General features: G+C 52.2%; 2 protein-coding genes across 4 annotated transcripts; one reads left to right on the top strand and one right to left on the bottom strand.

The window, feature by feature from the left end:
* The first annotated feature begins 65058 nt into the window (after positions 1–65058).
* Unc5a (unc-5 netrin receptor A) lies at positions 65059–123906 on the top strand. Of its 2 annotated transcripts, XM_059262891.1 has the most exons (16): positions 65059–65281; positions 108485–108706; positions 113321–113464; positions 113705–113808; positions 113970–114150; positions 114751–114918; positions 115497–115661; positions 116923–117111; positions 117224–117526; positions 120272–120359; positions 120652–120820; positions 121000–121233; positions 121358–121507; positions 121587–121751; positions 122344–122522; positions 122720–123906. In XM_059262891.1, the coding sequence occupies exons 1-16, from the start codon at positions 65212–65214 to the stop codon at positions 122883–122885; spliced, it is 2697 nt and encodes an 898-aa protein (XP_059118874.1). In that variant the 5' UTR covers positions 65059–65211; the 3' UTR covers positions 122886–123906. The 2 variants fall into 2 exon arrangements, with proteins under 2 accessions (XP_059118874.1, XP_059118873.1); XM_059262890.1 differs by lacking the exon at positions 114751–114918 and having other exon boundaries at positions 65060–65281.
* On the bottom strand, positions 123885–137943 carry Hk3 (hexokinase 3). 2 transcript variants are annotated; one of them, XM_059262888.1, is made up of 18 exons: positions 137848–137943; positions 133070–133232; positions 132719–132873; positions 132507–132626; positions 132310–132405; positions 131461–131560; positions 131202–131385; positions 130599–130754; positions 130202–130435; positions 129558–129853; positions 129322–129461; positions 129125–129244; positions 127075–127170; positions 126797–126896; positions 124951–125134; positions 124693–124848; positions 124313–124546; positions 123885–124225 (listed from the first exon to the last, which is right to left on the bottom strand). In XM_059262888.1, the coding sequence occupies exons 1-18, from the start codon at positions 137941–137943 to the stop codon at positions 124081–124083; spliced, it is 2775 nt and encodes a 924-aa protein (XP_059118871.1). In that variant the 3' UTR covers positions 123885–124080. The 2 variants fall into 2 exon arrangements, with proteins under 2 accessions (XP_059118871.1, XP_059118872.1); XM_059262889.1 differs by having other exon boundaries at positions 133070–133226.
* Between the last annotated feature and the right edge of the window lie 3953 nt (positions 137944–141896).

Raw genomic sequence — 141896 nt, 5'->3', positions numbered from 1 at the left:
CAGAAGCCAGCCTGGGCCAGCAGGTGCCTCGATGATCCTCAGCACCACACCCGGCTGTGGCCCCCGGTCCACCTCGATGATCAGCACCACACCCGGCTGTGGCCCCCGGTCCACCTCCCATAGAGTTGAGTCAGGGGCTCAAGAAAATCAGCCACTGCACTTGGGAGTCTCCTGCTTGGCCAGCCTCCCTGGCCTCAGCTTCTTTATCTTGTGTTGGGGACAATCTTAGTTCCTGGAGCCTTGGAAGACAACCCTTGCTCTATGCTTGGCCCCCTAGCTGAGCATAAGGGGGATGTTCACTGTACTTCTGATTTCCAAAGCAGGTGGCCAGGTGCAGGGGTGGCAGGAAGGACATGGGCACCGTTCCCTCTCCTGTCCACCCAGAGGGCTTCACATGCCACTGGTAGATGACACTCAAGGTGGTCAAGCACCAGCCCTCACTTCAAAGTTGGGGGACAGGAAGGGAACTGGGGTGGCTGCTGGGTGGTGCGATGGTCTGAAGGGAACGTTGTTATGGAGCTCTCAGGCCCGGGCCAGGACAGCCTGCTGAATCCTCATCACACTGAACAGGCCTGAACCACATGGGTGCTTTTTAGACCTGCAGACTCTGGGCCTTACTCTCTTCCTGTCTAGTGAGAGTCACGAGAAGCTGAGCCTGGGAAAGAATGACTCTAGCAATTCTGTTGCTTTAGGACAGGACTGTCACCTTACGCTGACACCCCAAGCTTCTGAGGATAGGGCCTTCACCAAGCTCCTTCTCCATGTAGACCTCCCGGCTCCGAGGCTGGGGTCTCACATCCCCACCTCAGGGGCCTGGTCTGTGAAATGAGAGGGAAGCAGAGTGACTTCCCCATCAGTCCTCTCTGAACCTGTTTCTCAGGAAGTGGGAAGCATCTTGCCTCAGTCCCATCACAGAGCAGCTTGATGGGAACTACCACAGAGTGAAGCTTGCCCTGCCTCACCAGCTGCCACTACGGACTGGACAGTGGCATCTGCTGGGGTGGAAAGGCTCCACAGCCAGCACATAAAGGCTCCAAGCCGGGCTTGACCACTTCACACCGATGTGACCCTGGACACATCCATTCTCAGTACTGGGACAGTGCTCTCTTCCTGGTGGGATGATCCCTGCTCTCCAGCGGCCAGGACACAGACAGTGAAATCACAAATTAGTGAGACAAATAGCTGCTGTAAAGGCAGAAAACACCGTGGCCGTGGAAGTGAGGACGTGGAGGGGAGCAGCTGCCCCACTGCAAGCTGGCATCTGAGCTGGTACCTGAATGCCACGTTCCGATGTGGTGGGAACAGAGGCAGCACAACTTAGGAGAAGCTGTGCAAGGGCCCTGGGGTGGGTACAGGTGGATCGAGTAAGGAAATGGAGAGATGGCTGATGGGACAGGAGTCTAAAAGGACAGGTGAGAGAGGCTAGCAGCAGGCAGATGTTCAGAGCCTCTGGGGTTGGGAAATTCATCTTAGCTGGGAGAATTAAAGGGGGGTGAGTTAAGGTAATCACAGGGTCCAGATCACTGCCAGGTGAGTGCTCTCTTTGTCTTTACCCTGGGACAGCTCCACTGTGCTGAGTCACTTCAGTCACGTGGAGACTTGGGGCCCCAGATGTCAGGATGTGTGTGAGATCTCTAGTTCTCTGTGCACGGTACATGATGACCACAACATACTCTTCCTTGTTTCCTCAAACCTAAAATATGGGCTCAGCTTCTCAGGGCTTCCAGGTCCTTGAAGGAGGTATCCCGGAAGACAGAGCCTGCTGTTTGGGATCTGCTTCCTGTGGGAGGAAGGTTTGCTGTCCCTTTGGGGAATGCCTGTTCCCTGCCTCTAGGGATGGACTGATCGGCCACTTGCCTGAAGAGTCTGCAGGCCCTCTCTAGAGGCTTGGCTCTGGGTACAGGAGTGGGCTGCAGGGAGAAGGAGCAGAAAGAAAGGGTGCAGAGGCAGAGCGTGAGGGAAAGGCTTCTGTTGCCATGGAGGGAGCTGCAAGGTATTCTGGGATCAGCATTCGAATTTCAGAGGGGCAGGGGCAGGACAGGTGGCTGGTGATGGTGATGGGCCAGGGTCATTCTTCTGTCCTTAGTGATTTCCCTGTATCCCAGAAGACAGTGAGTTCCCACCCCCACGAGTGGGGACTGGAACCTCTGCAGTAGGCCTGGCCACCCCACCCCCATCTATCCCCCCCACCCTGCTATCCCTTTCCTGTCCCCTTGGTCTGCCTTTTGTACAGGAGGTGGAAGCAGCCCCTTTCCAGGAGGCCTGTTTGCCAGCATGACAGCAGCAAATTAGTGCTCTTAAAAGGCATTCAGCATTTATCCAGCAAACGCACTAGCTGCGAAGGGGGCCTGTTATGCCTTCTCCCCGAATCTGCTGAAAGGGGGTTTGTGGTGCATCTTAATCGACTTCCTTCCACCCACCACATTAAATGCATTTAATCTGCTCTTGCAAATGGCTAATTTTGAAAATCCGCTTATCAGAATTAGGTCCTCAGCATCCATATTTATTTACGTTTCATTTTCATAAATTTTTTGTCCCTGTGTGTGTGACTGAATTCTGTTTTCTATTGTCTGGCTGTATCTCATAAGTCCAGGGTGGACAAGGGCCAGGTAAGGAGCAGATTAGATGTGGGAATGAGGAAGGATGCCAGGGTGGGCTTAGGGGTGAGCTTGAGAAAAGAATGACTGCCTCAATGGATCCCAGGCTCTTGGGGCAGGCCTCCATTGGACCAGGGATCCCAGGCTCTTGGAGCAGGCCTCCATTAGATCAGGGATCCCAGGATCTTGGGGCAGGCCTCCATTGGATCAGGGATCCCAGGATCTTGGGGCAGGCCTCCATTGGATCAGGAATCCCAGGATCTTGGGGCAGGCCTCCATTGGACCAGGGGTCCCAGGCTCTTGGGGCAGGCCTCCATTGGACCAGGGGTCTCAGGCTCTTGGGGTAGGCCTCCATTGGATCAGGGTAATGAGCAACCACAGCAGAAGCATGCACAAGTAGTTGGAAACAACTGCTTTTCCTGGTGTCTTCTGGAGACCAAAAACAAGTTCAGTCCTGAGTGCTCAGTTGGCACCTCTTAGTGAGAGCTAGCTACATGGTGTAGATAGGAAAACTCAGTGTCCAAACCACACACCTTCCCCTTGGTGTCTTCCTGCCAACTGTTTAAGGGACAGCTTCTCCGTCTGAGAGCATGAATGTAGGGCATGGCTGTGAGAAGCAGATTCAAGGAAGAGAAAAAAAGAGGACTCACGAGCTTAGCCTGTAGATCCCACACTTGGCCTCCCTAACCACATCCAAGCTTTGAGGGATTGACAGGGGCAGCCACCGAGTTGTGAAGAGCAGCCAGGCCATCTGCCCTTTGGAACTCACTCCCCTGTACTCGCCTGTCCCTTTATATAAGCGTGTTTTCAGAACACGCTAGAGCCAAAAATAAATAAATAAATAAAATAAAAAGAAAAGCCAACCGGATTTCCTTTTGGCGTCTACCAGGCTCCTCCAATAGTCAGTGCAGTTCCTCAGAGTGTGGGGTGGAAGGGTAGAGATCTGCTTCTTGTTCACCATAGACTTGGGAAGAAAGTCTCAGAGAACCCAGCAGTAACACTTACCAAGCGGACAACCACGGTTGTCCAGGGCTGCTATGCTCTCAAAGGACAGCTGCGTTACTTCTGTGGCCACCTCATGAGACTCAGCAGGAGAAGTCAACTTTGTTTTTGGTTGGAAGAGGAATCCCTTAGTTACATTCAGTTGTTGAGTCCAGAGCTGGGTTGCTTACAAACCTGCATTCAAGGCTTCAGTTCTGGCATGTTAGACACGTGCTTGGGAGTCTGGAACCCTTGGATTCTCGTCTGTAGAATGGATGGGGCACCCATGACAAACACCTCCCACGGCAGTGTGAAGAACAAAGTTAAGGCTTCAGGGTGGCAGACTTGATGAGGACACACACCTAACAATTAAACAGTAATATGTGGGCTGGGGGTGTAGCTCAGTGACAGAGCACTTTTCTGGCATCTGTGGAGCTTTGGGTTGGAAGATCCAGTTAAACACACACACACACACACACACACACACACACACACACACACACACAGAGGCATTAATATATATAGATTTGCTCAGTCAAACTCAGGAAATACACTCAATGATCTGCTGTTTTCCAACATACAAAGCCCAGCCATGCGACACCTGAAAAGCTCACTGAACAGTGGGTTCCACCCTGGCTCCAGGAGCTGGGAGAATAGCCAGGCAGACAGTTGACTTTGCCAGGGTTAGGAACCCCGCTCCATTCCCTCTTCAACCTCCTGCTTTTCCCTGGAGTTGAATGATTTTCCCAAGCATATACCAGAGCAATCTCTTTAGTCTCATGTGTCTGATTCTTTCCACAACAGCTACCTGGGAAAACAACTCCTTGTTTTTTAATTTTTATTTTGTTTATTATTAATGCATGTATTTTGTGATTGATGGAGCAGCACACGCCATGACATGTGTGTGGAAGTCAGAGGACAATTTTATGTGGGTCCCAGGGATTGAACTCAGGTCTATAGCAAGCACCTTACCCACCGAGCCCACAGGCCCAATAACTTGTTCAGAGAAGATAAAATTTCATTCAGTCCCAGGTGAGAAGGGTGCGGTGGTGCTGTGAGAAGGCAGCTGTGGTGTAGGCTGAGGGTGTGTGCACATGCACACTGGAGGAAGTGGCTGCAGTGTCTGCTGGGAGATTTGTGAATGAATGAGCTGTGTGTGCACAAAAGCCATGCACCGAAAGGGCATGGTTCAAGGGAGTGATGGACTTGGTAGGAGCAGTTCCTCTAGTGTCCACATTGAGTCAGGACCTCCCTCCTGAGCATTCTGAGACTGAGGGAGGGGAGCTGGGAAATAAAATGGGCTGATGGAGGCTTTGTTGGCATATTCTCTACCATGAGTTCTCAGGGGAAAAGTTATAGGGTACCTAGAGAAATAAGTGGCTCATCGGTTATAAGCATTGGTTGCTCTTCTAGAGGACCTGGGTTCAAGTCCCAGCTCACAACCACCTATAACTCCAGTTCCAGGGGATCTGATGCTCTCTTCTGGCCTCCATGGGCACTATATTCATGTGGTACATAGACATACTTGCAGGCAAAACATTCAGGTATACATATATAAAATTTTATAGGGCTAGGTCTCCAGGAGATGAGATGTGGAAGGCCAGGCCAGCAGGACCAGCAAGGACAAAGCAACTCAGACCCAGAGAGAGGCTGATAGCTCAGCAAGACTGAGAAGGCTGGTGTCATCAGGAAGGGGACGGGAAGGCGGGCTTGTGCCATACCAGGTATTTATAGTGTTATCTGCTGGGGGCTGAAAGCTGAGGCAAGCTGCATTTAAAATACAGGATTACATTCTGGTGGAAAGAACCAGGTCCCTTATTAATAGAAAACAAATTCCCAAAGGGAGGCTTCCAAGGGAAGATGCAAGCTGGGACAGCCGACCCTGGCTTCACATCTGTGGGGTCTTCAGATCTCGTCTCTCTGTACACAAGGTTTTCCTGAGATGTAACCTTTTTTTTTAAAAAAAAAAAAAAACTCTGGTTCAAGCCGATTAAAAATCTCTTTCCCTGGGGGGAGGGGGCTGGAGAGATGGCTCGGCAGTTAAGAGTATCTGATGCTCTTGCTCTTGCAGAGGACCCAGGTTTGGTTCTCAGCACCCACATGGTGGCTCACAACCATCCGTAACCCAGTTGCAGGGGATTCAGCATCCTCTTCTGACCTCCATGAGCACCAGGCATGCTCATGATGCACAGACATAGACACGTACATCACATAAAATAAATAATTAAAAAAAACCTCCCTAGAATCCTTTAGCACAGCTGAGGAGGGCTGAGGTCAAAGACATATTTTTGCATGTGTGTGTACCCGTGTGTGAAGGTGTGCACACACAGCTGCTCCTGCTTATCATTTAAGCCTTTGGGAGAACTAACAACATCATTTTATGGTTTATTCTATCTCCTAGTATTTATTAGTCAGCCTAACATTTTTGATGTGAGTGAAAGAAAACCCAACACAAACCAGCTCATCTCAGAAAGGAAATACATGCGATATCCACGATGGAAAAACATCAAGGCGATCTTCAGAACAGCTGGATTCGGGACTCAAATGGGGTCTTTAGTACTGTCATAGTTAATTCATTGTCAAGCTGGATGGATTTGAAATCACCTAGGAGGCATATCTCCGGCATGTCTGTGATAGTCAAGCCTCAGGTAGACCTTCCAGAGAGGGTTACCTGAGGAAGGAACACTCGTCCTGAATGTGGGTGTCATCTCCCATGGACTGGAGTCCCTGGCAGAGTGAAAAGGGAGAAATCCAGTGCCAGCATCCTATCATCTTTGCTTTCTGGTCTTTCCAGATGTGAGAAGTGTTAACTGGATGCTTTTGCTGCCAGGGACTCGGCCATGCCTTTCTGGCCATAATGGACTCTATGCTCTTAAATCTTGAACCAAACTAAACCCTCTTCCCTTGGGCGGCTCTTTGTCAGGGATTTTGTTAGGGCAACAAGGGAAGTGGTGGACGTGAGGACTCAGCTCGTTGCCCTCTCTTTGAGGGTCTCCTTCTGCAGGGCTGGTTCAGTCTTAAACTGGGGGAGGGGATCTTTGAAGCTGTGGGTACCATCCTCTGAATCCCCGTCCACAATCCTGTCTTTTGGGGGTCATCTTCAGAAGGAAGAGTTGAAAGTGGATGGTGAACGTTGTGGCTAGGATTGGATGGCAGCCCTCTGCACACCAGTCACTGCCTGGGATGTGAAATGGAGTGATCAGTTGGGTCCCAGTCACTGGCCAGCCTGGGGGAGCCTGAGGGAGTGTGAGAAGGGTGACCAGCAGCTGGCAGCCAAGCCCCAGACATCAGCTCTAGCCACAGGAAGACTGTGGGACACACACAATGGGCCACCGTTCAGGGTGTGCATCCTCTTCTGTCACCTGCTCTTTCTTGTCTTCTCCAGTAAAGCTAAAACGGTAGATGGGGCCTCTTGCTAGGAACCAGGCTGGCTTGCTCCAACTTATGCGTGCCTGGGGTAGGGCACAACAGCTGGAGGAAAATGTGTGAGGCAGGAAGGCCATCCTTAGGACAGTAGTGGCTCTTTCTTTCTTCCTTCATTTCTTTCTTTCTTTCTTTCTTTCTTTCTTTCTTTCTTTCTTTCTTTCTTTCTTTCTTTCTTCCTTTCTTCCTTCCTTCCTTCTTTCCTTTCTTCCTTTCTTCCTTTCTCTCTTGATTTTTTGTTACTCTTTCCCCATCCTCTTCACAGTTGTCTTGAGACCAACTCTAACCCCCTGTGTATCTAGATCACTCAGGCTGCCAGGTCCCAGCAGAAGAGAAAGCTCCGGGTATCCTCACCCCCCAACACAAGCTGCCAGCAAGAGCCAGGCCTGAGACCCAGCTTCCCATGGATGGCCTTCACCACCCTAGCTCCTCACCAGGTGTCTCAGGGACCAAGGAGACAGCAGGAGCCCTGCTACCTTCCTCCAGCTCTGGCACTGTGTGTGTGGGTGTGTGTGGAGGGCACTCTGAAGAGACTGTGCTGGCTTCATCTGCTGCCCATTTGTTCCCTGGTCCCCTGGCCCATCCTGACTGTCAGATGTTCTGACAGCCACCCAGGAATTCCTTGAAGTGTCCTCCTGACCCACTCAGCTTCTCTCTAACCAGAACCAGCTCCTATACCATGCACCCCAGCGGGACCCCAGATGTACCCCAGCCCATGGGAAAGCACCATCCCCCGCCTTGTCTGTTCACTGGTAGGCCTCAGCCAGGTCCCCAAGGAAGGGACCCCTGTCAGACAATGTCACACTGGAGGGCAGAGGAGTGTCTTCCCTGGGGCTTCTCCTTCCTGGCCCAGGGGCTAGCGGTCCGGTCTAGGTTGAGCCCCTCCCTGACTTACTGTTCAGCAAAGGAGCTCACTCATTTTAATCAGCCTGTCTATGTGCTGCCTGCCCGCCCACCCCTTCGCTCCCCCGTGCACCCCTGCCTTGCTCCCCTTGCCCTGTGGGTGTCTTTCCTGTCCCAGCCTCCATAGTCAAACATGAGTCACTTGCTGACAATTCAGCAGCCAAGCTGCAGAGCCTGGTTCCAAAAGCCATTAGAAGAAGATGCTGGAGGACTTCTATGGGACTCTGTGTTCAGAGCTAAGCACCAGTCGAGGCTGGGGAAACAGAAGTGGAGTGGCGGGCGGGGACGCAGGGTGCCACGTGTCCTGACTCTGGCTCCCTCCTGTGTCTCTCCCCTTTTTCTCCAAGAGCAGAGCCTCCATGTGGAACTCAGTGGTCTCTCAAGTCTCTTGAGGTCACAGATTGCCACGATCAACTCCTTCACCAGTGCTCAGGACACTAGTGACCCTGTCTAAGCAGGAATCATAGTCCCATACAAATGGGGCCGCCCAGCAGGGCCTATAGGGACAGCAGCATGAAGGAAAGCCTTGTCCTATGCAGGAACCACAAGCTTGGACCAAATGACAACATTGGTCAACAGTGGTCCATAAGAGCATGATGGAGCTGAAAAATCCCTGTCCCCTAATGACATTGTAGCCATCACAGGCTGTGGCAAAATACATCTCCATGTGTCTGTGATGACTCTGGTCTCAAGGAACCTGCTACACATGGTGCTGGTTTGTGTCTGCAGTATGGTGCTTTTCTTTGTGATTTTAGGGTACACTATGTAGTAAAAGCTTCACTGTAAGGCATGTGCCGTAGGAAATGGCCAGGTCTGTCCAGGGTTTACAGTGTCTGTGATGGCATTGTCCCCTCTGTGTTCTGTCTAATCTGGTAGTGTCCTGCTCATCACGGGCCTCGGAGCAACAGGCTCTGCCACACGTATCTCACATAGCCAGATGTGTGGTAAGGTTATCAGCTTGGTGTGTCTAAGTGCACTGTGATCAGACAATGACAGAACCTTCCAACAGTCTCAGAATGTGCCCTCAGCGCTAAGTGACATGTGACTGCGCTGAGCACAAACTAAGAGGCAGCCACGTGTGTAAGGAAATAGGCAAGGCTCCTTTGGGGCCAACATTCCACTCCTGACTCTGGAATCCTCTATCTGGAAAGCAGGATGGAACAGGGCTTGGCACAGTGATACATCCGGCTCTGGGGAGATGGAGGCAGAAGGATCAGCCTGGGTTGCATAGAAAGACCTTATCTCAAAAGTAAAAATGGCCTGGAACAATGGCTAAGCAGTTAAGAGCACTGTGGCTCTCGAAGACGACCTAGGTTAGGTTCCCCCAGCTCCCATCTGGTGGTTCAAACCACTTCCAAGTTCAGTTCTAGGGAATCTGATGCCCTGTGGCCTCCTTGAACACCAGGCATGTACATAGTGCACATACATGCGTTTAAGCAAAACACTCATACACGTAACATTTTAAAAAAGTAAAATTACACACACACACACACACGTGCACAGAGTCCCACGTGGAGTTCACATTCATGTTCATGCTGTCATGGGCTCCCTGTGGGTGGACTGTGAGTAGTTCTCAGTGCTGGAGCAGGTCCCCTCGAGGACCTGCTCTGTAAATGTCAGGATGGAGCACGAGGTACAGCAAATGCCCTGGAAACCTTCAGACCAGGGTGTGTGTGTGCAGCCGCCTCAAAGTACCTTAAAGCCATGCCAGAGTTTCCCAAGATGAGTGCAGCTTGTGGGCCAGCCCATGCGTTCCCAGGGATGCTGGGCTCATCACTGACAACCCCACACCCCATGCTCTGTGTAGAGCTGATACTCTTTTTTGTGTTTGTTTGTTTGTTTTTGGACACAGGGTTTCTCTGTGTATCCCTGGCTGTCCTGAAACTTGCTCTGAGGACCAGGCTGGCCTCGAATTCAGAGATCCCCCTGCCTCTGCCTCCCTCGTGCAGGGATTAAACACGTGTGCCACCACTGCCCTGCTTAGAACTGGTATTCTTAAGGTAGTTGTTAATATTTGCTGAAGAGCTGAGCCTGGTCCCAGACAGGATGTTGGGCAAGTACGTGACTGTCCGGCTGCTTGCATATGTGAGTTGTGTTGACCCTGTAAGAAATCAAAATGAAATCTGTTCACCTGCCTCAGCTAGGATGCAGTGGTGTGCTGGCATGATGGCTTCCTTTATGAAAACCACTTTAAAGCATTCCTTTTACTTGGAGTCCCTTTTGAGTGTGTCCCATTTTGGACTGAGCCGATTACTTGAGGGCTCCCCTGCTCTCTGAGTCTGATGATGCTCTGGCCTAAAAGCAGTGACTAGCCTCAGAAGAAGAAAGGCTTCATGTCACAGAGCGCCCCTTCTGAAAGGGAAGCATTCCTGAGATTTCAGGTGGAAGCTGCAGCAAGTTGCCTTCTATCTGGGGACTGGCTCGGGCCACCTGCCATCAGAGCCTGCAAGCATCTCTACAACTACAAAGCAGAAGGACTCTGGGCCTGTGGATCTGTTGGCAACACCCCAATAATCACAGGTACCATGAGGATAGCACTGGAGCTGAGCTTCCCAGCTCACAGGCAGAGGCGCGCTCCTGCCACCTGGCAAGGGGTCCTTGCCGGAGGGCCACTCATGAAGGATGCAGAGCATGCAGGACCACTGCAAATTGTTGCAAGCGTTTGTGTTCATCTAGGTCAGAAATATATTCTAGTACAGGAGGCCCGTGATTTCACTCACGTTATTATCATTCAGGTTGTAGAAAAAGCACGTGTTTGAATTAGAACAAGTGGCTCCGTTTGCTAAAACATGCTACATGGCACAGACGACAGAAGCCGTGAGAGCGGCACACTGAGGTCTGGGGCTTCGGCTGTGCTGTGTTGCTGTGGCCATTGTTGTAAAAGAACACACTTGCTCTGAGCTCCCTGCTATGGCCTTCTGTCACAGTGATGGGAATTTCTGAAGTCCACGCAGTGTATGATAAATATTCAATATGGATGTAGGAAGTGGACCTGATTGAGGTTTGTGTTTTTGTTTTGCCTTCCTTCCTTTCTTCCATCCTTCCTTCCTTCCTTCCTTCTTTCCTCCCTCCCTCCCTCCCCCCTCTCCCTTCCTCTCTTCTCCTTCTCCTCCTCTTCTCCTCCTCCTCCTCCTCCTTGTCTCAGTAACAACGTTTTCAGGAGTCTCATCTACAGCAGACTAGGAAGCCAAGTGCTGGAGAGATGGCTCATACAGAGGACCCAGGTTCAGTACCCAACACCCAAATGATTGTTCAAAACCATCTGTAATTCCAGTTCCAGGGGATTCAACAACATCATCTGGCCTTATATCCCTTTAATGCCATCACTCACAGGCAGAGGCAGAAGGATCTCTCTGAGTTCAAGGCCAGCCAGATCAGCTAGGGCTACACAGTAGAATCCTGTCTTAAAAACAAACAAAAACTAAACTAAAAAGGAAAAAAGAAAGTCAGGAGTAAGGAGGCTGGACTGAGTGAGCCTTGCAAGGGCTACCACATCACTTCAGATCATCCTAACTTCTGATCAGACCTGAACTTGAGCTGGCTGGCATGCCTGGATGAGCAGAAGGAGGGCAGAGGAAATCATCCCTGGAGGAAGATAATATCCAGAGCTTTAATGATCTTTCACAGTCCTGTTTCATCTGACAGCCAGTGGAATGCAGGAATACAGGAAGACCAAAAATCAAGAGTAAAACAATGTACTAAAAGCATACCGCCAGTGTGCCCAGGTAGCTGGGAGATTGGGGTTGAACTTTCAGATCTATGCAATCAATATAGCCAAGAAGCCAGGAAACCAAAGTTTCAGCTGAGAACTGGAATTATAAGAAATGGAATCAAATGAAAATTCTGAAATAAACAACAAAGACCTGATAAATTTAATGGAAGATCTGTACATGTAAAATCCAACACGTTGTCGAGGGAAATTAAGGATTGTGAGTAAGTGGAGAGATACACTGAGTTCCTGAGCTGGGAGATGGGTGTGTTTTCATGGCCAACTCTTCACAACAGTTATCAATTGAAGTGCCAGATTTTAAGAGTAGAAACTGAACCTCATTCTAAAACATATGTGGTCATACAAAAGACCTAGAATAAACATTTTGTTTTGTTTAAATTTTTTCCTTTTAATAAAACTTTTATTAATTCCTTGAGAATTTCATGCAATGTATTTTGATTGTGTGCGCATACCCTAACTCCTCCCATATCCCCCTCACCCTCCCGCCCACCCAACTTTGAGTTTCCCACCTCCGTCAGGTCCAGTTTTTGTTACCCAACCACTCTGGGAAGCAGGGCTTGCCCTGGAGTATGGCTGACCTCCCAGGAGTCACATCACTAAGAAAGCAGACTCCCTCTCCCAGTGGGCCCTCAGCTACAAGCCAAACCTTCTGAAAAAGAGGATGGGGGGCAGGGGCACTGGTGCAAGCTGAGGAATGGGGGGGCACTGGTGCAAGCTGAGGAATGGGGGGGCACTGGTGCAAGCTGAGGAATGGGGGCACTGGTGCAAGCTGAGGAATGGGGGCACTGTGCAAGCTGAGGAACGGGGGGCACTGTGCAAGCTGAGGAATCGGGGGGCACTGGTGCAAGCTGAGGAACGGGGGCACTGTGCAAGCTGAGGAATCGGGGGGCACTGGTGCAATCTGAAGAATCGGGGGGCACTGGTGCAAGCTGAGGAACGGGGGCACTGTGCAAGCTGAGGAATCGGGGGGCACTGGTGCAATCTGAAGAATCGGGGGGCACTGGTGCAAGCTGAGGAACGGGGCGGGGCACTGGTGCAAGCTGACCTGCACCTAGAATACTTGAAAAACAACTACAGCCCACGAGAAGGCGAAGACCCCATTTCTGACACGGGGAAGATCTTTGTACTGACATCTCACCATGGAAGACACCTGACTGTCGAGAAAGCCTACGAGCGAATGTGTAACAACAGTCATCACTAGGGAAACACTGAAATCCTAACGAGATTCCACCCCACAGCATTCCAGTGGCTGGTATTAAGCATGCTGGCCATGCTGGAATGATTGAGGATGGTCCAGCGGGGACTGGATTCATTGCCAGTTCCAGCGGAACTCTCTGACAAAGCCTGAACAGGAACGCTCCTAATAACTCTATTGTAACATCAACAACAACTTAAGACCAATGTTCTGCAGTCCTGAGCAATGGATAAACAAGTTGCAGAGTGCCGATACAATAGAACTGTACCCAGTGATAGTACAAAAGCACACGCCTTGCACTAATGTTTAAAAAAAAAAAACAGACAAAAAAGAAAAAATGAGGAAAAAAACTCAGTGAAGATATAAGATATTTGATGCTATGATTGGATAATTTGATCTAAGTGACAGGGAGGGCACACTGCTCCCACAGTGTCAGAAACACATTCTTTTTATGTGCACAGGGAACATTTATCAAAATGAACTATAGCCCTTAAAGCAAGTCTCAATAAGTTTCATAATACTGAGTTTCCTGACTGTAGTCAGATTAGGTTAAAATAAAAATCAGTAGAGATGGGGTGACAGGATGGCTCAGAGGTAAAGGCACTTGCCACCGAAGCTGACCAACAGCTCGAGTTCAGTCCCTGGAACACAGGTTGTGGGGAGAACAGGCTCCGGCAAAGGTGTCCTCTGATCTCAGTAGGAGCATATAAAATAAACAAAGTATCTTTAAAAAAGATTTATTTATTTTACATGCATGAGTGTTGTGCTTGCATGTATGAATGTGCACTGCAGGTGTCCACAGAGTTCAGAAGAAGGCATCAGATCCCTTGGAACTGGAGTTACATGTAGCTTGAGTTTTCTCTGGTCCTGCCCAGCCCCACGGACCCCGCAGCTGCTCATAAAACAATCCCTCAGAGGCTTATATTAATTAAAACTGCTCTGCCATTAGCTCAGGCCTACCACTGACTAGCTCTTACATTTAAACTTAGCCCATTTCTGTTAATCTACATGTCGCCACATGTTCCGTGGCTTTACCTGTGTGCCGCCACATGCTGTTCCCTAGATGGCAGGCTGGCATCTACTTACTCATCTTTCCTCTACCCAGAATTCTCCTCTCTGCTTATCCCACCTATACTTCCTGCCTGGCTACTGGCCAATCAGCATTTTATTTATCAACTAACCAGAGCAACACATTCACAGCATACAGAACATCCCACAGCAGTTACAGACAATTGTGAGCCACCATGTGGGTGCTGGGAAATAAACCCTTGTCCTGTGCAAGAGCAACTAGTGCTCGTAACTTCTGAGCCATCTCCTAGTACCATAAATATACTTTTTGAAGTTAAAAAAAGAAAGAACTGAGACACCCCAAATATTTGGAAACTATAAAGCATTCTTCAACATTTCAGCTCAAAATTAAAAGTTGCAGAAAAGATAATGCATTTTAAAAACAGATGATCAAGAAAACACAAAATGTCACAACCTGGCTGGGAACAGCTGTAACATGCTTAGAGGAACATAGACTTTAAAACAAAGAAAGATTGGGAATAGTGTGTCAGGCAGTTCTCTATTTGTCTTAGTTACTCACTGTTCTATTGCTGTGAAGAGATATCAAGACCAAGGCAAAAAAAGGAAAGCATTTCACTGGGAGCTTGCTTACAGTTTCAGAGGGTGAGTCCATGGGCATCGTGGCAGGAAGCATGGCAGCAGGCAGGCGCTGGAGCAGTAGCTGAGATCTCATATCTGATTGACAGCAAGGCAGAGAGAATGAGCCTGGGTCTGGCATGGACTTTTGAAACCACAAAGTCCACCCCTAGTGACACCTCCCCCAGCAAGGCCACATACCCTAACCCTCCCTAAACAGCCTACCAACTGGGAACCAAAAGTTGAACTATCCGAGCCTATGGGATCCAGTCTCACTGTTACTGTGACAAGTATCAGCTTACGTCAGGAAAGGGTACATCAGCTCATGGGTTTGGAGGTTTTAGCCCACACTTGGCTCTGCCATATTCAGGCTGCAGCAAGGTGGTACATGATCGTGGCAGCACATGATGAAGCCATTCACTTTGTGGTTGGAATATGAAAATCAAAGATGAAGAAGTAGTTGGGTTCCCAATATCCCCTTCAAATCATGTCTCAAATGACCAGAAGATCCCCCAGGAGGGGAACCTCTTAAAGGTTCTCCCGGCTCCAAACAGAGCCAAGGTCGGGAAGCAAACCTGTAACACCCAGACCTCTGGGAGACATGCCTCCCAAAGGTCACAGTAAGATTGAAAAATGGGAGCTTATTCTTTAAAGAAATTTAGGACAAGACAAATAGTAGGTAATTTTTAATGAAATAGAAAACAAACACGCAATAGAAAGGACCAGGATCTTTTTACAAGGGCTAATAATGGCAATAATGCCTAGAAGCCCTTCAAAGGAGAGCGGGAGTGGGGGTGGGGGTGAGGAGGCAGCTATTGCTACAAACAAGGGCACCACCACAAACCCCAGTGACACCAGAGATGCTGAGGAATCATGACTGCAGACTAGTAAATTTATATTTGCAGCACGAGTGGAAGGATTGCTAGATAAGTAGGATTTACCAAGACCGACAGAAGAAATAGAAAATATGAAAATTTCTATGTCTATTAAATAAACTGTATTCATGACTAAAAGCTTTTCTACAAAGAAAACTGCTGGGCCATAGTCTTCACTGAACAATTCCCCAAATGTAAAGAAGAGATATCACCAGTCTTCCATGAGGTCCACCAGAGGATTAAATTATTTGCTAAAATATTTAAGAAGAAAAGAATACAATCCCAATTATTTTATACAAGGCAGTAAAACTTTGATACCCAAATCTGATTAGGAAAGTATAAGAAAATCTCCATAGTGAGTGCACCAATCTCTCTCATAGACATAGTTTCCTAGATAAAGTATTAGCGAACTGAATCCAGAAACAGAATAATATGTCATAACAAAATTGGATTTATTCAAGAAATGCAAAGCTAGCTTTTGATGTAATGGAATAGAAGGACAAAAATCATATAATTATCTCATAATAAAAGTCAACATCCACTTACAATTTAACAAAACTCTTGGCAAACCCAGGCATCAATGGGAAAAGAGACTGTGTCTGAGCAAAGTGCACCAACAGCACATTTGGTAACAAACATTAGCCTTCTGCCTAAGGACACAGATGAGGTAAGACCAACCACTCTTCCCGCTGCCATCTATCACTACTGGAGATTATAGCCAATGCAGTAAGGCCAGTAAATAAAATAGACAGTAAAAGGATCTCAAGGGAAGAAGTGACTATGTCATCATCCACAGATAACGTGATTGCTGGTGTGAAGTCCACAGAAAGGTATAGGAGCTCATAGCTAATTAGCAAGTACTAGTGAGAATTAAAAAACCAAAGTTTAAAAAGTGGTTGCCGTTCATAAGGGCGTTAAAAATTAAATGTCTAGAGATAAATTTAATAGAAGATAAATAAAACAGCTATATAGAATTCTACTAAACATTGTTGAGAGAAATTTGAAAGGAATTAGTATAAATGGAAAAACATGGTATCTGTAGGGTGAAAGAGTCAATATTTCAAATTCATCAGTTCTCCAGAGTTGACCTATGGAACAAAAAAAAATCTCAGGTTTTTGTTTTGTTTTATGGAAACTGACAGGCTAATTCCAACCTTGGTACAGAAATGAAAACATGGAAAATGGCCAAGGGAACTATGAAAAAAAAAAAAAAAACGAAGTGTTAGGACCCATGCTACCAGCCACCACAACTTACTGTAGAGGATGCTGGCATCAGCAGCAGTTAAGAGAACTGCTGCTCTTGCAGAGGACCTGAGTTAGGTTCCCAGCATCCACATCAAGCAGCTCCCAACCACCCTTAATTCCTGCTCCAAGGCATCTGATACCCTCTTCCGACTCCAAGGGCACCTGTACGCACAATGTGCACTGGCATTCACACAGCAAATACTCAGACACGTTAAATAAATAAATCTTAAGAAAGAGAAAGTATGCTATTCAAACTGAACACAGTACTATATTCCTGTAATTCCAGCACTTGGGAAGTGGAAGAATCAAGAGTTTAAGGTCATTCTCGATTACACTATGAGCTTGAAGCCAGCCTGGGATACATGGAAAAATAATTCAGACAAATGGACCTGTAGGAAAAAAGTCCAGAAACAGCTCCACATATTAGTATGAGAGTTTGAGTTTTACAAAGTTGTTCCCCAGAGTGGCTGGGGGAAGGTGGTCTTTTTGCTCAATGGTAGAGAATAAATTGGATGTGCATGAACAAGGATGGCCTCTTTAGGAGACTCCCACCTCAGGATTCTGCTCAGGCCTGGGTCAACCTGTTCCTCACCTTTCCGGACCCTGCAAGAGGGAGGCTTGTTCAGGCCCTTCCCAGCTAAGAGCCCAAGCTGCTCTCACTATGCCCAAACTGTGGGGGCAGCATGGGGGATGAAGGGGTGGGGTGAAGTCCTGCTGGGCCAAGTGAGCTACAGGCTCCTCCTGAGATGCTGTGAGTTGCCAGTCCTCAGCAGACTTGCTTTATTGTCAACTTGACTGGTATCATAGTTACTTTTCTGTTGCCATGAAAAAAAAAAACACCTTGAGCAAGGCAACCTAGAAAGAATTTAACTTGGAGCTCAAAGCTCCAGAGGATTAGAGTCCATGACCTTCAGCGCAGAGAGCATGGAAACAGGCAGGGATGGTGCTAGAGCAGTAGCTGAGAGCTTACATAAGATCCACAAGCATGCTGGGCAGCGATGGTGCACACTTTTAATCCCAGCACTTAGGAGGCAGAGCCAGGCAGATCTCTGTGAGTTCAAGGCCAGCCTGGTCTACAGGCACCAAAACTACACAGAGAAACTCTGTCTCAAAAAACCAAAAAAAAAACAACAAAAAAAAAAATCCACAAGCACGAGGCAGAGAGAACTGGGAATGGCGTGAGCTCTTGAAGCCTCAAAGCCCACCCTCAGTGACACACCTCCTCCAACAAAGCCACACCCACTAAAACAAGGCCACACCTCCTAATCCTTCCCAAGTAGTTCTACCAACTGAGGACCAAGTATTCAAACACATGAGCCTATGGGGGTCATTCTCATTCAAACCACCACAACTGGAATTTGAATCACTTAGGGGGTGGGAGGGGTGTGCCTATGTGGGCATTTCCAGAGAGAATTACTGAAAGGGAGAGACCTACCCTGAATGTGAGGGGTACCTGTCCCCCTTCAGTTGGCTTTCTGGGCCTCTGGGCTGTGTTGGCCATCATGTGCTCCTCCTGTGTTCTGCCTTTCCTACCATGGTAGACTAAAAACCTCTGAAACTGTGAGCCTAAATAAATCATTCCTCCTTTAAGACATTCTGCTAAGTATTTGTCATAGTGAGACAAAAGTGGCAATACACATGGACATTAATCTTGGCTCTTATCTGAGGTTATACAACATGAGAAAACATCATCCTGACAGGCAAAGGCTTATTAAACAGGATCCATGGCACTAACCCCAAGGAAAACATTAATAAGTCAGATTATATTAAAATGAAGTTCTTCAATTCATCAGCAGACAGCTTTGAGATTCCCCATCCACATTAACACGTCTGTGGGTGTACTTCTTCAGGCCTTGTTCAGGCAGCCATGTTGGACATATTGTTGAGCTATCATGGGAGTAGTTTCCTTGTACACTAAACAGACTGAGCAGGTTGTATCTATATATTTAGGTGAAAGAATATATATAACAACTAAATAAAAGGAGACCATGATTTGGGGGAGGAGCTAGGTGCAGGACATGAGAGGGTTTGAAGAGAGGAAAAGGAAGGGGGAAAATGATGTAATTATATTTTAATTTTTAAAAATCTTTTTTTAAATATTAAAAGAGTCACTATTGAGGAAGCAAAAATCATGCCTCAGGAAGGAAGAAGGTACTTTCTATACATAACAAAGAACTTCTACAATCACAAAGAGAGCCAATGAACCAGTAACAAAAAATAAAATGAAAAAATAGGCAAACATTTAAGCTGGCATTTCACACACATCAAAAAAAAAAGGCCTATAGTATGTAAAACTGCTTTTTCTTCTTATTTATTTATTTATTTTTGGATTTTTGAGACAGGGTTTCTCTGTGTAGCCCTAAATGTCCTGGAACTCACGCTGTAGACCAGGCTGGCCTCGAACTCAGAGATCCTCTGCATCCCAAGTGCTGGGATTGAAGGCGAGCACCACCGCTACCACCCTGCTAACCGTGTTTTTCCTTTAGTTATTGGGATATGCACATTTAAACCACACCGCGGTTTATGACAACTATAAACATTAAAAGGGGAAGTCTCCAAATTCCACAAAGCTGATTTGCTGGAATTCTGACAGCAGCCGTCACGAGGACACTATGTCAGATGACACGCACAAGCACGTTCGTGAGTCACTGTTTGTCATAGCTCAAAACAGGAAACAACCACATGGGCATCAGGAATAGAACGGGCGGACCGCAGTGGGGTCACTCAGCGTAAGACCGTACTCCGATGGAAGTGAATGAGCTCCAGCTCTACACAGGATCGCTGGAAGAAAGAAACCTGGTGCAGGGTCTGTGCTGTAAGACATTTACATAAAAGGCAAAAGCCAGCAAAACTAATCAATGGTAATGAAGTCAGGTTAAACATCACCCTGGGAATATCAGATGTTACCCTGGGGAGGAACAGGCTTCTGGGCTCACTGATAATATTCCATCTCTTGATCTTGGTGCTGTTAATGATGTGGGCTTATTTTGTGAAAATATATCAAACTGCATGTGTGTCAGATTTACACAAAAATCTTCATAAAGAGCTACACCTAGGGCTGGTGAGACGGCTCAGAGGGTAAAGGCACTTAGAGCCTGGTGATCTGGTGGTCAATTCTCAGAACCCACATTGTAGAGAGAGAAGTAAGTCCTATGAGTTGGCCTCTGACCTCCACATGCGCCTGCACACACACACACACACACACACACACACACACACACACGCAACACACACACACACACACATTCTCCTGCACATACACACACACACATGCACCACACACACATACACACACACACACACATGCTCCTGCACATACACACACACACATGCACCACACACACACACATGCACCACACACACACACACACACAAATCTGTCTGAGTTAGACAGCACTCTCTGTTTTGGTGAACAGGAATACTTACACATTATAGGTACGTACAGTCCCTAGGGAGATTTGACAGTATATCAAGTCATAAACATACATATATATTTGAGAACTTGATAGATTTTACTTCATTAGAGAAATTTTAGGTTCATAGAAAAATAGAGCAAAAAGCAGCAAGTCCCCACATGCTGCTTCTTCAGCCCCTCCTCCATTCCCCCTCCTCCATTCCCCCTCCTCCATTCCCCCTCCTCCAGCCCCTCCTCCATTCCCCCTCCTCCATTCCCCCTCCTCCATTCCCCCTCCTCCAGCCCCTCCTCCAGCCCCTCTCCTCCATTCCCCCTCCTCCAGCCCCTCCTCTATCTCCCCTCCTCCACTCCCCCTCCTCCATCCCCTCCTCCATTCCTCCTCTCCTCCAGCCCCTCCTCCATTCCCCCTCTTCCATTCCCTCCTCCACTCCCCCTCCTCCAGCCCCTCCTCCACTCCCCCTCCTCCAGCCCCTCCTCCAGCCCCTCCTCCAGCCCCTCCTCCAGCCCCTCCTCCAGCCCCCCACCCTTTGGCTCCATGAATCAGCCTGGACCACTGTCAGCCAGAGCCCACAGTTTAGCTTGTGCTTCTCTTCTGATTCTCTTTTCTTTTCTGGAAGATTTATTTATTTTTATTTTTTTGTGTGTTGTTATGCCTGCTCGTATGACTGTGAACAGTGTACTTGTAATGCCCTTGGAATCTGGAACTGCAGTTATTAACAGTTGTAAGCCATCATGTGGGTGCTGGGAACTGAACCTGGTCCTCTACAAGAGCAACAAGTGCTCTTAACCACTGAGCCATCTCTTCAACCCTTTGATTTTTTTCTTTTGTGCAGACTGTTTTTAAATCAATAAACCTCATTTTCTAGAAGTTTGATGCCCACAACAAAATCAAAAGTGAAGAGGGTTCCCACTCTTTTCCCTGCACACACAGCCTCCGCCTGTTGAACCCCTCAGAGTGATAACAGAGTTCAGAAGAGCTACAATTAGTCCGTACTTTGCTGAAACCAAATGTCCTAGAAGAGGCATTTAAGGGAGGAAGGGTTTATCTTGACTCCCTCACAGTTTTGGGGCAATAGAGTCTTGGGGCAGGGGAGGCATGGTTGTGGGCAGCTCACAGTCAACAGGGACCATGGCTGGCTCCTCACATCTTTGGATGGTAAAATCCTGACCAACATCTGCCTCTAAAACTCACTTCATCTTCCAAAACACTGAACAGTAATCCCATCCTCCTCCCAGCCTCAGCAGCCATGAGGCTATCTTCTATCCCTGTAAATTTGACCCTTCCTGGTAACTTATGTAAGTGGAATGCTACAGCACCTGTGTGTCTGTGTCACTTTAATAAAGGGCTATCTGGGCCGCAGCACATGTCAGCATTTCCTTCCTCTTCAAGATGAGTAATATTTTATGAATGTATCTAGCCCACTCTGCATCCGTCCATGGAAGCCTGGGTCCCTCCCACTCTTTGTGTTGCTAAAATTCCTTCCCAGGGGAGATGTGTACAATTTCTACCCCTTCTCCCAAGGTCTCAACACTAAACAGAGGGAGGATTCCTCCAAAGGTCACTCTGGGAAACCATGAGTTTATTGGGCTTCCTTGCAGGTGTGAGGGGTTACCTAGGGGGGTGTGGGTAGTCCTCCCTCCCAAGAGGCTGCAACTTGAAAAGTCTTCTACCCAACAGGGATGATGACTTTCCAATAGCCAACTAGATGGAACCTCTCCCACCTAGTGCTCCCTGATAGTCTTCAAACCGGGAAAAATGGCTAACACTCCCCATACTTTATATCATAGCCTCTCCCCAAGCCACATGCAGTTAAAACAGAGTTCCTACACCAGGCGGTCAGGAGCAGGCAGATACTCAGATGAGGGTCTCCTGACCCTTCCCACCTCTCTGGTCAACAAGCCAAGCTAGGATGATCCTTTTACAGCTTGTGGTGGGACTCAGCTGAACTCCCCAAGATGGTGGTTACTGGGCCAGGAGGACAGTCATGAATCTGTGTGTACAGATACTGTCTTGCTTTCAAACCTTTTAGGTAAATCCCCCACCGTGGAATTACAAGATGGTTCCATTTTTAGTCTTGTGGCTCTGCCACACTGTTCAGCAGCAGCTACATCTTCTTGAATCCCAACAGCCTAAGGGATCTTGTTCTCCACAGCTTTGCTAGCACGCTGCTCCCCACTGTAAGTTTATATTTCAGAAGTTTTAGGTTCACATCAAAACGGTACACCTTCGCCGGCACATGCATACCCTCCCCATCGTTAGCGTCTCCCACCAGGTCAGGAGATGTGTTACAAGGAACATCATTATTACCAAGCCTAGAGCTCACATCAGGAACCACGTCTGGTAGTGTGCGTTCTGTGAGTCTGGACAAACGTAAGATGACACCGTTCCACTACTGAGCTGTCAAACAGAATAGTCTCACTACCTAAAAAATCCTCTCTGCTCAGCCTGCTCACCCCCCGCCACCGCACCCCAATTCACAGAGACCATTATTCTCTTCACTGTCTCAAAGCTTTGATTTTTAGAGATAACCAGAGCGGGAATCATACAGTCTACGCCCTGAGACCGGCTTCTCTCACTTAGCACCACGCAGTTAAGCTTCCTTCTTGTCTTTTCATGGCCTGATAGCTCATTTCCTTTTAGTGCCAAATAATAGTCCATTGTTTGCAGGTACTACAGGCTGTTTGTCCATTCATCTATTGAAAGACAGTTATGGATAAAGCTGAGATACACTGGTGTTGCCATGGTTATTGATACAGCTGATGGCTGTCGGCCGTGCTTTTACTGTTTTCTGTTCATTGTCCGATTTTCCATGTTCTGATTTTTATATCTTTATGGTTTTAACTAAGCATTTTATCCTATTCTATCTCCTCTCTTTTTGTAGCATGTTGGCTATATGTTTTCATTATGCGCCACAACTAGACGCAGCCCACTGTTCTGATTTACGGGTATCGCAGGTGCCTCATGGTAAGAAAATGTATAGTCTCCCCCCCCATCTTTCTTTCGTTACTGTCTGTTACGACACACACGAGCTGTATTCATCCAATACACTATCTCTATTATTATTTTGAACAAACTCGTATCTGTAATATTAATTAATTAAAAAGATAAATGTTTTAACCTTCATTCATTCCTTTTCTGATATCTTTCCTGTCTTTACACTGATCTAAGCCCCAGACCAACATAATTTTTCTTCTCTCTGAAAAGCATCTTTCAACATTTCCTGCAAGGCAGTTTTCCTAATGACAAATTTCCCCAATTTTTGCTTGCCTGAGGAGCCTTTTATTTATTATTATTATTATTGTGTGTGTGTCTGTGTATGTATCTCTGCACGTGCATGTGTGTGTATGCACAAGAGCATGTGTACGTATGTTTAGGAGTCAGAGGACTCCTATCAGGAGTGCTTCTGTCCAGAGCATTTACCGACCGAGCCACCTCCTCAGCCCGTCTGAAAGTCTTATTTGCCCTCCACTTCTACCAGTCAACGTAGTTGAATACAGGACTTAGGGTTATTTTTTTCTTTCAACATTTTAAATATTTCGTTCCGTTCTCTTCCTGCTTGTGTAGTTTCTGAAGAGATGTTTGATGAGATTTTTGAATCTCAGTCTCTTGCTGTTGCTCAGGCTGGCTCCAAACTCCTGGGTTCAAATGATTCATCTCTACTTCCTAAGTAGCTGGAGCTATATGGGTATAACATGCCCAGCTTGAATGTGATTTGTAGCCCAGTGTTTTCAATGTCTAATGTTTCTTTTTGGCTCATGCTTAGACTCTCTTGGCTTAGGTAACCCATCCGTTTTTGTCTCCTTCCCCCCATTAGAGGCCTTAGCATATCAACCATAGTTATTTTAAATCCCGTTTGATCAGCCTAGTGTCCTTTCTGCCTTCAAGTCTGGTCTGATACTTCTTCTATTCCTTCACATTTTATTTTCTGGTCTTAGTGTGGCTTTATACTTTTTTTTTCCTTTAGAAATCTGAACCTGGAGGGTGGGAGGAGGGAGGACAGGGAAATCCGTGGTTGATATGTAAAACGAATAGAAAATCTCTTAATAAAAAAGAAAGAAAAAAAGAAAGAAAGAAAGAAAGAAAGAAAGAAAGAAAGAAAGAAAGAAAGAAAGAAAAACCTGAACCCATGGCACTAAATAAAAGGAACTACTGTGAATAGGCCTTCATTGGTGGTGGTGGTGGTGTGGTGGTGGTGGTGGTGGTGGTGGTGTGGTGGTGGTGGTGGTGGTGGTGGTGGTGGTGGTAAAGTTTGGGGTATGGGGTAGTGCACTGTGGTCCAGTCTTTCAGTAGATCAGGGATGTGATCTGTTGTGCCCAGATCGCGACCCCCAGAGAGACCACCGAAGACAAGCATGCTGAAATGCAAAAGCAAGGTTTAATTGGGGATATCCAAGAGCAATACAAGCCTAAGCAGGGACCCCGTCCAGCCATCCAACACAGTGGAGGCTGAAGGAGGTGCTCACTCTCTGCAAGCTCAGTGTTTTTTTTTTTTTGTTGTTGTTTGTTTGTTTGTTTTTTGGTTTTTCGAGACAGGGTTTCTCTGTAGCTTTACACCTTTCCTGGATCTCGCTCTGTAGACCAGGCTGGCCTTGAACTCACAAAGATCCACCTGCCTCTGCCTCCCGAGTGCTGGGATTAAAGGCGTGTGCCACCACTGCCCAGCCCTTGCAAGCTCAGTTTTTAAAGGCAAAAACCACAAGGTTACATCAGTTAGGGGTGCTAGTATGGGTACAATTCTGATTGGCTCGCTTCTGGGGACTTTCCAGAAACCTTATCTTTATTCTCATTGGCTACCCTCAGGTGGGGACATTCTGTGGTTAAACCAACACCATGGAGACTAGGATTGGGACATTCCATGGTCACACAGTCACCATCGCATGATTAACTTGTTATTCTGTAAAAATGGAGAAGCTTTGGTCTCACATGATCCTCACATTACTTCTGTTAAACTTAAATAAATTTGTTGTAAGCCAGCCTCAGTATTTGAGCCACAAAATTGGGCCCAAAGTGGCCTCCACATTGAGTCAACTGTAACCTAGCTTGATGGCCCACAAGGTGTAACCTAACCCTGGTAGCCAAGCAACTGAGCCTCAGCCAAGCAGAGCAGGGAGCCGGTGAGGCCCAGGCTGTGGAGTTCCACCCAGGAAAGCAAATGCGGAGCTGTAGGGAGCAGCGAAAATCTTCTGTCATTTCCTGTTTTGCTGGCTATAAATAGAGTTCAGGGCCTTGTAGTGGGTGGATAGGTACAGGGGTGAGAGCAGGCATTTAAACCAAATTCAGTCAGGAATGCTGCCCAGTTCAACCTGCTTCCTGCTTAAATAAAGTTTATTGTACTTATCTCAGTCTTTTCTTCCATAATTTCCCTCCCTCCCTCCCTCCCTCCCTCCCTCCCTCCCTCTTAGGTTGGTCTGAAAGGCTAGCATCTGGGAGCCCCCTTCCCTCACCTCAGGCTCTGGTAGAATTACTTCTCCTGTGGGCTGCTTCAGCTTACAGAGCTCTGCCGTGTTTGAAAATGGCTACTTCCTTCTTCCCCCTGCAAGAGCCATGGGATACTTTCTCTGCTCTTCACTTTAAGAAGCTAATAGAGTTGAAATCACAAACATCCTCTAAACTGGGCCTACAGAGCTTTTAACTCAGACTTAGACTTGTCCACGGTGAGCCTTGTTAGTGGATGGAGGGCTCTGCAGAACTGCCGACCATTGGCTGCTCTCTGGGGCTGTGGTGCCTGGTCCACCTCCAGTCTCCCCACTTCGGAGGCCACACTCCGCCCTTACTTCTCACAGATCACAGGCAAGTCGTTTGGCACTTTTCTTGTGTGGACCGAGAGACAAGTTCCAAAATCCTTACCAAAAGCTGTGGAAAGGGACATCCATCCCTTTACATTTTAAAAACCACGTCCATTTTAAACGTGCACGGGAGTAGAAAGAATCATATAGAGAATTCCCATGTGCAGTCAGCTTCAACTTTTACAAATGCTCCTCAGCTCTTGCTTCATGTAGTCCCTCCCCCGTGCACACTTTTTATGTTTAACAAATGTAGTTTATTCTCTGACCAACAATTTCACTTCTAGGAATTTACCTTAGAGATACAGACGTGTGAGAGCAAAATGACTTGTGTCTAAGGTTATTTATCGCAGAACTGTTTGCTTCCAGAAGATATTGGAAACAATATGAATATCCGCCAGCAGAGGCCTGGCTAAACACACCCAGGCAGTGGATAACTGTCCAGATGTGGGAACGGCTGGGGAGCCATGCTGCGCACAGAAATGTGTTATGAGGGAAACAAATAAAGCTAGAAGATGCACCTAGCATACTGCCTTCCCTGGAAACCAGGAGGACAGAGTGAAGGGAATGTGTTTTCTCATGGGCACATAAAATGCTTCTGGAAGGGTAAACAGGATACAGATGAGGCCACCCGCCTGTGCCGGTGCCAGGGGACTGTAGCCAGAGGTAGGCTTTTACTCCATGTCTTTCTTATTGGTGCTATTTTGTGAGCAAAGACCTCATTATGTAGCACACAGGCTGACTTCCAGCTTGCCATCCTCCTGCCTCAGCCTCCCAAGTGCTAATATTATAGATGTGAGCCATCATGTCTGACCACATGCTTTTTCATCTTTTGATTTTGAGTCATGGGACTAAACGACCTGGTGATGAGACAATTGAACACTCTCTCTCTCTCTCTCTCTCTCTCTCTCTCTCTCTCTCTCTCTCTCTCTTGGTTTTTTGAAACAGGGTTTCTCTGTGTAGCCTTGGCAGTCCTGAAACTCTCCCTGTAGACCAGGCTGGCCTCGAAATCATAGAGATCCACCTGCTTCTGCCTCCTGAGTGCTGGAATTAAAGGCGTGCGCCACCATGGTCAGGCAGGTGAACCTTTCTAAAAGAAAGGTAGCTGGCCTTGGGGGATCAGGAGATGTATACAGTGTCTGTGCTAACCTCCTTTTTATACACACAGCCTCCCATGAGGCAGGTGGTCCACCCTTTCACAGACAAAGACTCTGGGCTAGGTGAAAGAAGGGGGCAACCATGCAGAGCCTGTGGGAGCTGGTTTTCCCCGGCTGCTGCAGCCCTGGAGCACACAGGGTCTGAGTCCTTGTATTCCAGCATCGAGCAGACCAGAACCTCAGGGTCCTTAGCAAACACGCAAGTTTCCAAGTCCTCCGTGAGGGCCAGAGCAATGGTAGCTTCCAGTTCACCCTTTCCTGTGGCCAGCTCCCAGCTCCCTCTCCAGGGATGAACCCACCATCTCTCCGCCCTCACCTCACGTGAGAATCCAGTGGGGTTTAGGTACAAAAACTACAGCGAAGCCGTAACACCGGCTTATCCCTTGAAATGCAATCAAGCTGAAGGAAAGAATTAATTTTTAATTCCATCTTAATTACTCAGAGAAATAATCTATTGGCAGAACCTGGCCCGGGACGCCCGGCCTGATCCCCGCCCGCTGCCTCCAGCACCTGAGGCACACTCCCGGCGCTGCGAGCAGAGATGGGGTGGGCGGGGCTGGCCGCTGGCGCGCCCGCACAGGACTTGGTTGGGTTGCCCAGAAGAATCGGGAGCTGGAGAAATTAACGCACTATCTCACGTGGCCTTCCTCCAGCAATCTCGGGCTTTTTGAGAAAAGCCACGGGCAGTGTTACGTGGAGATTTACCGCGGGGGGAGATATACCAGGCCATTTGTCACCCTGGGCTGAGAGCATGGGGCTGATTCCTTACCACTTTGCATTAAGCAAACAGGCTTGTGCCTACTATGCGCCCCGGGACTCTTACTGGAGCCTGGGATCCGGGAACCCTATAGACCAGGCCTCTGCGCTCAGGAAGCTGACACTCTGGGTGGGGGAGAAACAGGAAAGCAACAAGCAAAGGTGGGCAAAGCCACTGCGGTGAGCGCCCAAAGACCACGCTCTGTGGATGGGCAAGGGCTTGTCAGTAGCAGACAGGGAGCCGGAGTGAGATGCCCAGGAAGAGTATATTTTAGGAGAGGAGCACTCGAACTCAGGGGCACAGCAAGTGCAAAGGTCCTGAGGCACAGCACAGATATCATTTCTGGGGCATAGGAAGAGCAGCTGTGGATATGCCTAGGAGAGACTTTATACTTCATCCTTGTACCAGAGGAAGACACTGAATGCCCATGTATACACACAGTAGGTGCTCAATAAGTGTAGGCTGAAGAAACAGTACCCCCTGAACTGATGGCATTTGAGAATCTGTTTCCTGTCACTCTGTCCCCTTCCCACTGCCAAGGAAATTCAGACACTTGCTAATGTCCAGGAAGCCGCCCTCTGCCAGCCCTCACCAACACTGTTTTGATGTGCTAACAACTCTTAATGAATATCCTAATGAGTCACTAAAAATGGCATCATTAGTTTGAGAACAGAACAGTCTGCAGACACGAGTGTCCAAAACAACCAGGCTCCTAGCCAGGAACCAGCCACTGCCCCTTCCAGCCCTGCTGGACAGGACCGCCCTCCCCTGCCAGCAAGAAGAGCCCAGTTTTAGCCTCTGTCTCCTGGGTTTCCTTTTTGGTTGCTTCTTTACTACTGTTACTACACCAGGAAGCTGGAGCTCAAGAATGGAGAAAAATGACAAACAGAATGGGAAGGTAGGAGGGGAGAGGAAGGGAGGGGAGGGGAGGGGAAGGGGGAGAGGAGGCAGTAGCTGGAGGCTGGCCAGGAACTTGAAATGCTAACACATTGGATGAAGGTTCTATAAAGAAGGCCTGAGGCTAAATCTGACTTGAGTATATTTTATTTGCCCTACACAGCAGTTAAAAATTTTTAATCAGCTTCCTACATTAAATTGTTCATGTAAAATTGTGCTTGATCAGCTTCTTAGAAGCCAGAAGCTCTGTCTTCCTGGGCCCACATTCCAAAGTGGCCAACTGGTCTGGGGGCTGGAAGACCCTTAGTCAGCCCCACCCCCGCCCCAAGTTCTCCAGAGCTGGAGGCCGAGAATTCACTGTTAATATCCATTGTCAATTTGATCAGTTTAGAATCACCATGGAAACACAGCTCTGGGTGTGTCTCTATGAGAGTATTTCCAGAAAAGCTTAACTTGGAGAGACGAATCCTGAAGTGGGGGGCACCATCGAGGGGCTTGGGTCCTGGGATGAATAAAAAGGAGGAGAGCTGAGAGTCAAGTCATCACTCTGCTTCCTGACTGTGGTGGGAATGTGGCCATCTGCTGCACACCCTTGTTGCCGTAACTTCTCTGCCATGATGAACTCAAACTGTGAGCCAAAATAAACCCTAGATCTCTTGAGTTACTTCTCATCACCTGTTTTGTTACAGCAAAGAGAAAATTAATTCGTACCCAGGTCTGGGGAGATGGCTCAGTGGGTAAAGGGCCCACCACACAGGCGCAGGGACCTGAGTTTAGATCCCCCAGCCCCCATGGAACAGCTGGGCACTCGTGTCTGCAATCTCAGAACTAGGGAGAAAGATGCGTCTGGGATGCTGGAACTCATCAGCCTGTCAGCTTAGCCAAACCCAAGAGCTCCGTGTTCACCTGCAGACCCGGTCCCTGTCTGAAAAAATAATGTGGAGAGCAATTGACAAAGACATCTATGCTGAACTCTGACCTCTACACATACACACCTGCATGCACATGTGTACACACCTATATGAACATGTATGTACACCACACACAGAGAGAAAGAAAAAGTAATGAATACAGTAGCCAGGATGACCTTGAACTTCTCAGTCTCCTGCTTCTCCCTTCCAAGGGCGGATATTACAAGTGTGTATCAGCATGCCTGGCTGGGCAGTTGGTATTTTTTATGGAGGCTCAAGAAACAATTAAGTTTCTCTAAGTCCTTCTTTCTCAAAAATAAACAAAATATCAAGAATGGAATAATGGGAGGGAGTTAATTAAGAAAGTAGAGACAACTCTGGAGTGTTTGATATGCAAGTGAGGCTGTCTGCCTTTGAAGACCCCAATCAGGGCTCTGTGTGTGTGTGTGTGTGTGTGTGTGTGTGTGTGTGTGTGTGTGTCTGTGTGTGTGTGAGTGTGTGTGTGTGTGAGTGTAGTGTCTGTAAGTGTGTGTGTCTGTGAGTGTGTGTGGTGTGTGTGTGTGAGTGTCTATGTGTGAGTGTCTGTGTGTGAGTGTGTGTGTGAGTATGTGTGTGTGTGTCTCTGTGTGTGTCTGTGTGTGTGAGTGTCTGTGTGTGTGAGTGTCTGTGAGTGTGTGTGTGTGAGAGAGTGTAGTGTCTGTGAGTGTGTGTGTATGTCTGTGTATGTGAGTGTCTGTGTGTGTGAGTGTCTGTGTGTGTGAGTGTCTGTGAGTGTGTGTGTGTGAGAGAGTGTAGTGTCTGTGAGTGTGTGTGTAGTGTCTGTGTGTGAGTGTAGTGTCTGTGAGTGTGTGTGTATGTGAGTGTGTGTGTATATGAGAGTGTAGTGTCTGTGAGTGTGTGTGTGTGAGAGAGTGTAGTGTCTGTGAGTGTGGGTGTGAGAGAGTGTAGTGTCTGTGAGTGTGTGTGTGAGAGTGTAGTGTCTGTGAGTGTGTGTGTGAGCATAGTGTGTGTGAGTGTAGTATGGTGATACTTTATTTGTATTAAAATGTTATTTGTATGTTAATAAATAAAGTTCCCCGGGGGTCAGAGCTATTAGCAAGCCATAGGAAAGCAGGGCGGTGGTGGCATATGCTTGTAATCCCAGCACTTGGTGGGCAGAGCTGGGTAAGTCTCTGTGTGTTCAGGGATACAGCCATTATTGGATACACATGCCTTTAATCTCAATACCAACCATAGAAGACCTAGAGGTCTATACAGACAGGCAGTGACGAGGTGGTCATGTGGTTGGGTTTACAACCAATGAGAAGGCAGAACAGGAACTCTATATAAAGACTTTAACACAGGAAGTAGCTCTGGTTCAGAGAGGTAGGACCACCGCAGGAGGAAGGGTAAGGTTTTAGCTCTTAGCTCTGACCTCTTGGCTTTCTTCTTTGCATTGGTTCTGTGTTTCTTATTTAATAAGACGGTTGGTTACATCTACAGTGTAGTGTGTGTGAGTGTAGTGTGTGTGTGTGTGTGTGTGTGTGTGTGTGTGTGTGTGTCCTTGCTGAAGGGCAGTAGGTAGGAAGGAGGGAGGTGATTGACATATGCAAAAGACATACTATTCAAGGTGTTCTTAAAAGTTGCACAGCTATTGTTTGAGGTTTGAGAAAACAGCCAACACACACTCAGGGGAGAGAAGCTAAACAGAAAGGGTTGCCACAGAAAAACAAGACCTCTGCTCATCTAGACCCCCTGAGCTCTTGACTTCTCTTCCCAGAAGCCTTCACTGTCTCATGAAGCTGGAATCTGAAGTGGTGGTGACCCCTAAATTGTACCACTTTAGCCTGAGAACTGTGAGTGTGACTTGATTAGGGAACCCTCAGGGGATGTGACTGAGGCTTGGAGATGAGGAAATCGTCATAGCTCCAGTTGTTAGGTCAGTTTGTGCTGTGGTGACAAAGTAACTGAAACCACAACAGAGGAAAGGCTTCCTCTGGCCCGAGGCTCTAGCGCTCACAGTACATGGCTGGACCATTGCCATCAAGGGTTGGGAGGCAAGACTGGAAGCTCACAATCGAAGCTGCTCACCTCTGGGCAGCCAGAAGCAGAGAGAAAGTGCAGATGGAAAGGGTCACATGCCAACAGATCAATAGTATTCCTGCTAAATCAGCTTCCCCTTCTAAGCCCTGATCCCTGAAGGTTGCTCTGCTCCCCAGTAACATTCCAAGCTACAGGCCAAGCCTTCAGCACATGGCCTTCCAGAACATTCCATTTCAAACCATGGCCACAGTTATAAAACAGCATGGAGAGCAGGGCAGTGCTCTGAAGTGGCCCATGTGGGCCACAGGGCAGCTCCATCTTGAAGGTGGTGGAACTTCTAAGAGGTGGATCACTGGGAGGTCTTTAGGTCACCCGGGATGTGTGTTTGGAGTAGGACTCTGTCCCTCTTCTGTTTCTATTTTCCTTCCTGGCCATGACCTTTTGCCACGGTGACCTCTTGCCACAGTGACACATCTTGTCACAAGCTCCCAAACAAGGTCAGTCAACCATGGACTGAAAACTCCTGAACTGTAAGGTGAAATAAACCTTCCTTCTTAGTAAGGTGATTGCCCCAGATATATGTTATAGTGAGGAATGCTGACTCACACAAGCAGAGATTGGAGTGGTGTGGCCTCAAGCCAAGGAATGCTGGCAGGCACCATAGGCTTGTAGGGAAATTTCCCGGTTTCCCACCTGGTCCCGCATCCACTAGGTCCCAATTAAACACACAGAAGATTGTATTAATTACAAACTGTATGGCCTATAGCTCAGGCTTCTTGCTAGCTAGCTCTTTCATCTTAAATTACCCCATTTCTATTAATCTATATGTTGCCATGAGGCCATGGCATTACCAATCTGCTGGCATCTTGTTGCTCCTTGGGTGGCAGGCTGGCATCTCTCCTAACCCCTTCTTTATCTCTGTCTTCAGTCTGAATGTACCACCTAACCTTATTCTGCCTTGCCATTGGCCAAACAGCTTTATTTATCAACCAATGAGAGTAACACATATTCACAGCATACAGAAAGACATCCCACAGCACTTCCCCTGTTCTGTCTAACCAAAAAGGAAGATTTTTAACTTTAACATAGTAAAATTATATATAACAAAGCAGTTATCAAGCAAGAATTATAGTTACAGTGTCTAATCTATTTGTATTTGGTAAAATTAAAGAAAATATTCTATCATCTATCCTATATTTGTGAATCTAAAGTTTTATATTTAATTTATCTTTTATTATAACTAAGGAAAACTATAATTACAACTATCTAGTCTTCAGCTCCATCAAAGACCCCAGAAGGATATAATATTACCTAAGTAAACAAGAAGTACATTGTAAGCAACTTCCAAAATTCTAGAGATGATGGAGACAGCTGGCTGCCCAGACAGCCACTCAAAGTTCCTCTGCAGCATTGGGGCATCCATCTTCAGCCTACAGGCCTAGATTCTCTGGCAGACTTTTTAGTGAAGCAGGAAATTTGAAGCATTGTCTCATCTATTGGCAAAGTTCATCAGTTGCTTTCCTTTGTGTCCTGTAGAATGTCTGGCAGTATCTTCTGTGAAGCAGAAACCTGAAGGACCATCTTGCCTTGTTTTGGCAAAGTTCAGTGGCCACTTTCCCATGGGTCCTGCATGTCCAGTCTATATAACATACTGTCAAGCAGTCCAGGCAAGAGCAGTTTCTTCACCAAATGGCCAGTTTTACCAAGAAGAAGATAAACTCCATATGGAGTGTCTTTGATGCCTGTCTTCCTCTTTGAAGTAAATTGGTGCTGCCAGGAGCAGACTTGTCTCACTGTCCAGAAAGTCTAAATTTTTAAAGCATTTTAAATGCCATATTCTATAGGTCTTTGAAGTGTTTGAAGATTACCTACCTAATTGAAATGTATCTATGTATACCTCAAAAATCTAACTAATGTGACTATAAGTTTGACTATCATAGAAGACTAATTATTAATCTGTATTTCTTAATTATACATTGCAATTTAAATGAGCTGCACAAACATAATACCTTAAACAAGAGTAGAAATATACATACAGTATAACAAAATTAACTTTAAATTTGTATCAATAAACCAAAATCCATAACAATGTAAAACATTTCAAACAAGTTTTTGCTCTTTAAAAGTAGATTTAATAATCTAGCCTTTCATCCTATCATATCTATATCATACATTTCTATATCATATCATCCTTTCTTCTTTTAGAAAGAGATTGGCTATGACCAATAACAACTTGTAACCAACCCCTAAACAAAGACAAACATCCATAATCCATTTTTTGGGGAATGTGAGTGTAGGCTACTTCCTGCTGATTGGGGCATTGGTAATCTTATGGGGACACAAAGAAAATTTAGGATTATGGTCAAGTCCTGACTGGAATAGTCTGTGAGGCTGGATCATCTCAGCCAGCACCTTGAAGCTGTTCTGGATGTTGGATCATCTGGGCCATCTGTTCCCATTGGAGATTTTTCAGGGGGTCTTGCTCTATCAAACCTGATCATCTTTAATTTTAAATGAATCCACAGTCTTTCATTTCCTACAGAAACAAAAACATAACCTCCCCCCCCCAAAAAAAATGGCATACTTTTGACTTAAATTTTGGAGTCAAGATATTTTTAAAATATGTAGATTGGTTTAATCCAGCAGCTCTTATAATCAAATGTCTCATAGCAGTCAAAAATGTTAAAGACAATCCAATAGTACACATAATCCAGACTTTCTGTGCATTTCCATCCTCATGTGGCTCATTTTCTTTATATTACTTTACTCCCCCTTCTAAGGACTTTATTTACTATTTTAAAACTATGTGTTTCTTTTTTAAATGACTGTCTATATCTTCTCTTTACTCTACCAAACCTACATACATTTTTACACACACTGTAAACTGTTTTAGAGATTTATTCCATCTGAATCTGTCTTATTGTATATCTGTAATCCTTTTCTGACCAGGTGAGATTTTAAACTGCTAAGCTATGCAGCAGCTTTGGCTGTTGACTCTGCCCCATTTGGTTTCCCAACATGGCGGAGGTACATTTACCACCAGCTCTGGGAGCCATGCTCACCGCCAACTCTGGGAAGCAGTGGGTCTATGTCTTCATCAAGCAGCATGTAGCCCAGAAACCTTTGTTTGTTTTTCTGTACTAGCAAAACCTAAATCCACTACACAGCACCCTGCGGGGCTTGGAGAAGCCTCTGTGTACAGTGGTGGGAATCCATCATGCTGTGCTCAAGCTTGAATGTTGCAGCATCTCTGTGCTGCAGCCTGCACGAGAGACACTTAGAAAGCTGCTCTTGGCTCTGTTTTAGAACCTTTTTAAAAGCTTTCTCAGGTTTTAGGTGGAAACTCTTGCCCCACATTGGAATGCCAGATGTAGACAAAAGTTTCTCTGTGTCCCACCCGATCCCACAGCTGCTTGGTCCCAAATAAACACACAGAGCCTTATATTAGTTACAAACTATATGGCCTATAGCTCAGGCTTCTTGCTAGCTAGCTCTTTCATCTTAAATTAAGCCATTTCTATTAATCTATATGTTGCCATGAGGCCGTGGCATTACCGGTCTGCTTTTTCTCCTTGGACGGCAGCTGGCATCTCTCCTAAGCCCTTCTTCATCTCCATCTCCTCCCCAGTTTGAATGTACCACCTAACCTTATTCTGCCTCACCAAACAGCTTTATTTATCAACCATTGAAAGCAACACACATTCACAATGTCCAAAAGACACTCCACAGCAGAAGCTGGCAGAGTCTGCTTCAACTGCGATCCCAGTGTGAAGGGTCAGGCAAGAGTAACCCTGCCTCTTAGTTGGAGAGATTCAGCATTCTCTGTTCTCTTCAGGCCTTCAAGCCCACCCACTTTAAGGAACACCCACTTTAAGGCCCACCACTTTTTAAGGAGCACCCACTTTAAGGAGCACCCACTTTAAAGAGCACCCACTTTAAGGAGCACCCACTTTAAAGAGCACCCACTTTAAGGAGCACCCACTTTTTAAAGAGTACCCACTTTAAGGAGCACTGGGTCCTTGACTCAACCACCAATTCAAATGCTGGCCTCATCTCCAAAATGTGCACATAGAAAAGCTCAAACAACTAGTGACCAAGTACCTGAGCACCCTGTGGCCCAGTCAAGTTGGCACACAAAATTAACCATCATCTTGCCCTTGAGGCTCAGGAGGGCATGCAGCCCCACTGATATCTTTTTGGGCAGGCTTCTGGCTCCCAGGACTGAGAAAGAATAAATATCTGCTATTCTCAGTGTGTGAGGTTTGCTGTGCCCGTGAGGGAAAAATCCCCTGTGTTCCTGCCTATCTGTTGCCGTCCTCCTGAGGTGTCTGTGTGCACGGTGCCTGCTGTGCCCTGTACCCTTCCTCTTGCCCTTTCCCACAGACATCTGCCCCCATGGTCTCCTTTATGCTTGCATTGTGTCCCATTTTGTGCGTGTCCCATTAATATGTATATTCCACCCAGGATTGATGATGCTGGGGTTGTTTCCAATACTTTACAGTCATAGGCAAGGCTTCAGAGGGCATCTTCTCCCACACACCTGTGGGGTGAATTCCCCCCAGTGAAAATGCTGCCTCAGAGAGCATGTGCCTATCACGTTGCTAAAGGCATTGCAAGTTGACCTCTGAGCTTATACTGCAGATTCCTTTTAGAAAGTACATTTTTTTTCTCATTATAAAAGTAATCTTTTAGTGGAATTCTTAAGTGTGATTTGATTACACCTTGTAACCAAAATCTTTTCTAGCAGAACATAGTCAATGGGAAAATAGCATCAATTACCTGAAATTTTCTTGCCAGCCTTGTCCTGATTGCCCTTCTCCCGCTGAATGGGGGGTTCTTGTACTCTGTCTGTTTCTGCTCCAGGTGGTCACTGTCGGGGACTCAGAGGCAGGGCTCAGGGACAGGGCTCTTTGAGCCAGGACAGCCCTGTGAAAAGAAGGGTCCCGCCTCTGCCCCGGGTCAGTGACTAATCCCTAACGCCCACCTCTCTCAGGCCCCTTCTCTCAGTGTGAAGAGGAAGGAGGTGGAAACATTCCCGCTCTGGACTGTGGGATAATTAATGTCAGGTGCTCGGTGTGTCCTTTGAATTCCTGTCTAAGGCAGGGCCCCTGGCTTTCTAGGGTGCCACCAACTCCTGTCCCATGGCTCAGGTCTCTGGTTTTCTCTTCCCTTAGTCTTGAACTGGCTGCCAGGCTGCCAGATCCATGGCTTCCTACTTGATGTCCCCACCTCTAATTGTGTTGTCCTTCCTCCCTGTGCAATAGTGGCTTGAGGCTAGAGGGGTCCCTACGGGTCAATTTGTCCAGATCCTTTAGAGATGGACAAATTAGGGACTGGATGCGGTGTAATGGTGCACAAGGCCGATTCATCCCTAGCACCACAAAATAATGAAAAGAGGAAACACACACACACATACACACACACACACACAGAGAGAGAGAGAGAGAGAGAGAGAGAGAGAGAGAGACAGAGAGAGAGAGAGAGACAGAGAGAGAGAGAGAGACAGAGACAGAGACAGAGAGACAGAGACAGAGACAGACAGAGACAGACAGACAGACAGACAGACTCCTGGAGAAGGTGTTGATTTGCCAAGGCTATCCCATAGCCTCCCCAGCCTGCTGCATGCTGGGATTGACCCAGATGTGGGCCTTCTTTCATCTCCAGCCCACATCTCACCCTAAGGACTTGAAAGGCTCACAGGAATGTGAGGCCCCGTGTGGCTGCTCACCGCTGCCTCAGCTGTACCTCACCTCCAACCCAACCCGTGCTCATACCAACCTCTTCCCTCTTCAGCTTTGCCTGGCTAACGTCTTCTCGTTTTTATGACTCAGCACAAACACCCTTCCACCAGGAAGCTGGCCTTAATTTCCCCAGCTGGGCTAGGTGGGTCTCGATACTAGAGTAGAACTCTTTTCGTTCATTCACCACATGTGCCACGGTTTATTCAAGGAGTCTCATCACCACCCCAGCGTGCTGTCTGATGACTGAAAAACAAACCAGAAGTGGGGTGGCAGTCACTGTCCTGAAGCAGAAAGGAGCCTTTGCATTTGTGTGTACATGCCGTGGCAAGTCTCTTACCTCCTGTGTGCAGGTGACCGCTGTCTGACTGGGTTCCAGTCAGCTGACTGGGCCATGTACAGTCAGTCAGCACTGGTTCCTGTGAGTGCTGTTTAGCCGTTGGATCAGCCAGCTCTTGGCTCTCCTCCACATGCGTCTTAGTTCCTCAGAGCAAGGGTCAGGTCTTGTAACTCAAAGTTAGAGCCAGGGGGACCCTTAGCTTCTGCAGGCAGAGGTGCAGAGGCTGTGGCTAAACCTACCCGGACCACAGGACTCTGAGGCCGTCAGCCATTCCCTCCCCTGGGCTATGGCTTCCCCAAGTCCCTCCCTCTTGAATGGCCTCCTTCCTCTTTCCTGCCAGCATGGACCTAAGTCTCTTTCTGTTTATACCAAGGTGCGTGGAGAGTTTCGTCTCTTTGCCCATCTTAGTGTGCGCTTTACCTCATACAAACTCTGCTCACAGTAATTTGCTGGCTCTCCCCCGCAGTGTTCACACCTGGGCACTCCTCCCTTCCGGATCTCAGTGAGTCCTGAGTCCTGCCCCACTCCTGCCTGAGTCCACAGCTCCTTTCCAGTCTCATGACCCCTGGCCAACACTTCCTCACCGCCTGGCCCCTTCCAGTGACGCCCCCTGCCACCCCAGCAAGGCACCATAACAGGCAGATCTAATTGTGCCAAGTACTCTGTGTAGTGCTCTCACAGTGAAGACATAGAAGGAAGGAACTAGAAGGCTGTGGAAGGCCTGGATGTTATGTGCTGACTCTCCCAAAAAAGACGGACTGGAGTGCTAACCCCCGGGACCTCAGAACATGACCCTATTTGGAGACAAGGTCTTTACAGAGGCAATCAAATTGAAATGAGGTCGTTAAATTGGGTTCTGATCTGCTGGGACTGATATCCACACACAAAGGGGAAGGTTGGACATGGGACACAGGTAAAGGGCAAGTAATGTAAAGACACCAGGCCAGGACCCTGTAAAGGCCTGGAACTCCTGCTCCCTCCCAGCGCTCAGAGGGAGCCAGCCCTGCTGACATTTAACCTTCACAACAGCCCAGTGCTGAATAAATCCAGCTTGTAGTACTGTGTTCCCAGGCAGCCCTGAGACAGTAATAAAACAAGGGAAGAAACCCCAAATAAATACCAGCACTCCAGGAAGAAATGAGAACTCAGAGGCAAGCAGAGAGCCCAGGACTGAGGCCAGGGATGAGCTGGCTGCCACTGTGAGGGTTACAAGCTTGGTACAACCAGGGCTTCTGGCCCTTTAAGGAACCTGGCCACCTAAATGCCCCATCTTTTAAACACAAACAAAACAAAAGTTGGAGGGACAGAATTAGCCTAAAAGCTGTTTCTTTGATCCCTTTGGGGCAGGGATTAGCAAAGCACAGATATCCCATGGCCCAAATTTGGCTGGGGGCCACAATTATAATAAAGTTTTATTGGGACACAGCCATGCTCACTACTGATGCACTGACTGGAGGGTTTTGCCTGGGAATTTCACTGCCTTGTCCTTTGTAGAAAAAAAAAAAATGCTAATCCTAGCTCACAGATAGATCTAATTCCTCTGTCAGCAGGAAGAGGCCTTAGTCACAAGGATCTTCCCCATCAACCATCTGTGCCCACCCCCATCCACCACCCCATCTTGTTACTTGCTGTATCCATTCCCAGTGCTCGCAAATGCTCTTCTCCAGAAGACTAAACCACTTCAGTTTCAGGATGGTCCATGCACACAGGGTCAAGAGTGTTCCACACCATCTGGGCTGACTCCTGGAGGCTATCTCCACCTGTTCGCCCAGGGAACTCCATCTTCCACGCTGTCTCCGCCTTGGTACAGCATCCACTGTAGGCCCACGAAGTCCCCATCCCACCCCTGCTGCTAGACTGCATCCCTGGGAGACTGTAAGCACCAAGACAGCAGGCAAGTCTCAACTCAGCCTGAGCCTTGCAAACAGCCACCCCACGGGCTGGGCCCAGACAGAAGAGTCCACTGAAAGAGGGAGTGGGTGGGAGAGGGTGAGGCAGGGTTGGCCTGGTGCCTGCATGGTACTGGGGCACCCCACAGCCTTCCATAGGCCTCCAGAAGGGAGTCAAGCCCCTTACACACTCTCCTGCTGGAGCTGAAAGCTGTTCACCTGTGAACTGTCCAGGTGGTCATGCCCTGATTGTTGCAATCCCTGGGGAAGGGCTGAGCATGGAGCTGTCCCTACTGCAGGAAAACACACTAGCCCATCCTTCCTACTGGAGCTCGTTCACTCGTTCACCCACCGCTAGAACTCAGGAAAGAACAATGTCTGGGACAGCAGGGAAAGTAGGTGTGATGAAGCTGTGGCCCCCTTGTCTCGCTCTGCCTGCCATCATCTTTGTGCTGGTCTGACGCACAGTGTGCTTCCTCAGCCCTTGGCTTTGGCCTGGCCCACAGGACCTGCTCTGGCCAACGGCAGATAGGTGGGAGTGATAACTCTGAAGCCAGCTGCATGAGGGACCATGTGTTTTCTTGCATGCTGACCTCTGGGATGGGTCCACCCTACTGTCCCAGTGTCTCAGAAAGATGAGGGACTAACGATGTCAAGCCACCCAGACAGTCCACAGTAAGATGAGGGATTGCAGCAGCCTAGCTGAGACCCAGAACATTCAACCGACACAGCCCTGCCTGTACCTTAACCTTAGTGGGGGGAGACTTGGTTTGTACCAATGGCTTCCAAACAGGTGGTACAGTGGTCCCTTCTTACCATCAGGAATTCGCTCCAAGACCCTCTGCCCCAGATGCCTGAAACTGCAGATAGTATGCCAAGCAAGCCCTGCATTAGATGCTTTCCTGCTTTCTGTGAAGCCTTACAGTGAGTGTAGTGCCCTGCTCATCCTGACCCTCCAGACTCCAGACTGCGTGCCCTGGTGGCATCACTCTTCTTGTATTTTGAATTATGTTATGACTGAAAATACAATTACTTGAACACAAGTACAGCGATTCTGTGACAGTGACAGGAAGAACCTAGATGGCTGCTGGGTGACCACCAGGCAGGTAGTGTACACACTGGTCAAGGTGGAAGAGAGAGTGCAGGATTTTATCATACTGCTCAGAACAGCACAGAATTTGAAGCTTGCAAACGCTTTGGGTCTGGAACTTCCCATTTAATGTGCTTGGCTCACAGCTCCTGTGAGTATCTGAAAGCACTGCTAACTATGGAGTACTACGTTAAGTGGGTGTTGTTGTAATCCTCAAGATACGGCAGCGACCAGCAGTGAAGCCAGAAGCCAGAATCATTGCTTGCTGCCCTGTTCCCTGGGTTCTTCTCTCCCTTGCTCTGAGTTCCAGGTGAGGAGCTCAACCTCTTTAAACACCCAGGCTCCTGGCCCTCTGGCTTACATTTAGAATGAGCCTGGGGCTGCCATCCTCAGGGGCACAGAGAGGGGCCAGGCATCTCCTCGCTGGTTCTCCTTGCCTGGGTGGTAGTTCTCACACGTGCACCTGCCAAGTGGCTGTCACTGCTCCATTTCTTCCAGCTCCGTCATGTTGCTCCTTCTTCCCTTCCCAAGCAGGATGGCAACGGCTTCCTGTGTGGCTTGTTCACAGTGTTTCCACATGCCTGTGGCTCCCTCCTGATCTAGCCTGCATCTCTGTGCAAGGGCCCTCCATTGGCCTCCCTCAGAAACTCAGCACAGTGGTTTCCTGTCTGTCTCAGGGTGTGGTCATTAAAAAAAGTTCCCAATAGTGCCATCTGAACTCTGTAGGATGCAGGGACATTTCCACTCAGTAATGGCCCTGAGTGAGCTTCCTGGTCCCCTTGACAACTTGTTTGCCCACCCCTAGAAGGGGTGACAATGAGAATAGCTCCCATGTAGACTTGGGGAGCGAGGGGGCTGCTACAGGTATGAACACGGTGACTTCCCCCACACTGCCCCAAGGTTTTCCATAGGACAGCACAGCGTGGGGACAGATGGGCTTCAGATGACCCCAGAGAGCATCAGACAGCAAGAGTGGCTGAAACTGGAGAAGGATGTAGGCAGCAGAGAGCCCCCAAGATATGGACTGTGGCTTCAGTGCTTTGGGAAGAGGTTTGCTGTCCTGGTTAATTTTCATTGCCAACTTGACACAGCCTGAAGTCACCTGGGGAGAGGAAATCTCAACTGAAGAACTGCTTCAACCAGATTGAGCTGCAGGGCATTTTCTTAATGCAGGAGGGCCCAGCCCACTGTGGGCAGCACCATCCCTAGACAGGTAAGAAAGATAGCTGAGTCTGAGCCAGTGAGAGAGTCAGCAAACAGCATCCCTCTGTGGATCCTACCTCCAGATTCCTCTCTTGAGTTCCTGCCCTGACTTCCCTCAGTGATGGACTGTGACCTGGAAGTATAAGCCAAATAAATCCTTTCCTCTCCAAGTTGCTTTTGGTCAGAGTACTTTATCACAGCAACAAGGATCAACCTAAAACAGTAGTGATTGAGGGTTTGTAAGCAGGGTAATGATAGCTGGCCTGAGAGACAGAGACAGACAGACAGACAGACGGAAAGCAACTTCAGCGACTTCCTTTGGAGGAATTTCAAAGCAATCTGCATCTTGTTTCCCTTCTACACAAATGGGAGATAGAGATAAACAGAGCTGTGCAGTCAGTGTGTTGTCTTTGGCCCTGATTCTTTCCCTGAGTGACGTACCTTCAACTGGATGCCCTGCCAGCCATGCTCAGGAGCTCAGAGCCAGCAGGGCCACCATGTTGGATGCGTGGGTAAGGGTGTGGGAAGTACCTGGAGCTGAGTGGACTCGGGGCAAGGCACTGGGGACAGAAAAGGTGGGTATGAGTTCCCTGATCTGCCCTAAATGCCCCATTTGCTGTGGCCCTCGGCATAGAGGTAGAATGGTCATCCATCCTCTTGGCTCTGGCAGCTGAAGGTGCCTTCTGTCCCCCCCCCCCCGCATGTGAGGAGAGAGAGCCTAATGTGGCAGCTTAGAGCTACAGAGTATACCAAAGGAGTAAAACTAAAGCTCCATTCTGTTTACCCCACATATATAGTCTGCTCATACAAGGAGGCCAGTCTCTCTTGGTTGTTTTTGTTATGTTGCTTACTGAAACATTCTTTATGATTTTGGCATCTTATTAAATATAATTAGTTTCTTTTTTGTTTTGTTTTGTTTATTTTTGAGACAAGGTCTTTCTGTGTAGCCCAGGCTGAATTCTTTTTTTTTTTTGGGGGGGGAGGGAAGAGGGGGTTTCGAGACAGGGTTTCTCCGTGTAGCTTTGGCGCCTTTCCTGGAACTCACTCTGTAGCCCAGGCTGGCCTCAAACTCACAGAGATCCGCCTGCCTCTGCCTCCCGAGTGCTGGGATTAAAGGCGTGCACCACCACCGCTCGGCCCAGGCTGAATTCTTTTTTTTTTTTTAAAGATTTATTTATTTATTATGTATACGGAAGAGGGCGCCAGATCTCATTACAGATGGTTGTGAGCCACCATGTGGTTGCTGGGAATTGAACTCAGGACCTCTGGAAGAGCAGTCGGTGCTCTTAACACCTGAGCCATCTCTCCAGCCCCAGGCTGAATTCTTGATCCTACTGTTTCTACCTCTTTCTGTCTCCAAGTGCTAGGCTTACAGGCATATGCCACACCTGTTATCATTCTCCCCTCCCTCCCTCTGTCTCTCCCTCCCTCCTTCCCTCCCTCCCTCTCTCCCTCCCTCCCTCCCTCCCTCCCTCCCTCCCTCCCTCTGTCTCTCCCTCCCTCCCTCCCTCTGTCTCTCCCTCCCTCCCTCCCTCTGTCTCTCCCTCCCTCCCTCCCTCTGTCTCTCCCTCCCTCCCTTCATCTCTCCCTCTGACTCTCTCTGTGTCTCTCCCTCCCTTCTTTAATCCCCCCTTTCTTATTAGAGGTCTTACTGCATAGACCTGGCTGTCCTGGAACGTGTTATGTAGACCAGGCTGGTCTTGAACTCACAGAGCTTTGCCTGCCTCTGCCTCCTGAGTGCTGAGATTAAAGGCATGTGACACATTACCAGTGTATCATCATTTTTTCCTAAAATAATTCCCGCGTTAGTCAGTACTTTCTGGCTTACAAGAATCAGAAAGCCAGTTTGCAGCTGGAGAGAGAGCACAGTTGGTAAAGAGTGCTCGCCATGCCAGAATCAGGCCCTGAGCTCGAGCCCCAGAACTCATGCGAGCAGCCAGGCACAGTGGCTCACAAGTACCAACCACTCCCAAGGGGGCAGAAATGGCGGAGCCCTGGTGCCCCCTGGCCAGTGAAAGCCTAGATGCTGAGCCCATGCCGGTGAGAGACCGTGTCTCATATGACAAGTGATGGCCCCTGTGATACCCAACTGTGCCTGGCCCCTTGACTGGATCTATTATCAACTGGAGCGCCAGCTGCCGGGCAATCCTGTGAGGGGTTTTCTTGATCAGATTCTCTGAAGCAGGGAGACCCATCTCCCTGTGATGGCACCTTCTGTGACAGCTGGTTAAAAGGACTCTGGAGAAGGAACTTGGTTTTGTCAGCTTGCCCCCGGTCTTGCTGGCAAGTGCTCCATTCTGCCGCGGCTTCATTCCTTTGCTGATGTTAGAACTGTTTCTTTTGTGATTCCAGAAGACTGAAAAGCCCACAGCTGCCCCAGGATCTCTCAGGCCTTCAGTGTAGTATTGGGACTGCTGAGACATCCTGTAGCTAGAGTTTTCCTGCCTGGCCTGCAGTCAGGACAAATCTCTCTCACCTTCCAGTCCCATAGCCGCTCAAACCCAACCAAGTAGACACAGAGACTTAAATTGCTTACAAACTGTATGGCCGTGGCAGGCTTCTTGCTAACTGTTCTTACAGCTTAAATTAATCCATTTCTATAAATCTATACCTTGCCACGTGGCTAGTGGCTTACCGGTATCTTCACATGCTGTTTGTCATCTTGGCGGCTGGCAGTGTCTCTCTGACTCAGCCTTCCACTTCCCAGCTTTATTCTCCTCCTTGTCCCGCCTACACTTCCTGCCTAGCCACTGGCCAATCAGTGTTTTATTTATTGACCAATCAGCAACACATTTGCCATACAGAACATCCCACAGCAACATCCTGCCTTGTGGGCTGAGAAACTACCAGATTCTGTCCGCTCCACTGTGAGATAGCCACTGTTGGATTACCTGGACCATGTCCTATATGTCAATCTAATAAATCCCCTTTTATTTTATATATTATGTATACATTTATATGTTATGCACACACATATATGTTTATGCATGTGTGTATATAGATGTATATGTGTACATATGTTTGTGCATATATGTATTTGCATATGCATATGTGTATGTATATATGTATACGCATATATGTGTATATTTGTATACATGTGTGTTCATATACATGTATGTCGTCTATCTGTTCTGTTCCTCTAGAGATCCCTGATTAATACAGCTCCTGAGGAATGACAGCCAAGATGGACCTCTGGCCTCCAGTTGCACACCTATCACCCTAACACACACACACACATATACATATACACACACACAAAAAAACAGAAATAGAAGAAAAAAGCTCAGCTTAGACTGACTCAAGAGAAACAAGGGAACTGGAGCTGGGGGCACCGGAGTTCAGTTCCCAGCATTCACACCTGGCAGCTCACAATCACCTGTGACTCCAGCTCCAGGGGATCTGATATCCCTTCTGGCCTCCTTGAACATCCTCACACATGCTGTGCATATACAGACAAGCAGGCACACATATACACATAAATAAAAATAATTTTTTAAGAGAGTAAGCAAGAAAACTTTGGCAGTAACTTTGACAGCCATCCCTCCACAGTGGTCCTTGGCAACTCCAGATTTACATTCCACGGCCTCAACAATCCCAGATGAAATGAGGGGCTTGGTCTTCAGGATCACATGCTCACCCTGTCACAGTGTCAGAGATGGCACACTGTGGGTGACCAGGCCTTAGCTAGGTGCCTATGTCCATACATCCCCAGGGAGATCTGGGGGGAGGTAGGCGTGTAAGCTGCAGCCAGCTGGGAGAGCAGAAAGCAATGTGTACACACGCCGCCGTTTTGTTAATTCCAGGGCCTGCTGGGGCCTTCCAATACAAGAAAATACGTGCAAATGGCAGTCAGCACTGTGCACGTAACCCCAGAGGCCTGGCTGAGTCGACTTCATTCTTGGGAGCCAGGGGTGCTGGGGAGGGAGTCATAATACAGACCTTCAGAGCTCACCAGGGCGACAGGCAACAGAGTCTTTAAACTCGGCAAAAAGACCTAGCTCTTTGCTTTGTAGAGGGACTAAAATATAGACTCCAGAGACCCAGGCAGGCTCTAGGGGTCCTCGTGAGGGAGACCTGGAGAGAGGCAGTGACTTCGGGGGAAGGTCCCCAACAGGATGCCACGTCAGTTCAAGTGACAGAATGTACAGCGTATCAGGTGGGGTGAAGCTGTGAATTATTTCATCATTATAAATAATGATCTTCATTTCCTGACTTCAGGTTTGGCTACATCCAGGTGCTCAGCGGTCATTAGGAAGCTATACATGCCCACCACAGGCCCGCGCTCCTCTGCCTTGCCATTCCCAGATGATGGGCACCACTGGCCTTGCATCTCCAGCCAGCAGTTCCAGTAAGAAGAGCAAGCCCTCTTCCTGTGACCCCAGCTCTCTCTTGGATTAGCCTTTTGCATTCTCCATACAATCTTGAACTGTCCTGGTAACCAGGGTGATGAGATCAACACTAGCCAAGCCGGAGGCGTCTTCTCTCCCTCCCACAGTGACCAGTGTCTTCAGAAGCTTAGGAACTAGCAAGGGGAAGGGGTGGTCCACAGAGAGGGACACGCTTGCAGGAAAAAACAACAGATGTCCCCACTTGGAGGGATATGTGAGGTGGGGGTGCAGTCCCAAGCTATGTGGAGACAAACGCTTGGTTGGGGGAGGAGAATGAAGGGCTGGCTTGTCTTGGGCCAGCTGGAAGTCTGAGGGCAGGGGTAGGATGGCAGATACCCTCCCCAGAAGGGGTGTCCATCCATGGCAGATGTGACAGATGTGAGGAGGTCATTCTCCTTCGGTAGGGGCTTCAGGTCAGATCCACAATCCCCCAAACTGGGTCCCTAAAAGTGGCTGTTGCTAGAGAGCGCACACTGAACTCAGCTTTGCTGTGGGGAGTGGTGCCCACAGCACACAGGGAACAGAGACAATGGTGGTACTGAGCACATGTTTTAATTGAGGCCAGCACTCTGCCTTTTGTGTTTTCACTGGGCCTAGCTTGGACCCAGTCTGCAAGAAATATGCATATTGGGGGCAGAACTTGACAGAAATGGCTCTGGCCCACAGCGGGTGGAGGGTACTTTTCATGTGATCTGGTCTTTAGCTGGGTGACCTTCACTTAGTCACTAACCCTCTCTGGGTCTCCAGGCTCCTCATCTGTCACGTGAGAAGGTTGGAGTAGCTGGTCCCCAAGTCCCCAATGGGCACTAGCCTCCATTGGATAGTCTTCTCTATGAAGGGGACCCTGGCTCTGACGTCAAACCCCCCTCCATCCCTTTTTTCCTGAAGACTCCAGCTGTAGGTTGTGGGTCTCTCTCTGTGCCCTGGGAGGGGTCATCCCAGTCTGGGCCGGCATGGTAATTACAGTAAGAGTGGAGTTTAAGCTTTTGGCTTTATAGGGTAGAGTCCTCTGTCAGCAGAAAGCCCAGATCTCCCCGGGTGCGAGCTAATTTCCTCCGTGGCTCGTCTCCCTTCCCTGCGGTCGTTTTTCTCAGCTGCTTTATGGCCGTGGAGCCATTTGGAGCAGTGGCAGAGGCAGCAGCTTCATGCACAGCAATAGGAAGCTCCTGTGTGACCCATGTTGAGACCCAAGGATGGCTGGGGCCTCCCAGGGGTAGTGACCCTGTGAACTCTGCTAGGGCCAGCCAAGCGGTTCCCTACCAGGCCCCTGGCACTTCCTGGACAGGCTTGCAAGGAAAGAATGTAATTAAATGATGGTCAGGCCAACCCGTGATGCCTTGAGTGCCCTGATGAGCAGCCATAGACTTTGCCTTTGGCTCAAGGTGTCAAGACAAGAGAGAGGGCAAGCTGAGTGCCTTCAGTCTTGAGGTGACACCCTCACAGGTACAGAAAAATGGAGTTCCCCTCAGAGGCCACAGTCTCCTGTGGAAGTGTCCGTTGGCAGATTTTGAGAAAGTGCTACCTGAGCTCAAGTTACCAGTGGAGAGCGGCAGAGTTATACAAGATCACTGGTGCGGCTGGGGGAGTTGGGTCTGGACGTAAGCTCACCGAGCCCCTGGTGAGCTGAGCCTCAGACCCTCGGCTCTTTCATCTGTGAAATGGTCATGAGGAAGACTGCCGTGCACAGGCTAAGCATCCCGCACAGGAGGAGGGTGTGGGGTGTGCCCTTCGATGCCTGCAGGAGAAGGTGGGGACCTGAGTTGTCCTCTGGATTCTGCCAGCAGCTCTCTGCTCAGCCTTGAGTGAGTGGTGGCTCCTCTTAGCAAACCCCCTTTCGGCCCTAGATCCCTTTGAGACTTCATTATGTTATTCTGTTGCCTAGCAATGGACACCCAGGGTCCTACGAATGTGGCATGAGATCAAAAGGGAGAGTCAGGAATCAGGAGCAGAGAATTCTTCTGAGGGTCATGGGTGACAGAAGGTCCGCTGTGGGACAAACATCCGGAGGGACACCGGAGCTGAGGGCAGATGGGCTTGGCGGTTATTTCTCTGGACCAGAGAAATGGTGGCGCTTTGGAGTTCAGTTAATGCCATGTCCATTCAAGACTCCTGTGTTGCATAGAGCTCTTACATGTGTCTCTCGGAGCTCTCCCGAGTTTTCCAGGATCCGATGTGCAGGATGAGGACCACAGAGGTAGGAACGAGTTTAGAAGGTACCGAGAATGCGATCCCATAGTGGGAAGGTCACTCCTGTTCTGTTCTAACACTTTGGACTGCCTGAGGACTCTTGGTCTGGGCTAGCACTTCTTTAAAGTCTTATAACACTTGTCCCTGTTTGGCAAAAAGAGATTGGCCCCGGCCCGGGCCCCGGACGGCCCAGCCCCGGCCCAGCCCCGGCACCTTCTGCAGCGCCAGGCATTTGCTCAGATTTCATCGCACCGCTTTGTTTTGTGGCATTTGTTTTAACAGTTGTCTTCTATTTATGGCTCGTGATATTGGCTTTCCACTTACGGCAGTGATAAAAAGCTTCCTTTTACATTTGATTTCTTTAAGTTTTTTAAAGGTGGCTGATGGGAAGAAAAATACTTAAGTAACACAAGTAGGGTGTGGATAAGGACCGCGATTGTGACGACAGGACTTGAAGGATGTAAGTTTGTGAAATGTTCATTACAGGGGCATGGCACTGTTGCCAGCCACTGTGCTGAGTCCTGAGTTAGCAAAAGCGGGCCTGCAAACCCTTGTCCTGGCAGAGCTGACAGTACAGCAGAGGCCAGAAGCCGGGGGAAGCCAGAACAGTTCAGAGGGCACTCGTGGGTCCATGGTGGGTAGCAGTGTGAAGAAGCAGGAATGGCCAGCAAGGCGGCCAGCACTCAGCCTAAAGCAAGTAGAATCATTGCAGACAAAGAACAGAGGCTCAGCTCCAAAGAATGGGCTGTGCCAGCAGCCACTCCTGGTGGAGGCTGGTTTAGAGGCTCCACTGTTGGAGGTTATACACAGTGGGGAGCCCCACATCAAGGCACCTGCCTCCTTTTAAAGCAGCCTGTGCACTGTGGTGCAGCGTCCTAGAGCTTAATCAGCACCCCATGCTGCACAGGTACCACCCCATGCCAGGAGGTCAGGACTCCATGGAGGTGCACCAGCTGGCTCTGAACTCACTTTCTGAGCCATCAAAGTGTCAACAGTGTGGTGACAAGTGTACTGTAGTCCTTCAGTTCTTTGAAAATTGGCCATCTATCTGTGGTCCATCTATAGCCTGGCAGGAAAAGGGTAGGGAATCGCCTGGGTAGGAAAGCCAGGATCAGAATGGAGCTCTTCTGTTTGCAAGTTGTCTGATTCTGGAGGTTTCTTTTGTTCTTTTTTTAAAAATTAAGTGAGTGAGTGTGTGTGTGTGTGTGTGAGTGAGTGAGAGAGAGAGAGAGAGAGAGAGAGAGAGAGAGAGAGAGAGAGAGAGCGCCTTATGTGTATAAGTACCCACAGAAGCTAGATGAAGGTGTCAGATCCCCTGGGGCTGAGGTTACAGGTGGTTTAAGCCACTTAACTCTTAATCCACAAGCCAACTCTTCAGCCCGCCCCCGCCCTTTGTTCTTTTGAGCCTTGGTTGGCTCTTATCTGAAACGGGGATAACATGTTGAATGAGGTCACAGCATTGTCTCGGCACATGTGACCAGTTAGTATGAATGGCATCTTGTTCTCCTATGCTCCTAATCTTGCCTTACTCAGAACACCTCATGCTCCTTCTCAGGAGATAAACAGGAAGCACAGAAGCCCATTCACTCATTCAACAGGTCCTTACGACCCAACTCTGTGCCAGGCACTGTCCCCACCCCTGGGCACAGTGCAAGTGGAGATGACTTTACCAGACATGTCAGCAGAGCGACTGTGAGACTCTGCCAGTGACAGGACACTCGGGAAAGACAATTTAGGGAAGGCTCCTCAGAAGAGAAGACACTGGAACGGGAAAGATTGAACTCCACGAAGGTTAGGGGTGGGGAGAGCATTCCAAAGCGCCTACAGGAAGGCAGCTATCGTGGAGGAAGGGGCTCTGGTTAGTGTAACAGGTGACTGTGGACTGGGCTGAGTGAGGAACCTTCAGTCCCTGTCTGGTGCCTGGACCCCATGGCAGGCCAGGCCAGGCCTCTGCTGCTGCAGTGCCTCCGGAGGGCTGTGTCTGACCAGACTCTAGGGCAGGTATTGCTGGATGGACCTCTCTCCTTGAATCCCAGTCTCCCCTCAGCCCTGCACTGGGAGAAGTCCTTATGGCTAGGATGAAGGAAGGGGTGCGGTGGGGGAGCAAGTGTGTTTGTTGGCACCAGAATCACACAGCAGAAGCCAGGGCTGGAAAGTTTCCCAAGTATTTAGAAATTAAAATAATAAAAAGAAAGCTGAGCATATGGAGGTTGTAAAGTGCCGTCCATCTTGAAGAAGGGACACGACTTCCTCAGAATGCCCGGGAGAGCAGTCAGGGAGTGTACACAGGCCGAGGGTGGACACTGGGTCTCAGCACACACTGGGAGCAGGTGAGCCCCTCCAGCCTCTGCTGGCCGGAGAGGTGGGGTGAGAATCCCCGCAAAGGCTGTGCTGTGAAACGAGAGCAAAGGTCTGGCGTCCTACACTTTCTTCAGAAGAACCTCAGTCCTCCATAGTCCAGGAAACGTGCACTCCTCGGCTCAAACCTGAACCAGTCTTTATTTCTCCTCACCCCTTCTCCCTACCCGTGTGGCCACCCGGGGCAGGTATTTCAGGACCATCCTCTAGAAGCCCCTCTGGCTTGGCCAGCAGCCACTCCTGCCTGTCCCACCCACACCTCACCTACTTGCCCATGGCCATCAGCCTCTGCGGGATTCGGGCCCTGCTTGCTCCTGATCTCACTGTCCTTCCTCGTGTCCATCAAGCAGGCCAGTGTCACCTCTGCCCCAGACTTGTGCACATGCTTCCTTCGTGTCTTCTGAGCCTTAGGAAGGGCTCTTGACTCAGGTCTCACCCCAGAGACAGTCCTCAGAGAAGTTCCCCTTGGCCACCTCACCCAGAAAGCCACCTCTCTAGTTCTGGCAATGTTTATTTTTTTCTCCCTCTGTTGCTATGTGAAGTGACTCTGGTCTGTCTCTGTAATATGTAAGTGTCACGTGGACAGAACTCGGGGGCTCTGACCATGTCCATAACCGTAACACAGGCTAAGTCATCGGCACCTTAGCATGAGTTGCCGATGGGCTGCTGATACTGGGTTCAGAGCCCCAGGGCCTCTTTCACCCAACGTGCTTAGTTCTCTGTGTCCAGCTGCCCCATGGGCACAGTTAGCAGAAAGTCAGGGCAAAGCGGGACGCACAATGGGGAGGGCGCAGTGGAGAGGGGCCAGTCAGCTCTGAAGGCCCTTAAGAGCCTTGGCTTGGGGAGCAGAGGGGTCAGCACGGGGGGGGGGGGGGGGAAGGAGCCACAGACGGGGGGTGGGGTGGGGGGTGGTTCCTCCCCTCTCCCCACCTCTCCCTTTCCCCCTCTCCCCTCCCCTCTCCCCGCCTCTCCTTCCCCCATCTCCCCTCCCCCTCTCCTCCTCTCCCCTCCCCTCTCTTCTCCCCCCTTCCCCTCTCCCCTTCCCTCAGCCCCTCCCCTTCCCTCTCCCCCCTCCCCTCCCCTGCTCTGCTGTGTGCAGCCTCCACAAGATGGATTTTACTGGCTGTGCCAATCTTGCTGCCACCTGTTCGCGCTGTGCCTCAGCCAGCAGAGCGGCTCCGCTTCAGACCCGGAGCAGCTGGGCGAGCGGCTGCCAGGCCCGCGCCCTCCACGCCCCTCCCCTGTGCGGCTCTGGCTTCAAGTCATCCTGTCACCTGCTGGCGGCTGGGCGGCCCCTGCTCTTCTGTGACACAACCCTGTCATGACAGGCCGCAGGGTGAGACACTGCGAGGAGTCACTTGGCCCTCACCACCCAGTCCCTACACAAGCACGTGCACACAAATGCATGTATACGTATGCACCCGGATACACATGCACACAAACACATATAATCACATGTATACACATGAATACACACATGCACATGAAAGCATGTATATGCACATGTGTGCAGGCACATATAAAATCATGTGAGAAGACATACATGCATGCACACACAGATACAGGTAAATGCATGCACATAACCATACACCAATACATATGTGCACACATGGGTATATTCACAAACATATGCACTCATGAGTGAACACATATGCACAATCGCCCAAAAGCAGGTAGGTGCATATGAGCAAGCATGCATGAACACATGTATATGTCCACAAATGAATGCACATTAATTGCATACACAGGCACATGCACATTCAAATATGCTCACATACACATACGCAGATTCCAATATATATGCACATGTATGTACAAATACACACACATAAGTATCCACCAACCTGTATATATATGCACACAAATTCACATACATACATCCTCACGCACTCACTCAAATATATATGTGTGCTGATGCACAATGAAAACATGCAGATGCTCATGCACATATGCACACATCAATGAGCTCATGTGCAGAAACACACACAAGCATGCAAACACATATACCACACTTGCATAGGAATTCATGTCCACACAGGTGTACACCTCATACATAAACATTCACAAATGCACACACACTGATAAATACATACATACATACTCACAAAGGAATACACACATAGACACACATGTGTATGCAGTAATGCATGCATGTATATGGGTGTACACACCTAAGTATACACTGTGAACATGTACAAATGCACACTCATACATGCATGCACACAGGTATACATCCTATATGAGAACACACACATATTCATGTGTTTACACAAAGACATCTTCACAGGTGCACATACATGCATGCACACACAAGCACACAAATGCACAAGCATGCACAAATACACATGGTTACACATATGTGCATACACAAACACATGCACACATGCAAGACATACACATAGCATACATGTTCATACATGTACACATGATATTGCATACAATCACATGGCACACATAAGTGCACATATCCCTGCACACACACACACACACGTGTGCACACACAGGCTCCGTGACCTTGACAAGGCCCCTCTGGACACTGGCTCCCTCAGCTGCCCCAGCTGAGTGTGTGCCGAACCCACAATGTCACCGAAGAACAGCGGAGGGCCGGCAGCCGGGCTCCTTTGGGAACAGGCAGGGATATAATTAGACACGTGCGTGGGCTGGAGAAATGCAAACTGTGAAGCGCTGTGAGGCCCGGAGCTGCTTTTGCTGGGTTTTCGCGTGTGCATGCCCGGCCTCGGGAGGAGGAAGCAGGCTGAGTCTGTCTGAGCCGCTGGCTCCAGCCAGGGAGCATGTGACGGCTGAGAGACAGACACAGGCGAAGATCGAGCGGGACAGGAAGACAGACAAATAAACACAGATAAAACAGGGCGACGGCTCCGCTGATGGGAACCGACGCGGCCGTGGCGCTCCGGGCTGGCCTCTCCTCCAGCGGGCCCCTCCTTTCCTGACCGCCTTAGGCGTGTACGAACTCACATGCATCTGGGCCTGTGGACACACATGGGGCGGGGCCTGAGCTGAGGGTTTCTTGGAGCACAGTCCTGGGCCTCCCCGGGGATGAGTCAGCACGTGGAGGCCCGAAGGTGTGGGAGCCAGTGTCCACGCTGCTTTCCCAGGCGAGCATCTGCAGCCTGCCCGGGGCACAGGGTGGACGCTGGGCACGGGCTTCGCGTGCCTGCCCCCACCCCTGACCACCGGGTTCTTTCTAGAGCGAAGCTCAGTCTGCCTATGCCCCATCCCCCATTCCATGGCACCCACGACACCTGTAAAATGTCAAGTGCTAGCGTGACTTTCCTGGGCCCACAGGCTTTCCCTTCCCGGTTTCTAGCCTGAAGACCCACGACTCCTCTCGCTCCCTCCTTCTGCACCAGCTTATGGGTCCAGAGAGGTTCCGCCACAGGCCTTTTGCACCCACGGTGACTCCTGACCAGCTCCGCGTGAGTGACAGACCCCAGTTATCGTCATTACTAACAGACACGTTAGGGTGACAACCGTACTGCGTCCCTTCGCTGGCTCCACATGGCTCTGGGGGACGAGTCCAGACTCCCCTCCTCCACCTCCAGAACTCTGGAGATCTGGGTCCTGCCCCCTGACACCCTCAGATTCCACCCCCAGCTCCTCCCACCAGCTCCACATGCTCCACCAAAGCCCAGCCTTGGCTTTTGTAACAGCCTGACTGGATTCCCACAAGCCCAGCTGCCTCTCACTTGCTGTTCCTCTCAAGGTCTCCGTGTCTGCCGCAGGAGCAGCGCTGCCTCAGACGTTCCCTTCACATCTGTCTTCTACCACACGCCTTCTCTTTCCTATCTTGCCCGTTTCTTTACAATCTAGAATTAGTTTATACTTATCATCCATCCTTTTGCCTCTGTCTCCTCTGGAACACTCTGTTCCAAGAAAACAGACTCTCCAGCAGCACCGGGCTTGGCGTCGGGGAGGGTGATGAATGCAGGCTGAGTGCCCCTTATCAGAAATACTTGGGACCACAACTGTTTCAGATTTTGGAATTTCTTCTCAGAGTTTGGATATAATGAGCTGTCTTGGGGTTAGACCCAAGACTAAACATGGAATTCATTTATATTTGCCTATGCACCTGATACACAGAGCCTGAAGGTGATTTTAGGCAATATTTTGAATAATTTTGCACATGAAACAAAGTTTCGTGGCACGGAATTTTCATGGTACGGTCGCGTTGATGCATGAAGAGTTTGGCATTTTGGAGCATTTCAGGTTTCATGTTCGGGATGCTCGACCAGGACCTGAGTGATGGAAGAGAGTGATGAACAGATGGGTGGGTGTTGGCGTGGGAGAAGGGGTCTGTGGGTGTGCTTGTGGGTGTGTGTAGGAGGAGTGGACAGGCCTCTGATGGAGATGTGGCCTGCCCAAGAGCACAGGGGTGGCGGGGCAGCAGGCTGGGCTGAGCCGGGGCCCCCTCCTGCCACTCTGCCTCCCGAATCTTCATTCTCTCACTGGCTTCTTGCTCTTGTTTCTTTTTCTTTGTGAGTGAATATATGTGCTGTTATTCCTTTCAGACTAGAAATTGACTTGAGAAGCTCACGGCTGATAGCGCTCCAGACCCCGCTGCCACACTGCAGCCCAACGTGACCTTCTCTGCTTGCTACTCACTCGACTTCTGACCCCATCAAAGTAGCCATTAGGAGGTTGGTGAAAGCCTGTCCCTGCCCAGGCACATCGCTGTCCCATCAGCAAAGTAGACTGTACTGTTGTCAGAGCTGAGGGATCTCAACCATCCCTCTTGCCTGGCAAGGTCCCAAGTGAGTTCAGCACCTTTGACCTCCCAGAAGCCCTCAGAGAGGTCACTGGGGTCTGCCCCTCCAGGACTGGGCTTTGAAGGGGGAAATGGGAATCTGGGGTTCTGAGGACTCTGTGTTTGAGCTGAGCTGAGTCTAGGGGGCTTGAGGGTGGAAGCAGGCATCCCCAGTGGCATCCTCATACATGACGAGGCTTCTGTGAACTTTGGTGCTGTCTGAAGGTGGCACTGGGGAGGGAAGGCACGCTACTGTAGCCTTGACCACTCTAATCACTGAGCACTAGACAGAAAGCAAGGAGCACTAGCAGAGAGGAGGCACTGAGTGGAGGGGGATGCCTTGGTAACATGAAGTCCTCAGGGCTAAGGAGGCTCTTCTCTTCTGGAAAATTCCATCTTGGTGAAATCTGATTGAAGAAAACATCAAGTGTTTTGTATCATCGTTGAGTGATGAAGAGTGGGGGGAGCACCCCAAAGAAGGAGGCAGCAGTAAGATAACTATCATCTGGGAAAGCTATGTGGAGAGCTGCATCCACAGACATACCTGCATAACCACACACCAGCCTTCCACCTGAGGCTCCTCCCGGTGAAAGCCTGGGACTGGGGAGATCTTCTCCTCCTCTTCCTCCTGCTCTTTCTCCTCCTCCTCTTCCTCCTCTCTCTCCTCTTCCTCCTGCTCTTCCTCTACCTCCTCTTCTTCTAACATGAAACAAAGTATTTGAGTTAAATATGTAAAATTAAAAGTTAATTTTTAAAAGATACTCACTGAGGATATGCTTTTGAATGTGAGGGCTAGATCTAACAGATGTAGTCTTCAAAGAGAGTGGCAGGAAGGTTCAGAGCAGGCCGTGAAGAGCTCCTAGCTGACTTGGGAGGCCCCTAAGGCCTCAGTGCCTGCCTTAGACCTGGGAAGACAGCCCAAGGGACCCTTCACCTTGTTGACACATGGAACATGGCACCTAAGCTGTCCTGATGCTCCTTGAAGCTGTTTCTAAAGTCCCAACCTGAGGAGGACCCAGGGATTTGTACTGGGACTTGAGTGCAGGGAGGGAAGGAGCCAGGCACAGAGGGAGCATTATGCTTGGCTGATCCCATAATGCCCAGCAGAGTGACAGCACCCACATGCTCCCGCAAGGGGGTTATTTTATTAACCAGATCGATTAAGCATCTCTCCTTCTAATTACTAGTTTAATTAACCTTGGCACACAGTATGCACCAGCCCCCAAGGGGCTGAGTCAGAGTGCTGTGCTGGGCGAGCATTGCTGATCGGCTTCATACTGCTGACTCCGGCGGGGAAGCAGAGGTTGGGGGTCAAGCATTTGGGAGCACCAGGGAGGAGCAGAGTGAAAAGTGGGGAGGAGGGATTGGGGACTTTTCATGGGTGCTGGATTCCAATCAGCCTCTGCGATGCTGGACTGGAGTGATTTGGGCAGGTCACAGGGAAGTCAGCCTGAGTCGTCTCACGTGGCTGCCCATGGACCTGTTTCACAGAAAGCCTGGGAGTCAGAAAGCTTGGGTTCAGCTGCCAAATGCTGGGGATGGGGGAGAGGTGCAGTGATGCCTCAGCTTTCTCGTCTGTGAAATGAGCACCAAGTTCCCTAGGTGATGGCAAGGTACAATGCTTAATTAAGAGGGCTGGAATTGAGGGGTTCTGCGGACTACATTCACTTGTTCATTTACTGATTTCAGCATGTATATCTGGAAGTTATTGCATCCTGGCAAAGGTAATCAGAACTTGATGATGTGAAAGCTGAGTTCTCTGAGTCCAGACATGGCCCATGTGTGCACTTACACTCCTCCCTGCCCTCTGCCCTCTGTGCCACACATGCCTCCCAGATGCTGCGTCTATGTGCCTGCACAGGTCTACCTTCCTCCTTCATAGCCATGGACACGCACTCAGCTCAGAAGAGCCCTCCCCTGCATGTGTGCACAATGACCACATGTGAAGACAGCTGCATGACTCTTCTGTTCGTGAGAAGCCAGAGGCCAGGCACATCACTGACAGAATGCAGTAAAAAGCAACCCACAGCCCTGGTAGCCAGGTTTTATATATCTGTTTGTTTAAAAGCTTATTAAAATCCTAACCCAGTCTTCTCTTCACTATTGCGGTACTGTTGGAGTCTCCTGATGCCTGTGTGGGCTGCAGATGAGTGTATCTGCATATGTGTGAGGGAGAAGTGTGTGTGTGTGTGTGTGTGTGTGTGTGTGTGTGTGTGTGTGTGTGTGTGGATATGAATGTATATTTATATTCAGCTATGCTTACCAGTGTATTTGTGCATGCATGTGTTTGTATGTGCATATCTGGGTGTGGGATGGGTGTGTGATTCTGGGTGTGGGTTGTGCTTGAATGTTTATTTATGTGTGTGTCATTAGTCACGGGCATGAGTAGTGTGTCTTGTACATCTTCACCCCTGTCAGTGATGAGCAGTGTTTCTTAGTCTGTTTTTCTTGTCTCCCCAATAGGAACCTTTATACATAGTTTTTTTCTGTAACCACATCTGAAATTTCAACACACAGTGTGTTATATATCTGTTTTGCATAACTTGTATATCTGTGCATTATAAAAAGAGACTTTTCCTACCCTCCATGAGCTGACTTACTCCTTGAGGGTTGAACCATGCTATTGGAGTTCCCACCATAGGTCAAATGGCTTCCTTTTTCCTTCCTGCTCATGTGTGTGCAGAGTCCCAAGTCTCCAGGGCTTACCTGAGACCTCTTAACACAGGGTGAATCTAGGAGGAGTTAGGAAGAGGAATAGGATGAATATCATCAAAATACATTGTATGCATGTATGAAATTCTCAAAGAATTATACAGATATTTTATATTAAAAATAAAAGTCAGAGGGTTCTAAAAACAAATAATCCAAAACTTCCAGAGGTTCCCAGACCCTTCCCTAAACATCCTGTCAGAAGATATGGGGAGGGGTCAGAAATCCAGTTTCTACAAGTTTCAGGGAGATTCTGGTGCCTTGGTGAAGGGAGAGCCCTGGGGTTTCTCTGTAGGGACCATCTAGTCTGACTGGAGAGCATCTATCTGGAACCCCTGGAAAATGTGATGTCAGCCATGAAGGCTGAGGTCTCGTTCTCAGGACCCCTACACCACCACTGCCTGTGTGTGGAGGGGGCTGCCCTAATAATGCTGCTGGCTGGACAGAGCCCTTCTCATGACATGGAACACCTAAGAGGTGTGTTCCCAAGGCCAAGGTACACTGCTGGAGTCAGGGACAAACACTGACCCAGGTGTCTTGACTCCCATTGCTATCTGTTTGATAAGGCCATGGATGTCCTTCCATCTGACCCAAATCTTGATTCTGTGAACCTAGTCTCTGCCCAGCCCTGGGACACAGTGTGCCAGGCACAAGGACAGGCTGTGGGAACTTTCTTCCACTCTGCCTCTTGGACTAGCCCTGGGATTGCAATATGGGGCCACAATCTCCACTGGAAGTTGCCAAGGACCTGGTAGCAAAATCAATCCAAATAGAGGAGCCCTACCTGGCCCTGCCCTCTCTGGTGTCAGAGAGAAAAGCGGTGCCTTTGGAAGATTGGAGCAATGCCAAGTTTCAGCCCTGGGTGTCTGAGTGATCAGAGCACAGGGGACCGATTGATGCAGTATGGGCAGAGCTCCAACACAGGCTGATGGAAGCATGGAAGAGGGAGGGAACAGTGAGGAGGCCAGGAGCACGTTGGCTAGGGTGAGAGGTGTCTCTGTGAGGGAATGGCAAGTGAGCAAGGGAAACATGAGATGCATGTGAATGAAAAGATGGAGATGGAGGGGAGCAGAAAGGGGGTGCTGTGGTCTGGGGAGCAAGAAAGACATCCTCCTACTTCTCTGAAGCTTTTTAAAGCCTCAGAGCATCTTGCTAATTGTTCATCTCCCAGAGATACTAATGAAATTATCTCTGCAAAATACTCATCAGGTCATCTGCAGAGGGGCAATGATGCCAAGCTCCAGTGTGGTCCAACCCCCCCTTTCCTGGCACTTTCTGCTCCCTCCATCTTACATGGGTCCCTCACCATGGAATTGCTCACCTCCAGACCTACCTGAAAATGCCCAGTGGGGAACTAGAAACGAGGGCTCCGTAGCCAGGGAAACCTTAGAGACTGAAATGTCATGGATGCTGCAGGGCCGAGAAAGGTTGCCTCTATACATGCTCTCTCTCTCTCTCTCTCTCTCTCTCTCTTCTCTCTCTCTCTCTCTCTCTCTCTCTCTGTGTGCGTGTGTGTGTGTGTGTGTGTGTGTGTTTCTGTGTGTTTGCACATGCTCATAATAGCTCATGCATCTTAGGACCATGTGTCTCAAAAAAAAAAAAAACAAAAACCATTTATCCTTTCAGTCACTCAGCAAACATTTCTAAAAGCAACTTCAGGCTTGAATCTTTACCAGTTGAGAGTCATCAGGCAAGCTGTACCCTTTCTGAGCCTCAAGTTTTACAGCTACACAACTTGGGTCTACTTTGCCAGGGATGTGAAAATTGAAAAGAGCTGAGCCAAAGGACAGAAGGCCCTGTCCTGAGTGTAGTGGGTGCTGTTCGCGGTCCTGGAACCTCCAAGCGAGGCACCCACAGTCTGTGCTGAGGGGCCTCCTGCTAGTTTGCTTTCTATCATTGTGATGTTGTAAGCCACTGTGTCCAGCTTAGAACAGACTCTTATAAAGGATAACTTGGGGGCAGGGTCTCATGTATCCGAGGGTGACTTCTAATTCACTATATAGCTGGGAATACCTTGCATAGACGCCCCTGCTTCCAGCTCCTCGGCTCTGGGATTGCAGGTCCCTGCCGCCTGGCCTGGTTGTGCAGTGCTGGGGCTCTGAGCATGTTCAGCGTGCACTTTACCAACTGAGCCACACACCCAGCCCTTATAAAGGATAATTACATATCATTCTTTCTAGAAAATGATAGAAACCCAAGTGGGTTTAAACAATCAAAACAGGGACATACTGGCTGAGAGAATGGAAAGTTCCAGGGGTATTCCTAGCAGCCGTGGAAGCAGTTTGGATGATACACCGCAGTTTCGGGACTCTCTTCTGGCATGGCTTTTCTGCCAACGCCTTGGTCTCAGGCACGTCTGCTCATATACCAAGAGCTTCACAACCAGACCATGTCCCCAAGAAAGGACACTTCTTTAGTTGCAACAAAAGTTCCAGAAACAAGCCTCAGTGAGTGGGCTCAGGTCAGTGCCCACTCCATGCCTGTCTCTGTAGTTCAGGGAAGCGTGGGTGTTGATCAGCAAGGCAGAAGTTCGCTCTGTGTCTTGGAACTGGGGTGGGTTGAGCAAAAGGATTTTGTGTGCTGAAGGTAGAAGGGGTGGTCCTTCAAATGAAACAAAGACACAAAAAGAAACCGAATTCTGAGAAGTGGGCAAATCTGAACCACAAGTTTCATGATGGTGATGTCAGAGGCAAGGCTGAACTAAGTGGAGTGTTTCCCTAAAGGGCAACCTGCTAGCAGTCTTGAGTGGAGAGCTTCTGGGCTCTGTCCTAATGTCCGCCTTCAGGGCCTTCTTAGCAAGGGCATGGTTGAAAGTCGATATGACTGCTCAGTCTCAACTGGGAATGACAGGAAGCTGAAGAAAATGGCAAGGACTCTGCCTGATGGCACCCACATCCCGGGAGAGCACCATATGGAAAGGGATTAGAGGCAGGAATATGGAATGCAACTGGGACGAGAGAGCTCGGATGGTGGGCAGTGCCTGTGGGAAACACCAGGGCAGCGTTCCTCAATGTGTGGTGGGTCTTCCGACCATTGTGGTTGAAGAAACAGCGGGCAGAAGGTGGGGCTCAGACACCCGGCTGCCCCTGCACGCTTTGAATCAGAATCAAAGCAAAGAAGGACCTAGGCACCTGCATTCTGCCCAACGGCATGGCCATTTGGGCATATCTACACAAGAAAGAGGGCCTTACCACAGCCTCTGGGCTCCCCTCCAGTGGGTGTTAGGAGGTGTGATGTCCTTGGCCAACAGCTGATTGGAACACCACTGCAAATCAGACCATGTGGGTAGGAAACAAGCTGATGCCCTGCAGACGTCTTGAAAGGACTACCCTTGTAGGAGAGCACCTGTAGTGCAGGGCGGATGGTCCAAACAACCAGGTCAGGCCCAGAACCCTACCATCACACTAGCAGCTGAGGGAGAAACATTTGGCCTAGTGGAGACAAATCCAGGCTTTGTCTTCTGAAATAACAGAAATAGAGGAGGAAGAAGGCATGATGGTGTGGACCCAGATGGTTAAGCCAATGATGGGGTAGATTTTTGCTCCCTAGAGAAGAGGCATTTCTGGCTGGCAAAGTGGCTCTGGTGAATTCTGTGCCCTGTCCCTGAGATATTGAAAGGAGAGTCTGTGGACATTGGGAGGGGGGGTGGTTCCACATGGCCTTTGAGCCTGGAGCTTCTGTACATCAGAGACCTAAGCTCACACAGCCTGAGCCTAGTCTTAGCAGAATGGAGGGCAAAGGGGGGTAGCAATGTCAGGAGCCCTCCTCCCACCTGGATGTAAGACAAGCCCTTCCCTGGCAGCCCTACGACCTGGATTCATAACATAAGGCAGGTGAGACATTCACAAGGCATCCCTCCTCTTTCTCCTGGCGTGCCTGAGTGCCTCTTAGAAGGGGACAGCTGAGGTGAGGCCTCGGTGACTAAAAGGAACATGCCATCTAAAGAGCAGAGGAAAAGGGTTCTAGGAAGAAAAGCGATTGGGAGAGGGAGCCAGGGATCAAGGACAGCTTGGCTTCCGAGGACATGGGCCCAGGGAGCTGCAGATGTGGGCTGGAGTAAGGTCACACTCCATGGGCAGGCTGTGCATGTCCCCAAGTGCTGTTCACTAATTTCAGCTCTGCCCCCCAGGCTCTCTCAGGCAGGGTCCTGGTTGTGGGTAGAAATGGCACGTTCTCTTTCCGGCTAAGCCATTCATTGCTGTCAGGTGTATCTCTGGAGTCCTTTGTTCCTCTGTCTCCTTGGTAGCCTGGGTCCTTGAGTGAACATGACCAGGAGCAGTAGATCCACAATGGACAAATGAGAAATAAATCTTTGTTGATTAAAAGCACTGATACTTTGGGGACCATTTGTTACCATGACAAAACCTATTCTATCCTGACTGCGACACAGGCCTTTCCACTCTAGAAGGAAAAGAGGGGTGGAGAACTGAGAGGAGAAAGGATTCTCTGTGTCTTTAACCTTATTCTCAAGTTTTAACCCCAAAGTGGAAGCTTTGGGAGAAGAAATGTGTGGAGCACGGGCCCTTCTCAGCTAGCTTAGCAGTTCTAGGATAAGGTTGCTCCTTGCCCAGGTCTCAGCTGCTGCATCTGGATAATGGGAATGTTGATTTAATAGAGTTCCATGTACTGCTTAAAGCAAACTACAGATATCGGCAAGGACATAAAAGCATCCAACAAATGCATTATAACTTCTTCATATACCCTAGGCCCAACTCCCCAACCACCTCCCTTCAGTGTCTAAACCCCAAGCCCTCAACATTTCCTCCACACTGTGGAACCAAATTCAGGTCCAGAGCACTGAAGAGTACTAATAGTACCAGTGAGAACAGCCTGGGCACAGAACACACTGCTTTTATACACACACACACACACACACACACACACACACACACACACACTCCAGATCACTGGACAAATCAGTTCCTCTCTCTAATGTGTATGTACAATCAGCACCCAAAGCAGAGATCAAAAAGTTGAAGTTGGGGAGTGTGGTCATCTGGGTTACAAGAGGTTATAAATACACACATGAATTAAAAAATCAATTTTGGGGCCATCAAGATGGCTCAGTGAATAATAGGGCTTGCTGCCAAGCCTCACAACCTGGGTTCCATCCCCAGGTCTCACATAAGGAGAGAAATGACTCCCACAAGCTCTTTTCTGGCTTCCACACAGGCACCATGCAATGCACTCACATGTGCATGCACACATACAAACACACACCTTTTAAAAAAATTTAAATCATTTCCCCAGACAATAGCCTCTATTGAAAATTGGAAAATAAAGCCAATTGGGGCCTCAACTTCCCCCACCACGGGCACTTGAACAGAAGAACCATTTAGATATGATCCTGTGCCCTGTCTCCCTTCCTGCCTGGCCCTGAGGACCAAGATAGGTGCACATCTGGAGCTTTGGCTGAGATTCTCTCTCTCTCTCTCTCTCTCTCTCTCTCTCTCTCTCTCTCTCTCTCTCTCACACACACACACACACACACACACACACATATGAGAGAGAGAGAGAGAGAGAGAGAGAGAGAGAGAGAGAGAGAGAGAGAAAACAAAATATTTTTCATAACCTTCTCTATCAAAAGTGGGAAACAAAAGACAGACCGAGAGAGGGCCTCGTGTCTCAAGAAATATAGGAGAGCTCATATCTCTTTGTGGAAGCCAAGACCATTCTTACACAGTCTAGCCTGCAGCACCAATTTATACTATCGATCGGTGCTGTAGGCGTCTGAGTTTGCGACGGTCTTCACCCTTCTCATTCCCCTTCTGACCGGGAGTGGGACCCTCGCCTTCAGATCCCTCACCCCTTGCACAGTGAGAGCGTTTATTTCTCTTCTCTAAGGCAGCCCTCTGTTTGTTTTAACCAGCTCAGGGAATGGGGGTGGGGAATAGGAGATTCCAGCAGCGGTCATTGAGCAGGATCCAGAGACGCCCGTGACTTGCCCAAGGTCACAGAGCCAGAGCACTAAGGCGCTCCGATTCTAGCCCAGGAGTTTGTAGCTCCCAAAGCCCTTCTGGTTCCTGCATCACGCCCACGTCTCGAGCGCCGCGCGCGCTCGGGGCGCAAACAACACCACGCGCCTTGCAGGTTGCACTGCGCCCTAAGGTTGCTTCCTTTGGGCCAACGGTGCGGAGAGATTAGGAAAACCTGAGGCCACGCTGCTGCGCGTGCCCCTGCAGCCCACCAGGCTGCTTTGGGGTTGCAGGTGGTGCGACACTGGGGGCCTGGCCGCTCCAGCGAGCCGGCTGGGCCCCCGGACCTTTCCTGCAGCCCCCTATCCCAGCCGCGCGCCAGCTGCGTGCCGCGGCGCGCTGACGGCCTCGGAGCGCAACCGGGAGGCAGGGGTGTGAGCAGGGACTGCAGCGGAACCTGCCCGGGGCACTCCAGAGTCGGGCTGCTCTCCGCAGGCTGGCGCTGCGCCGGGGTCGCCGCAGCCCGGGGCCCCTCCCGGGCCACCTGTGCGCCGACTGGCGGGCCGGGGTGATGCCGGATCCGGAAAAGCAATCCACTCCGGGTTCCAGACTCCTGTCTCTATCCCTGGAGACAGCGAGGGGTGGTGGGAGGCCTCCCCGCCCACTACCCCAGCTCCTCCCTGGGGGAGCCTCAGGCGTTGCCCGAAGGGATCCCCGGTGCCGGGGGTGGCCCCCGCGCGCAGCGCCGCGCGGCCCCTCCTCCTCCGCCCCGCCCCGCCTCCGCCCCGCTCCGCCGCTCCAGTCCGGATTTTGCGGCGCCCGCCGGCCCGCTCCCCGGCTGCGGGCTCCGCGCGGCGGCTGGCTCGGTGCGCGGCGCGGCTGGCGCTGCGCTCCGCCCCGGCTGCATTGCTGCGCTCCGGGTGCCCAGGGGAGCCACGCGCCGCGTGCGCCCCGCAGCCGGCCACCCGGAGGCAACGCCGTCCTCTGGCATGGGCCCCGGGGGCGCCCCGAGGTGGGGCTCTCGGCTGAGGCGCTGACAGCCTCTCTCCCGCCCGCGGGGCCCCGAGTCCAGCCCGCTCGTCCGCCCGCGGCCATGGCCGTCCGGCCCGGCCTGTGGCCAGCGATCCTGGGCATAGTCCTCGCCGCCTGGCTTCGTGGTTCGGGTGAGTCACGCCGCGCGCGCTCTGGGGAGGCTTGCGGGGGACCGTGCGCGCGAACGCTCAGCTCTGGGGAGGAGGTGGCCCTGACCCGCGCGGCCGATCCGGCTGGGAGCCCCCGGAGGCCAAACTTTGCCGGGCAGGACGCGGGGGCCGCCTCTCGCTGCTGCGCAGCTTCCCGGTGCGCTCTCCCGGAAGCCTGGGTTTTGCCAAGTCCAGGAACAGCTGTCAGCGCACGGGGCTGGCGAGTGTAGACGCCCCACGCCTCCGGGTGGGGGAAGTTTGCTGGTTTTACGGCCCCAGAGAATGGTCGGGGGGTTAGAATAACCCTGGAAAGACAAGACTTGAAGGACTCAAAGATTCGCGGGTTTGGACCATGTACTGGTGCCCAGAAAATGGGGTGTGTGTGTGTGGGGGGGGGGGTGTTAAGATAGCTCTTCCAGGTAGGAGTGCCCCGAACAGCCACTCACAATTTCCCAGCTTGGCACCTGGCCTCTGCCCACGTCTAGAACACAGTGTCCTCCTCTGTCCCCGCCACACACGCTTGCACACGCACACACTCAGGCGTGGAGGCATCCAACAGCCCCCAGCTCTTTCAGCCGGCAGTCAAAGCACTGGGGTCCCTGTGGTGGTCTGTGGCTCCCTGGCTCGGGGGTGGAGGCGGGAGGGGGAGAGGAGAAAGAGGGGGAGTTGTTTGCTGTTGGCTGTTGGTTGGCGGGCTTCTCCTCTCTGAAACTCCACAGCCCTGCTTTCTCCCCACTCGTCCTGCTGGCCACCCTAACGAGCCCCTTCATAACCCAGCCTTTTAGCCCACCTTGCGTGAGGGGGCTTGGAGAAAGGCTTTGTCTGCTCTCCCGGACGCCTGCACCTAGGCTGAGGTGTGTGTGTGTGTGTGTGTGTGTGGAGGGGTCCCCTAATCTCTGGCCCCCAAGGATTTGGCACCGCCGAGTTTCTGTGTATGGGAAGGAAGCAAATCTCCATGCTTGATGCCCCCTGAACCTGCTCGGGCGAGGCGCTCCCCAGGCTGGCAAGGCCACAGTTCATCCTAAGGGTGTGGATTTCCGAACTGCCAATCCAGAATGAGGAGAGCTCCTCAGTCAAGGGCCTGACGGTTTAGGCCCATGGCTGCTTCCTTGAAGAGTCTCTGGGCCCTGCATCCTTCCCCCACCACTGCCTCGCTGCCCTCCACATCCCGCCCCCAAGCCCTCTCCCTTGTCCCACCTGCTCTGCATCTCCGTCACTGCACCCTAAACCCTCACTTTAGCAAGCCCTTCCCGACGCCCCCCCCCCCCCTTTAATCCTGACGGATCCTCAGGTTGAGCTGACATTGGATGTGTACGTGTTTGTTTACGGGTGTGAGTTGCGCCCCTGGCCATGGTCCTGAGCTGGGGGTGTCAGCGCTTCTGCACACGGAGGAGGTGCTGCCAGACACTGAATAGGTGCCCGGGAAATGTTTACTGAGTTGGATGTGTGGGAGAGGGCTGTGTGGTCAGAGGCTGCATTTTGCCTCGTGAGCACGTGTGAAGGCTGTGGACTGACATGTGTCCTGGGTAACGGGGGGGCTGGTGTGGCACGGGCGGTGTTGTGTGTGTGGTCCGATGTGTACTGATATGCTGCGTACATGTGGCAGCTGTGTGCTACTGCACCAGTGAGCACCAAAGATAGGGGTGACTGGCACTGGTAGGTTAGGGCACCAAACCAGGAATGAACGATTGCACCTCAAGAAGCCATGGAGCTGGGGGATCTGCACCGTCCATCGGCAGGGCACCTGTTGGGGCCTGGCCTGAGGTTTCCCAGGGCTCACGGGTGGGCACTAGTGGTTTGGGGCTCTCTGGAGCAGAGCGTGCATGTCTCTGGCATTAACTCTCGGCGGTGGAAGGAACTGCGGAAGGGTATGGGGTAGGAGTGGCCCTCCTTCTCAAAGAGGCCCATCTCACTGTCCCCCACTAGCTCTGGGCATGTGTGGACAGATACCCAGGCAGGCTGCCCCTGCCATGACCCTAGCTCCCGCACCCGCCTATCAGTTCCTTGGCAACAGCAGCTGGTGAAAAATGTGTCTGTGAGTGGCTGAGAGAAAAATGGTCAACCAGGCAGGCTCAAGGGGCTTGGTGGGGAGCAGCATTACCAGGCCACCACAGACCCTGCCCTCCAGGCCCATCCTTTGTCACCCAGTACCACACAGCACCACTCAGACAAAGCCATCCCTCAGCACAAACACACCTGGGCTTACCCCTGGCACTGCCTGCACCCACAGGCACACACCTGACACACCAGTCCACACAGCCGGCACATACAACTCCTTACCCTTCAGGTCTTCCTGTCTCCGGTGACCCCATCTTCCAAGGGAAGAGAGGCATGGGGTAGGCTGCCCGAGGTACTGCAGGAGAGGCTGAACCTTTCACTGGCCTGCTCCCCCCTTGCCCGCGTTGGGAAAGGCTGTCTTCCGGGAGGCCAGGATTAGTATTGATCCAGGTGCTAACATGCCAACCCAGAGGCCTGGTGCCTAGGAGCAGCTACCGTTGGCCTTTGTCACATCCCCTTTCCTGCCCGGCACCGCCATGACTCTCAGGCTCACAGGCTTCAGCTGTGTACCATGAGCTTGGGGTGCACAGCCCTTTCAGGTGAAGGCCCCAATGCTGCCACCTAGGCACCTGTTCTGTGCACACAGATGCCAGGCCCTCTCATGCCAAGCCAACCTGATCCCGCTGTCCCAGCCTGCTAGGGGCCCTGCCTTTGCTGTGGTCCCTCACCCACAGCCTGGAGAGGGCGGGAACCTTACTGTCTCCCTTGGCTCTCCCTTCTCCTTCACGCTTCACATTTAATCTGTCATCAAGTCATCTCGCTCAGCCTTACTTGTGACATTGCTATGTCCCTAGCCTTCTTTGCTCACTCCCATCCCCCAGCTCCTTTATCTCCCACCTGTCTCACCATGGTGGTCATCTCCTGCTCCTCCCGTCCTCTTCTCCTCTTCCAGCCTAAGGCCCCTGGAAGCCCAGGAGAAGGCTCCCCACGGCTCTCCAGGCCCTGCAGGTAGTCTGAGCCCTGGGCTGGGCTGGGGTGAGAGAAGGAAGAAAACATCTGGTCCGTGCTCCCAGAGGTCAGCTACATCGCTGGGTTCTGCCTGCTGTGGGCTTGGCACCACCAGACTAGCTGTTTCCAGACTTGCAGAATGTGGTGCCACCTGGCCTTGCCAGCATGCTCCCCTCTTGGCATCCCGGCTTCTTGGCTCTGTCCTGATCCTGGCCGGGCCCCTTTATTGCTGCCAGTCTCTCAACCTATGCAGCCTTGACTTGAGGTCTCCCCAAAGTCTCCCCAGTGAGGAAGACAGATACCTCTGGTCCTGACACTTCCTTCTCCAGTGCTTCCCTAACATTGTCATTGCCTGTGACACTGTATACCCTGCTCTCTGCCCCTGACATGCTCCAAATCACAGCAGCCAAGTGTTTAATGCTTTTCTTTCTTTTCTTGGCTGGAGTCTGGGCTTGAAGGCCAAGCAGGGAGGAAGAGAGAAATTTAATCTATCCTATTCCTGACCACAAACTCCCACACCCTATCAGAGTGGAGACTGGTAAGGCCAGGCCCCCCATGGGGACAGGCACTATGCCCAGGTCACACATACATGTAGACAACAAGTTAGCATACTTGAGTGCACTTTAGCGGGCCACCCACAAAAGTGTGCCGGTGTCTGTTGAGTGGGTACTTTCCAGCCCACCCTGTCCCTGACATTGATTTCTTCAGACTAGTGTTTTTGTGTGCAAATAGAGTTGATACCAAGATTTGGATTGCTAAGCACATCACCTGTGTGTTGTCCGGTCCCAAGACCACTGTTCCCCAATGTCCCTTGCCTCTCAGTAATCATTCCGACCAATCCCCTCCTCTCTCTTACCCACCCCCTCCCCGAGGGTCCTTCTCTCTTAGGGAAGCTCTGGCCTCTTTCTACCAGGTAGGACAGGACAGGGACTTTAGAGGCAAATAGAGCTCTTACAATTTAAGCCGCATGTCATTGGGCAAATAACTTCCCAGCCTGTTTCCACATCTATAGGATGGAGGCTGAACTGATGAGTGGGGACGCAGCATCCAGGGTGGACCTCAGCATCTCAGGTGCTCATGGCTTATTGTCTTCTGCCTCCATTTTCCCTAGCACTGGAGACAGGGACTTGGGACAGAGATGGGCCTTAAGTTGCAGCAGGGCCCAGGCTCAGACAGGACAGAAAGACTTTATTGAACAACTGTACTCTGTATCCAGCCGCTCTGCATGCTATAAGGACTTGGGTTAATTCATGCTCAGAGGGTGTTGTTGTGGGATTCTGGCCATCACTTTTTTGGTTCATCTTGTCCTGGGACCATGTGCTGATTCCATCTCTACCTATAGGATGTGGCCACAGAGCCCTGGGTGGATGTGAATTCTAGTTCTGCCTCTGCCCATTTGATTGCTGTGTGATGTCGGACAAATCACTCACACTGTCTGGATTGAACTTGATGGCTAGCCCCAGGCAGAGGCTGATGCCCCGGGAAACTGCCTCTGCAGCCTGGGGTGAGCTCAGCATTCAGTTGCAGGCTCTCTTAGGAACTGCTCACACCTGCCAAAGACACCAGCAGCCCTGGCAGTGGCTGGCTGTATTGCCTGGGAGCCAGGTGGCTTCTGGGAGAGAGCCAAAGGTGGCTGTAAGGCAAAGCTTGGAACTGTGAGTCCCAGTCCCCAAACCAAGAAGCTGGGTCCTGCTGTCGCTCATGAACACCTCTAGTGATTAGCAGGAACCCGGAGGTCAGGATGATGAAGGCCTGCCCCTTTTCCAGACACTGAGGGCAGAGACCATAGGAAGATTTTAAATCCAGAGCCTGTATCTCAGGCAGATGGGGAGTTGGTAGATGGGGGAGTTGGCAAGCTCTGGGGACTGGGTTTGAGCCAGGGCCAGGGTGAGGCATGGAGTTGCTTAAGGGTACAAATTTACATAGCCAAGTACACAGCCATCCCCTGTGAGCGCCTCCCAAGATCCCATGCCCTTGGCACCTGCCATGCCTCCTAATCCTCACCCTGGATTCCACTCTTCCCTGCACCTCTTCAGTTTCAGTGTGTAAAATCAACCATAAAGGACTCATCTTACAGGAGCATTGTACCGGCACCGGGTGGGCACTTAATACATGCAAGCAGTTGACTGGTGTATAGGGCAGGAGGTTCCATTCTCTTGGGTGGGAAGCAGGAGAGTGGGGCTGTCTAGAAGAGGACATTGCTGAGCAACTAGCTCGGGGTAGCCTGAGGAGAAGATCCATTTTCCAGGATATGTCTGGCTTGTTTTTCTTTGTCAGTTAGATGTAGAGGGCCGAGCATATAGAAGCCATTTCCCCTCTCCAGGTGTGGTTGCTGACTGACTCAGTCTGGCCCTGTTTAAGATTGGGGAGACCCTGTGGGTTCTGGGGGAGCCCTGAGTGGCAGCTGCACCTTACAGAAGAGCATAAAATGGGGAAGGAAGTCTTAGGGCCCGTTTTGGTAGGGGGGGAACCCTGAAAATCCTGCCTCTTAATTGGATCATGGTGGGAGCACCAGAGGCCAGCCATCACCCAAAGCTGGGTTCCTCCTCAGTCTGGATGTCACCATTGTGTCTCTCTGGAAGGTTCAGGGTCACCTTGAGCTCCAGGCAAATACGTAGCTGATTGGGGAATGAGGGGCTAGGGAGTCTGCTTATTTGACATACCTGAGGGACTTTACAGGGACCTTGGGAAGGGAACTCTTGACCCAGTATCCCACCAGACCCTAAAGCCATGTTATAAAGTGAACTCTGTTGCCCCTTCCAAGCAACTCCTCCCGGGATCGCGTAGGGGGAGCAGCCCCCGAATTAGACTCCACCCTCTCCTAGTTGGGGCGGAGCCCGACGAAGCAGAAGCACTGAAGGTCTTTCTCCGGTCTGCGTTTCTTCCCGCTCCTTCTCCCGTCTCTCGTGATTGTGCCCGCTGCGCGACCCGACCCACAGCCTCCAGACCCGCACCCTCCCGCCCCGACGCAATTGTCAAGGTGGCTGGGTGGGCGGGGTTCCTTCAGCCAGCGAGGCTGCGGGACACGTGGGCGGCGGTGGCCCGCAATCGCCCGAGCCAGTGAGACCCCGAGTCCGGATGCAATTAGCTGCTGCGGGAGGGGCGGGCCCACCGGGCGGTGTCCCCGCGGGAGGGAGGCCCGCGCTGTGGTCCCCGCCCCGCGCGGCCTAATTAATGCGCTGCGAGCTGGGGCCGAGCCGGCAAGGGGCGGGATCCCTCCGCCCGCCAGCCCGCCCGCGGCCGCCCGCAGGATTAGCGGCTCTTTGTTCGGGGTCTGTTAACAAGTTCCTGGCTGAGCGCTTGGCTGCCGCCCGGGAAGCTCTGTCCAGCCTCCACTAGGGCTGCAGCCCCGCCCCTACCTGCCCTGCCCCGACCCCTTAGACGTGGGGTGAGGAGTATAGTCCTAGACCTGGGGTAGGAAGATGCCCCACAACTGTCTGGTGGAGGCCATCCCCATTTTGCATATGAGGCAGCATTTGCTTGCTCCAAAACCCGCCACCCTAGGCAGGCTGGAGGCCCAATCTAGATCTTTGACGCCCTAAAGCTTTTTTTTTTTTTTTTTCCAATTTGAGACAGGCTCTATATATTATGTATCTCTGTCTGTCCTGTAACTCGCTCTGTAGACCAGGCTGGCCTGGAACTTACCGAGAGCCTCCTGCCTCTGCCTCCTGAGTGCTGGTATTATAAGCAAGTGCCACAGGCTTCCTAAACGCTTTTTTTCCTACTGAGAAAGAACTCTGGATGGGAAGGGGAGGGCTGCTGTAGCCTGTTAGCACCGTTTTTTATTTTAATTGGCACCCTGATGGTGGTGTTAGGCTCTGCCTGGAGGTCTCATCAAAACCTTGCCAGTCCATGAGGCAGGTGAAGTCAGCCCCAGCTATGGGAGGGCACATGTGAACAGTGGCGACTGTGACCACATTCCAGTCCTTGTCCTGTGTCCCATCTCATTGGCCTCTCTGGATGTTCCCTGGCCTGATGGAAGGAAGCAGGAAGCCATGGTCTGTGTGGTCCTTCCCACCTTTTAGTTCACATCTTACCACCGGACCCCACCTGAGTCTTTGTTTCCCACACTTGGCTGGCCAGGCCAAAAGGACTGATTATAATTAGGGAGGATGTTCTCACCTATGCCCGGGAGTGTCAAGCCAAAGGAACTTGTTCAAAATTATTTTATTATAATGAGGTAGAATCCTTTCTGGTAAGTTCCTCCAGGTGTTTGTGGTCTATTTCTTCCGGGGCTATGCTTCCCTGTTTTGGTGAAGACAGGGCACCTGCCTGCCCCATGTGCCCCTCTTCAGGGCGCATCTCCAGCCTACTCAGTGAGGTCTCACCCAGTGTAGTTAGGAGCACCTACCTCCCCAGTGTGCCCCAGTGTATCTCATCCCAGGGGCTCACCCTGGCAATCCCTCAGCACTAAGCACCGTGGGACACTAAGTGCATCTGTTGCAAATATTGAAAAAGTCAACTCTCATTTAAGCAAAAATAGGGAGTTTAATGGCAAATGTAACTGCAAAGCCGGGGTAACCCTGGTCTCAGGCATGGCTGGATCCAAAAAGAACAGTGTGGATCCAAGGCCCATCCTTTGTCTCAGTTCTTGGGGCATTGGTATCATTCCCCAATAACTTCTCCCTTCACAGTCCCCATGTGGGTGCCAGGGACTCCCAAGACTACAGTATCCTCATAGGCCCAGGTAGGGGGAAAATAAATTATCTCTTCCCTCAGACACCCCCAGATACTCCAGTCTTCTTTACTAGTCCAACTCAAATGCTCTGCTCATGTGTGAGCCACTAATTAGTCAGAGGTTTTGATGATGCAGAATACTTGGGCTGAAGCCACAGAACCGTAGTCCTGCCATCCAGATGGCTTGCCACTCCTTGAAGCTTCTTAGCCAGGAGGCACGGGTAGAAACAGCCATCCACTTTGTCCATTTATTTCATAACCCTGCTAACTACACCAAGGAGCAAACCCAAGGGTAGATTAGCACTTCCCGATGCCAGTGTCCCCACGGGTGTGCAGATCCTCCTTTCATGGTCCTCTTCTTCCAAGCCCCCACCTCCCCAAAGCCTTTAACATCCCCTGTGGGCCTCCGCCGGACCTGCACCCACACATCTCTGTGAAATGGCCGCAAAGCCCTCCTCTGTGGCTTTGCCTTTGGCCATCTTCTCATGCTGGGTTTGTTGTTCACAAGCTGAGCCTACTTGGGTCTCTTGCCTTTGACCAGCACTTTTCTCGAAACCTCCCTCCAGTCTTTTGGGATCCAGTTCACCTGGACTTCTGCAGATCCCTTCCCTTCAGACCCAGACCAGCTTCTAAGAGGGGTCAGCACCCTTTCCCCAGCAATGGTGCTTGGGTCAGGGCTGAACAACAGGTTCTCGGAGAGGCTGACAGACAGTTTTCCTGATGTAAATGTTTCTGCCACAGCCTATTTCAAATGCTGGAATGGTATCAACTGGCTTATAGAAGTCTGGAGTTACAGCAGTCTGCTCTCCTGAGCCTGGATGCGCTGGTCTCAGTGCATCATAACTGCATACCAGGCTGACCCCAGCCCTTTGAAGTGACCGACAAGCAGAGGAGGCATCTCCAGACTTTCCTTGCAGGGCCTTTGACTGCTGCTGGCCTGGGGCCTCTCCTAGCAGTCTCTTCTGTTGGGTAAGGGTTGAAAGGCAGTCAGGGGTTGCTGGTTTGGGTTCAGCGCCTCACCCTGCTTGAGTCCGATCGATTATATAAGCCCCCTGCGCCTCAGCCTCCTCACCTGGAAGATACAGGTGGAAAGGCTCCTATGAATAGGGTTGCCAGCATTGGGAGAGCGCTTCTCTGAGAACATGCAGCCTTGCCAGCCCACAGCAAATGTTTGGTGGGTCTGAGCTACTGGCTGGACTCTCTGTGACTACACACATCCATGCCCTTTAGCCTCTGTCTCTTGGATTATATGTGTGTGTGGCAGCGAGTGGGGGGTCTTGCTTGACAAAATAGGCAGAATGTGTCAAGGCCTGGCATCTTGGGAAGATGCTTATTTTGGGGTGACAAGCATTCATGAGGAGGCTTGGGAAGGAAAGCTGCTGAGGTGAAGGTTGAGTCATGCGGAGTGACTTGGCCAGGTATGACATGTGACAGCCTAGAAGCCAGGTCTGGTCCCCAGGATTGCAAAGACGAGAGGCGGCAGTGTCACAGTCACATTTGAGAGCCAAGGGAAGCTGGGAAAGAACAAACCACTTGATGTCCTGGGGCTTCAGAGAGTGACATAAGCCAAGCTCTCAGCTTGTGGTGGCCAGAGAGTCGTAGGAGGAGGCAGAGAGGGACAGGCCGTGAGATGGCCTGCATGTGAGCGGCCTGCTGGAGCAGACGGTACCCGTGGGGGGCCGGCGAGCAATAGAGCTGGCCATGTCTTTGAGCTGGGGAGTGACAGGCAGTGAGCAGTGTTTAAGGAAGATTAATCTGGCGGTGCGGAGAGGATGGATGGCAGCAGAGAGAGGCTGGAGGCAAGGAGACCAGCCGGGAGGCTGCCGCGGTCATCCAGGCAAGAAATGACGGAGCCTCCCTTCGTAGTGAGCAAGCAGCAAGCCTGGAGTAAGAGAGATAGATGTGGGAGACACTGCGGATGAGGATGCTGTATCTGGATGGTGCATGTGGGGGGCAGAGAGGGGGAGGAGGCAAACATGATTCAGAGCTCCGAGCCTGGGGAAGTGATGTCAGAAACAGAAAATAGATGGGGACCGGGCTAGGGCAGAAACCTTAAGAGTTCTGGATCCATTATGGTAGCCCAACCCCACCCCACCCCACCAGGCTGCGGCTTGTGTCCTAGGGGACAGTGGCCTGCTCTATACTGAGTAGCTGTCAGGATCCGCTGGGAGGAGACACGTGGAGCAAGGCCTTCCTAACAAGCAATGGGAGAGGTGGCTGTGGCAGTGGGAATGTTTGCAGACGACTCAGTGGGAGACTAAGGGAGGGTGCAGGTGGCCTAAGACTCTGGTAAAGAGCTTGGAGCTAAGCTGGGTTTACTCCGTCTCCACGGGCTCCAGAAGGTTCTTCCCTTAGGGAACTGGGCTTGTTAGAATGATGTCCCAACTTCCAGGGTTTGGCTTCCTCTGTTCCCATTGTTTAGATCTCTTAACATCCTTTCTCCAGATATAGCATTGGTCCAGCATGACCACAGCCTAGGGTCGGTCAATCAGGATCTAATGGCTCTCCTCATTTGGAAATGGAGAGATTAGCAGGCTGGGATGGAGGGCCAGGACTATTTCTTCCTGTGTGGAAAGATCGTACGTGATGAGTGGAGTGAGGCCACGGCATAGGAGCGTGGGGAGAGGGAGGAGGAAACTGTATTGGAGGTTCCAAGGGCCCAGAGATTGGTCCCAAGAGCTTTCTCAGTCCTTTGAGCTGATCCAGCAACATCTGAACCTTGATCAAGGAACTTTCTGCTCTAGGTCTATGCTGGATGATCTGTTGGGTCTTGGTTACAAGCCCCCCTGATCCAGGAAGAAGGTAGAGTTCCCACCCAGAGGTGGCCAGAACCTGTGTGAGGGCATCCAGCTCAAGCAGCAGCTATTGCGTTCTGAAAAAGAGAGTCCACGTGAAAATCAGACCACAGGCTTTTGTTTGTTTGTTTGTGTTTCTGTTTCTGTTTTTCGAGACAAGGTTTCCTTGTATAGCCCTGGCTGTCTTGGAACTCACTCTCTAGACCAGGCTGGCCTCGAACTCACAAAGATTTGCCTGCCTTTACCTCCTGAGTGCTGGGATTAAAGGTGTGTGCCACCATCGCCCAGCCACAAGCTTTTCTTGATACATCAAAATATCTAAACTGGGGCCTGGAGAAAGGACTCAGCAGTTTAGAGTGTGTGCTGCTCTTGCAGAGGACTCTGGTTCAGTTCCCAGTACATCTGGCAGCTCACAACCACCTGTAACTCCAGATCTAGGAGGAGCCTACATTTCTGGCCTCTGAGGGCAGTATGTGCGCGCACACTCACACACACACACACACACACACACACACACACACACACACACACACATACACGCTTTAATAAAAAGAAATCTTTTTTAAAAGATCTGAGCCAGGCAGTGAGCTCATCGTCTTGGGTGGGCTAGAACTTGGCTGTCACTTTAGCAGACATCATTCCTCATGCCGTGTACCATTTGCCACTGTGTGCCTTTATTGCTAATGTCTCATACACCCCCTCTTCCACTCACTTCTGGCTTCATGCATCCCCACGAACCAGTGTCCTTAATTTGCCTAGGTTGTCCCCTGCCCTGTCTAAGCCCCTTCTCTGTCTAACCCCTGCCCTGTCTTGACTTCTGCCCTGTCTTGACCCCTGCCCTGTACACATGCCCACACATCTGCACCCATACGTCCTGCCCACTCCCTCTGGTTGGTCACACTGAGGCTGCTTGTCCATTCTGTGCACAGCACTCAGCCTCAGTACACAGGCCACATGCAAGTCCCTTCCTGTACCTCCCTATCCTTCCTGCTCCAAAAGCTAGTGCTCGGGTTGAGGTTATATCCCCAGACCAGCTTTGAGGTGCAATCAGGACATGAAGCACAGGCGTTAGACCTGTGGTAAGAAAGAGGTTGTGACGCTGTGAGCCTGGGTCCCTTTCTAAGGGGGCCCCTGGGGGAAATGGCTGCTGCTGAGAAAGCCTCCGGGAAGTCAAAGAGCCATCAGTGGGAACTGAGAAGGGGTTGGGGCGGTCATGAGGGAAGGCCACAGACAACTGAGGCTGGGAGGGTGTGCCGTGCCCAAGCCAGGAGCCATTGTTGGAGCCTGTGCTCAGAAGCATGCCAGGGAGATAGCCGGCATTAGTGTGCCAGGGAAGATGTCTAGAGGCCACTGGCAACTTAGAGAAAGGGAAGAATGTTAGAGCTAGATGGCATGGAAGCCACTCAGGGCTTCAGGGAACAAACGTGAGCAGGGGAGGGGAGGGAGCGGCATGGTTGCTGAGGGTTTACACGTGCTTGCACACACCACCTGAGGGTTTACACGTGCTTGCACACACCGCCTGAGGGTTTACACGTGCTTGCACACACCGCCTGAGGGTTTACACGTGCTTGCACACACCGCCTGAGGGTTTACACGTGCTTGCACACACCGCCTGAGGGTTTACACGTGCTTGCACACACCGCCTGAGGGGTTACACGTGCTTGCACACACCGCCTGAGGGTTTACACGTGCTTGCACACACCGCCTGAGGGTTTACACGTGCTTGCACACACCGCCTGAGGGGTTACACGTGCTTGCACACACCGCCTGAGGGGTTACACGTGCTTGCACACACCGCCTGAGGGGTTACACGTGCTTGCACACACCGCCTGAGGGGTTACACGTGCTTGCACACACTACCTCTTTCTGAGGTAGGCTCAGAGAAATGACTTGACTAATGTGTCACATGACCACCATTCAGAGCCAGGGCCCAGCCTCAGCTCTTTGGAAGACAGAATGGACAGGCTGAGGGACTGGGCTAGGCAAGATGGACATGCCTTCACCTTAAGCACCTACTGTGTGCCAGGCACTACAATAGTACAGTGGGCAAGGCAGCTGCTCCCCTCCCTGACAGAACCCACGTGAAGGTTGGAGGTGATCCCAAACAAGCAAACAGATAAGTAATGAGGACTATGTATTTTTGTTGTTGCTTAGGAAGGCGGGCAGAGGGGCCAATGACCACAGGCGCACTGAATGGGAGTGGCCTTCTAGAGTCAGGGTCACAGATGAGGCTGGGTGATCACAAAAGGCCTCTCTGTGGAGCAGCATCTGAGCTGAGAAGGGGCTGTCAGGAGGAAGGCAGCTGGGGGTACAGCAGAAGGTGTGTTCCGGTTTGAACATGAAACCGTGCAGATGAAGAGAACGCTTAATGGCTTCCTCTGTATTCACTGCTACTCGAAGCCACCGTTACTTCTGGAAAGGCACAGTGGAGAATCAGAGTGACTGAAAGTTCCTCTGGGCCACATCTGATCTTGTTAACCGATTTGAGAACATCAGAAGGCCTGGTTCTCTGGTCTGCTTTGTGTCACAGCTTGAGCCCAGGGCCAGACACTCCTCTGCTTTGGTTATGCAATGGAAAGAAAGTCTCGGGCCTCTACCATCCAGGAGCTGACCCTGAGGCCTCAGGCAGGGCTGTGGTGGGGCAGGACTGGGTGCAGGGAGAAGGTCAGGCAGGCCACTTGAGCCCCTTGGAGCTTCCAGACTGCCAAGCAAAGGTCTGGATGCCTGCTGTCTCCCAGTCTCCTCATATCAAATACCAACATGCAAAATAGCTTACAGAGGCCTAGCGAAGTTGGATGTGCGTGCGTGCATGTGTGTATGTGTGTGTGTGTATGCGCGTGCGTGTGTGCGTGTACGTGCTCGTGTGTATGTGCCTCTGTGTGTGTGTCTGTGTGTGTGTGTGTCTGTGTCTGTGTGTGTGTGTGTGTTAATCAAGGTGAAGTTCACATAAAAATTAGTACACGGTCAGATGACACTTGGTGTGTGTGTGTCTGTCACCTCTATCAAATGTATTTTCATCATTCCAACAAGACCCCATTTGCCACCCACTCATGTTCCTCCATGTCCCCAGGCCTAAAAAACAGTACCCTGCTTTAAGTCCCTCTGGGTCTGCCCACTGTGGGTATGTCCTGCAAATGGAACCTGGCCACCTGTGGCCTCTGGGACATGACATAGAGGCCACCTGCCCCACTGCGGGGTCTTCATCCCTCCTGACAGCTAATAGTCCTGTGTGCTACTCAGGCTCCCATGGCAAATGTCTGCTCATGGAGACAGCTCGCTGGCCCTGCTGCATGTAAAGAAACAAGTTTTTTGTTTTCTGGTACCACAGACTGGAGAGTGATTTGTACCAAATGTAATGTAGGTTACACAGAACACTTTATGCACAGGAGAGAGAAGGAAACACACACACACACACACACACACACACACACACACACACAAATCCTAAATTCTAGGTAGCCTGCAGCACCTCTGCCTTCTTGCCTTAATAAAATTCACTTGGGAATTCCTGCAAAAGGGGAACCAGAAAACAAGGTAGGCAGGAAGGCTAAGGAGAAGGCAGGCCAGAGGGCACTGGGGACAGAGCACTCCCCACCCGGCCAGGAGGACTCTGCTGAGACAGCTGTGACTGGAATATTTTCCCCAGAGAATGCTGGGTAATGCAGCTGCCAGGGGCAAGGGTAGAGGAGGGTAGCAGAGGTCAGCACTCGGTCACAAGCGAAGGAAACACACTGACTGGAGAGTCGGGGGAAGGAGAGAAGACCCTGAGCATCTGTATCCCGAGAGACATGGTGCTGAGGAGCGCATGGACGTGTCCCCAGTGAGGGAAGCCCCTTCTCCCTCACAGCTCCGTGAACTTAGTGCATTCTTTTGTGCTTTTCATTACTTCCCTGTTCTGAGGTCACAGCTTCACTTTCTATACACTGGAGTTGAAAGAAAATCATCCAGAGGTCTAAAGTAAGCAGCCAGCTTCCTGATCTCTGGCCCCAAAGGCTGAAGTGCCTGTTTAAATCCACCTATTACCTGCTCCCACCTCTGGCCACTGTAAGCCATGCTGCTTTGAACATTTCTGCACTGCTATTTGCTTAAATGCCCGCTCTCCGTCCCTTTGGGCACACTTCCTAGGGTGGTGCTGCTGTGGCTCTTGCAATGAACCGTCTCAGGAGCAACAGCCAGTTTCCCTGGCACCTGCACCATTTGTGTTTCCACCGGCAACGAATGGGCTTCCCGTTTCTTGACATCCTGATGCGTATCTTTGAAACACTGAATTCTTGTAAAATTGTTTTTCTCATCTCACGGTGCACTTTTTTGTTGGTCCCCAAGTCTGTGGGCGGCCTGCGTGCAAGGCCAGCCAGCCCTGCCTGGTGTGGGCTCCATGGTCCAGGTGGGCATAGGAGGGCAGCGGGTCAGCTGAGACTCTGTGGCCCTGTAACTGACCATGGGGTTACAGTGAGCTATCGGACTTCTGGTTCTCCTCCTCTGCACCCCCCAGCCAAGTGCTGTCCTCTCCACTCTCCCACTCCTCTGTGCGTTCATGCGTGCTTTCATGAGTTCGTGTGTGTGTGTGTGTGTGTGTGTGTGTGTGTGTGTGTGTACGCTCACACACGCATATGTATGTGTCTCATCACCAGGATAAATGTAGCTACCAACAATGCTTCGGGCTGGTGCTAATTTGTCAGACACAGTACATGGTTGTGATCTTGAATACATTAACATTTTCACATGAAATCATTTCATTTTTTTAGTGATTAAGAAGTGTTTGTCTTAAGCATTAGGGTATTGGGGTGACATGTTGTAGGCCTCCTGGGCAGTGGGGGGCCAAGGTGAGGGAACCCCCAAGTATGATGTCATTCATGTTGCCTGTATAAGCAGTCATTGCTCCACCTCTACTTCCAAAGCTTCCTGGGCGGGCATGGGTCCGAGTGTGGAAAGGCAGACAGGGTAGGTGACGGAATGGAGATGGTGGAGTCTGAGGATGCAGCCCCAGATCCATTCCGGGGGCCCAGAAGCTTCAACCTCCATCTTCTCCTGGGTTCTCCATGTCCATCCGCCTCACTCGGTGTCACCGCAGAGAGGCCTCCCCTAGACGCCCAGCGTTCCCAGGATCCTGCCATTCTCTCTCTGCCTTAGTTTCTTCTATCAGCAGTGGGGTGGCCCTTCTTTGTTGAATTGTTTACATCTCTTCTTTAGGCCTCCCTCCACTACAGCTTAAGTTTCTTGAGGGCAGGGACTGTGTTTCTTATGCTCACTGATCCTGTGGGCGGATGATGGATGGATCTGCGGGAAGCAGACGTGTTAATGGACTGGCGCTCCAGGCCCTCAGCCTTCTCTCTTCCCCATCAGCTGCACTCCAAGGTCTGGCCCTCCCTCTCTGGGTGTCCAAGAGTCACTGTGAAGCGTCCCCCGTGCTTTGGGCAGACCGTCTCCTCGGGTCCATTGTTGAGAGCCTTCTTGGTCGTGGTCTTCCCCTCTTTTTCCTGGGGCTTCCAAGCTGTGTGGCTCTCTCCAGAGAGGGGTGTGTGTGCGTGTGTGCGTGTGCGTGTGCGTGTGTGTGTGTTGTCTTTGTGTGTAGGTATGTATGTATGTGTGTATGCATATATGTATGTGTGTGTGTATATATATGTGTGTGTATGGTGTGTGTGTATATATGTATGTGTGTGTAGTGTGTGTGTATATGCATGTGTGCGAGTGTGTGTGTGTGTGTGTGTGTGTGTGTGTGTGTGTGTGTGTGTGCATGCATGTGTGTATGGTGTGTTGAGCCAGAACCAGGCTCTTTCCTTCAGGCCTTCCTGTGACAACCATACAGAATGCTGTGCAAACTTTACCTCCCAAACTCCTGTGGCCCTGCCCCCACTCCCTGGGTCAGACCCTCCCTCAATACTGACTCACACCCCCCAGTGAAAGGAAAATAACTGGAAGCTTTTATCGTTCAGCAGAAGCAACATCAGAAAACAATTATTGTTTTAATTACCTGCTGTCGCCGTACAAGACAGGGAGGCTGTAAAGTGCGATGGAATCTTTCATGTTAATGGACGCCAGCCCGGGCCAGGGCACGATTTATGTGGCTGCAGCTGGCAACTTCAGTCAACTGGTGTAGAATCCCTAAACCCCCCTGTCCTCGTCCTTGTGCCAGGCACCCCTTTGCCCACCACCTGTCTCTCTAACATAGTAAGGACACTTGCCTTCTCCTCCCAGGAAAGCCTGCAGCCAGCCAGCAAGTACACAGGGTCCAGCAGCCCTGTAAGGGGTGACTATTGGGTTGGTACCTCTTGCCACTGAATGGAAGAAGTGCTGGTGTGGGTATGGGCTGGTCCCTATACAGGCCTGCTCCCCACCTATCCGTAACATGCACATCCCTCCGCCACACCTGGCTGGTGTCCTGGCTCTGGGTGATGCACACCCCTCCACCACACCTGGCTGGTGTCCTGGCTCTGGGTGATGCACACCCCTCCACCACACCTGGCTGGTGTCCTGGCTCTGTGACATGCACACCCCTCCACCACACCTGGCTGGTGTCCTGGCTCTGGGTGATGCACACCCCTCCACCACACCTGGCTGGTGTCCTGGCTCTGTGACATGCACACCCCTCCACCACACCTGGCTGGTGTCCTGGCTCTGGGTGATGCACACCCCTCCACCACACCTGGCTGGTGTCCTGGCTCTGTGACATGCACACCCCTCCACCACACCTGGCTGGTGTCTTGGCTCTGGGTCGTGCACACCCCTCCACCACACCTGGCTGGTGTCTTGGCTCTGTGACATGCACACCTCTCCGCCACACCTGGCTGGTGTCCTGGTTCCCTATTGGATTCCTTCTGTACTGCCCAGAACTGGTCCTTCCTGGAAATCCTTTTAGTCCACCCTGCTTCCCCTCCCCACTTGTTCCTCCCAGATCCTGGGCAATGGCAACTGCTTCCTGGCTGAGGTCTTCAGTCCCTCACTGGACACGCCATCTTCCTCAGAGGCTACTGCCACTGTGTTATGACCCAGCTGAGACTCTTCTGCCCTGAGCGTGGTCACACATCTTCTCTGAAGCCTCACGGTGGAGCTTTGAAGAGGGCTGTGAGTGTGAGCCCCATCTTTCAGGTGTGGAGACTGAGGTACAGAGAGCTCAAAGGCCAGGCTAACAGCCTGGTGGCTACAAGCTGGTGAAGATGAACTAGGTTACTATTGTGACTTGCTCAGGACAGTGTCACGAAGGGAATCTATGCCTGTCCACTTTGATTTTGTTTTTAATTTTTGGGACGATGTCTTGCTATGTTGGTAGGATGGCCTTGAACTCTGGGGCTCAAGTGATCCTCCTGCCTCAGCCTCCTGAGAAGCTGTGTGGGCATACTTGACTCCATTTTTTGCTCTAATCACAATTTTTTTTGTTTGTTTTTCAAGACAGGGTTTCTCTGTGTTGCCTTGGCTGTCCTGGAACTCACTCTGTAGACCAGGCTGGCCTTGAACTCACAGAGATCCACCTGCCTCTACCTCCTGAGTACTGGGTTTAAAGGCATGCGCCACCACTGCCTGGCTCTAATCACAATTTTTATTATTACTGTTTAACCTGGAGTTTACCACTTGGAACTGCTTAATTATACCTCAGTTTTCCTCACCTGTCGAATGAGTACAGTGGCCATCCATTCTTATATCATGGTACTCTGAGGCTGTGAAGATCTGTAGGGCCCACATTGTACCTGTCCGTTACCTCCATATCAAGGAGTTTCATCCTTTCCAGAGAGGATGGGAGCTGTTGAAGACTTGAAATCAGGAAAACATTGTAATCAGATTTGTTCTTTAGAAAGATCCCAGTGAATGGCTGGTGGAAGACAGGGAGAAAAGGCATCAACCAGAGTGGACAGAGTTTGCTTACCCCGGGGGAGAGGGGCACCAAGGGCCTGGGTCAGGCTGACCTCTCTGAAGACTCACCTTTTTAAGTCCCCTGGCAGGTGCAGTGGTCGGTCTGGCATCTGGAACAGAGGTCCTGGCTAAGGCCAGGGGACAGCACTGACGTAAAGGGGGACAACTGGAGAGAAAGTTTAGGCTGTTGTGTGGGACCAGGGGGGGTCTCCAGGCATCCTCCAAGCTGGCCTCTTCTCCAGGACAATCTGGGGTGCAGGCTGGCTTCCTCTCCAGGACAATCTGGGGTGCAGGCTGGCTTCCTGTCCAGGACAATCTGGGGTGCAGGCTGGCTTCCTGTCCAGGACAATCTGGGGTGCAGGCTGGCTTCCTCTCCAGGACAATCTAGGGTGCAGGCTGGCTTCCTGTCCGGGACAATCTGGGGTGCAGGCTGGCTTCCTGTCCAGGACAATCTGGGGTGCAGGCTGGCTTCCTGTCCAGGACAATCTGGGGTGCAGGCTGGCTTCCTGTCCAGGACAATCTGGGGTGCAGGCTGGCTTCCTGTCCAGGACAATCTGGGGTGCAGGTTGGCTTCCTCTCCAGGACAGGTTGGGGTGCAGGCTGTGGGTTTGCCCTGGATGATTTCACTTATCACTTTACTCGTCTGCCCATCCGTTCTTTCATACATCACCTCATGTTTCAACAAGTGGTTGTCAAATGCTCTTGTCTGCTCTGGGCTCTGGGACATGCCAGGGCTCTGGGACGTCCAGTGATGCTGCATGTGTGCCCTCATGGAGCTGATGCTCAAGGGCGGAAACAGGCCACACACCAGTGAGCAGGTGAAGAAATGAAATAATTACAAGGCGTCAGGCATGCAGAGGAGAACAAAGGAGCTGGACAGGGTCCCCTCCCCTCTCTTCTGTCCTATCTGTGGCTGAGAAGTGGCTATCTGCTCCCAGGCCCTGCTGTGATCCATGGATGGCATTAGTGGTCCAGCCTGCCTGATTCGTCTCCCTGTCTTCCCTGGATTACTGTCCCGTTTCGGCCATCACTTCAGCCCTAATAAATTCCCCAGGGCCAGGGAGGGGCCATTCATTTAAAGATCTTTCTATTGAGTCTTCTCCTCTGTGGACCCTAAGGGGAAGAAAAATGCCAAGAGGGGAGGAAAGGGAGTCAGAGAACCTGATGTCAGGATCGTAGCAATGGCACAGAGTCTGCTAGGGACAGACCAGGTGGACTAGGTAAGTACTTCCCCTCCAGTCCTCTACCTGTGTCCCTGTGAGCCCATCCCACCCCAGCCTCTGAGGGAAGCTGTCCCAAAGTGCTGGGAGATGGAGTCTCTGATTACAATTCAATTTGCCAGTGTCTGTCTCCCTCCCAGGTCTCTGTGGAGCTGTGGGCTTGTTATCAGGGCTCCCTGGGGAGCAGCCTCAGTGTTCCAGGCCAGAGCTGCCGGCAGGCTGGGCCTACCCTGCACCAGTGGTGAGGTGTGGTGGTATTGTGTTCCCCAAAATATTGTGCACCCTAATAAATTTATCTGGGGTCAGAGAACAGACAGCCACTAGATACAGAGGCTAGAAAATGGTGGCACTCACGCCTTTAATCCTAGCATTCCAGAGATAGAAATCCCTCTGGATCTCTGTGAGTTCAAGGCCACATTGGAAACAGCCAAGCATGATGACTCACGCCTTTAATCCCAGAAAGTGAGCCTTTAATTCCAGGGAGTGATGGTAGAAAGCAAAAAGGTATATAAGGTGTGAGGACCAGGAACTAGAAGCATTTGGCTGGTTAAGCATTTGGCTGGTTAAGCTTTTAGGTTTTGAGCAGCACAGTTCAGCTGAGAACCATTCGGATATGAGGACACAGAGGCTTCCAGTCTGAGGAAACAAGATCAGCTGAGAAGTTGGCCAGGTGAGGTTAGCTATGGCTTGTTCTGTCTCTCTGACCTTCCAGCTTCACCCCAACAACTGGCCTCAGGTTTGATTTTATTAATAAGACTCTCTAAGATTCATGCTACAGTGAGGAGAGACGCTAACCCGTGCAGCAGGCAAAAGGCAGATCAAGGGTGCGAGGGGTCAGCAGTGTGTGGGCCTCTCCGGCCATTGCATGACATGGCTGGGAATCACCAACTCTTTGGGACTTCCAAGGGCCACTGCATCTCATGGAGGTGCTCAGAAACCCCAGGCAATGTGGGCAAGCCCCTCGTGCTATGGGGCACTGCCAAGGACAGACAGAGCTTGGCCTGGCTTCCTTGGGAGGACAGGTGTTCTCACACACCGCTTGAGCCTGAGGATAGGGCCTCGCTGGCTTGTACACCTAGAAGTGGACAGTGGCCCTGGGCACTGGGGATGGATGCATCCATGGGTGAAGGTGACCTTGCTGCTGGCTCCAGAGGCCCACCCTTCACAGCCAGCCCTGTCTCTCCCTTGGCAACAGTGGCCACTGGCCAGTACAGTATGCCAGTCTCCTGCAAATGCTCTTGGGTGGGGGCCACTGGGCCCCTACGGGGTGGCCAGGAGCAGCCCTCATCCAGGATTCTCCAGCCACCGAGGTCCAGATTTCAGGAGGGCCCTACTCCTTTCCCAGGAACTGCAGATGCCCCTCGACCTCTCATGCGCTTGTCTCCTGTGTTGGCATTTCCTGCCTGGCTCTGCCCCCTTCCCTCCTGTCAAACATATGAGATCACTGAGCTCTGCAGAGGACATCTCTGAGCTCCTCCCGATGTGCAGGTGTGCAGCTGAGTGGGGAGGAGGGCGGTGTAGAGATGATTGGAACTACATGTACACCTGAGCAGGAGCGTAGAGGCGCCCTGTATAAAAAGTGTCTTAGAAATGGATTCATCTGGAATTCGAAGCAACTGTTTTCTCATCAAGGAATAGCTGACAAGAAAGAAAAGCAACAAGATGCGGGGGGCCGAACAGCCTGCTTGGAGAAGTAGGAGACGTGCTTTTGGGCAGAATCAAAGCTCCTCTCTCTCTCTCTCTCTCTCTCTCTCTCTCTCTCTCTCTCTCTCTCTCTCTCTCTCAACATTTAAATAAAAGATCTGGAAGAGTTTATGTATGGTAAAATTATGGAGTTCGCAGTTAAATCTCAACTCTCTTGAATGGTGGTAAAATGCCACACTGATGAAGGATGGCATTAGGGGACATCTTAACTTGAAAGGCTCTGGGCAGGGCAGAATGTGGCTCTGAGTTTGGATTGGGGTCATGGGATGGACACTGTCTAGGTGGAGGCCACTGGGCCCCTACGGGGTGGCCAGGAGCAGCCCTCATCCAGGATTCTCCAGCCACCGAGGTCCAGATTTCAGGAGGGCCCTACTCCTTTCCCAGGAACTGCAGATGCCCCTCGACCTCTCATGCGCTTGTCTCCTGTGTTGGCATTTCCTGCCTGGCTCTGCCCCCTTCCCTCCTGTCAAACATATGAGATCACTGAGCTCTGCAGAGGACATCTCTGAGCTCAGTGAGCTGGACAGGATGGGAAGGGGTCTGGAGAAATCATCCATGCCCCTTTCCCCCATCGCAGGGCTGAGGGTGACCACACCCTGCAGTGTGGCCCACTGTGGTTATGGTTTCTTAGAGGCATGCCAGTCAGAGTTGTGGGGAAATGGTGTTCAGTCACAGATCTGTGTGCTGTTGTAACTCAGTTTGCTCATCTGTGGAATGGTGGCCCTGAAATCTCCAGAGATGACGCTATGCTGGTAAGAGGTAAAGTTGCCGAAAGCCGAGTGGCTGTGGAGAGAGCGAGCGAGCTATGTCGAAAGGGGACCGGTCCTGTAAAGTCATCCTGGCCCACCTGGGACAAGCTCAGGAAGAAGAGTCCGTGAGAAAACATGAAAGGAGTCTAGAAAATCAGCCAGAAGGGGCCTCGGCTAAATTGCTGCCTCAGAGGCAGCCCCTCCCCTCGCCGGCCCCCAGGCACGCTCAGGAGAAGGCAGGTTTAAAACCAATAACAGGAAATCCTGCTGTACTCGGCGGGGAACAAACTTTGAAAATCATTTCCCCTAGAGGTGATACGGGCTGGAAATATAAATTGCTTCCAGAAGGGTTTAGATAAGTTCATGGATTGCAGAACCAGAATGGTTCCTGGGCAAAATTAGAGCATGAAGGGCCCTCTGCCCCATGAAGATGATGCCATGGAGGAAGTCCCCACCACAGCCAAATGCCTGGGTAGCCATGACCACGGGCTAGCCCCGTCTGCATGCAAGTCTGCAAGGAGGCACAGCTCCTTTCTCTCCCACACTCACTTCTGCTCTCAGACACCTCTCCACCCCGCCCCTTTACCTCCACTGCTACTCAAGCACCCATGTTTAATCTGTCCTCCCCCTACCCCGCCCCCACCGCGATGCTCCAGCACCCATGTTGAGCTCTGACCCATGGACTTTTCTACCCCATATTCACATCTGCACTCTTAACAGTGCCAGCTACCTGCCCTTACCATCACAGGGAGGCCACCCCTCCCTCGGGACTCTTGTCCAGCTCAGGCACCATGAGATCATGAAGACTAGAGTCACCTGCCAGGCCCTCTGGAGACTGCTGTTGGCATGCAGTCTGTCTTTCCAGCTGCCTTCCCAGCGCCTGTCTCTGCCTGGCTTGCTTCTCCAGGGTCCCCAGCACTGAGCTGACGTTTGAGCCCTTCTGGGACCTGCAGCCCTGGAAAGCTGAGGCACCAGGATGGAGACACGGTCGTGAAGAGGGAACTGGCTGATTGGACCTCTGCCAGCCTATCTGCCTCGTGCAGAAGGCCTTCTGGGAGAGAGATGAACAGGGACGGAAAGGCTATGGCGTCTTCTCTCCCCCCCCCACCCCCGCCCCGCGCAGGTTCCTAAGATGTTTTTAGTTCTTTCCAAGCAGCCACAGAGCCAGTTGGCTGCGAAGTTAGCCGTGACTGGTGCATTAGTACCATGGACAGTAGTCTAGCCCTGGACAGCGGTTCAGTCCGTGGACAGCTCCCTGCACCTCACATACTTAAAAGCCAGTTTAATTAGAGCTGTGCTCTGCCAGCCATGACCTCTGCTATCCTGTGGGGTCCCCACCACCACCCCTAAGAGCTCTCTGGAGAATTTACTTACCCACTTTCAAAGATGCATGGGGCTCGTGCTGTGCACCAGACTGTTCATGAGAAAGTCACTGAAAAGGGCCGGCCGTCCAGTGTGGAGCTCCCTGTGGGTGGAGACTCATCCTGTAGGCATCCACTGAAGTTCTCAGATCTTGTCCCAGGCAGAGTGGCTGCTGTGGCTGGGTATGGCTCAAGTGTCCCCCAGTGGTTCACGTGCTGGAGGCTTGGTTCTTGGTGCAGGGGTGAAGGGGGTGGTGGGCCCTTTAAGAGGTGGGCCTGGGGGGGGGTGTTCTTGGTGTATTGTAGGCTCTGCTCTCAGATGAGATTAAAGTAGTCATGGTCCCTTAGTTCCCACACAGGGTGATTATAAGAAGAGCATGCCCGGCCCTCCCCAGTGCTCTGGCTCCATCTGGTGACCTGACCTCTTGTTCCCAGGCACACTTCTGCTGAGATGGCAACTTCCATAAGATCCTCACCAGAGGTTGAACCAGGGAGGCTTTTCAACTCCACAATTGTGGGCTAAGGGGTGGAGAGGTACAGCTCAGTGCTTCCCTAGCAAGTGCAAGGCCCCAAGTTCAATCTCAGCAATGTAAAAACAAAACTCTGAATGAAGTAAACCTCTTTTCTTTATAAGGTTAGCCTGCCTCGGGTATTCTGTTACAGTAATCAAAAAATGGACTAGTACTGTTACCATGTTTCCTAACAAACTGGATTCTAGTGCTTGACTCTGTCAGGGGGCTAGTGAGGTAGGAGGCAGGGGTTGGTGAGGCTCATGCTGATGTGAGATGCCAGGAAGACACTTTCCTGCTAAGAAGGCCTCTGACTCCCTGGTGCCTGAAGAAATAACCTGTCATTCAAGTTCCTTTCTGACCTGTCTTGCCAGGTTCATCTCTTGTCTCTCTGCTCATGTTTCCTACTGTCTAGCCAAACTAGATTCTCAGTTAAGAATCTTTGTGTTGCAATATGATGTAAAACTCAACTCAAATAGACTTAAATAGAAGTGGTTTTTGTTTTGTTTTCTTTTCTTTTCTTTTTGTTGGGGGGACAGGGTTTCTCTGTGTAGCTTTGGAGCCTTTCCTGGAACTCACTCTGTAGCCCAGGCTGGCCTCGAACTCACAGAGATCCACCTGCCTCTGCCTCCTGAGTGCTGGGCTTAAAGGTGTGCGCCACCACCGCCCGGCTGTAAGTGGGTATTATTGTAACTGAAAAGCCCACAGGTAGGGCTAACTCATGCAAGCCTGATCCACACACTCAGTCACTCTGGACTGTTCTCTCAGCCCCAGACTCTCCATGCCGTCTGGTGACAGGGTGGCTGCAGCAGCTCCGACCCTCACTTCTTTTCCCACTCCTAGGACTTCATTGACTGTTTTCCATGCCCATTCAAGTCAATTGCCATTCCCAAGATAAGAGACACAGTTGATTGAAGGCAATCAGGATGCACCCTGGAACTCTTAAGGCATGGTTTCATCCAAACCAGTTGGCTAATTATGGAACAGTGGTAGACCCCTCAAAGAAAATGGAGCCGCTATTTGTGGGGAAAAGAGAGAGGGAGGCCAGGGATGCAGCTAAAGGCACCCAGTACCTGAGCCTGAAGTCCCTTCTCTGCCCCCTGCCTGACTTGTGTCTGGCCATCCCACCTGCTGATATCTCTGTGCTCTCCGTACAAGGTCATTTTTACTACTGTCTCTCTGACATCCTATGTGCTCCGAGGCACAGCCACCTCCTCGGCTCCCACAGCACTGTGTTTGAACGCTCCTTTGTTGTTCCCCCACCCTTGCTACATCCTCCAAATCACCTAGCGCATCTCTAGAGAGATGGAGGTAACGCTGGGTTGCTCAGACACGGGGGCATTAGAGCAGGATGCACCAAGAGCCAGGAAACTGAGCTTGTGGCAACAAGGTCTGCAGGCAACGAGGAGAGCAGACATGTGTCCCAGGGCTGGGGCACTGGATGGCCACGGTCACACTGGCTCAGTGGGGTGAGATGATAGCACCACTGCACCCCACTCTGGCCGGGGAGTGGAGGGCTCTGCTGTGCCCAGATCATACAGCCTGGCCTTGCTCTGGCCTGGGAATAGAGTTCTTACCCCCGAAGCTGCCTGACAAGGTCAGTCTGAGTGTGACAAGAAGGCAGAGGAGGTGCATTGGAAGAGGTGACCCAGTCTAAGGGCGGAGGCATTTGGAGAAGTCTCAGTGGGGAAGCCAAGAGAAGGGAGCTGGGAGGTGAGGCTGAGTCGGGCGGCACCCCGGGCTCTGTTTCCTGCTGAGGAACTGAGCTGTTTCTTCTTCCTTCTACAGAACTGTACCATGGTGTCACTGGAGTGTGGGGAGGAGCCTGTGGATCTACGGGAAAGGAGGAGCTGAGTGTCAGAGGCATTGGAGGGAGGTTGGGAGGGAGTGGTGTAGAGACAGGAGCTAGGTGGTGAATTAGGGCGCAGGGTACAAGAGCCGAGAGCCATTATTCATTCCCACCAGCCAGTCTTACAGGCTCCCTAACGAACTCACACTCAATTTCCCCTCTGAGCTCCTGGGTTCCAAAGGGGGGTGACCCACCTCCTTCTCTCCCCCCCCCACCTCCCTGAGAACCTGTCTAGGGGTTGCTGGCTTTGTGCTTGGCTGGCGGTTGGTGCTTTGAGGAGTCTCTGTCCCTGGAGTCCCAGGAACATTTCCTAGAGGAAGCCAGCTGCAAGGGCAAAGGAGATTTTTCCACCTCACCTCTCCGCTTGTCTGTTCCCTGAATCTCAGCCAAGAGGACTGACTGAGGCTAAGCCAACTTCCAAGAAATCCCTTCTGTGTGGGACAAGTGGTACCAAAGGGGAGACCTGTCCCCATGGCCCCCTGACCACTTTTCTCAAGGGTGCCAGAGAGGGCTACTGCCCTTCAGCCATGCAGAGCGGAACTATGCCCCTCATGCCTGGCCATGTGTTTCCTCACTGGCTAAGAAGCCCCACCCCTTCCTTCTCTGGAAATGGGGGCGTGGCTTGGCTGAGTGGAGGTGTCAGGACGTGGTCATACTTTGTCAGGCCGTGGGAACACCAGAAGCAGTTTTTTGATTAGCTAAATCTGTAATGTTGGGGTTCGGAGCTTGTAATGATGGTAAACTATCATAGCAGGTACCCAGTGTTGGCTCTAATCGACTTCCTTCCGCCCATAGAGGTTCTTAGTGACAAAGGCGATTGTGGATGCCAGTGCTCTGAGGTGTACATCTAGCTCTAGGGGAACTGGGACTGGGGCCTCTAGTGTCCGGGTCGCAGCTCCACTCAGCACAGAGCACCTCACTCTGGTGGCAACAGAGCAGAGGGCTTAGGGCACAGACTCAGGCCATTCTGTCTGGCTCACGTGCATCTCGCTGTGTGTGGACCAGCACAAAGTTCGTCATCTGCAAAATGGGCATAGAAGAGTCACCGCTGTTGAGAGAAGTGTCCGAGATGTCACGATAAATAGCAACAGAGCACATGGCAAAGACAGGGTCACTTACTAATGCAGCGTGTCTGCTGTGGGCCCTAGCAGCCCCACTCCGGGAGAAACAAAGGTCTAGGGTGGGCAAAGGTTGCTTGTAGAAGAACCCGGGCGAATGATCAGATGCTCTGCGATTCACCCGCATCGCGATTGCTGCCCAGAGACAGAAAGGTGTTCGCTGTGTGTTTAGAGAACAGCCCAGGGGACGGCAGAAGCAGGGCGCTGTGGAAGAAGCCAGACCCAAAAACGACATGCTACGTGTGCCCGTTTCTGTAACGTTCTAGAAAAGGCAGGTGTCACAGGGTGGGTGTCTGCTGGGGGTGGGCGAGGTTCTCAGCCGTTCCCCCGAGACCGGCTTCCCTCCCGCTGGTGCTGTGAGGAGCACAGTGACAACGTTAGCGAGAAAGACGCCACAAGAAATAAAGTTTGTTATGAATTATTCTATTTGGGGCTAATTATAGGCACAGAGAGAGGAGTGTTTACAGAGACAGTAGGTGGGGGTGTGGGGGAGGGGGAGGCTAGAGAGAGTTAAAGCCCATGAGGCCGCATAACAGAGTGGGGTGGATAAGGCACTTTTAAAATAAACACAGCTAAACTCAGGTCCAAGGTGATGGAAGTGTCAGAGATCTGAGCCCTGGGTGCTGGCGGATCCCCAGGACAGATCCTGGAATCCCAAGGGACGCTAGGGTGCGGGGCAGCATGGATGACCTCTTCCACGTCTTGGCTGTGGGTCTACACCTGCCCCGGTGTGGCATGGCTCTGCTCTCCTGGGCCCTCCTCATGCCCGCCTGAGACAGTGGAAAGATGGTTTATTTCCACTCAGAGACGTGGAAGTGTCCTGACGAGCGAGGAGGACGACACTGAAGAAGAGCTGAGCTGAACTGGTGCCCACAGCTTCCAGAAGGGTTGTGGGAGGGCCAGTGGGAGTTTGGCAGACTGTACCTAGGTCAGGGGAACATGCCTGGATGAGGCCTCTTCCACTTCCTCAGCAGGGGGCAGAAAAGCAAGGTTTGTGTGGAGCTGTGTGTTGGTTAGACCCTGGAGCCTGAGGACAGTGGGCTGCAGCCCCTGAGGGAAAGGCACCACACCTGCTGCCATCAGCTGGAGTTAGGCACCCACAGCACTGTGGCCCAGTGACTCACCCCGTCCACAAGAGTTCTTGGCATCAGACCTCAGTGCCAGCTGTGGACTCCCTGACCTGTGCTCACAGCAGAGCAGGCTGGTGCCTCTGCAGCTTGGCAGAGGTGCCCCACCTCTCCTCCCTGGCCAGTGTACGACAGGCTGTTTATTTATGCCCGGCTGCCCTGCCATCCACTCAGTTGCCTGAGCCGGGAATGACAGCCATCTCTTCTCTCTGCTCTGCCCCACCTCGCCTCAAACCTATGAGGATGCTTTGTGCGGGCACATCCCCTCTCTAGGGCCGCTACATCAGGTAGCCTCCCACCGACTACTGTGGGACAATGTCACCCTTCCTCTGGGCCCTGTCGCTTCTCTGTTCTCCCATATCCAGTGCTGTGGCCACCAATGAAACTGCCACCAGGTGTCACATCTTCTGCAGTAGCCAGCCTGAGGTGCCCTCCAACACTGTCTGCTCCCCATGCCCACACAGGGCCTATGTGCTGCATTCCATGCCTGCCAATTACAGAAAGCACCCTGAAGCCCTCTGCAGCCTAGAGTTCAGGGTACCCAGGGAGCTATCTGTTCCCATGGCAGCACGGATGGAGGACCTGTGGGTTGCCTGGCCATGTTGCAAGCGAGTCAGGCAGACAGACAGCAGAGAAGTAAGCTCACTAAAGCCTAAGTGTGCACATGGGCAGTGGGGGGGGGGGAGCACTAAAGCCTAAGTGTGCACATGGGGGGAGCACTAAAGCCTAAGTGTGCACATGGGCGGTGGGATGGGGTGGGGGTGAGCACTAAAGCCTAAATGTGCACATGGGCGGTGGGATGGGGTGGGGGGGGAGCACTAAAGCCTAAGTGTGCACATGGGGGGGAGCACTAAAGCCTAAGTGTGCACATGGGTGGTGGGATGGGGTGGGGGGGAGCACTAAAGCCTAAGTGTGCACATGGGGGGGAGCACTAAAGCCTAAGTGTGCATGCACATGGGCGGTGGGATGGGGTGGGGGGGAGCACTAAAGCCTAAGTGTGCACATGGGGGGAGCACTAAAGCCTAAGTGTGCACATGGGTGGGGTGGGGGAGCACTAAAGCCTAAGTGTGCACATGGGTAGGGTGAGGGGGAGCACTAAAGCCTAAGTGTGCACATGGGCGGCGGGGGGGGGGGGGCTTCTTGAGGAAGTACTGAGTGTAGGAGCTAATTGTGGGAGCTTGCAGAAAGAACAGCAGATCCCAAGACCCTGAGGCTGAACTGAGCTGCCGGAGCAAAGGCTCGGTGCCTGTCAAAGGGCAGGAGAAAAACAAACAAGCCAATCCAGCCGGTTTCCATGCAGGGTGATGATGCATCACACCCCCCACTCCTGGGTGGCTGAGGAGAAATGTCCTGCTCTGGGGCGCTGTGAAACCCATTGTTGTTTAAGAGCTAAGAGAGGGGCCAGCAGGGAGCCAGGTGCCTCAGAGAGCAATCAGACCCAGCGCGCCTTTGGCAGGTGGGAACAGTGACTCAGTGGTGGGCAGAAGCACCTCAGAAGGACCCAGACACGGGGGGGGGGGGGGGGGGGGACACGGGGACACGCCATGAGCGGTGTTTTGACCTTGAAGGACATCCTCACGGACCCCTGAGCCTTGTGCTGTGGCATCTTACACAGGCTGGCGATGCCTGCTGCAGGGACCTGCCCAGGGCACCCAGATCAGCTTCCCCGGGGATTTGCTGCTTCCACCAGCGCTGTCCTGAGCCAGCGCTGACAAGGACTACAACCTTGGTCTCACCACTCTGCCGATCTGGCCAGTGTCTGTCTTCCACCGGTGGGTGGGCCCCAGAGAGCGATCAAACCTGATTTTGCCCTGCATGGCAATCCCCAGCTGCCACTCAGGGCCCAGCACCACGTTTGGTATCAGGAGAAGCCAAGGACAGCAGGGAGAGTCAGCAGTCCTGGTGCTGAGGACCTGAGGGAGCCAAGGCTGCCTGCCTGCCGGGCGGTGAATTGGACCAGAAGGAGGTCAAGCCGACCTTGAGGCAAGCCAGCCTGTGGCTGCTTGTGTCTGGAGTGCATCTCAGCGGGGACAGACATGCTGAGGAGCAGGGTGGACACACAGATACACAAAGGTTCTGCCCCTGGCTTCCTCAGGGGGCAGCTTCCAAGCCTGGAAGGAGAGCTGGCCCTCGCGCGCGCACGTGCTCTCTCTCTCTCTCTCTCTCTCTCTCTCTCTCTCTCTCTCTCTCTCTCTCTCTCTCTGCCCTCCCATCCCCCGCCACACTCCATTTGTGCCGCTCCAATGGCAGTGCCCACGTTGTGCTGAGGGGGCAGATGAAGGTCTCCTGCCCTCAGTCTCCTGAAGCGGATTGTCCGCACACAGCAGGCCCTGGTGGGAATTGTTGGATGAACAAGCGCTTGTGTTACTGAAGCTGACCCTCTCATCCTGGTGCTACTCTCTGGGGAGAGACAGGTGGAAGAGAAGGAGTTGGCTTTGCACAGCGGCGGCTTGGCACAGTGGTACCGGGCTGCTGAGTGTCCCAGGGTGTCCGAGCTGGGGGGAGGGGGCTCAGCCACTTCACACTTCCTCCATTTCATTAAGACCTGTAAATTTTCTCATTAATATACTTAAAGTTCGTTTTAAGGGGAACAAGCAAGAGATAATTGATAATAAACTCTCCGTGAATGCCCTCAGTTTACTGTAGGTAATTTATATCCACGGATAGCGCCTCTCACTCCCAATTACCCATTTAGCTGCAGCGTAACAGCAGTTCAACCAGACTGATGCCAACTTTTATATATTCCAGCCTGAGAGCCATAAATACCTACAATGGGGGGGGGGGGTCTCACTGGGCCTATTGCAGGTTTGTATTAAGATTTAAATATTCATACAATTATTAGTGATTTATTAAAGAGCACATGACCTCTTCTAGAAAGTTCTAAATCTTTACCAAAAGAAGACCTGACCCTCCCTTCCCCTGCTCTGCCCCCACCCCCACCCCCAAATGGGCTGCTTTTCTGAAGCCATGTGACATCATAGCATCGCCTGTGTTTCCATGGTGATGGCAGGCAAGGTGAGGCAGAAGCCAGGGATGGGGGCCAGACCCAAGAGAGCTGGGCTTCTGGGGGTGGGATCTCCTGGGGGACAGGAGGAAGCTTGGCCTCCACCCCGAAGCCTCCCTGGGGCCCCCTTTGGCATTAGCGCCCTGTTTCTCCAAGATTCTCGATTCCTTCCCTTGACTCCATTTCTGCGTGTCCCTTTAGAGCTCTTGACAAGGATGGCACATCAGCCTTTGCCACCCGCTTCTCCCTCCTTTCTTTCATTTTAAAACATTCCACCCAGGCGTGGTGGTGCACGCCTTTAGTCCCAGCATTCAGGAGGCAGAGGCAGGTGGATCTCCGTGAGTTTGAGGTCAACCTGGTCTACAGAGTGAGATCCAGGACAGCCAAGGCAACACAGAGAAACCCTGTCTCAGGAAAAAAAAAAAAAAAATCCACCCTGACTGCATCAGGATGAGAGGGTGTGGCCGGAGCGAGGGTTCCAGAATCCCAGGCCCAGAGAGGGCAGTGGCTCACCTCAGGCTGCACAGGAAGGGCTGGGCCACTTCTCTCCTTCTTCCGTGTTCCCTTGGGCTCCTTCCCTCTGCTTCCTTCCCATGTTCTTCACTCAAGACCTCAGGAGCCTATTAAAGGGGTAGGGAAGATAATGAACCCACCAGGAAAACATAGAAATCAATATTAGGAGAAAAAAGTACAGCTGCTGTTAAGTGAAATAAACAAGCTGGTAATTATTTGGACAGCAGATAATTAAAATGGGGTGAGGGCTCATTACTGTATTGTCAGGGGTGTGATGGCCATGGCCAGACCCCCTCTTCCCAGCTCGAAGGCTGAAGCCAGGCTCCCTCCCTCCTCTCTGGGGTCCCTAGCTCCCACCGCCTCTACCCGTCTGCACAGCCTTCTGCTTGCTCCTTGGTTGCAGTCTGAAGCACAGTGAGCGCAAGGTGCTCACTGCCTCTTCCTTTCCCAGACGGAGAGCATCACATGGCTCTCGGGGCCCCTCAGCCTCTGGAAAGGACAGTGTCTCAGGCCTCAGGTAAAGGTGGGCACCAGCTGATCACAGTGAAGCCCCAGACACCTGTGGATGGCAGTGAGTCGCCAGCCACCGCCTGGCCTCAGGGCATCCACTGGAGGCTGGGGGAGCTCCGGGGAGGGCGAGTGCTGGCCGAGGGAAGGAGACTGAGCAGTGGAGTGGTGTGGGAGGGGACTCCCCCTTGCCCTGCTGTGACCCTAATTTGTAAAGTTGAGACCTTGAGAGACACTGTCTAGTCGGGCTTTGGCCTGCCAGCTTGTTTGGTCAACAGTGTCTAAAATGTTTAAATCAGCTGTCACCGCTTTACTGCGGGAGCTTCCACGACAGTGTGGCTTTCCAGCTTCTTGGCCAGCCTGCCTCAGTGGTGGCAGTTGCTGGATTGAGCTGACCCTGGGGTGGGCCCAGCACTCTCTACCTCTATCTCTCCAGCCGAGTGCTGGATCATCCCAGATGAAAGTGGCTGGCCCGGGGTCACACAGCCAGGGAGAGCAGAGTGAGACCTGCTGTCACTGGCCTCCAAATTCCAGCCCCTGAGCGGGACACTGCAGAGAGGAGGTGGCAAGGACATGGGTGTGCCTTGGAGGGTGCTGTCTTAGTGAGGGTTTCTATTGCTGCGACAAAACACCATGACCAAAAAGCAACTTGGGGAGGAAGGGGTTTATTCGGCTTATACTTCTGCATCACTGTTCATCCCTGAAGAAGTCAGGACGGGAACTCAAGCAGGGCAGGAACCTGGAGGCAGGAGCTGGTGCAGAGGCCATGGAGGGGAGTGCTTACTGCTTGCTCAGCCTGCTTTCTTATAGAACCCAGGACCACCAGCCCAGGGATGGCACCACCCACCATGGGCAGGGCCCTTCCCCATTGATCAGTAATTGAGAAACGCCTTATAGCTGGGTCTCATGGAGGCATTTTCTCAACTGAGGCTCCTTCCTCTCTGATGACTCCAGCTTGTGTCAAGTTGACACACAAAACCAGCCAGTACTGTGCGCAGTCAGATGGAGCAGGCCACCACCTGCACAGCTGACCTCTGACAGCCCATGGAAGATCCAAGAACAAGCCTCACATGCCCAGGAGGGATGGCCCACAGGAGGTCACATGACTCAGTAGAAGCACTGGGAGTGGGTGGGTGCCCTGCAGGCTGGGGACTTGCACAGGCATGGGAGCTGGAGGAGCTGGCCTCTGCCCTCTGAGGTTACAGCACTGGTGTTATATCCGAGGTTAGTGGGAGAAGATGAGGTAAACTAGGTGGCCTGGAAGCCATGGAGGAGTAGGCAGGAGAGCGGCTTGAAGGCACCTGGAGCTAGAACAGTGGGCCTAGATTCTCTGAGGTGCCTTGGGAGCTGGTGACCCAGCTGACAGGAAGTCCTGGGGAAGTCAAGACTGTGTCAGGAGTGCCTACTCTGACCCCACACTCCACCCCCACCCCCGGCTGTCTTGGAATGTGCTCAGTGGCAGGAGCTGGGCCCTCCATAGTGTCTGGATTCCCTCGCTGCTTCCTGTATTAAGAGTGGGGTCAAGAATTTAGCCTCTGAGAACTGGAGCACTGGTTAGCTGGAGACCTGTGGTCACAGGGTCATCGTGCTGGTTGTGGGTATGGCTCAGGAAGAGAGTGTGACCATAGATGCTGGAGGGTGGACCATGGCAGATGTGGTTCTGGGAGGCTGTACCAGGATTTCCTGCTGTGGTGACGAGGCCACTCCCTGGGGCAAGACCTGCGTCTAGCTGTGATCCACACACTGTATTCAGCAAGATTGCTGTCCGTGCATGCCCTGGTGAGCCACTTGCCTGCGTGGAAGGAATCGCTCCTTCACTGGCCCAGACCTCAGTTTCTTCATCTCTGAGCTGTAGAGTATAAACAGTAGGTCTTTGCCTCCTGGAATCCTTGTGAGGTTGAAGTGAGAAGGCAGTGGGTTGTGGGAACTACGTGTAAGTACAGGGTGACCACAGTCCTGTAGTGTTTCATAGGACCCAAGGGCTGATGACTGTGACCCACCTTGTGTCTGCAGCCTTCAGACACAGCCCTGCCCCTGTCCCTGTCCCTGCCCAGCCCCAGAGCCACCCCAGCTCAGCTCTGGCTGAGCTCCGTTAAGCCAGTGAGATATGAAACGCCATCACATCCAGGATGGGGTCTTTAATTAAATTAACTGCCGGCAACATTGTAAAAACGCTGATGGGGTCATAAACAGCCACGTAGGCAGTGGCCATCCATCAGCGCTGTGTGTTTGCCAGGGGCCACACCTGGCTGCCGTGGGATGGACACACCAGACTGTGGCCACATTTTTGGAACTACTGACATCCTCTCCTAGCTTGTAAGTTTACCTGGTGAAGGTCACAGATTTTTCAAAACTGGGGAGGGCTTGGGTGCCGACAGGGAGGACACCCTCCAGCCTGCAGGCCAGTGGAGCTGCCTCTAATGCACAGGCAGCGTGAGAATGCCCAAGCTCCTCAGCTGCTCACTGTGTGACCTTGAATGGGTGCTCTCCCTCTCTGAGTCTGATTATTCACTAGACAGACAAGAGGCCTCCCTCCTCTCCAGCCTGCCTCCCTCCTCTGTGGCGTTCCCAGCACCCTCCTGGCCTCCCGCCCTGCAGGGAACTCTGCCAACAGTTCCTTTGTGTCTCCTTCAGCGGAGGCCGCCACTGCCCTGGCAAGGCTCATGTGCCGCCTCGCACTGAGCAGTGACAAGGGACCTGGGCCCGCCAGTGCCAGGTGCCAGGTGGAGGGAACACACTGCACACAGGCACACATGCCATCTCCACCTCCATGCAAACTAGAAGGAGGCCCACAGCCACATGCCACCGGCAAAGTCAAAGCAGGAAAAAGTCTCCTTCCTCCTTCCCCCCTTCCCCCCTTCCCCCTGGGCTCTGTGACCACATAATTACCCCGGATTCCATTCTATTTAATTGTAGCTTATTAAATTCTAACCAGCCAATTATCAACCACAATTACAGCTTAATTCAGGGACACAATAGCTATTTTATCGTTTGTTAATCAAATGCTTATTTAGACCTCAGTTTTATTAACTATTTCTCAGGCCTGAGGCAAGGCCCCTTGGCAGGAGCGGGGGGGGGGGGGGTCCTGAGTAGGACCCAAGAGCCTGTCCCCCATCACAGCTCCTCCAGAGCTTTCAAGTCCCCTTTGCTGGTAGACTTGAGAATTCCTAGTGATGGCAACCATGTCACTCAAAGGGTGGGTGCTGGATAGAGTTGGGGCACCTGAGTTAGTTCGTTGGCACAGCTAAACAAACCACACCGTGCTCCTTGCCAGGCCCCGCATGAGTGCTGGACGGATGCTGCTGGCGTGCCTCTGTCAGAGAAAGAGCAGGGGACCTCAGGCTGCAGCAGGTGCCTGGAGAGCAGACTGGGAAACAGTCAGGCTGGCAGTGGTCACCTGAGCAGTGTGCAGCCGTCGGGGCTCCCAGAGGAGGTGGACACTAGAGCTAAGGCTGAGGGTCCGAGAGGGGGCGCTGTGGGAAGAGCAGGAGTGAGTTACAGAGAGAACAGGGCACATGCAAAGGTCTGGTGGTAGGGTAAGTTTGGTGGGCTTAAGAAGCAGGGGCGGAGGGGGAGGTGGTTGTTAGGGCAGAGCCAGGCTGAGGAAACGCCATATTGTGACTACTTATCCGCTACTCGCGGGGTATGTGGCTGGTCTCACATTCATTTCTCCTCTGTGCGGCAGCAGGAGGCAGTCAGGAGCCCAGTACAGCTGCCAGCTACCATGCCCAGTCTGCAGCAGCCAGGGCAGGGTGTCTAGCCACACACCCCACTCAGGACCATCCTTGGAGCTCGTCCATAATGCCACACTCCTCTGTGGCAGTTCTGTCTGCCTGCTTGTCTTCACGATGCTTGTGGCACGATGTTTGTGGCCGTTCTTGTGTCCAGGCCCCTGGAGCCCACTGGGAAAGAGGGTGACTTTCCTCCAATCTTGGGAAGGTGGCTTCTGCTTCTGTGACACTTTCATGCGCATATCACCATGGCAACCGGAGTGTGTGCACACGTGTCTGAGAGCAGGTCGGGAGCAGCCATACCTTCTGGGACCCTGTGAGGTCTGTGTCCTCCTGTCACTTCTTCGTGCATGATCCCAGACGGAAGAGACCAGCATTGTCACTACAGCCTGGATGTTGACCTGTCCCCAGGGAGCCCTGTGCGGATGGCAGCCATGACTGGAGAGGCAGATGGCCAAGAGGTCGCTGCTCTGGCCCTGCCTCCTCCTAGGGGGTTACCACTGTGTGTCCTTTCAGAGATGGGGCCATGTGGCTCTTTCTAGGTGGTGTGGGATCTGCAGCCAGGCTGTGTGAAGCAGTTGGGGGGCAGTGTGAAGGGTTGCTAGATTTCTAGGGATTGCGAAGGTTCCTGGGGTGTATTTCTGGGCCCGTGGAACCTTGTCTTCACTTTCAGACAAATTCACAGCTCTGAGTTGCCACCTGGAACCCCACAGCTCTCTGTGTGCCCCAAGACCTGCAGTCTGCAGGGGACAGGGGACTTGCTACCACTCCGGCATTTCGCCTTGTACTTCCTCTCTCTCCCCTCCTTCCTTCCCTCCCCCTCCCAGAATATATGTACCCTTGTATATTAGGTCTTTGTAGTCAATCTTCCCATTACAGAATTTAAAAAAATATTAATAATTGAAATAACTCTTGAAGCTGTCTTAAGCCCTGAGGAATCCCAGCCCTGCATGTGTGCAGGCCCCCCAGGCTCCTGTACCCCACTGATCTTCTCCCCCACGCCCAGTGGCTCATGGCCTGGAGACTGCTCTCCCTAGAGGAGGGCCTTTGCCTCCTCAGGGCTTAGTTCTGTTTTTTGAGGAAGATATTTCTCTTCCCAGTGAACTGCTTGATTTGTTGATTGGGTGGAAGGAACAGAGCAGAAGTTAGAAGTTTGTGCTGTCTGCTCCCTGCCCTTCATTTCTGGACTCTGGTCCCTTCCCAAGCAATGAGTTCAACATTCATTCACCAAACACTCTCTGGGCACTCTCTATATGTCAGACATTGGTCTGGCTCTGGAGATAGGCAGGAGGTTAAAAACACCCAGCCACTGTTCTCGAGGCATCGACACACTCAAAACTGGCAATATGATTGTTGTCTGGGGGCTCAGAGGAGTGTGGCCAGCACTGTCTGGGGTCAGGAAAGCTTGGTGGAAGGAAATTGGAGCAGGCATTACAAGTGGAGCAGAATCCAGCAGGAGATGTGCACATCGATCTGCGGGGCAAAGGTCCTGACTTCAGGTGGCTTCGGCTAAGGAAAGAACTGGCCCCTATGGCCAGGAACTCAACCCTACCTGTAACTCTGGCCTGGTGGAATTCCACCTGTCCCTTTTCTGGCTATCTGCCATCTCCGGTCCGCTATTTCAGACCTCACCTTGTGTTTGGCCTTGCTCTGACAGACACGGCTTGCAGGGCTAGCCCTCTGCTGTGGGAGGCACAGAGCTCTGATTCTGTCCCCTCATCCCAGCCAAGGTCTTGGGCCCCTATCTTTGCAAAGGAGGATCTGCAGGACCACTAGCCAGGCGGGGTGGTTAGAGGAGGAGCCAGGGGTAGGGTCAGCGCGTGGCCTGCTCAGTATTGGCTTTCTTGGAAGAAAAACAGGTGCTGTCAGCCGGAATGTTGGACGGGGTGGGGGTGGGGGGCCTGGAACAGGATGTGCAAAAGCTCTTGAGGGATTTCAGGTTGTCAAGATACCACCTGATATAGAGGGAGTCCCCAGGGTGGGGCTGGAGGGGAAGCTCAAGCCCTAGACCAAAGGCAACATTTTCCTGAAGCATTTCTCTCTATCCTGGGTATCCATATTGCCTGGGGAGCTGGGACACCTAGGCCAGAGGGACCTTCAAAGAGCCACCATCTACAGATACGCCTCTGGAACGCTGCCCCCCACCCCGCCCCAGCTCACAGCATGGGGAGCACAACGGGTAGGCTGGGGGACAGGCGAGGCTGGAACACAGCCCCTCCCCCTCCAGTCCCAGCCTATGTTTTTCAGGGGCAGAAAAGCAGCTGGCCATCCTGTCTCTGGCTGTGTTCACCCCACGCAGGGCACCGGGAGGATGGAAGGAGCGGGTGGCAGGAAGAAGGAGCAGGGTGCTGGCTGTGCCGGGAAAGAGCTGGCTCCTGGCTGCAGCTGTGGGAGCCCAGGTGACATCCCGCCCCCACCCCTCCTACCCCGCTGGCTGGGGTGAGGCCTTACTCAGTAAATGCAACTTCATTAATAGCTTGATTAATCACACCTCATATTTTCGTGGTGCTTTTAAAAATAAAACATTTGAAAGCATGTTCACACCCACCCTGGGCCTCTGAGATACACAGGAAGCTCTCATCTTCCCCACAGCTGTGAGGAAAGTCATGGGGCTCAGCTTCACACAGAGACATGTCCAATGTACCTGAGAGGAGCTGGGCGTCCTGCAGGGAGGGGCCTTGTGTGCACCTGCACATGCTGGCGGACTTCTCTGCCCGATCTCTGGGTCTTCTCATAGACCAAGAAGGAAGGGCATAGCTTTTCATTTTTAGGGAGAATTGAGGTCATTCAGTCATTCAACAAACATTCTACTGCCATCCAAGCCAGACCTGGGCTCCTGCCCACAGGAGTCATGGTCTGAAGAGAGGCAGCATGCAATCAAACCCACCACAATCCTGCGTGTAGCCTGTATCCTGGAAGGAGGCTCATGGGATGGGATAGATGCTCAGGTGGGTGACTGTCCTGATTTCATTTCCGCTGTGATAAAAAATATCAAGACAAAAAGCAACCTGGGGGAGAGGAGATCCTTTCAGCTCACAATTCCAGGTTACAGTCCATTATTGTGGACAAATCAAGGCGGCGGGAGTTTGAAACAGCTGATCCCATCACACCCAGTCCAGAGCAGAGAAGAATGCATGCTTCCTGTTCAGCTGGCTTTCTGTGCTCTCATACAGTCCAGGATGCCCTGCCGTGGGAAAGGTGCTGCCCACAGTGAGCTGCATCCTCCTATGTCTATTAGTAAGTAATCAAGACGATTCCCCCACAGATGTGCCCACAGACAACCTTAACTAGATGATCCCTCATTGAGACTCTCTCCCAGGAGCCTCTAAACTGTGGAAAGCTGAAAGTTAAACAGTGTGGACCTGAGGCCTCAGAGGAGCAGGCTCCTTTGCTGGTACTTCCCAGGTGGACAGAATGGGCCAGGCACCTGCTGTCCATTTATCTGTGCCCACCCTCCTCCAAGACCCTCCCACAAGGTAATGTCCTGGCCTGGGGAGTCTTCCTACAAACTGAGCAGTGAAACCCCAAGTTCCTTCTGGGTCCTGAAGGCCTCTGTTTCCTCCTAAACTCTGAGGTGCTCCCCACCACACACATCTCCAGTCCTGCTCTGGCCATGGTGGTCTCAAACAAGCCCAGCTACTTCCTGTGAGCTCACTGTTCCCTTTTTAAGCCTAAGCACTCTTTAGCCTGGTCATGGCGTTTGGGGTACTGCTTAAAAGTCCCCCCCGAACCTGCTTCCCTCTGGATCCCTGTTACCCCATCTTTTCTGAAGTATCACTTCCCCTGTTCTCCCACACTCCTGTAGTGTGAGCAGTGCTTGAACTGGGTTGTTCCCCAAGCCTCTGGGAGAGGGCTGCTCGCCTGCTTCTGCAGCGTCCCAGGCCCGGAGTGCTCTCTGGCATGCAGCAGGCACTCAATTTGTGTGTGCCAAATGAAAGTGTACATTTCAGGTCACAGAAGAGGTAACAAGGTCCTTTACCCAGGACTCTCTGTCTCTTTCTACCACTGACCCTGGGAGTTCATCTAGTTTTCTTTCTGCTTCTAACTACCACCCTCTGGCCTGCCTCTTTATGCACACACACTTGCACATGCATGTAGACACACATGCTCACCCCTCATCCCCAAGAAGGCATGGGGGGAGGGGACAGCTACAGTGTTGCTCCTGTCTTACTGGGGGCAGCGTGGGCAAGAGTGCCGGCTTCTGACAAATGAGCAGCCGAGCTCTCCTGAGAGAGGCAGGGGCTACTCCTTACTTCAGGGCCAAGCCATCTGCATACCTAGCCTGCAGTCTCTGGTGACCATAGCCTCATAGCAGCCCAAGAAAGCTGCTGGGCCTCATTCTGTGGCTAGGAAAGCCCCAGGTGGGCACAGTGGGAGAAACCCCTGGGGAACTAAGCTGAGTGGGCTTCCAGATGTGGCGGTAAGCCCTGCACTTGCCCACTCCCCAGATGTGGCGGTGAGCCTGCACTTGCCCACTCCCCAGATGTGGCGGTGAGCCTGCACTTGCCCACTCCCCAGATGTGGCGGTGAGCCTGCACTTGCCCACTCCCCAGATGTGGCGGTGAGCCTGCACTTGCCCACTCCCCAGATGTGGCGGTGAGCCTGCACTTGCCCACTCCCATGCAGCTCCAGGAGCGGCCTGCAGTCACAGCGTGCCCTAACAGTTTCCCTGTGTTTGGCCCTCAGCAGTCCTAGGGTGACAGCAGTAGGCAACCCTCCCAGTCTGCACTGTGAGCACCTATACTAAGTCGCTTTGAGACAGACAGCAGGGATGTGTGGTTTTCGGGTTGAGACGGGCTTGGGAGGTGGGTACTGTAAAAGTAGACCTTTCTGCAACGGAATGGGAGGGTGGCAGATGGCAGAATGGAGTGTTCAGGGTGCCAGCCAAGGCCTTGGCCCCATCCTGAAACACCCCCGTCAAGCAGGCAAACAGCGGAGGTAGAGCAGGCAGGCCCAGCTGAGGCAGTGGGGAATGGGGCGGGGGGGGGGGCAGTTCTGGGCCAACTAGAGAATTCAAGTGCTTCATACCAGGGTCCTAGGTCACTCGGATCTGAGTTTGCACTGCTGGGTCCCATCCGGGATGGCAGGGTTCATATAGAAAGTGTTCAGTGTAGTGGCCCACACCACGGCGGTGGTGGTGGTGGGGGGGTTTAAGGCTCTCCATGCTACATGCAGTGTAGTTCAGGTGAGAGAACTCTCAGAACATGGGAGCAGGGATAGTGTGCAGATGCCCACCACAGGGGGAGCAAGAGAGAAGCCAGCTCTGACCACCGAGACAGCACCCTGTTGTCCCTAGAGGAAATGGCCCAAATTTACCACTCACCCATAAGTGTCCTTGATAGAGGACAGGGCTACAGCCTGGAAGGTACCCCTGGGGCCTCCTGATAAATACCCTCACCCCAGAAGTGGGAGGGAGGCCACACCAGAGTGGCGTGACGGAGGCCCTGGAGAAGTGAGCTATGTCCCTTATTGGTCACAGTACATTTATTTTTCATTAGCAGTTAAATGCAGACATGAGGGATTGTGCTGGGTTCAGCGGGCGGCTGACGTGAGTAGGGCTTGCTGCGCTGATCGATAGAGAGGCGGGAGGCTTGAGCACCCACTCCCTGCTCTCACACCCCACAGGGGACCCGCGCCCATCCAGCTCTGAGCAAAGAGACGGGCGGGCGCCGCCTATGATGCTGAGCCTCTGCCAGTTAAGGGGAGGCAGAAGCAGACCCAGACCTGCCCTGTGGTGGCTCCTTCCAGGGCCCTGCCTTGGGGCTAGCTTGGCCGTTCATGTGTGCAGTCCTGGGGACTGCTGAGAAGCTGTGGCTTGAGAGTCTAGCATGCCTACCAGCACTCATCTTACACCCACACCCTAGAACTGACTCCTGAGCCTCTCCCCGTTTCCCCCTTCACTCTCCAAGCTCAGCGGTCTGAATGAGCCCTAAGGTGTACCAGTGAGCCGGACTCAGACTTCAAGCGTTCCCTGAGCTTGAAGGCTGTGGGTGGAGCTCAGCAGTGGAACATGTGCTTTGCAAGCTCCATGCCCTAGGTTCAACCCTCAGCACCCCCACACACACACTCAGAGTGAGTGGTCATAGGGTGGTCCCCCTGAGCACTTCCTGAGCTTAGGGTCAGAGCTGGGGTTCTAGGGGAAGTGACTTCTGCTGAGGCCTCGTGTCTGGCAGTGAAAGGTCTGGATTCTCCCCGCTCTGTCCTAATCTTCCACATTCCTGAACCTAACACACACCCGGCCGAGGGTGGTCTGGGAAGGGCAACTCCGTTGTCACTGACTGCTTGTGCTCGGCCTTTATTACAGAGTTGCAGGAACATGCAGGGAGGTGGCTGGGGAAACAGCCACAGGAGGAAGGCGCAGGTTGGCCGCGGAGGGGCCAGGGAGGGGAAAAGATGCGTTAAAAGGAGGAATGGGATCTGGAGGCAGCGCAAAGGACCGCCGCTGGCAGCCTCTACCTTTCTGAGGAGGCGTTTCAGAGCAACCAACCTCATGAGGTATTCCAGAATCCCCGTGAGCCACTGGAGTGACCCCATCTCACAGAGGCAAAGTCGGTGATTTCACCTAACACCCCCCCCCCCGAGGTCTCCAGGACCAGGGAGCAGAAATCACTTCCTAGGGAGTTCCCCCACTTCTGTGCCCAGAGGCCCCTATTAATTTGTGTGTTGGTGGGATATTGCTGCAGTTTTGAGGGTTGGCCAGGCCAGCTGGGCCGTTTGGTGAGCAGCATTCCCGCCTCCTGGGTGTCCTGCTGGTAGACAGACATATCACACTGCTCTGGGGATTTTACCTCCACCAATGCCTTGGAGCCAATTACCCATGTAATTAGTAACAAATGACTTGTGGATGGTGGTAGGTTTGAGTTAAAATTAGAAGGAAACCCATATTCAGGTCTCCTTGAATGGATGGGAGTGGCCCAGGTCCTGGAACTTCCAGGAAGACTCTGCTGGCGTCCACCCTGACATGTCTACCCATCATGCCTCCCCAGCCCTTTTCCCACTTCACCCCTCCCCAGTCCTCCATACTGTAACTCCACCCAGCACCCCCTTGCTGCCCCTCAAAGTTACACCCTGGGTACAGTCCCCTGCCTCTCTCCATTCACCTGTACTTTAGCGTCACCTGTCTGAAGTGCCAGGCCCTCCACCTCCACCCAGGTCTACTGGGACAAGAGTCTGCTAGGCCAAATCCCAGAACGTCTCCTAGTAGAATATGGGGTTGTCTTTGCTGTCTTATGTCCAAAGCCTCCTGAGTGCCGACACCTGCCTTACCCTCACCGTGACACCCTAGTCGGAAGGTCACGGTCCTTTGGTACGCTAACTTGCAGATGAAGACACAGGCTCAGAAGGGACGTCCAGTGGTTCAGCCTGCACCTGTTATTCCTTGGTCCCACCCAACACTGGGCTTTTGCTGTGTCAGCCGCCTCCACCAGTCTCAGGAAGACCTGGCTTACCCCTCCTTTCCTCCTCCTGCAGGTGCCCAGCAGAGTGCCACAGTGGCCAGCCCAGTGCCTGGTGCTGGCCCAGACCTACTTCCCCACTTCCTGGTGGAGCCCGAGGACGTGTACATCGTCAAGAACAAGCCCGTGCTGCTGGCGTGCAAGGCTGTGCCCGCCACCCAGATCTTCTTCAAGTGCAATGGGGAGTGGGTGCGCCAGGTGGATCACGTGATCGAGCGCAGCACTGACGGCAGCAGTGGTGAGTCCCAGATGGGGTCACTCGGGGGAGGCAGCTGAGGGAGAAGAGTCACGGCTGGCCTGGGGGTCTGTGAGCTCCTGCAAGCGGCAGGGCCAGGTGCAGCCGCCTCCTGCCCGGTTGCCTTCTGTGTCACCAGGGAAGGCAGAATGCCCACCCGTGGCACCCTGTGGATGTACAGAGGTCTTCTCGCTTGGGAAGTAATCGGGAAGGCCCTCACACACACTCATCCACTGAAGTGCCCCAGGGTCTCCCAGCAATGCACAAAATCCGGGCAGCCTGTCCAGAGGTACCTACAAAGACACGGGGTAGAAGTGAGCAGGTTCCACATGGTAAGAACGTATTCTCTGGTTGTGTTCTGCCGTCCGCTCAAGCATGTTTGCGTTATTTCACATTCCCTCTGACGAGGACACAGTCCCCCAAGAGATGCAGACAGTGGGGTGGCTTCTTAGTAAGAGGAGAGCAGCGTCGAGGCTGCCTCAGGGCTCACAGACATGTTCCTCGGGGAGGCTAAATGATGGAGGACTAGGAAATGGCCAGAGAGAGAAGAGGGAGAAAATACCCCTGACCAGGGACGTAGCCCAAACAGAGACCAGGCATGCTGGTCATGGCTCAGCAGTGAAGCTGAATGAAGGTGCATGAGTGTACACAGGGGGCCCCAAGGAATGCCACTGACCTGTGGGACTTCAGACTACAGAGTGATGTGACCAGAGCTATGGGTGACATGCAGGGAGGCCGACAAGAGAAGCAGTCCCAAGGAGACTCGGCTCAGATGGGCAGAGGGGTCCTAAGAGCAGCAGGCAAAACCAAGAAGTACCTACCCTCCCGTAGGACACCAACTCTCCCCATTGCCTTGCCAGGTCTCAGGCAACAGGTGGGCAAGGGGGCATGCACGGAGAGCCCTGAATTGGCTTCTAGTACTCCCCAAAAGCAGAGCCACAGAGGCAGCCATACTAACAGCAACATAACTAACACTAACAGCCACTAACACACATAGAACCTTCTGGTTTAGTCCTGCACCTATTTCCACCATGACCTCAGCCAGACTGATACAGCACACACTCCAGAAGACAGCCCATTTGGGACGTATAGGCCACCAGAGTGAGGGTGAGCCACAGTGCCATCCAGGCAGGCAGACAAGCAGTACTGGGATCCATTCAGATTCTAAAGAGGGGCAGGAAAGGGCCCAGAAAGGTGACCCAGATGTGGCCCTTGCTGCAGGGAAGCAGGAATGGGTAGTGGCTCCTGGGAAGGAGTTCAAGAAGAGGGGTAGTGTCCAAGTTTAGAAGTACCTAGAAGGAGGGTGTTTCCCTGTCCAAAGGGATAGGGTGAGAGACGGGACATGGCCCTTGAGGATGGCTCGGGGTTGGGTGGGAAAGTGAGCCCGGAGTGCAAACAGATGTCAGGAAAACTGTAGTCAGACTTGTTCTGTGGGAGGATCACGCAGGGCAGATGGTGAGGCTGTGGCCTGGGAGAACAGTTGGAACCACTTGCTATTGTGAATGCAAACTGAAGAGCCCCAGATTCAGACAGCATGACCTAGCCCTCAGAAGCAGGCTGCCTCACAGAGAAGACCGAGGCCTCGACCCTGACCTGTCCAGGACCCCCAAAGGGCTCCAGCCAGGTCTTCTGGCCCACAGAGAGGACAGCCATCCTCTGCCGCCAGAGTTCACAGAGGCAGGATTCCTCCCCACCACGTGCAGAGGCCCACCAGCAGAGGCCCCAGGGGCTCTGCTCCCTGGCCTGTTTCCTAGGCAAGCGACTGAGCTCTGCATTCTGCACTGTTCCAACCGTATCCGTACCTGCCGCTTGCCGCTTCCTTCCAGCAAGCCCCCAAGTATTCCTTGCATACACTCTATGCCAGGTTAGCTACTGAAGATTCAGCCCCCACAGCTCTCAGACTGCGGACTCCCACCTGCAGGAAGCTCGGGAGCGTAGCTCAAGAAAGTTCTAGATAGTAACAGTACCTCCCAAGACTAGAGGTGTCGATGGACTTCTGACTGTGAGTGCAGCTCCAGAACCCACGTTGTCTGGGCATGAGAACCTCAGGAGACACCCTCTCCAGCCCCAGATCAGTTGTTTCATCAGTGAACTGGAGGGGAGTGGCCTTTTCAGGTTGGAGGAGAAACCCTGTCATTGCATAGGTAGAGTAGCGTTTGATGTGTTCGTGAGCCCTGCCATGGACCTGTCCTCCATGGACACCCCTCCTTACCTGGAACAGCATGCTGCCACAGGTCTCAGGTGCAGAGTCTGCCTGGGGCCCAGGCCCTTTCTGACTGAGCACCTTGCACCTTGGCAGCTCACACTGACAGTGCCCACCCTGTACCCCCATTGGCACCTGTGCTGTCCTTCCATATGAGCAGAGAAGCGGAATCATGGGGACATATCTCATTCCTGCGTAAGGGCTAGGGTGGCAAAGGGGCTCTCACAAGAGACAAAGGCCCTCCATTTACCTTCACTTCCCATCCAGAAGGCCAGGGGAAGCCTGGAGTCTGTAAAAGCAAGCACTGGCCTCTAGTACAGACTGTAATTATTCATTGTTAAACTTGGTGCTTATTAAAATCAGTTAGAAGGGACCCACTTTGACTTCAGGGTGCCCAGATAATCTTCCACCTCCCAGAAACACTCAGCAAGTCTCCACTGTGGATTCCCATGTGTGCGCATATACATTCACACACGTACGCCGCCCCTAGTCCAGCCACCCTAGGGTCCCTCCTTCTTCTCCAAGGCTGGCACCTGCTCATATTTCCTAGTCGGGCTGATACTGCCCCACTTAGAATCCATTCCCAGGATCAGGCTCCTTAATGACCTGCTGGAAGGCGGGGCAGGGTCTGGTGTCCCCCTGCTCACAGCTCCCTCTGCAGAGGTGTGGCCTGAAGCTAGGTCATTGTGGATAAAAGTGCCCCCTGCTTCCCCCCTCCTGCTTCACGGCAGCAGAAGGAAGAGTGGGAAGGGGTTGAAGGACAGAAAACAAAGTACTCCAGTGTAGTGCTGTGGCCCCCAAGCTGAGCTGCCCTGGCGTGGTAAATAATGGGGTTTGGGGGCCACCAATGGCCTGTCCACCCAGAGGACACTCAGTACCCCAGGCCAGAATGTTCTGGAGGTCATCCATCCCTGATCCTGACACAGGAAGAAGGGAAAAGTGACCCTGCTCCACCCATGACTCTGTCTAGGAGGCCCCAAGTTTATGAGTGCTTGACAGGTGGCTGATGCCTAGGGCACTTCTCCTGCACCCAGGTCCTGTGAAGGGCACCTTGGTTCTTAGCCCCACCCAACCCTACACTCGAGAGAGTAGGAATATCAGGAGAAAGTGTCCAGAACAGAGATAAGTTGCCTAGTAATCATCGCAGCCAGAGGCGACTGTAGACATGGACACCTGTATGAACTAGCCAGAGGATGGGACGGGTGATACACACATCTGGGTCCCAGTGCTACAGCTGGAAGACTCCATGAGGGGGTCTGGGAAGGGGTCAGGGAGACATGTTAGAGAAATGAAGAAGGAAAGCAGTCTCCCAGGCCGGCTGGCTCAGCTGGGCTCACTGCTCCTGCAATGCAACCCTAATTGAATTTCTCTGTTAACAATGGAAACACATTGGCGGCTGGCCTCTCTCTCTCTTTCTGATAAGCCAGTGACCCAAGGGAAATTGGGGTCAGGAGGAGGAGAAATTGGAAACAAACAGTCTTTTCTCACTCCTGGGACAGTGGTTTTGGCTGCAGACTATGGGTGGGAGGTGGCATGGAGACGGACCAGCATCCCCCATTCTGAGTTGTCAAAGGGACCAGGCCCCTCCCCCAAGCACCCTACTGTCTGGTTCTGGTTGCTGCAGAAGGTGGGGATCTGACTGGGATGGAAGAAGGGTTTCTCCCAGTACACCCAGACTCCTCCAACCACCAGCCCCGTTGGCCCCCACTTGCTGACCCTTACCCCCTTGTACTGTAACCCCCTGGGGGATGGATGAGCATGCTTAGGCCACCCCAGCTGACTGTAGAACACTGACCACGCTGGATTCAGACCACCCTGGTGCTTGGGGCAAAGCAGGTGTTCACTGCACCTGCTTCTCTATCCAGAGTGGGGCACCCCCACGGAGCACAGAATAGGAACAGTTCCAGGGAAGGGAGCGGCATGAGTGAGATGCCACCCTGGCACGTGGGAAACCCTGAGTCCCAGGAGTCTGTTTCCATCCTGCCTGGCAGCTGTAATGATAATAGCTGTTACATTATCACCTGTCAGATCTACCTGCTAGCCCTCCGGGGAGGTGAGCAGACTTCCCTACCCTCGCCTACCTACAAAGAGCTCAGCCTGTCTGCTGCACCCTTCCTCTCTGGGGCTCCTGGAGGCCAAACCTGCTGCTGACCAAAGCCCCAAGAGTAACCACTTGGGAGATTTTCTGTCCGCGACTTACTTGAGACAGGCCTCAGGTGACAGAGCAGAAGGAATGGAAGTCCTAGAAACCATACTCCTCGTGTCCAGGAGACGTGTCAGCGTCCCTTGTAGTCAGCCTGGAGTTCCCTCCAGGCTGAGGGGGGCTCACAGTGTCCACAGGCTGCTGTGGGTGGTACAGGGCGTCGTCAGCTGTCCAGGACAGGGAGACTCAGTGTAACCCTTGAACCCAGCAGGGCTGCCAACCATGGAGGTCCGTATCAATGTATCAAGGCAGCAGGTGGAAAAAGTGTTCGGGCTGGAGGAATACTGGTGCCAGTGTGTGGCGTGGAGCTCCTCGGGTACCACCAAAAGTCAGAAGGCCTACATCCGGATTGCCTGTGAGTATGGGGCCAGGCCTGTGATGTACAGGAGCGGCCACTAGAAGGATCCCCTGGAGAGGGGGCAGGCTTCCTGGAGGTCACCGTGATGGGTGGAGGAAGTGCCTGGGGATGTAAATCCTCCCCGTGTCCCCCGGTGCACTTGGCACTTCTTGCTGTCATGATGATTCTTGCAGGACCACGGGCCAAGAGCCAGTCAGGCTAAGCCAGACACTTAAGGACACTGTTTTCTTCCTCCAGATTTGCGCAAGAACTTTGAGCAGGAGCCACTGGCCAAGGAAGTGTCTCTGGAGCAGGGCATCGTGCTGCCCTGTCGCCCCCCAGAAGGCATCCCCCCGGCTGAGGTGAGTGGGGCTGCAGGACCCACTCTACAGGGGCACAGGGCTCCCAGACCTCTTATCCCACCTAAAGCTCAGGGTCCTGGCCGCCACCTCCCAGTGGCCACTCTGTCCCCCGGTCAGGCCAGCACGGGCCAGCCATGGAGTGGCGTGGCTTCTCCCCCTAGGTGGAGTGGCTCCGGAACGAGGACCTTGTGGACCCTTCCCTCGATCCCAATGTGTACATCACACGGGAACACAGCCTCGTGGTACGGCAGGCCCGCCTGGCCGACACTGCCAACTACACCTGCGTGGCCAAGAACATCGTAGCCCGCCGCCGCAGTGCCTCGGCTGCTGTCATTGTTTACGGTGGGTCCTGGGGCTCCCCGGTCATAGGAGGAGGTACTCAGGTACCATCAGGGAAGTCATGGCTTGTAGGATGGAAAGGCACGGAGCGAGGGCCAGGCTGACCAGACAGTGTCCTGACTAGGAAAGAGGCCAGAGGTACGTCTGGGCAAAGGGCTGGGACAGGTGTTGGCCGCTTGTGAGTGGGGCACAGCGCAAGAGATGAAGAGACAAGATGAGGCTCAGGGGGACATAACAGGTCATCCTCGTGCTTCTCAGGCCCCGGAATGGGAAGTAGAGCCACATAATATGGGACCCCCAAGAGCAGGCAGAGGGAGATCGTACAGGATCAGCCCTTTGAGATGCTGGGCTCCAGCTGGAGGTGCCCTGTGAGCTACAGTTTAGCCTGGCTGCCCCGACACTTGCCAGGAGGGCCGAGTATCTGAAGGTGCTGCCAGGCCTTGCGGTCCAGCGGCCTAGGTTTGGCCCTCCTCGGTATTCCCCCAGCACCGCAGCCCACTCACTCCCAGCTCACAGGCCCTTTGCCCTCCTGCCCCATCCCTTGGACCAGCATGTCTGAGGATTCCCCCGCTCCCTGACCCCAGTCCTTCTCTATCCGGCCAGTGAACGGTGGGTGGTCGACGTGGACTGAGTGGTCCGTCTGCAGCGCCAGCTGTGGGCGCGGCTGGCAGAAACGGAGCCGGAGCTGCACCAACCCGGCACCTCTCAACGGGGGCGCCTTCTGTGAGGGGCAGAATGCCCAGAAAACAGCCTGCGCCACTCTGTGCCCAGGTACCAGCGGCCACCGCCTCCTGCATCGTTCCTCACCACGCCATCTCCGTGGCCTGGCTCCATCGCACCCACCAGCCTGCCCCCCCCATGGCTCCATCCCACCCGCCTGCCATGCAGGGCCAGGCTCAGTCTGAGGTGGGGATCAGGGTGCAGTGTGCTCAGAGTCAGAGCTCAGTCTGTGTCCAGGCCTGGGCTCAGTTTAGGGTCTAAGGTGCAGTCTGAGGACAGGATCTAGGCTCAGCCTGGGGCTGCACATCCACCTGTGCCTGGGACCAGAAGGGCAGTCATGTGACTGAGAGCCCTTCCCACCTCAGGACCAGGACAGCCTCCCTGGGTGGGGAGAGCCAGCAGCCCCTGGCATCATCGCGTCTCCCCGTCATTAGCATGTGTCATCAAGGCTAGCTGGACAGCCCAAGGTCCTACAGATTGGAGAGCTTGACCCTGGCATTGTGCCCAAGTCCAGGCCAGCTTGTCCTGCCTGGTCCAGACGACTAGTGGGGCCACCCAGGCAGGCCGCCCAGGCCAGCTTCCTAAGCTGATTGGACTGTTTGCTTTCTGCCTGTGTCTCTCTTGTCCAGTGGATGGGAGCTGGAGTTCATGGAGTAAGTGGTCAGCCTGCGGGCTTGACTGCACCCACTGGAGGAGCCGTGAGTGCTCTGACCCAGCACCCCGCAACGGAGGTGAGGAGTGCCGGGGTGCTGACCTGGACACCCGCAACTGTACCAGTGACCTCTGCCTGCACAGTGAGTCTTTTCGGCCCCAGGGTCCCCTTGAGTTTGCCAGAGTTGGCCCTGTCCAGCCCTACAGCCCTTGCCATAGTCTGTGTCTGTCCAAGGCTTGGGATCCCGGGGTCCCCATCATCTCAACACCCATCCGCGTGCTCATACGGTCTCACCACCTTCCTCCCGAGACACGCACAGATGTGAACCTTGACTCATGTACACCCATCTGCTCTCCCACAGCCTTGAAATTATCCCATCCCCCAAGTGCACACGTAAGTCCTGTGGGGATGCTGGGCTTGTGAGGCCTGTTAATTACAAGGCCATAACTAACAATTAAAGATCTCTGTTGGATTTTTTTCTCTAGACTACACCCTCCCCTATTCTTTCAATTAAAAACCTAATTATCTGTGTCAATTCCTTTCTGATGGACATTTCTTCCATTATGCAAAACTCTCAAAAATCAATAGAACTTCCTCCAAGTGGTTGGTCCCCCCACCCCACCCCAGTTCCAGGGCTGGTGGTATCACAGGGCTCGATCTGACCTGGAAACACATGAGAAGCTGATCACCCACGCATTTGTCTGTTGTCCATTACTATAATGAAATAGCAGAAGAGGTTTATTAGTTTTAGAGGCTCAGGTTCCACATGATGCTGGCTCCAGCAAATGTAACCCCCACCCAAGCCACGTTACTTAGTGGCAGATGGTGCCATGTCAGTATTGCATACAAGAGAGAGATCACAGGTCAGGGAGAAAGAAAGACAGACAGACAGACAGACAGAGAGATGGACACCGCCCCCCCATGGACTGGGGTCAGCACTTACAATGATGTAATACCCTCCCACTAGGCCCCACCTCTTAAAAGATCCCACTGCCTCTCACAGTGCCACACTGGGGACAAGACTGTAAGACGTGAATCCTTAGGCAGGCGTGTGTAAACCATAGCACCGTACTTTAGGTATCCCAAGAGTACACCTTGCCCCTGCCACCCTGACCCCCAGCCTAGCGGCCAAGCATAGACCACTCACCCCAGGGAAGTAGCTCTTCCCCTCCACGCTCCTGGTAACCTCAGGCCAAATCTTATGCCTGTGAGGACTTGTTCAGTCCCAAGCAAGGAGGTGACAGGTACAGGACTAGAAGGCACACACGCCAATACTATGCTCCCTGCCTCATGGTCACTGCCCAGGGAGTGCTGAGCCCTTAGTCTCCTGGGGTGTAGGCCGTGGGCCTCTCCTCACCAGCCCTGCAGCCCTGCCGTTCCCAAGGCCATGCTTTCTCTTGCAGCTGCTTCGGGCCCCGAGGACGTGGCCCTCTACATAGGCCTTGTTGCTGTGGCTGTGTGCCTCATCTTGCTGCTGCTTGTTCTCATCCTCATTTATTGCCGCAAGAAGGAAGGGCTGGACTCAGACGTGGCCGACTCCTCCATCCTCACCTCAGGATTTCAGCCTGTCAGCATCAAGCCCAACAAAGCAGGTGAGGTGTCGCCCCCCCCCCCGCCCCCGCTCTCCTGCCTGAGTCCTCAAGGCTGGGGCTGTTAAGGAGGACTCCCTCTGAACCACCAGCTGAGTCTGTCTTTATCCCATAGACAATCCCCATCTGCTCACCATCCAGCCAGACCTCAGCACCACCACCACTACCTACCAAGGCAGTCTATGTCCCCGGCAGGATGGGCCCAGCCCCAAGTTCCAGCTCTCTAATGGTCACCTGCTCAGCCCACTGGGTGGTGGCCGCCATACGCTGCACCACAGCTCACCCACCTCTGAGGCTGAGGACTTCGTCTCCCGCCTCTCCACCCAAAACTACTTTCGTTCCCTGCCCCGCGGCACCAGCAACATGGCCTATGGGACCTTCAACTTCCTCGGGGGCCGGCTGATGATCCCTAATACAGGTAGGACCCGAAAAAGCATGAGGGGCTAAGACTAGTCTTATCTTCCCAGAGAAAGCCAAAACAGCCCAGATGTTCCTCCTGAGTGCACCGGCCTCTGGAGTGGCTGTGTCTGGCCAGCAGGAAAGGATGTAGTTTAGGAAAGAATTCAGTTGGAGGAGCTACAGTGAAGCCATGGATAAGGGTCTCCTTGCTGCCTGTAGACATGAAAGTATTGTCTGTTCATTTATCAGATAGTCAGCCTTACATGTGGTGGGCTCTGCATTAGGCCCCGGGCTCAGGAGCAGGGCAAACACGAGACCCCAGAGACTCAGAAATGACAAGACAGCAGAGCACCCCTGAGAACCTCCACTGCATCCTGGGTCCCATCCACCGCTCCACAGAAGCACCTCAGACGGGGACCCTGAGACCTCTTGGGCCATCTTTGAAGAAATCGCTGCAACCACTAATAAGGCTCACCATCCCACTCTGAAATTCTCTGTTCCCTGTCTTTAGGTGACCCCATGTACCCCTAATCATTCCTCAGAGTCCCTCTCTGTGCCATTCCTGTCCAAGTGATCTCACCTACTCCTCCATCCCAGCCCCCAGTTCTCCCAGGGCCAAAACTCTACACTCAGCTGCCTCTGGGCAGCTCCATCTGGATGTCTCACAGCACCTCAGAGTCTCTGTGACTAAAACAGAATCGTCTCCCACCGTCTCCCACAGTACCTCCTCTCGGGCTTTCCCGAGCTCACAGCTCACACAGTCGGTGCCTGAGCTAGAAACTGGCTGGGGTCACCTTGGCTCCTGCTCTTTCTCCTTCACCCTCACCACCAACCCGCTGTAGTCACACGACGTTCTGTGTGCTCGCCCTTCCCAACAGCTCTGCCGCCGCCGCCGCCGCCGCCACCCCCTCCTCCTCCTCCTCCCCCTCCTCCTCCTCCTCTCCTCCTCCTCCCCCCTCCTCCCCTTCCTCCTCCTCCTCCCCTTCCTCCTCCCCCTCCTCCTCCTCCCCCTCCTCCTCCCCCCTCCTCCCCTTCCCCCTCCTCCTCCCCCTCCTCCCCTTCCCCCTCCTCTTCCCCCTCCTCCTCCCCCTCCTCCCCTTCCCCCTCCTCTTCCCCCTCCTCCCCCTCCCCCCTCTCCCCTCTCCTTCCTCCTCCTCCCATCTTGCCCTGATACTTTAGCACACCCAGACTGTCATACCCCTTATCTCATCCCCAGCCCCCAAACATTCACTGGATGAATCCAGAGTTGATTGCATCTCTCCCTGACTTAACTCCTTCTGGGTTCCTATTGCTCCCGACAAAGCCCATGTGACGAGGCTGACGTGACCCACCCCTGCTGGCTGGCTGCAGTGTGCTGTCCCCTCCTATGTGCACTTCTGTATATGACAGCCGCTCTAGAGCCTTGGCACCCCAACACACCATGCTGCCCCTTGCTCATAGGATCCACCCACCTTCCCTAGCACCTCCTCTGCCATTGCCGTCTGTGCCTCACCGCCCCCCCCAGGACAGGGTCTGATAAATCCTCCTGGGGCGTCGAGGTGAGACAGTACCTGTCAGCTCCAGCAGAAAGGCAGACGGATGGTGGGTACTCGATGGCCCCGGCATGTGGGAAGCTGCCCATTCCCCCTGCGTGCCTTACTGATATTTACTTGGCTCTCTCCTTGCTGGACTGAGAGCTAGCACTTTTTCCTCTCAGTTTTCTGGGTGCCCAGCATGTGAGTGTGTGCGCCTCCCCACAGCCAGCATTCACACCAGGATGTACGTGATCGTCACCAACACTAGCAGCGCCAGGCTCTGGAAGCAGCACAGGCTAGTGAGGGAAGCACCTGGTCAACAGAGTCCCTCTCCTGGGCGTCAGCTCTGTGACACAGTCACAGACCACTCATGATGGACACAGGCAAACATCCCGGAGTGCACTCACAAACCCACAATTCCGATGTCAGGAGGCCGCATAACCCTATGGGGCCGTCACTGTATCTTTACAGACTCTAATGTCCTTAGATAGCACTTGACCCTGGAGCTACATCTGTCTGCTTTAAGGATGAAGTCACAGAATGTCTCCCCTTTTCCTGTTTGAGCTGAGAGGTTCTTCCTCGTGCAGGGCTTCCTGTCCTCGGAGCAGGGCCTCGCTCTGCTCTCTAATTCCTCAGCTCTGTCCTTGCTGGATCCACCCAAAACTCCCCTCCCCGCCCTGCACTGGCACTGCTGCTGAAAGCTTCTGGGTCAGGACACATCGTGGAATGGGAGGACCTCTGGGCCGTCGATGCTGGCCATGGAGGGCTGTTAGAGACCGTCACCACCTGCAAGGGTGGAGACGGTGGCTGGAAGCGACCAGTTCTTAGAGGGGACAGGATACTAGAGGAGGAAGGACCCCCGTCGGGGAACCACTGAGTGTAGAAAAGGCGGGGCAGAGTACTGCTGGGATGACAGGGAAGGGCCTTGCATGGCAGCCTGGAAGATGGGGAAGGTTTGAAGCAGAAAATGCTCTGATCCCAAATAATGCCATTTGGCTAACAGGGGAGGTAGAAACAGTGTACGTGGCCTCTTCTGGCCTAGTTATACATTTTCCAAGCTGTTTTACCTCAGACATTCTTCCAGTCTCCCTGACTCACAGTCGTGCCTATGTGGGTGGTGGGACAGTATGGCGGTCCTTGAAGCACCCTTGTCCCCAGATGAGGCTGGCTACAGGGGAAAGTCATGGGTCTGGCTAGTTCACGGGGTATTGGGTATCTGTAGCAATAAGCCTGACCCTTTGCTCTTACAGGAATCAGCCTCCTCATTCCCCCAGATGCTATCCCCCGAGGAAAGATCTACGAGATCTACCTCACACTGCACAAGCCAGAAGACGTGAGGTGTGGGCCTGGGCCTCGCTGTGGTAGGGGGTTGGGAGGGCACCCACCTGCTGCCCTGAATCACTGGCGCGCGCACACACACACACACACACACACACACACACACACACACACACCCTGCACAGGTGCCCAGCACTGCTGTGCCTGTTCTGACCTGGCCTGTGGGAGGACAGGGATGAGGCACACTTAAGCTCACCCTGCTTTGCAGCTCCTGCCCCTAGGGTCCCAAACCCCACAGTCTAGGACCGGCCACTGACGCCTTTCCCTCCCCACCCATATTTCCCCACTTGAGGTTGCCCCTAGCTGGCTCTCAGACCCTGCTGAGTCCCATCGTTAGCTGTGGGCCTCCAGGAGTCCTGCTCACCCGGCCGGTCATCCTGGCCATGGACCACTGCGGGGAACCCAGTCCTGACAGCTGGAGCCTGCACCTCAAAAAGCAATCCTGTGAGGGCAGCTGGGAGGTAAGCAGGGAGCAGAGTCTGAGGCTACCCCACCCACCCGAACCCTGGCTGAGTGGCCTTCAGCAGCTGTGTGGTCCTGAGTCTCCCTAGCTTTGGCCACTTCTGAGGGCTGAGGGTGGCCTGGTGGCTTTGAGGACTCCCAGCTGGTTAGGAACTGACCCACCAGGCCCCGCCCACAGGATGTGCTACACCTCGGGGAGGAGTCGCCATCCCACCTCTACTACTGCCAGCTGGAGGCTGGCGCCTGCTACGTCTTCACTGAGCAGCTAGGCCGCTTTGCCCTGGTGGGAGAGGCCCTCAGTGTGGCTGCCACCAAGCGTCTCAGGCTCCTGCTGTTCGCTCCCGTGGCCTGCACTTCCCTCGAGTACAACATCCGTGTGTACTGCCTGCATGACACCCACGATGCACTCAAGGTACTTCCCCACACAGCCCTGTGGGCTGACCACCCCGCCCTAAGCATACAGACGCCCTTGTCTCGGGGGCAGCAGGGAGGGATACTCCCACCCTTGGGCCTTGCTGACCATCCGGGCACCACAGGAGGTGGTGCAGCTGGAGAAGCAGCTGGGTGGACAGCTGATCCAGGAGCCTCGTGTCCTGCACTTCAAAGACAGTTACCACAACCTACGCCTGTCCATCCACGATGTGCCCAGCTCCCTGTGGAAGAGCAAACTCCTGGTCAGCTACCAGGTGAGGCCCACGCCATGGCCAGAGCGCCACAGTCTGGTGCCAGGCACGCTGGATGCCACCTCTCTGTCCCTCTCCGCAGGAGATCCCTTTTTACCACATCTGGAACGGCAGCCAGCAGCATCTGCACTGCACCTTCACCTTGGAGCGCATCAACGCCAGCACCACTGACCTGGCCTGCAAGGTGTGGGTGTGGCAGGTGGAAGGCGATGGGCAGAGCTTCAGCATCAACTTTAACATCACTAAGGTGGGCAGGAGAGTGAGGTGCTCCCACCTCCAACCGCCCCAGAAACACCCCATCTCTGGGCCTAGCTGCCAACCCACCACCAGCCCTACCCACTCGGCTCCTTCCAGCTTCTTCCAAGTTGCTGGGGACAGAGGTGCAAATGAGATCTGGGGAGGGGAGTCAAACAGGCTGAGGAGGAGGAGGAGGAGGAGGAGGAGGAGGAGGAGGAGGAGGAGGAGGCAGAGTCGGCCTGAGGCCCTGGGAGGCTTCCCCAAAGAGGGACTTTGTCCTGGGCCCTAAAGGGTAAGTAAGAGCAGGACGGCAGCAGGACCTGAGTGGAAGCATGTGAGGAGATAAGAGCAATGAGTGTGCACGGCCAGCAGAGCAGTGTGTGTGTGTGTGTGTGTGTGTGTGTGTGTGACTAACACTGACTGTGACTCTGGCCAGGTGGCTACGTCTCTGAGACCCACAGAGTAGGGCCCCGGAGCATACGGGGGAGGATGCCCAGTGCCCTGCTCTCCCCGTTGTCTGGGGTGGTCTGGGAACTCCCGCAGCCCTGGCAGCAGTGGGCAGAGTTCTAACTGGCACCTGTTGCATACCTCCCACAACCCAGGACACGAGGTTTGCTGAACTGCTGGCCCTGGAGAGTGAAGGGGGGGTCCCAGCCCTGGTGGGCCCCAGTGCCTTCAAGATCCCCTTCCTCATTCGGCAAAAGATCATTACCAGCCTGGACCCACCCTGCAGCCGGGGTGCCGACTGGCGGACTCTAGCCCAGAAACTTCACCTGGACAGGTGGGTGGAGATAGGCAGAGGGGGACTGGTGGGGGAAATGGGGTAGACAGGAGGCTTACAGGGTCTGTGCCACAGCCACTAGTGGCCAGGGTGGTTGGTGTATTGGAGGGGATGCCTACCCTTGGTTAGACTGGGGACCCGACAGGGCAGCCTGGAGCGAGGCCAGACCACTGACCCAGACTGCCTCTTCTTTGCAGCCATCTCAGCTTCCTTGCCTCCAAGCCCAGCCCCACAGCCATGATCCTCAACCTTTGGGAGGCACGGCACTTCCCCAACGGCAACCTCGGCCAGCTGGCAGCAGCCGTGGCTGGACTGGGCCAGCCAGATGCCGGCCTCTTCACAGTGTCAGAGGCCGAGTGCTGAGACTAGCCAGGCCGGTAATGCCTACACTCTCACCAGCTTTGGCACCTGCCAGGGACAGGCAAAAGCCAGACAGGGGCCCTACCCCCACACCCTGGGAGAGCTGCTTGGACAGGCCCCCTCCTGGCTGAAGTTGTCCCTTAACGCTGGTCCTTCAGACCCTGCCCAAATTCCATCCCTCCATGGCCTGCCTGGCCAGGTTGGTATAGCCACCTGCTCTCACTCTGCCCTGGTCTCAGGGCCCAGAGTGGACAGTGCCTGGAGCCTGGGCTGAGCCCAGCCCATCTGTGTGTGTGTGTATATGCGTGTGATGCTACCTCTCCTCCTGTCCCTTGCCAGGGGCCCCGCATACACACAGCATGCGCACACATGCTGGGCTCGGGACATGGCCGCCAGAGCTCCTGCCTGAGGTGGGCCTTATGCAAACATTTCTGTGCCTGCTGGGTAGGGGTATATTTGAGGGGCCTGGCTTCAAGCCTGGGGGACTAAGGGCCCCAGCTGGACAGGGGCTGGCCCTTGGATTCAGGCACACGATCACCACACAGGCATGTGTTCACGCATGCCTCGTGTGCTCACCTCACACGCACCCCTCTCCAGGTCATGCAGGACCCTCCCCCACTACACACATCTCATGCTGTGCACCTGGAGGCTGCTCACGTCTCTCACGCCCGGTGTCGGTACACATCTGCCTCTCACATGCTGCCCTTCTCCCACCCACCCAGGGACACCCGAAGGCTCCTCCCTGACCCTTTCCCCGCCCCCAGCCTCGAGGTGCCCTGCCCAGCGGGGCGTGTGAATATGCAATGGGAGTCCCGGGCTGTACAATGGCAAGTGTGCGTGCCGTGGCGTGCCCGTTCCTGGGGCTGGCCGGTGCCCCTGTGTGGGGCCTGTTGTGTGAAGCTTGTGTCCTGACTCTGTCTTAAGTGCATTCACGCACTTACACTTGGCCTTATGTACACAGCCTTGCCCGGCTGCCGGGGCACGTAGGGATTTTAGCGGACGTGAATGTAAATAAATTATATATATATATTGCTAACCCAAGTGTTACTTCTCTCTGAAAGCCATTAGGTCTGGACAGGTGGTTATAAGGGGGTCACACGTGGCTTGCTGTGGGAGTCCTGGGTGGCTGGGCCTGCCAGGGGCTCAGACTAGGCTGAGGCCTTAGTCCAGTGAGATCTCATCGTTCTTGGAGATTCCCTCAGACACAGGACATCTGGGCAAGGCGACAGGCGACAGCAGTGACCAAAGCTGCACCTTTGCCAGACCCATCCTCTGATTGCAAAAAGGTGACCGTGCAGTGAGGGGCTAGCTTCCGAACTGTAGCCGACACCAGCCTGGAGAAGCTGTGAGGAGAAAGGGCTGAGGTCAGCCCAGGCTAGCCCAGCCCACCTGGCCATGCCTCCCTGCCTGACCCACCTACCCAGACTCACTGAGGGTGTAATTTGTAGAGTGTCCCATCTACTCCCACGGACACTGTCAGCTCCTGCAGGCCCCGGTTCTCACGCATCTTTTCCACTACAGCAGCCACACCTGCCCCACAGAGTTGGGCGGCCCTCCGAGACACAGCCTGGCACACTTCTAGGACCATCAGGGCATCATCAGAGGTCAGAGTCAACCCCAGATCTTCCAGGATGGCTCGGACCTGACGCAGGGCCAGACTGTCACTGAAGCCAGGAAGGAATAGAACACCCTTGCATTAGCTCCCTCTCTCTGGGTTTCCCCCACTTAATCCTTGAGTGCTTCCCTCCACTACCAGCAGCACCCAGCATTCATTCCCCCACAGTGACAGACTGCCTTGCAATGCAGGTACCTTTCAATCTCTGAGAGAAACTTGGTCTTGAAGATGTCCCTGGTCTGAAGGCATTGAGTCTTCTGGCCCCGGAAGAGAACTCCAAGACTGGTTAAATGAAGGAGGATGTGGCGGACAATCTCCCCCAGGTACATGCCGCTGATCATCTTCTCAAACCTGTATGAGGGTGCACGCATACCCGCATGAAGTAGCGGCCCATCAGCTGTGTTCACCAGTGCAGGCCAGTGCTCACCGCCACTGCCTGGGCCTCAGCCATACCTCTGTTTGCCTGGATTGATGGATGCCTGGTCCACACTAGCATCAAAGCAGGTGCTGAGCATGCCCAGCGAGCCATCGTCCCCAAAGGCACCCCACTCCATATTGATGCACATGTGGCCTGAGTTCCCAGCTACGCTTGCCACATTCTGGAGCTCCTCCATATAGCAGGCATTGGTGCCGGTTCCTGTAGACAGGCCAGGGTCAGGGGATGGGAGCTGTTTACTGACACAGACAAGCCCCTTATGGGTCATGCTCAGGGGGCTTGAGAGCCTTCCTCCCCTGCCTAAACCTCTCCTAAACACACACCAAACATCAAAATGTAGGCTCCTTACTTCTCTATCTCCCTGGTCCTGGCCTCCCTTTCTGACATTCCTGATGTAGACCTTGTCGGTACCAAAGCCTCAGAACTTCCTGTGCTCCCCACCAGTACCAACATCAGAGCATCTCCCGTGCTGTCCCAAAGTGCCCTGAGCTGCCATCAACCGGGTCACTCCCAGGGGAGATGTGTGGCTCCACTCTAATGCCTGTGAGGGGCTGAAGTCAAACCAGCTGGAGTGGGCCAGGGCTGGGGACATGGCCCACTGGCACAAGGTCCCCCGCCGTCTGGCCAGAAGTGAGGCAGTGAATGGCGTTCTCTGACAGTGCCTCTACAGGTCCTAATAGAAAGAAGAGCATTGTGGAGGCTCTGGGACACACGCTGGGCTGCCTTTGCCTACAAGACTCAAAGGCTACACAGAGGAGGTAATATTTGAGAAACAGAGGGAAAGGCATTCTCTCTCTCACTACACCAGAGTTTCTCAACCTGTGGGTCATGACCCCTTTGGGGGTCAAGCAACCCTTTCACAGGGGCCACCTAAGACCATCAGAAAACACATTTTTTACATTTACATTATGATTCATAACTAGCAAAATTACAGTTATGAAGTAGCAATGAAAATTTTATGGTTGGGGGTCACAGCATGAGGAGCTGTGTTAAAGGGTCGCAGCATCGGGAAGGTAAGACCCTCTGCTCTACAGGTTTCCAACTCTGAGCAGTGGGCCCCTTGATGTTCCACCCGGGATTTCTCTAGTAGTTTGTGCCTCTCCTAAGCACCTACCTACCCATGAGAGTCCACCATCTACTAAGAGACTCGTGCTTAGGGAGCCTGAGAGCCTTCCTCCCCTGGCTTCCACCCTCCTTTGGAGCCCCGTCTCATCCCCCACTTGTCCCAGGACTGGCCCCTCTCTGATCTTAGCCTGTCTGCCCCTGGGGGTGGAGTCAGAGTCAGCTGTAAGTGCCACAGGCTGTTCTGGGCTTAATCCCTTCTGGATGCTCCGTTCTGAGAAGATAGAATTCCTCATCCTTTGTGTGTCTTCCGGCCCTTTTGTCCAGGTGCCAGATAGCCCCAGGGTAAGAGCTCACTGATACCTTAGAACCCTCACAAGTCACCGACCTGCCATCCCCTCTGCAGTGTCAAACACTGAGCATGTACCATGAGCCAGGCACTGTACCATGCCCAGCCCCTTCTCATTCCATTCTCTTAACCTCTTGCCATTATACCTTAAGATGAAGAAATGGAGACTAATGAGTTACCCAAGGTCATACAGGTGGGTGCAGCAAAGCCAGTCTAGTAGAGATTCATTTACCAAATGGGCAAACTGAGGAGTCAGTGACTAAATCAGTAGCTAACTTGGATGAAATGCCCTAGTTCCAGACTCCTAGCTCAGTACAAGGGCCCAGAACTCTATTGGGTCATACAGAAATAAGCCCATATCCCCAAGGTCAGAGGAATGTCCAACCTAAGGGATCAACAGAAGGCAATGAATTATCAGGCACCAGAGGCACCGAGGGCAGGGCCCTCCTTACCGACAATGAGGCCCATCTCACAACGGGGATCATCATAGCCACAGGACATCATGGTCCCCACCGTGTCATTGACAATGGCAACCACATTCAGCTCCACTGCCTGCATACAAAAGGATGCTGCTAGTTGCTGGGCAACATAGTTGTCATGGCAACCAGCACTGGACTCAGAGGTCTCTATTGTAGAGGGCCCCTTTACTCCCCTCAAGGAAGCAAATGATACTTTGCTCCCCTCCAGGCCTGTCACAACCCCAAAAGCACCCCTGGAGGTAGTCTCCTACCTGTCTGCGCCTAATGGCTTCCCGTAATAGATATACCACGTCTTGGCCCTCGCAGCCTGATGCATTGAACCCCTTAGTCCAGTTCAGGAGGATGCCCTGAGATGGGATCAAGCAGACACGAGTGTTACTCTGCCTCACAAACCACCAGAAGTACACAGTCTCCGCCCTTGCCATGCAGGATTCCTTGCCCACTTTGCCCTGTGGTTGAAGGCCTTGCTTTCTCACGTCTCTCAACTCCCTAGGAAACTTTCAGTGTGAAGAAACCTATTAATAACGATTCGACCTATGTCTTCCATTATTCGTTCCAGAATGCTCAGGTGGTCTGAGGTCTGGCCGTTTTAAGAAGCTTGCCCAGAAGGAATGGCCCTTTGGAATGAACAGAGCTGGCAGAGTGATTACTGCATGGAGGAAAAAGGAGAATGGAGGAACTGTAGAGGCTCAAATGTCAGCAAATCCCATCCTTCCGAAGAAAAATTCCAAGAGCCATTTCAAAGGAAGTAATTCTCAGAGTTAGGCACAGCCATTTCAGTGGGAGATCCATCAGTTGTCCCAGAGAGAGGCAAAGGATGAGTTGAAAAGCCAGACACCTGGGGGAGGGGGACAGGGGGGCAGCATGAGACAGACGTGTCTTTCTTGTGAGCAACGAGACTTAGTAACAAGGGGCAGAACTGTACCTGGAAAAAGGCTGTACGGCTTGTATTTCTGAGGGAAAGGGTAGGAATTAACCACAGCTATCAAAGGAAAATGGTACTGTGCAGGACCTCCCACATACAAGTGTCCAACTACTGAACTATATCCCCAGAAGAACATGGGCTCAACACACAAGCTATATTCAGTTACAAAAAAAATTAATTATGCCACATTTTTTGCATGCTCAGATTTGTACACTGAGACACACTTCCCATATCTTGTGGAGAACAGCTAAAGGAAGTGAGCATGCTTGGCCTGGAGCCAGACTAGAGGAGAGATACTAGGCAGTGGCACCATCCAGACCATGGTGTAAAAGACAGCAGAGAAAACAGCTATGCTTCATAGACGTCAGAACAGGAGCACAGGGTGAAAACAATGCATGCAGGCTGCTGGGTAGATAAGATCGTGGTGGCCATAAGACAACTAAGGATATAGCAGAGGCCCTCAGGGGCAGCAGGCTCCTCAGCATGAAAAGCTTCCAAACAGGAACTGGAGGTGTTCAGTTTCCTGGGAGCTTGGACAAGAGGCCTAAGACTAGCTGTTCCTATGCCAGACATCAGAGGCATGCATTGAGAAGTCACCTACACATGCTGAAGGATATGATGTGTCTTGAGTGTGTTTGACCTATGGCTGTCACTCTGCCACCTAGATTAGGCACAGCACTGTGTCCAGCTGAGAAGTAAACAAGCAAAGAAACATGTGGCCTCAAGCCTCTTCTGGAGAAAAGAACAAAATGCTGCTTCCTGAAGGCAGAACACCAGAGACATGGTTGACACCAGAGACATGGTTGACACCAGGGGCATGGTTGACACCATTGGGATGGTTGACACCAGAGACATGGTTGACACCAGAGACATGGTTGACACCAGAGACATGGTTGACACCAGGGGCATGGTTGACACCAGAGACATGGTTGACACCAGGGGCATGGTTGACACCAGAGACATGGTTGACACCAGGGGCATGGTTGACACCAGAGACATGGTTGACACCAGGGGCATGGTTGACACCAGAGACATGGGTGACACCAGAGGCATGTTTGACACCAGAGACATGGTTGACATCCGAGGCATGGTTGACACCAGAGACATGGTTGACACCAGAGACATGGTTGACACCAGAGGCATGGCTGAACTAGGCAATGTATCTTCTGGTCAGCACCAACATCGACCAGTGCTGCTCTGAAATGCCTCCTGCCCCAACCATGGGCACACCATCTTTGGAGGAAGCCAGAATGGCATGTAGTCCCAGCTCAGCAATGCTGCTCCCTTACTCGGTTTTCCTTGGCCTCCTGCCCACTCTTTAAGGATATGTGGACTGGAGGCCCTTGGGAATCACTTCTTGGACTTAACTCCCTTACCTGGTCCAGACCAAGCTGCTTGCATGGAAAAGAGAAGGTGAATCCCAGGGGTAGGCTCTGTCCACTCAGGCCCTGCCTCTGCTGGAAGTCCACGATGCAGTCCACAATATGATCAAAGAGCTGCAGGATAGGGCATGTCAGGGGTGGCTCTCTCCCTCCTTCTCCACCCCTGATGTCAGGACCCAAACTCTAAGTACCTGCTGTCCAGAGCCCTGGGCTATACACTCAGGGATAGAGTAGACCTGGTTGATGATCTGCACACTGCCCTCGGCCACACGTACCAATAGGACCCGGAAGTTGGTGCCCCCTAGGTCCAAGGCCAGGAAATCACCTCGCTCTGTGGGACAGGAGAGAAATGGTGGCTCCAGCCCTAGCACACACTGTGACTCCCAGGAACCCACATCCCAGGTCCACACTCTGGCCAGGTGCTCACCACTGCCATCGGGGGTGGCTCGCACGTAAGTGGGCAGCATTCGGAGGGAGGAGGCCTCTCCTCGAAGGCCCCTGATCATGGCTTCCCGCATCTGTGTCTGCACCGCTGTCAACTGCTGGGAGTTCAGCTGAAAGGGTGCCAGCGTCTCCTCCAGGATGCGCCTGTGGGCAGCCAGGCGGGCAGCCACAGCTGTCACCATTGCCACACCCCGGCCACCACCATCCACAGAGGGGATGAAAGAGACGTCACATTCTGGGGCCAAGAGCATTACCATCTCCTTTAGAGTGCAGAGGAACCTACATAAACACACCAAGTACACTCAGCATGGCATCTGAACCTATGGCCTGCTGGAGTCCTAGATTTTATCATTTTAAATAAATTCAGTCCTGAACCTGTTCCCTGGCACCAATCATACATCCACTGCCCTCTTTCCCTGGCATACACAAAAAGAAACATTTTTCTCTCCCTACATGCCTCCTGGCCTCCCACAGCCCAGTCCAACTCTCACTCAGCCGTTCACATCCACCAGCTTGCACACATGAAACCAGAATGCCCTTGGGGTGTATATCATAAAACAAACAAACAAACAGACAGACAAAACCATTCACGCTACCTGCTCACATGAGATCTTGTTCTCACAATACCTGGGGTGTCTTTCAAACACTCGCCCTCCAGTGGCCACAGCCACATGCAGTGTCTGCTGCTCCCTGCCGTGCTGGAGGCGGGCTAGGACTGCAGCCAGAGCAGCCGCGCAGAGCTGGGCAGCCCGTGTGCACACAGACTCACACACACGCTTCACAAGTTCAGCATCCGAGGCCTGAGGGCTCAGACCCAAGCCCTGCAGGATTTCGTGGACACAGGCTGTCCCAGTGGTGGGGCTGCAGGGAGGAAGGCAAAGACACATGGGGTGCTGATTTGGGGCTTCGGCACCTAGTAGCTGCCCATCCCACCAAAGGCCCACAGCTACATTGGGGAGAGAGTACATTACCCTCTTCCAAGCAGATTCCCCTTGTCCCTTGTCTGCCTGCCTCCCTTACTTACTCCTCCATTTGGGCCACGTGTTCCAGGAGGATGCTGTCTTGACTTAGCAAGGCATTAGAGGTGCAGCCGCCAAAGAGGACTTCATGCTGGGCCAAGTGGACCAGCACCAGCCGCACCAGTTCACCCAAGTACAAGCCCCCAATCATCTTCTCGAACCTATGGTGGAAAGGGTAACTGGACAAAGCCCTTCATACACCCTCAGCCCACTTGAGCCCTCAAAGAGGAATCACTGTTTTCAAGGTTCCAGAAGCAAATGGCCTCCCGGAGGACAAGTGGGTTTACCCTTTCTAACCCTTTGGGTTATGCCTGGGGACCTCCTAGAAAGACACAGGACCCAGTAAAGCAGGAGACATCTCACTCAACTGTTTCTAATGCCCAACCCCCAACCCACCAGGGCTGACTGGGAGGATCAAGGATTGAAAACTGGGTTCTAGCACTCTGAAGCTTTTCTTGCTTAAGTCTGACCTGGGACCCCCAAGGGCAAGCAAGGTGCAGACCCTCAGAAGGATGGGAAGAGGTAAGGGCCCAAGAGTGAAAGAGGTAGGATAGAATAGTGGTAGGACAGGGCCTAGAGCAGAGTCAGGGGAACCACCAGGCCACCACCTCTGAGCACCAGGAATTAGGGATCTGTGGTCCAGGGCACGGTCAAAGGTGGTCAGTACTGGTCCGAGGGCCTCATCATCACAGAAGGAGCCCCACTCGACGCTGACACAGGTGCGGCCACGGTCCTCATCCAGAGCTTTCACATGCCGTGCCTCCTCCATGTAACACGCATTGGTACCAGTGTCTGGCAGGGAGGACCCCGTCAGAGCCTGCCCACCAAGCAGCTATCACCCTTCATCACGAATGGCCCACGGCTTACCTACAACAAGCCCAACTTCACACGGCCTGGTGCCCAGGTCACAGCCCATCATGGTGCCCACTGTATCATTCACCATGGCCACCACATCAATACTGTAGGTCTGGGCAATGGAGAGAACAGAGTCAGAGTCAGCCTGGGTGGCCAGAGCGCCGAGGCTTTGGAGGAGATACCCAGAGTCGTGAAATGTCTGCATGTCCCATACATATACCTCGGGCCCACGTTCCAGGTTCTCCTTCCATCCCCTGCCCCAACTCAGGCTCTCAGGATCACGGAGGCTCCTCCTACCCATAGGACCAGGAAGGAGGTCCCAAAGCTGAGTGCCTTCTTGAAGACTGACCCATGCTTGTCTCACCACACCTCGGCCTGGCACCCCAAGCTATCCCTTCTAATTTGACTTCTAATCGGTACCTTGGGGTTAGTCCAAGAGGACTTGCCCTTCTGGAGCACTGGGATTTGGACATATGTGCTCCTCTTACAGTTGATCTTCCTCTAGAGCCTCGGCTCAGGTATAAGATAAACTGCTCCTTCCCTGCGCCCTCTGCTGCTACTAGAGTTATCTGAACACAGGGGCAATCTTTTATTAGAATACTTTCCCTTCCAGAACGTGAGGATGTTGAGGGCTGGGTCCTAGGTGTTTTTCATGTCCCCCAGGGCATGGTCATTTCAGGTGAGTCTTTCTCAGCCTCTGCTTAATTCTGGCTATAGGAGCAACATTAACCCCAGGGTCAAATGGGATAAAGGCTGTGCACAGGAAAGGAAAGCAGGACCTTCCAGAAACACAGGCATGACCTACAGACGCCACGCCCAGGCCAGCAGGGCCAGCTCTCCATCACCCTGACCTTCACTCACCCCCTGCCTCTGAATGGCCTCTCTTAGCAGCTGGACCACATCCTGGCCTTCCACACCACTGCACCTAAAGCCTTTTGTCCAGGAAATGAGAGTGCTCTGGGGGCAGAAAAGCAGGGTTATTTTTTTTTTCCCTTGTGGCCTTCACAAGAGCTGCGGTCTCTTTCCACCGGCCAGCCCCGATGTGTCCCCCACCTCACCCTGTCCAAGCCCGTCTGGTGACAAGGGAAAGAGAAATTGAACCCAAGCTTCAGAGCCTGATTCTCCACAGGGTGTGCATCCAGGAATTCAGACAGACAGTGGGCAGCAAAGTCAAAGAGCTGTGGGAACAAGATGAGTGCTTAGCGCTGACCACCTGAGCCCCAGCCACCCAACCAAGTCAAGCCCCAGAGGATGCACAGGGACTGCTCACCTGCTGGCCAGAACCCAGCATCACCTCTTGAGGGATCACAAACTCCTGGCTCTTGGGCTCCACACTATGCTCTTTGGTGCCTGTCAGTGTCACCCACAACACACGTAGGGAGGCTCCTGTAGCCCCCAGCTCCAGTACCAGGAAGTCTCCCTGCTCTAGAGGACAAACAGGTCATAGAAAGACATGCAGTTGGCAACACCAAGGCTGCATGCCTCCCAGAAAAACTTCCGAAGTCCGAGAAGCTCAGTAAAAGGGGCCTTAGAGATGGTGGACAAAGATAAGGAACTTCCCTTCCCCCAGATCAGAACACATTCTCTATGTCTGGCCACCATCCTAGTCTGTGCTACCCACCGGTGCCATGTGGTGTGGACCCCACATATGTGGGCAACATCCGGACAGAAGGGGCAGGACTGTCCTGTCCCTTCAGTGACTGCTCCATGGAGCACAGAAGACTGGCTTGGATCCGCTGTAGCTGTGTCTTGGTCACTTTGAACTGTTGCAAGCATTCCTGTACCTAAGAAGAAGCAAACCAACATTTGGGAGGGGGAGCCATTCTCCATTCTGCTAGGACAGAGGACTGTCCTGCCTGACTCAGCCAGCCTTCTTAGGCCCTCTGCTTTCCAGGGGCTGGCTAGCATCCTGTTCCATCCTCCCTGAGCCTCGCTGGTCTTCAAGTCCCCCTCCTCGCTGCTCCTCACACCTTGGCTCTCTTGCTCCTGCGTCCCTCTTTGTGCTCCATGTCCCGGTGACTTCCTCTCAGCTCCTCCATCCTCTACCCTGCCCATCTAGCTTTTGAAATGTAAGGTTTGGTGAAGCCCTCTCAGGATGCTATAATTGCTTTCCCATTCTCAGAACAAGCGTGCTGTAGTGGTCTCTCTGTAAGCATTCGATGAGTGAACAAAGGCAGAACAAAACCCACACCCCAGTACTTGCCTCCAGTCCTCACAGACCCTGGAGCCTGAACAAGCCCACCACAGGGATACGCGCAGACCACAGAGCAGAAGATGGCCTTCCCTTCAGTTGGCCATTCTTCCCAACACATCAACTACACCCTGCTGAACACCTAGCACCATTCCAAACACTGCCCACCATACAGCTAAACAAGTCCCGCTCCTGCTGAGCTCTGCTGAGTCCCTTGTGGAAGACAGAGTCAACAATAAAATATGGTCCTGGTACTGATGGTGGCTACTGAAAATGGAGAGGCAGGATCAGGAGTGTGTGACCAGAGGAGAAGTCACATCTTAGATATGAGTGAAGGAGGCTTTACCAGTGGTGACCTCAATGAAGGAAGAGAATGAGCCACCTGACATCCTGAGGGAAGAGAATAAAAAGATTTTCTCCACAGCAAGGGGACGGGTTTGGGGAAGCAAGGGAGTGGGTTTGGGGGAACATGGGACGGGTTTGGGGGAACATGGGGATGGGTTTGGGGGAACATGGGCCTGGGAGTGGATCAGAGCTTGATGGGAAGGCTGAGAGGATGAGAAGGTGAAGGATGTGACATCAGGTTCTCACTCTACTAGAAGCTCAAGAAACAGGGAGACCACAGCCCTCAGCTCTCCAAGAAGCTTCCCTTGGATGACCCTCTTGTTCATCCACCAAGGAAGCTGTATTTGTTGGAGGGCCGCAGCTCAGTAGCTCCACCTTTCTCAGATTTTTTCCCCCAAGGCCCCATCTCCTGTGGCACAGGAATTCTATTCTGAAGATCCATTCCCCAAACTGGACACAAATCTGAGAAGCAACTTAGGCACCTGGAGAACAAAGGTCCTCTAAAGCAGTGGTTCTCAACATGTGGGTTGTGACCCCCTTGGGAGTCGAACAACCCTTTCACAGGGTCACCTAAGACCATCAGAAAACACAGATGTTTATATTATGGTTCACAACAGTAGCAAAATTGCAGTTATGAGGTAGCAATGAAAATAATTGCATGGTTGGGGGTCAGCACAACATGAGGAGCTGTGTTAAAGGGTCGCAGCATCAGGGGTGTGAGAACTACTGATCTAAAGAGAGCAAGGGTGAGAGAGGGAGGTGAGGAGGACTGACGCAACCCCTCTTTATGAAGAGTCGGGGGGTAGCTCCCTAAGGAGGCACATCATCCTAACTTGAGTCCAAGACATCCCGTTATATGTTTGCACTGGAACAGATGCTTCCAGACACTAGGAGGGGCTGTTTCTGTGTTATTATAAATAAGGAAGCTGAGGCTTGGAGAGAGCAAGCCATATCTGCCCAGCCCAAGGAGCTCTGAAGGGGAAGGGTGGATTGTGAACCCAGGTTGACCTGACTATAAAGATGTTCCCATATCAACAGGAAGCTTGGTAAAAACCTAGCATCTCCCATGAAAAAACCAAACACGATAAAAATCCAGACAAAAAAAAAGCAAGAGAAAACCTCAGTCCTCACTCTGCCCCTCTCTGGTTCTTTGATCCCAGGAAAGTCATGGCAATCTAGGCCTCAGATATCTCCTATACAAACTGTGAATGTCCTACTTAGAAGTTACCCAGTGTTGGGAACCACGTCCTGCTTGTGGAGCTAAGGACCATGGCAAGAGCTCTGAACAGAATTTGGGATTTGTTAACTGAATAGTTGGGGTGACCTAAGCATTAAAAGGGATATAGCCTGATCAACATAATAAGTTCCAGGCCAGCACAGGCTACACAGCAAGACCCTGTTTTAAAAAAAGCAGGAGGTGGGGGACACAGTGTACATAAAAGTGGAGAGGCATTGTTCAGATGGGAAGTGTCTTAGCATTGCTGGATGGGCACAGTGGGAACATGGAGAAGTTACTAGCTTGGGCAGATTCATAGTTTTCTTCCTCTTTGAGAGAGACTATGAGGTGACTAAGCCACACACACACACACACACACACACACACACACACACACACTGACTTCTCTAGTAGACTGCAGTAGGGTGTACACTATCCAGAAGTCATCAGAACCTCTCCTTCCTGCCCCGCTGGCGCAGAAGGGGGAGAGCTCATCAGGAGAGTGAGGAGAAAGGCACTGGAGGGTGTTGACTCCGTGCGGACTGTTTTCACAAGCTTGCCGTACCAGTTTGGCTCCATCACATCCACCACCTGTTTGAGTGAGTGACCTCATCTGTCAAGTGCAAACAGTAGTGCAAAGATGGCAGGGATGGGGGACTAAACCAATGCCAGACAGTGTGTGACACAACACCCTCTGAAGTCAGGCTTCTTTCTGCAGTGAGGGACACAATTAGCCTAGTGGGCCTGATTCTACACCCACAGGAAACAAACAGAGACCTCGGCCGGGCAGTGGTGGCGCACGCCTTTAATCCCAGCACTTAGGAGGCAGAGCCAGGTGGATCTCTGTGAGTTTGAGGCCAGCCTGGGCTACAGAGTGAGATCCAGAGGAGGCACCAAAACTACACAGAGAAACCCTTTCCTGAAAAATAAAAAAAAAAAAACAAAAAAAAAAAACCAAAACACAGAGACCTCTGCAAAGGTCTGGCAAGGGACTAGAAGATGTAGCTAGACACTGATGACATGTGATTAGCCCCCTCGACCTACACACGGCTATGGAAAGGGAGTCTGAAGGGAAGCCGGGGTTGTTGAGTGGGGCCCCTGGCTATAGAGCATTTGGTATCCCCGCGAAGCCCTGCAAAGCCATCGGGCATTTGTGAAACCGCAGGTACACACCACAAAGCCAGCACAGCCGATGTGGGACCTGTGCAGGGGTCTCAGGGCAGGAGTAAGAAGGGACATGATGATGACCTGGAACAAGCCCTGGTACAGCAGCCATTGCACACATCTGGGGCCCAGCTATGGGCAGAACATAGAGGAAATGTTTACAGCAGCAACCTGAGGCACAGGTTGCACAAAGGAGAGGGTGGTGTGCGTGTGTGAAACTCAGTGACAGGAATGCCACCACAGTTGGATAATAAACCTAGTAAACATGTCAGAGCACACGACAGAAAACCACAGGAACTACAGACGGGGTGATCCAAGTCCACTTCACTGAGCATCGTCTCTTGCCCGTTCCTTTATCTCCACAGGGCTTTCTGTTTTTTAAATTTGAAGAGAACATTCAAATAATTCAAGTTATTTTCCTCTGCTTTTCTGATGAGGAAATGGAGACCAAGAGTTATGAAATGGTTTACATAAGCATTTTCTGCTCCAGGGTGTGGTAGGTGAAGACTTCAGAATCTTAGTCAAGATGAAGGGAGGCTGGAGGTGTGGCGGTGGCATAAAGCCCCAGACTCAATCCTCACACCACCAAAACCAAACCAGGAGGAGAGAAGAAAAGAAAGATAGAGGAGAAAGAGAGGGAGGGGGAAGGGGAGAGGGAGGGTTAGAAGGAGAGAGGGAGGGAGGGAGGGAGTGTGGGAGAGAGAGAGAAATATTGACTTCTAAGGAAACCAGTCAGCACTAGCTACCTCGGGTGCCTGACCGCAGTGACCGCATGAGGAAACGGTGCCAGAGAGAGACTGGAGAGAAGAGGACTCAAGGACTCAGCTCCGAGCCTATAATGTGTGTGTCTGTGTGTGTGTATGTGTGTGTGTGTGTGTGTACAGGTGTAAGTGTGAATATAGTATAACATTTAGAAAGAGGACTAAGAAATGGTAACATTAAATGATAAGAAAGGATGGAATGGAGCCAAAGGGATACACCAATCATGAAAGGGGTTATAAGGCTAATTTTTGAAAGTTTCAATTCCATCAGGTTTTTTTTTTCTTCTTCTTCTTCCTTTTTTGTGGTGGATAAGTCTGTAAAAGTGTATTGATAGTGAAAGTATAAGCATTTCACAAGAGAACCCTTTATTTTACTTTCTTTTTAAAGAAAATGGGGAGGGCTCTTTCTGGATATGTCAGCCCTTGTAGGGCAGGTGTAGGTAGCATCTATGTGGCAATCTGGCAAAAGTGACACTTTAAAGTTGACAGTCCTCAGTACAAACTCTTATGTCTTAAATGAGTCGTTTTTCATCTCTAAGCCCCTCCTCCCGAAACCAATCTACACCTTGCAGTTATTTGGAGTTTCAAAAGAGATTGGAGATTAGCAGCTCAGCAGACTGTAAAGAGACCACAGTGTGTGAGCCCAGCAACCCATACCTCTAGTTATCATATCCTCGATAGTCTTAAATAAGCACAGAATTGGAACCCAATGCTAGGCTTACCAGCTCTGAGCTATCTGAGGGCCTTGGCATGCCCTCCTGTGGGCATCTTGAGGCTCCTTCTCCAGACTGCAAAGCAACAGGCCCAATGGTGGCCATGTTTCCACAGTGACTATTGACTACCTATAGGGAAAAAGGGATAGCTGGAATCAAGAACACTTACTCCATAGGCTCCAAGAGGCAATAACCCAGACCCACAACTTCTTTCCTTCCAAAGGGACCAAGAAGGGGGTTGTAAACAGAATTAAACTTAATAATTTAATAATATAATATCATAATATATTATATATTATATTTATATATATTTTAATAATATAAGAATAAAAACTTCTGACAGTAAGGATCCTTTAGCAATCCACCAGGAGGCAGTTATTTTCCAGAAGCATGTGTAATGAGAGAGCATGGGAAAGCTGATTCCAAGCTCAAATGTTCATTCACGCAGATCCTCTGGTTCCTAACGCCCACCATGAACAATTCTGGTAAAGCAGATGCAGGCCCTGCCCTCGGGGATTTTGCAGCCGTACCAAACACCATGGCAGGATTGGCACAAGCAGTGACAGGACACAGGGATAACTATGCTGCTGTGACTGGGAGGTCAGGGGCCTGGAAAAGTAAGAAGGGACCCAAAACCAAGCAGGCTGGCTTTGGGGACAAGCCAAGCACTTAAGTTTCATTTTGAGGAAGAAGGTCATGAGACAGAGAAGTGTGCCAAGGGGTGTGTGCTTTAGAAATTGAATCTGTGCTTCAGAAACGGATGGACTAATGGCATGCACTTGGATGACCTTCAGCTTCAGCATCTGGAATACAGCAGGAGATGGCGTCCACCCTCACAGGGCTGCTGTTGTACCAAACAGCACAAGGCCTGGGAGAGACTTTGTGAAATTCAGTGTGCAACAAAAACCTCAATTCGTGAGTGGACTTTGGACAGGACAGTGAAGCAGAATGGAGCCAGGACCCCAGTTCTCCGCAAGATGGCTGCACCAGACCTCCCAAACTTGAGGCACATTTTCCTCACCTGTGGAATGAGGATCAATTTGCCAGAAGGCTACATGGAACAAAAGTGAACAAGATCTTGTTTAGAGTGCAGGTTTACATCCATTTAGTAGAATCTGAACTGAAACTCGATTATTCTCAGTTCTCTCTCAAACACATGAAAAAAGTATAATGACAGGAGCTAGTGAACCTTGTCACACCATCAGAGTCTGTAGAAATGTCAGGTATTCAGCTTAGCTGAGCTACTACCACTACTGTTCCTACTGTCCCAGCCAATCCTAGGGGAACCTGTGGTAGCTCTGATGCCATGCAGATGTGAAGGAGAAGGACAATCCAGTAGACAGGTCAAGACGGCACAACAGTCCACTGGGCACTCTCCCTTCATCGCAACAACAAAACCCAGAGTGTCCTCTCCCGACCCCTGTACCACTAAAACCTCTGTGCCAGGGCTTCCAAATCAACCAAGGACCTACACACTATCTAGGGGAGAGGTTCCCTGAACTCAGGAAAGGCAGATTCATTTCCCCATTCTTCTCCCACACATCTATCTCCTGCTTGACTAGAAGCATCAGGAGGTTTGCTTGGAAGGGAGCAGTCACTTATGACCTAACTGGGGCTCTGAGAAAGAACTTTCTTGCCTGTCTTCTCTTTCCTGTCCCTACAACCACAGACTATTCCAACAATCCTGAGTGATACCTCTGCTTCCTCAGATCAAAGCTTGCCCTGCTCACATACTCATGGCTCCCCTGCACACAGCAGAACACTGTGGTGGGACTGCAGGACCCTCATGTGCACTTACCCTAAGCCTCCTTTCCCTACCCCTCACTTCAAACTCCAGCCACACCGACTCCTGCTCTTCCACTTTTTAGTCTTCACTGAAGTTGTTCCCCAGTCTGGAGGGCTAGCCTCATAACCTTGTGATGTCTGAGTCACCTCTGTATCTTCGATACCAGGACAGGGTTGGGCAAATATAGGCCTGGGGCTCATGCCTGCAAACCCAGCACTTGGTTGGCTAAGGCAGGAGTATCATGAGTTTGAGGACAACCTGGGCCACACAGTAAGACCCCGTCTCAAAAGGTGGCAGTAATTTGGTAAACCAAAAATTTATTTCTGACAAATCCCTCCTAAATTACATATACCAACACTTAGTTTCCCAATCCGTCAGAAGAGGACACACATTGAAATAGTCTGTTAAAAGATATGAAGAGGCACCTGAAGCAATTACCTTTGTTCAAGGCCCAGCTAGCATAATCATTCCCTTACTCATCTGCTCACCCATTCAACATTTACTCAGCACATGGCAGACTATGAAGCTCCCTCCGAGGAACCCCAGTATTTAAACTCTAGGTCAATGCATTCAGGCCTATCTCTCCCTAGAGTGAGAGACATGTCTTCATTCCTCCATCACCAGAACCAGCCCCAAGTCTGCCCATGTGTGAACTTAATCAGTGACATGGAGTGAGTGCTTCTTTTGCATGACATCCTAGAGGCCCTTCCTGAGTCTGGGTACTGCTATCACCATTGAGGACTAGTGGTATAGTCTTTCTAGCCTCCATTAGCTATAGGATATGCCAAGGAAGAGGGCTTGGGATAAGGCATGCAGCAGTTAGAAGAAGAGCTTACCTGGGAGATGTGGAAGTTGATTACCTTCCTCCGGTCTCAGCTCTTCTCCCAAATATGAGGACCGTGGTGACCCTGGACTGAACTCAAAAGTGAAACTCGGGGATGACTTACTATAAACTCCCCAAGCTCCACCCACCTTCTTCTTCAGCCACCATTTAACAGACACATGCTAATTCAGGAAAGTGCACTTCCCTACAAATCTGCCCTAAGAGGAGCCCGGGGCAGGCAGGACCATGTTACAAACAATCAAGATTATTACAGGAAGTTGGAGGCCCCAATTTTGTTAAGGATTCCAAAACATTCTCTCTGCAATGCCAGGAGGTCTGCTGCTTTATAAAGTCTAAGTTTTGAAGTGGTAAGTTCCTTGGAAGAAGCAGAGACCAGCCTGGAAATACGCGGTTGCAACAGGCAACTGTTCAAAATGTAGCAAGTAGAACTGTGTAAGAAGCAATGTGGGAACCTAAGAGGAAGGGCCATCGTGACTCTGCAGAAGAGTGAGCAGGGCAAGTTGAAGAGGTCCTTTCACAAAGAGAGCATGCATGCAGCCGATGGTCATACAGACCGGTGTCTTCAGAGAACTGGCTACAGCTCTCAGAGCCTCATGAATATGCCCATAGGTGGGCTACTTGGCCAAAGAAGTGACAGCCAGACCAGCGAGTCTAGCCTTTGCCCAGTCTGTAGGCAAAGTGGAGTGAGGGGTTTGTCTGCAGGTCTCCCCTTCTGGAAGATGGGGTTCTTAAGCTTCTGTGGAGCTCCTGGTCACTACACTCTTATTCCATTTAACTATTTCCCTGAAATGCAATCTTGGGGCACTAATGTAGGAAACTAGGCACACTGCAACAATCTTCACTTTGTAACCACAGGGGTGTGTGTGTGTGTGTGTGTGTGTGTGTGTGTGTGTGTGTGTGTGTTCAGCCACTCCCAATATATCAATTAAAGAAATGAGTAATAATGAAAAGCAGTGTGCATTTGGAAGAGAGACAGATAAAGGGGCCCAGTGACCTCCAGGATTCTCTTCAGGGTACTTAGAAGAGCTTTATCTTCAAACAGTGAAAGAATTAGGTCAAGAGATATGCATAATTTAGCGGTCTTGATCAAGGTATGGTTCCACCCATCACTCTCAGCTCTGATCCTGCAAGGTAGTCAGTCTTTTGATAAGCTGTTCTTTCATCCAAGGAGGCCAGTCTGAATTCTACTGGAAGGTCTGCTTTGGGGTATAGCTTCTATATCATAGTAGTCATTATTGTTTGAGAGGGAGGTGTTATCCTGTGAGACTTTGCTGTTGCTAGATACAAGATGACTGAAGGTTTAGGACAATGACTTAATTTTGTGCCTTCAGTCTTGAAGGAAGAAAGAGGTTAGAGCAATGGTTCTCAACCTCTGGGTCGTGGCCCCTTGCAGGTTGAACAACCTTTACATAGGGGTTGCCTAAGACG

Source organism: Peromyscus eremicus, chromosome 5 (assembly GCF_949786415.1).
Source record: "Peromyscus eremicus chromosome 5, PerEre_H2_v1, whole genome shotgun sequence".
Classification (NCBI taxonomy): domain Eukaryota; kingdom Metazoa; phylum Chordata; class Mammalia; order Rodentia; family Cricetidae; genus Peromyscus; species Peromyscus eremicus.
Note: the sequence above shows the minus strand (reverse complement) of the source record. Positions and strands in the feature narration are given on the sequence as shown.

Excerpts from the sequence above, each read along its gene's own strand:
- Unc5a (XM_059262891.1), top strand. The coding sequence starts at position 65,212 with ATGGCCGTCCGGCCCGGCCTGTGGCCAGCGATCCTGGGCATAGTCCTC. Across the intron at positions 108,707-113,320 it reads CAGCACTGACGGCAGCAGTG|GGCTGCCAACCATGGAGGTC; the intron begins GTGAGTCCCAGA and ends TGAACCCAGCAG. Across the intron at positions 121,508-121,586 it reads AACTCCTGGTCAGCTACCAG|GAGATCCCTTTTTACCACAT; the intron begins GTGAGGCCCACG and ends CCCTCTCCGCAG.
- Hk3 (XM_059262888.1), bottom strand. The coding sequence starts at position 137,943 with ATGGCCACCATTGGGCCTGTTGCTTTGCAGTCTGGAGAAGGAGCCTCA. Across the intron at positions 130,436-130,598 it reads CACGTGGCCCAAATGGAGGA|CCCCACCACTGGGACAGCCT; the intron begins GTAAGTAAGGGA and ends TCCTCCCTGCAG. Across the intron at positions 124,226-124,312 it reads CTCTACAAATTACACCCTCA|CTTCTCCAGGCTGGTGTCGG; the intron begins GTGAGTCTGGGT and ends TTCTCCTCACAG.